Raw genomic sequence first — 121,618 nt, 5'->3', positions numbered from 1 at the left:
GTTGATGATAATTTTTAAGTCATTGCAGTGTAAACATTACACCCTGGAAACATTGATTTGAACCCTGATGGCGGTTCAAATCAATGTTTAAAACATTATGACCTTCATGCTCATGATGAGAACATCTTGCATCTGTTGAACCAACTGCTCTCTTCTACATTTTCCATATCCATGTGTGTAGACTCTTCATAGGTTAGGGTACACGGTATAAAAAGACGAATGACTTTTTATTTCTCTTTCTGACATTAAACCAGCCCAAACGTTTCCTGTTTTAGGTCAGAGGATTACCAAAGCTATTTCTATTTGCTAAATAGTCCCAAGAAAACAGATACAGTTTAGTCTGAGTGAATCTCAGTAAATGAGGAGAAAAGGTTATGTTTCTTAAAGAGGAACTAAACCCCTAATCAACTTTTTTTTGCAGATAAATTGTATAAACCGGGCCTTAAAGGTACTATCTTTATATTACTGTGCTATTTTTCTTAATTTCATGTAAACTTGGGTGCGGCTGCCCTGGGCGCACTGCTGCGAAGGGGCCCATGCTGCTCACCGCCAGACTGATGGTAAAAAAAAAAAGTAAAGTCAGTTTCTTACTGCTGTATTTGTAAGGATGTACAGTAAGTGTAAATAATGGGGAAATATCAGTCCAGATCAGAGCGTTTCTGAGATAAGATTAAGCGGTAATGTGACATCATACTTGCCATGTCAACCTCTCTTGTGCTGTCTGGCCATCTTTATCTCACTCACTGTGCATTTATGTGCCTTTGACAGAAAGTGACATCTGACTGAAGTGCGCAGTCATGGGTGGTCTTTTTCACGGTGGTCTCTAAGTGTGTAGTCAGCCTTAGTTAGTTACTGTGTGTTGGCTTAAAAGGCCTAATTATGAAAAAACACAAATCGGGCACACTAAAACAAAAGGAGCAAGAGGAGAGGAAGAATCTTGTGGCCTCATGTGTTCTGCTGACAAATTCCTTCCCACCAACTCAACCCTTCATGTCTGGCAAGTGTCTTCCTGCTGCTAGCTCCCGCCAAGCAATGGGAAATGTTAGCGCAGAGTATGCATGTAGCTGTTTAGGAAAGCAACGGTAACAAAGAGGAAGAGGGAGAGGATGATGATGGCAGTGGTGCTGGTTATTTTTGAAGCCAAAGCCATTCATTCAGTCCCTTTGTGGCAGCGAACAAATACAGCTCAGATCCTCTCTCTGTATTTTTTAGCTTGCAAATAATCCTGCCTTGTGATCACATTTCATTTGTACAACAGGTGGAGATGAAAGTAAATAGTGATAAAATAAATCAACATTCATATTTATGTGCTGCCATTGTTATGCTGTTTTACAGCTTTGATGCAGGCAATAATTACACACACGTTTGACAGTTAGAATGGTTTATTATGAAACACAACTGGAGGACTTCAGTTTTTCTGCACTGTATCAGGACGAACTGTAAGGAAAGAAGGTGAGTTATTGTTGAATGTGGAAAAGGATGAACGATTGGAGGTGTTGCTGTGGATGAAGTTAGAAGTCCAATGAAGGTGAGTAACGCTCTGAGTCTGAGGTTGACAGGTTTGGGGTGTCTGAGAGGCTTGTGCTGGCTGAGCATCTGTTTTGTCTTTCTCCAGCGTCAGACTGATGGGAGCGCCACAGCAGGCTGAGGGTGGACAGGCAGGTGAGCGATGGGTTGCCGAGCCACAGGGTAGCTAGGCAGTAGGACAGCCGAGGAGCAGCGAGGAGACTGAGAGCAGTCACCTGAGGAAGGATCTTTCCAGGAAGTCATCAAACTGGTGGAACACCAGCCACCGAGGCAGGAACCCGATGCTGGATGTTGTGACAGAACCCTGGAAGCAAGGAGGTAAAGGTAACATCAATGATATTCTCTATGAAGGAGTCAGCAAAGACCTGGCCTGGTTACCGCACTCTGTGAGCAAACAATCTGTGTCAGGGATTCTGGCTCCTCTTAAACACCTCCCGGTGATCCTGATGAGCTACAGCTGCGGGGACTACCTGTAGCACCCTGCTGAAGAACAGAGAGAAGACAACAGAGAAGCACTACACAAAGCTGCGCACAGCTCAGAGTGCAAAAGCAACTCCGACCTCAACGGACGCCTCCTGGTGAAAGTCCAGATGTTAAAGGAGTGGAACGCTCGAAGTCTGTGATGAGAGAAGGATCTAAAATAAAAGACCTGGGAACCCATGAGCGTTCTTCTGGTCCTTATCCTGAATGTCAATCCACAACACGGGGGGGTGGAGGGGATTTGGCCAGAGGGCACAGAGAGCTGGAGCAGATTTGATCTTTGAGACATGCAAGGTAGGATGGATGCGGAGGTTTGGCAGAAGCTTGAAGAAAACAGCGGACAGACTGATGACAGATTCAATTTTATACGGGCCAAGGTATTGAGGGAACAGTTTTCTGAAATGTACTTTAAAGGGAAGGTTCTTGGATGAGAGCCAAACTTCCTGAACAGGTGAGTAGGTGGGAACTGGAACTTTCTTATTGTCTGCAATTTTTTTTATTTTGTGCAGAGGTGTGTTCAAGTGCAGTCTTAGTTTGGTCCAGACTTTGCGATGGTGGAGTCCGAAAATTATGTTGGGAGAAGTGAAGGTTGGCAGCCCAATGATGCTTCAAATGGAAAAAGACCAGATGCAGCAGGGAGTTGTGAGAGTACTTGACATAGATGAGATTCTGGCTTCAGGAAGTAGGGTTGTTGGTGCAGATGCAGCAGGAAGTGTTTTCTAGTTCTTGATTTAATCGTTCACATTGATCCATGGTTTGTGGGTGGAATCCTGAAGACAGGTAGGATTTAGCTCCCAGGGCTTCACAGAAGGGAGGCGGAGAAGACGCTACGCCGTGCTCTGGGTCTGTCTGTGCCGCAGCCGGATTATGATGATTCCAGGCTGGCGTTTCCATGTCCGGGGACAAGTCCCCTTAGTCGCCATTCATCTACCCCTCCCATTCATCGGGCGGCAAAGCCGTCGTCTTTCTCCCGCCGCAAGAAATGCTGGTGTGGAGTGACTCCCAGCCATTCAGCCGGCCATGGGGAGGTTCCTGTGTCCACTGCTGGGACAGCTGCAGCAATTTTTCCTATGCCTTCGTCTGCCACAGCACCATCTCCCATGCCTGCTGCGATGAGCTGGAGAATCTGCTGAGGATGTATGCTCTCAAACTCAAGCTTTTTAGAAGGACTGTTCTTTTACATCCTTCTCCTTTGTTAGAGGAGGAAGTCAGAGAATTGGAGGAGAATTACCAGACAGCAGTAAGGCAGTTTTTCTGCCAGCCACCTTCATCCACCTCAGACCTCCAGAGCGCTGCTGCAGCCCAGCCCACGTCAGGTCCTCAAAGAAGCGCAAAGGGATCGGGTTCTACCACTTCTACATGTCGCAGACGCCGCCGCAGGCATGCCTCCTCATGTCCAGTCATCGGGGGTCCGGCCAACGCCTCGGCTCCAGTCATCGGTCATCGGGGGTCCGGCCAATGCCACTGAGGGTTTCCTCGACACTTTAGCTCCTGCTCATGCCACTGTTGGAGCATTGTCTGCTACTACACCTCCCATTATCGTCTGCTACTACACCTCCCGGCACCCTCTGCTACAACACATCCCAGCATGCATTGCAGTTAACAGGAAGTTGGTGTTGCAGTTCTGATGTCACATATAAGAACACGTGAGACGTTCCACCATTGCTTTTTCTCGCGCTGTAAATCGAGACGCGGTTACAACGCAAAGGAGGCGCGCATCATTCTGGACAAGAAACTCACACATGGGTTTTATTCATTCTCCTCACTGGCCAAACTCATGAGAAGGGCACACATTTGATGGGGAGCCTAAACTGATCCAGAAGAGGGAGTAGCTCAAGACCCAACCTGACACAAAAAACAGGCACATACCATCACAATCACACATTCACACCCTCATGTGTACACATTAAAACACTCACATCCATGCACCCAACGTAAAGACAAACAACAATGGATGCCGTACACTCACTCACACTCCCCATACATACTCTATACTCCCAGGTCCAGGTGCCGATAAACCATAGGGATAACCAGCCCCCGGACCTAGGAGGTGGTCCCCTTCCCTCCGGGTGGAGACGGGCAGACCACTCATGAGAAGTTCAATGAGCTAAAAGCTTACTAGGATAAGAAGACCAATAATAATAAATAGGAGGTAAGTTATTGCTGAATGTGGAAAATGATGAAGATTGGAGGTGCTGCTTGCTGTTTGTGGATGTAGGTAGAGGTCCGGGGAAGGTGAGTAACACTCTGAGTCTGAGGTTGACAGATTTGGGGTGTCTGAGAGGCTTGTGCTGGCTGAGCATCTGTTTTGTCTTTGTCCAGCGTCAGACTGATGGGAGCGCCACAGCAGGCTGAGGGTGGACAGGCAGGTGAGCGATGGGTTGCCGAGCCACAGGGTAGCTGGGCAGTAGGAGACCCAGGAGCAGCAAGGAGACTGAGAGCAGCTGCCTGAGGAAGGATCTTTCCAGGAAGTCCTCAAACCGGAGGAGCAGCATCCACCTAAGCAGGAATCTGATGCTGGCTGTTGTGACCCTGTAAGCAAGGAGGTAAAGGTAACATCAATGATAGAATTCTCTATGAAGGAGTCAACAAGACCTGGCCTGGTTACCGGGCTATGTGAGCAAACAATCAGGCTTCTCCCCTAGGAATTCCTGCTGGTCTTAAACACCTCCTGATGATCCTGATGAGATTATTTTCCATTTTTTTAAAACCAGTTAAAATAGTGCAAAAGTGCTTGTTGTTTCCAGCAGAGTAGCTGACTTCTCAGGTTTTAAGGTGTTCATTGTATTCATCAGAGAGACAACCTGGGGAAAGTAACTATCTCTGTAGCAGCTGGTTTTTACAAACAGCGCTCTGTATCGCTGAAGGTCAAGGAACAAACCGCTTATGTGCAGGGTGTGTGGAGTCTGCAGAGATGTTGACAGCCCATTTCCTGACCCTAGACCTGTACAGGTCCTGGATGGAGGGACAGGCAGCCCTGATGATTTTCCCTGCAGACCTGTTGTTCATTGCAATGTGGATGTGTCTTGTTTTGTGGATGTGCCGAACCACACTGAGATGGATAAACACAGGACAGACTAAATAATGGCAGTGTAGAAGATGACAAGTAGTCCCTTTTTTAGTTGCTGAAGGAAGTACAGGCTCAACTGGTCCTTCGTCTGAACAGTGTCTATTTGTGACGACCATCTCAGGTCCCAAGAAATGGTAGCTCCTAAGAATCGAAAGTTAAGCAATCAGAAGTTTCTGGAAGTCCACCATCACCTCTACTGTCTTGGGTGGGTTAAGCTCCAGGTGGTTCTGACTGCACCAGTGGACCAGCCGACCTGTATCCAGCTGATAAGTATGCAGACTCATAATTGTCTTGGATCAGACCAAAAATAGTAAGTAGTAAGTAAGTAAACTTTATTGATATACCACCTTCCTGAGATAAAATCACAAAGAGCTTTACAGAGTACAAATAAAATAGAAACAAATATAGACTTAACATAAAACAGAGACAGCAAGAACAGATAATAAAACAATTAGAACATTTAACTTAAAAATTATCTAAATAAAAGTGTCCTAAGCTGCTTTTTAATGGAGTCAACAGAGTCTGCAGGGGCCAGGCATTGCACAGCCTAGGGGCTACTGACTGAAAAAACAGGTTGCCCCTAGTTTTGAACCGGGTCTTAGGGACCTTCAGGAAATTCTGGGCAGAGGACCGAAGAGTGCGACCTGAAGAATGACGGATCAACATTTCGTTGATGTATTGGTGGCCCTGTCTATTAAAAGCTCTAAAAGTCAATACAAAATGTTTTCATTCATTCATCTTGTGGACTTCAGGCAGAACCCAGCCCCACCTGCCCCCATCACCCTCTGTGACTCCACAATTGACACTGTGGAGTCTTTCCGCTTCCTGGGAACCATCATCTCCCAGGATCTGAAGTGGGAGCCAAACATCAGCTCCCTCATCAAGAAAGCCCAGCAGAGGATGTTCTTCCAGTGGCAGCTGAAGAAATTCAACCTGCCAAAGATTATGATGGTGCACTTCTACACAGCCATCATTGAGTCCATCCTCACCTCCTCCATCACCATCTGGTACGCCGCTGCTACAGCCAAGGATAAGGGCAGGCTGCAGCGTGTCATTCGGTCTGCTGAGAAGGTGATTGGCTGCAGTCTACTGTCGCTCCAGGAACTGTACACCTCCAGGACCCTGAAGCGAGCAGGGAAGATTCTGGCTGATCCCTCCCACCCCGGTCACAGACTCTTTGAGACTCTCCCCTCTGGCAGGAGGCTGCGGTCCATCCGGACCAAAACCTCACGCCACAAGAACAGTTTTTTCCCATCTGCCACCAGCCTGGTTAACAAAGCCCGGAAACCACCCTGACACTCTCCCTTTCCCCCACACCCCCCCTTTTTTGCTGCAACTCTATGCGTTACATTAACGCTCAGCTTGGACTTCTGCTTTCACCTGCACTGTTGCACCGCTCTCGCATCTTATACTGCCCTACATTATACAGCGGTATTTACTCTCACCCACTAAAAACTGTGCAAATATATTTAGATTTATTTATTTATTTGTTTTTGTTGAGGATTGCTGGGAAAGGAATTTAGCTCTTTATTGTTACAAATTTAACCTTGAAATTTGATCTTCAGGAGACTGATAGAGTATTTTAGATGTAAAGCGAAAATAGATTTTAGAGGCCTTTACTTACAAACCACCACCGGGAACTAACTGCAAAACCAATATGATTAATATGCAACTTATTTTGAGGAATGAATGAACTGGAAAAAGCTGAACAAACAATGATTTATGCACAAAATCAAACATATGGTTAGTGATTATAAGGTTTCTTAAGGATACTGATCAGTGACAGACAGAACTCTGAGAAACTATGAACATTTTTGTGCTACCAGTCGTCCAACAACAACTGGAGCCAGACAACATTTGGCTCAATCTCACTACACTACATGTTAAGGACTAACGGATGAGAAAATAAAGGAAGTTAGGGCTAGGAATACAAATGCACAACAAAGTTCAAATGATAGTAATGGCAATGACACTTTTAATGACTGAAGGTGTTACCATAGATCCCAAGAAAAACTCTGTGTGAAGTTTAACCTCTAACATATTAGCTGAGAATGTAAGTCCAGGAAACATTCTTCAGAAGGCCAGTAGTTAGGAAATGTTTTTTGGATTAGATCCCAGAACAGAGAAAGAGATAATAAGTATATAAAGAACAGGGTTTTGACTTAGAAAAGTTGCTTAAAGAATTTAAAACAAGAACTTGAATAAATGTACAATCCTGCACGACTGAAAGGTTTTTACAGTAAAGGATACTGGATTCTAAGTCTTCGCAAGTAAGTCTTTCACAGATAAATGAGTATTTGAGATGCACAATGGTAGTATATATGTACAAAATAAAATAGGTTTCTTGTTTTCATTAAACAATGGATTTTATCAAATGTTAGTTACTGTAGGGAAACTCTTAGGGAAAAGCAATGTTCCCTTTGAGGCAAAATGTAGCTTTGACATCTCTTTCGCAAACAGAGAAAGTGCCACGTGATCTGGATGTCTTTCAATAATTATATGGGGAACTTTTTGAATGTGTGTACAGACAATAATAAATTAACATAATCCTTGTTAGTTGAAAACAGCAGCGGTGTTGGATGTGGCTAAAAACAAGGTCTCAGAGTGTTAGCAAACTAAGAGGTTTATATCATAGGAGGGAGGAATGAACTGCCTCCTTTGGAATTGGTTATCTTCTGTTTTGATAAATTCCAGGCGTTGTCTCTACAATGCCAAACATCACATTCCTTGGACAAAGCACAAAATTGCAGAATCCATTAAGTATTCGCACCCTGAATACACAGAAGTGAGGGCTAAACACTTGGCATTGAAGTTAAAACTTATCTTTTAGATAAGAATGTGTGAAGGAACCAACCCTAACGGAAAAGGGATCTCTGGTACTGGAGGCCAGCGGTTAACTGAAGGGAAACTGACAATACTGGCAGGCGAGACAAAGTATCATAACATTTTATTATTTGTGCAGAAGCAGTGGTTAATTAAGTTAGTATCATGAAGATACAACTTTATTCACACATACAAGGACAAAGAATGTCAATAAACAAGAAAACTTTGAATGCTGAAAACTGTCTTCTTCATTTGAAAGTTTGCTGTAACAGGATGACGTTGATTATAGAATATCAGCTGAAATTTGATACATTAACAAAATAGCAGAAACTGGGATGCATCATCTCAAACATGCATCTCTCATTTAAAAACAGCATCTAATATAAAAAAAAGATGCATTTATCTGTGAGTGAGACGACCATTTGAAGTACATAAGTGACAAGGCTCATGTCTTCAGTTAAATAAGAGGGAAACCTGAGCTTATCTATGAAGCCTGAACAACACATCTAAATGTTCTGATGTATCTCTCTGATCAAAGGGGGGTTAAGTCAGAAGTTTATGAGATTGATTTAAGAAAAATAACACATGACGTGAGGTCACACACGGTTTTATAAAATGACTAATTTCTGAATGATAATAAAATGCGCACCAGGCATACTATTTTTAGGCACTGGATCAAATTGAAGACTGTTTAACTTATTTTTACTTACTGTACCAAAACACAGTAGTTAGCAATGCCAATCTATCTCTTTTCAGGATAATGTTTGAGAAATACATAGTTTAGAACAATATCTGTGCTGATAGGGCGAGGTAGAATAGCACTTCATGCTTCCAGGGGAAAAGGTGATTGCTTGAACTATCCTTGTTGACTTCTGTTTCTATCTTTTGCATGAAAACCCTGAGCAAATATAATTGATTATGACTGCTAAAAGGAGCAGTTCAGATCTCTCTATTAATAGCCTTTTAAAGGTGATGAGAGAAATTGACCTACAGAACGTTACCCTTCGTTGATGTGGAGGCTGGACCTGGGTTGTCGTTCAGAGAGCTTTTAGAAGAAAGTTCTTTCTGAATGGAAAATGGTTTGACCATTTATTTTATTTTCTTAAGAACTTTATGTATTTTATATTTGCTGCAGCACAATTTTACTCTAGAAGTTTAACTTGTTAAATTTGGGTTCGAAGTTTCATTTCTGCTCATAATTATTTTGTTTTCTGAGATTCCTATGTACTCGGGGCTGGAGTTTGAGCACTACTGTGAAAGTTATCACACCCCTTTTAACGTCATCTTCGCATTGGACTATGATAACGGAGGACGTTGAGGAAATACAGAAAAAAGACACTAAGGAAATACAGAAAAGGTGATGCTACCGATGCAACAACACCCAATTTACATGTGATACTTCTGTTACAACTATGATCTGAACAAGTTCCCTGACGTCTAATGCTTGGATAACATGTATGATGTAGTAACTAAGAGGAGATTAGTAAGGGTTTAACTGCCATTTTTGTTGAACAACATTTTCTCCTGTTTCTGTTAATTTAGGAAGGTAAGATTAATGTATTTGGTTTCAATTTCTTTTATCAGGTGAGGTTTATCCATTAAAGGCAGATCTGTTTGGTTGTTATTTTGGCCTGGGTTAACCCTGAAGTTACAACAATCTCCTTTTTGCACAACTTCAGTTTTAATACCAAGTACATTAGTTGGTTTCATATTCGGTGATTTTATAGGGCTTTGTATGGTTTAGAGGGAAATATGTGGAAGAGTTAAAAGGACACAAACAGTAATCGGACTGTGGAGACATCAAGAAAGGATGTTTAATTAGACATGTGGTACTTTAATGTCACGGGTTAGCAGGATACTGGTCAGTATTCTCTGTCTTCTCAGAATGACGCCAATCCAGAGACTGGCCGTACAAGTAACCTTTTTGGGACTCAGAGACCTATGGACACATGAGGACTTTGTGGGACCCTGGGCCAGGATAAATGCGATGGCAGAACAATAAAGTTGAAAAGACCAATCGCAGAGACTAAAGAAGGTTTCAGGAAGACCAAGGACAGAGACTGAACTACACTGCTTTTCTGCTGAGAATTTTACTGATGTTTTTTCTATTTTCTGTTATAACTTCGAATTTGTCTTTATGTCGCTTTAATGTTCTGAATTGATTCAAGCTGTTTATGCACTGTGATAGAATGGGATCATCCATTCAAGTGATATTCAGCTCCAGAGGTTCAACATGGTCAATGTTTTCTGTTACAAATATTGTGGTGAATAGGAATGATGAACCAGGACCTGATTGGCATGAAAGGTCCATGAAATAGATGATAATGACACATTTTAGATTCAAAACAGAGATCTCTCGTTCAGATTGGCCGAGAATGGGATTTCTCTGAGGCCTCCAGACGTTTTTCCCCGCCTTTTAGGACAGGTGGGTTTTTCGACTGGTGTGACCTAAGCCGACCTGAACGTCCCCTTCATCGATACGTAAGCTTGGGAGTTTGACTGACATGGATGTTTTCCATGGGTGAGTTGATTAGATGTGTTCCTGAAGGAGACTTTTGGGAAGAGCTACAGAGTAGCCGGATTTGGTCTAATTAGTGAATAGGTTTAGTTTAGCAAAGTCAAACACAGTTAAAATAATGTGCGCAAAGAAGCTCTAAATAGGATCTTAATTAATTAGTTGAATCTGAAATTTCAGACCTAAACAAGAACAATCATTTAGGGTTGCTTAATATTGTACATAGAGTATCTTCAATTTCTTTTATAATTGTTCACATTTTTATTCGTTTCATCACTTTACTACATCACTTATACTCACAGGATATTTACAATATGAATATAAGACCTCTCTCAGCTGTTAATTAGCTTAACACCTAATTAGGGGGGATATGTGGAGGCGTAAAGCTCTGTTTAATTAGACAAAAGTGTTATTATTGTCTTTACCATAATAAAATAAACTCTGTGATAAGTTCACTCTGAGTGGAGACATGCAAGCTGGGAAACAGATTACATTAGAGGAAAGTTCTTGGCGAGAGGAAAGACAAATTAACTTGTTATTGCAGGCAACCAGGAAAACTGGTGAACAATGCCAGATCAACTGACCTAGCAATCTTAATAAAGTCATGAGTTATGTGTTGTCACGTATGCCAATCTGATGTTTTCCAGATGTTGGGCTGGAGTGTATTCTCTGGAAAAGTAGAGATAACAGTGTGAATGTGCCAAGGAATGTTATGTAAAGGAGAAGAATGATTTCAATTGGTTAAGAAGGCCCAAATACACACCAATGCTTTGTATCTGTATAAAAACCACCCTGCACAGACTGGAGGCCAGGGTGACTTCTGGAATTTGTGATGGATATGACACTGTGCGCTTTTTGAAGAATAAAAGTACCCTCTCGTGAGTATTGTTTGAGGAGAGAATATTTCTGAGTACTTTTTTAATTATTTCGGCTCAGAGATCCGACCGCTTCGCTCCCAAACTCTCCATTGCAATAACTTTGAAGTTACGAGTTGCAGCAACATGTACATAATTTATGCTATTTGGTTTATTGATGTTGTTTATTTTACACATTATTGTCACTACTTTTTGTTTATTCTAGTACATGGTAACATCAAAAAAAAAATCTGTCTCTGTGTCATTAATTACTGTGTAGATTAATCTAGTCTTCTGTGTTTTAGCCTGTGTATTCAGTGTTTATTAGTATAGCAGTGTAAAAAGAAGATTGGGTGCTACAACATATATTAGGGCTGAACGTGTTTTGGCCTCCATTAGTGACAAGTAATGTATAAATGTTGCTGAAGATACGTCTGTAGCATTTTTCATAAAAAGTCATTTTTTACTAGAGTGTAGTACTTAGTAAAGCAGAAGTAATTATGTATTCTTATTGTTGAAACATTTACAGTTAAATCTCATTGAGTAGCACAACTCTGCATCTAGCTGCAGACCAGGACCAGAATCTCAACCAGACACCAGAAATGTTTAAAAGTCATTTGTTTCCCACTTCACTTCAAGTCTCGTCTTTGAGGGGCAAGTCCAAGTCAAGTCTCAAGTCTTTCGCCCCAATTCAGAGTCAAGTCTCTAACAACTGAAATAAACATTTCTTATCAAATCCACAACATGAAGGCCTCCTCTGACCCTGCATTTCTCTAGGGTGGGAATACAAACCTGTACTGTTTGTCCTGTTTATGAAACCACATGGAGTCGAGTTGAGACGTTCTGAGCCACTTAATCTTAAGAGGGTTTAATGACTGGTGAGGCACAGACTCATCTGGAGTTGGATGTACAATGATACAATAGAGGCATTTCCACTGGCAGAGTCTGGAGCTTAATAATGAATGTGACAGGGCATGTATTCACATGTGTGTTGTAGAAAAATTGGTTTTTACCAAGACAGAGACCGATGATTGTCACTCAGAATCAGCTTTATTATAATCTTGCAAGAGAGAAGGATTTTTTTACAGCACTGGAGATGCGCTCAGTAGTGCTGCCAAATCGTTCTGACCAGACAAAGCAAAGGTTCTCCTTATAAGCTACAACAGTTTTCAAGGTAACCCTCATGAGACCCAGAGAGACGAGGTGAACCCTGTTGCCCTAGACATGTTGACAATGGAAATGGAACCTTACACAGTGTGGCATACATGTTATCTCATACAAGTGAATAGGAGAAGGTTGAAAAACCATCTCTGTAAGACTAAACAGAACCATCTGTCCTAACCCAGGAGGCAGAAGAGAATAACACAGAAGGGTTTGAATACTTTTATCAGATCCTGCAGAGTAGCTAGTAAAAAAGAAAGCAAGGCACTAAAATTTTCCATAACACGTGTTTTAAAAGTAAAAATGGAAACAATTTAGTCTTTTCACACCTGACTTTTTAGGGACTATTAACCGAGCCATGGGATGTTTTATAGCCATTAGTGGGATGCTTGTTGTTGTGACAACCTATGATTTAAAGTAAGAAAATCAGCACAAAAAGGATCCCGGTATTGACACTTAACATGATTGCATACAGTAGCACATGAAACATCCCTAATGAGGCCCACATTTTAGTCTGTTTCCTACCTGTATGGGCCTCATACGTGAATGTCGGCTGGATGATTAAAGTGGTAGATCCTGTTGAGACCAACAACTATGAATAGTGGAAATATATAGAGCAGAGACTTTAGTAAATTCCCTTTGTAATGAACAGCAAGGCTGATGTGAAACATCAAGAAGGATTCAGGCTTTTGACTTTTGATCTTGCAGAATATAATTTTTATAATGTATTTTACATTCTTTTAGCTATCAACAACTACATGCTTTTAGTTTCCGTGATGTCAGAGACTGATGTATTTTAATTTAAGATCAGAGTCACAACTTTAAAACTTTTATTTCTCAGGTCAAAATAACAAAGAGTACAAAATGATTTTTATCCAAATATATCAAAATATATTTGATTGTATAAATGTATCAATTATAGATTGTTTATACGTGTAACTATGTGAAGAATCTGAAAAGCCAGCTGGACTGGGTTAACAGTGGGTCTGATGAGCTGGATGATCTCGATTCGACGAGGATCCCAGACACAGTTTTCCTCCAGGCCACTGTTCACCATCCCACAGTTGGGCGGCACCCAGGCGGTGTCATATCCATAATAATGCCAGGTCATCTGCAGAGGGTGGTTCTTGCGATTGATGACTTTAACCCTCCCCACATTGACCTTAACCTTGATGACCACCTTGTCCCACTCAGGGTGACCAATAGGATATCGACTGGCTTTCTCCAGGTCTCTGCTGAGGTAGACCCCAGGACCAAGCATCCCACCTTGAGATTGACGGAAACCATTGGCAAGGATGCTCTGAGCTCTGCTCTGGGTGGTGCCATGGTACATGATGTAGGTTCGTTTGTCAGCCGGCAGCAGGGTAAGCAACCTAAGTATTCCAATAGGAAGATCGAAGTCAGCTTCAGTCCACTGTAACCTCCTCATGTTGGTATCAGAATCCCTGTAGGAAAGAAGGTGAAACATTTACGGATGAATTTATTCCTGTATTTTAATGTCAAAATGATGCCAAAATAGTTTTTCTATTCTATAGTTTCATCAAACTAAGCAACATTTTTTATTATATCCATATTTTATACCAATGTTGCTCCTGAATTTATTTATTTTTTTTAAGTTTCAATTAAATACCAGTAATTCAGTGGTGTCCAAACTTTTGGGCCAAATTAAAAAAGTTCACACTTTGATTTTCTTTTTTTTTATAATAATTTTGTGATTTTTTTTACCTGTTTAGCAGTAAATTAAACATGCAATATTTTAATAAAACAAACAACATAGTCATATTTTTGAAGGAAAAGGATCAGTGAATCATTGTAGAAACGTTAAAAGGGTGTCGCAAGTTTGCTATTATTCTCATGAACCAGAGTCTTTCTTTCTTAAACAAAGTTGTATTTTGCTTATGTTCCATTTTAAGAAGTTTCTGTCATTTTTGTGAAAATCTCCCCCTAAAAAAACAGAAATTGTGTCCATCTGCAACAAACGCGGTAGTGGAGGGCCACATTTGTACCATTCTTGAATTTAGGTTAGTTCCAAGGGCCGCAAATGGCCCTAGGCCCCCCACTGAACTAAATGGTACATCTCTGCCACCTGCTGACAGTACAGTTACCTGCAGTCAGCTTTGGATCAGCACTGTATTTATTTAGGGCAAAGGTTGTGAAAGTTGGCCAAATATTATCCCAGATACTCTGCTGGCGCGTTGGTGTGTCAATCAGGACCCATATGGGTGTCCGCTCTGTTGACATCCATTAGCGATTTCAGGCTACTGCCACACATTAGGCCACCCCTCCAAAAAATGTCCAAATGAAAGGTGGAAAACAGAAGCTTTCTGGACAGATGGGAAGCAGAACATTGATTGTGCTGAGCCAATATATCTGTAACCAAGTAATATAACTTATAAATCTTTTCAATAAATATCAGAGGCTTTGTCCAAGTCTTTAATTTTGGCCCAATGTGTGTTTGAGTTTTAAATCCCTGGTTTAGTCTGTATAAAATTAAAAAGAAAAAAAACTGCTACATGTGCTGAAAAACGTCTTGAACTTCAACTGTTTTAACTTTCAGTGCTTCTTCAATTTATTTATTCGGGAATTTTCTGTACCGCTTCTTTCATAGTGGGTCACGGGGTGACTGGTGCCTATCTCCAGCAGTCTACAGGTGAGAGGCAGGGTACACCCTGGACAGGTCACCAGTCCATCACCAGGCAACAAAAAGACACACAGGACAAACAACCACTCACACCTAAGGGCAATTTAGAGAGACCAATTAACCTAACAGTCATGTTTTTGGACTGCAGAAGGAATCCGGAGTACCCAGAAAGAACCCACACATGCACAGGGAGAACATGCAAACTCCATGCAGAAAGACCCCCGACCAGGAGTCGAACCCAGGACCTTGTTGCTGCAAGTCAACGGTGCTACCAACTGCGAAGGCCTCAAATGTATTTACTTTTACCCAAATTAGTTAAATTTTTATTAGTTTTCATGAGTTAAAACACATGAACAAACTTTACAAACAAACAAACTTTATCTTTTTGTTATTATATTTTTCAGTTCCTAATTAATTGTTCAAAATGCTGTAACATTTGAATCATTTAAGTGTTAAGAATTCAGCACCCTGCAGATTTCTGTTTTACAGTGAATCGTGACCATCACAGGCATTGATTCTTCTGCTGCTTTGAATAGAGTGAAGTTTTATTTAAAACAGGCTGCTGTGATAGGAGGCTGTGTTAATGACAGGATATGGGTAGTCTGAAACACTTCCTGTTGTTAGGATATTTGCATGGCCTGCTGGAGTTTTTAACCTGCATTTTAACCTGAATTTGATCTGGTGAAAGAATAGAAACATTTTGCATAAAATGAACAAACTGAAAGCCATGGTATTCTCGCATTCCCTGTCAGAAATTTCTACATTTATTACCACTGTGCCTGGGGTAAACAAATTGAGTTTGTTGCTACTTATAAATAACTAGGCTTTATATTGGATAAAAAGCTCTCTTTTAAAATGCACATTGCAAATTTGGTAAAAAAACAAAAAAACAGCTGAGGGTGAAGATTGGGATTAATTACCGAAATGGATCTTGTTTCTCTCTCAGAGCAAGAGAAAAATGTGTCTCAGCTAGCTTTTTGCCTCTGCTTGATTATGGAGATGTTCTGTATATGAACGCCTCGACCAAACGTCTTCCGTCTCTGAATCCTGCTTATCACTGTGCCTTGAGGTTTGTAACCGGCTGCAGATGTCTCACGCATCACTGTGAGCGCTACACCAAAGCTGGCTGGCCTCCTCTGAGTGTACAGAGATGCAATCATTTGATTTATAAAACTCTGCTTGGCCTGGCTCCTTCATACTTAAATGCACTGCTACAAAAATCTACTACTGGCTAACCTCTTTCCTTCAATGTCATTTTCCCTTTGTTTGTTCCACGTGTTCAAACAGGAAAAGGGAAACCGGCATTTAGTGTTACGGCTCCCATAACATGGAATCATCACCAGTTTGAGCTCAAGATAGTAGATCTGATTTATTTCAAACCATTCTTAGAAATAAGCAATAATCTATTAATCAGTGTGGATGTTTTTAATTATTGTATATATTTTGATCATATTATCTTTTAAAATGTGTTTAACTGTGTAACGTTTTTGATGTGTGCTGCAGACTTTCTGCCCAGGTCCCCGTTGCAAATGAGATCTTGACCTCAACAGGGTTTTCATCTAGTTAAATGAAGGAAAGGAAATGAAATGTGGCGACATTAATCTGTTTTTATCTTTTAGGAAGTTTACGGTTGATTTTGAACATCTGCTGATCATATTTCCTGTATAAATTCACCCCTTTTAGAGAAATATGAAAGTTTGTGGGATCCTGACTTACCTCAGAATGCTGCCTGCATCTCGTCCTGCTTCTTATTAAAACCTTCAGGTGGAAACTCCGAATGTGGACTTATTTTGTTTCACTTTTGCTTCAGAATCAGAATCAGAATCAGAAAAGCTTTATTGCCAAGTACGTTTTTGGACATACAAGGAATTTGTTTTGGCCCTGTTGTCTACCCTGTAGGGTTGGTTGACCCAGCTGTAGTTTACAATTCTACCTGCCGGTAATTTCATAGATAGTGTGTTATTTCTCTGCCCAACATTAAATCAGCCCAAATATTTCCTATTTTAGGTCAGACAATTACCAAAGTTATTTCTGTTTGCTAAATAGTCCCAAGAAAACAGGTAAAGTTTAGTCTCAGTAAATGAGGAGAAGACGTTATGTGTCTTAAAGTGCATATAAACAACTGGTTTTAACTGTATATTGGTGGGAAATTTGAATGATTCTGTCTCAAGTCTCTAACAGCTGAAATAAACATTTCTCATCAAATCCACACTATCTAGGTCACCTTTAACCCTGCATCACTGTAGGATAGGAATATAAACCTGTACTGTTTGTCCTTAGACATAAATTATTACATGAACAGTTAATAATTAACTACAAAATCTTTCTATATTTAGATTTATGTTTATGAAACCACATGGAGTCAAGTTGAGACAAGCTCTGAGCCAATTAATCTTAGGAGTTCCTACCATTGATCCGAAGTCTAATCCCTCCTTTATCATAGTATTTTGCTAAATGTGATCTTCTGATTTAGAGGGTTTTGTTCTTCCAGAGGATTAAAAAAATGGGAGGCATAGCTTGTGTAAAAGTTAATCAGTGTAAAAGTTAAATAAATAGCCTCTGTGTGAGTTATACACTGATAAATGTGGACAAAGGTTAACACATGTGCAATAATTATACAACCATGCAGTAATCAATTTATTATTTACTGTTGTTAAAAGCTAATTACATTCCTGACCTCATTTAATCTAAATACATGGAGTAACTTGTGAAAGTATTCATACCACGTCTTCACATTTTCACTAGAGTTACAGCTACATGTCTGTTGAGTTAGGTCTTCTCCAGATTTGTACATCTTGAGATGTAGATTTTTGCTCCTTCTCCGTAGCAAAATAACTGAAGCTGAGTCAGACTGGAAGGAGACTATCTATACCTTTACACTGGGGTCACAGATGACCCTGACCCCTGGGCCTCTTCATTAGAGTCAACATGTTGACTGAAAACTGGAAAAGAAACCATTGTGTCTCTGTTTGGAAACACATTTAACAGAAAAGTGTTAAGAGGAGCTTCACATTCTTGTGAAGCTGAAACATCCCCTGATTTTCCTTCTTGATGCTGTGGAGAGGAGCACAAAGAGGAAATATTAGGATGCTGCAGCACTTTACTGTTTAACAAGTAGCCACTTGTGACTATTTTACAGCTTCCAGTTCATGAAAAGGTAAACGGGGAATGTGAAGACACTGTAATGCCAAAATAATCTACAGGTTGTCTTGTTTGCATGCCATGCTGTCATGAACCTGCTGCCTAAATACTCATTTGTTATTATGTTAATGTGTTTAAACTGTTGCATTCATCTGTAAAAACCTGATACACGATTTCACCAAACATATCTGCTTGTGGCAGTGGCAAAATGAATTTTTTTTAACAAAATTACAACTTACTGTACAATTTAATCTCTGTCAGTAACTAAAGAAGAAATAAAATCACTGCCGTTGTCTCCAACAGAACAATTGCATGTTTTAACAGTTTATAAGTTCAAAGTGAGGAGAATGAGGTCAAATTCTGTCACGTTTTGCATTTTAATTAGCTAAATTTGAACTGACTAAATGTTCTGTTAAATATTAATGTTTAGTAATGTGTAAGGGGAATTATAAAAGGGACTGAGAACAAACATTTAGTGTCAGCTGATTAGAATTATGTTTATCAAAGGTTTATCAATCTCTCTCTCTTTCTAAAGGTAAACTTAAGGTTTGAAGCTGTAAATACCTATTTTAATTATAAGGAAAGTTTACAGAGAAAAAAAATTAAACAGAGGAAGGCCTTTGAGGTCAAGTATAAAATAAAGAGAATCTTCAAATGAACCAATATCAGGGGGTGATTTCATTTAAATAGTAAGTGACACCCCCCTAATAAAACAATGGACAGGAGAGCTGAAACTATTCATATTTGACTCGTTTCCCTTCCTTTTACATTACAGTTCCTTTATTTAGGAATAAAATAATTGCCCCCTTAAAGTTGACTAAACCAACTCTAGTAAATAGATTTATAAAATGTTATTTCTGTGTATTGCTGAAAGGCTCTGCTGTGATGGCCCTTGTGGGCTCCTGCCCCTTCTCCATGCTGCCCAGCTATAGGCCTTTGCCTGCCTTCTGGATGCTGAGGGAAGGACAAGCCCTGGAAATAGTAGTGCTGGTACATGGTTTCATACTGTGAAAAACAAGCTTTGGTCGTTTAAAAGCAGTGTGATGCTGCTGTGCAGGGTACTGTGTGAGGCTGCACGGTTGCTTAGTTGGTAGCACTGTTACCTTGCAACAATAAGGTCCTGGGTTCAATTCCAGGCCGGCTCTTTCTGCATGGAGTTTGCATGCTCTCCCTGTGGATGCATGGGTTCTCTCTGGGTTTTCCAGCTTCCTCCCACAGTCCAAAAACATGGTTAATTGGTCTCTCTAAATTGCCCTGTGTGTCTCTGTGTTGCCCTGCAATGGACTGGTGACCTGTCCAGGGTGCACCCTGCCTTTTGCCCGTAGACTGCTGGAGATAGGCACCAGTTTCCCTATGACCCACTATGGAAGAAGTGGGCATAGAAAATGAATGGATGGATTTATGTATATTTTCCTCATTTTTTAAAATATATTTTATAACATCCAAATGACAGTTTAGTTAGCTAATGTACCATTGCTAAGCTATTAGAAGCAGCTGTGAAGGGACGTTAGCACTCTGTGTTGGAAGCTAGCAGTGAATGCATAAGCAGTAAAAAGACATTAGTAGACTGTCTTAGCAGTTATCAGTCTAGCTGGCTAATGTAGAATTAATAACCTAACATTTTTTTATAAGTAACAACCTTGAACTGATCTATAGCACAATTTGTTAGCAGCTTGCAATATAGCCAGCTAACATTAAATTGTAATCTGATGTTCTCAAAATCTGTTGGATGGAGCATAAATTATCACTCTATGCTGATGACCTTTTGCGTTATGTCTCCAAGGCAGAGATTTTGCCTCTATTTTGGAGATTCTTACTCAGTTTGGGAAAACCTCTGAGTATACATGAAACCAACAAAAAAGTCAGATTTTGGATAATGCTGCTCTTGTGAACTTAAGGGTACTTTTTAAGATTGCTATACATAGTTGTGTATACTTAGGTATTACTGGAACTAAGGTTTTCTCTGATCTTCGAAAAAACAACAGATAAATTATTACTTAAATTTCAAAAGGATTTGGCTAAATGGTCTCCTCTTCCACTTTCCTTGTTTAGGAGAGTGAATGCGTTAAATGTCTATGCTTCACAGATAGATGTAAAGCTGAGAAAGCCACATTGATACATGTTTTGGTTATGCCCTAAAATACAACACTTTTACAGCGGTGTTTGTGAAGCCCTTTCTGCTGTGCTTGCTGTTTGAATGACTCTAAATCCACTCGGGGCTATTTGGGGTTGTTCTTGAAGGGCTGGGATTACCTGTTGGGGGGCACAAGGTTATTGCTTTTTCAGCTTTGTTAGCACGTCGATTGATCCTTCTGAAGTAGATCCACAGTATCACTGGATAAGGGAGTGTTATCCAGTTTAAAATGGGAGAAAATCAGATGTGTGATGAGAGGCTCTGAAAAGAAATTTGAGCAGACTTGGAAATTGTTTTTACTTTTCTTTAATCAACCCTTGACACAGGTTCAGGAATAGATGGCTTTGAGTGAAACTGGTTGATTCTCTGTTATATTGCAATATCTATCGCTCTCTATGTTACCTAAATGTCAGAGAAGACTGGATGTAATTTTTATTATGGGTGTTTTTATTTCTTTTTTGTTTAGTTTATTTTAAAATTTTTCTAATGTAAAACTCTCAACAAATACAATAAACACAAAATCTGTTGACAGGTAGCAGTTTAGCTGGCTAACATTAGCATCTCTAGGCTAATGTTGCCTGTTAGAAACAGTTGCGTTTAGGAATACCTACTAGCAGTTTAGCAAGCTAATTTTAGCAAACTTTCCATTATTAACAACTGCATTTAGCTCAATTGGCTAGCAGTTTACCAGGTTGTTAACAGAGTCAAAAAAAAAACAAAACATGCTAGCTTAAAAATGCTTAAATAAATCAAATTAAATTTTAATAATGAATAAGTAGCTACAAATGGTTTTTAAAACATGATAGATTTCTAGTTTTTATTTGGTTCTTATTCAGAAACCAAAGAAAAGAATGTACTTTTATTTTTTATTATTTATCTCTATTTATTTGCCAATATAATTTCATTTAGATGTTTAAGCCTCCCTTTTGGTTTGATGTTAGTTATTATGGAGTTAAGTGTGTTTGTGCAGACAGACTTTAAAGTCAGATATTAACTACCACCCCTACACCTGTTATCTGAAGGGCAATACTCTATCTCTGAGTGGATCACTGGAAAAGGGTGGACAGACGTAGGCTGATGAGGTGTTTAGTGCATTCAGTACCTCAGCAGTCTTACAGAAAGGAAGTTATGTCCTAAAGGTAGTGCAATGGAAAATTTTACAGTGCTTTGTGCATACAGCAGATTAATACTGTAACAAGATATAGTCATCTCTCTGACCCTTTTAACCCCCAGGCCTGAGTGCTGTTCCTGTCTTTATTGGCAGGTTTGCTGGTCACACCAATTCTGGGATAGGAATGACGACTGACTGTAAGAAGGTCCACTGATAAGGACCTATAAAAGAGACAAATAACTGTTGGTCATGGCAGGTCCACTGATGCACACGCTGTGATCTGTCTGTTTCTCCTTATGCATAAGCTTTAATACACTTGTGCTTTAATCATCTCATTAGACTGCTTGATATTAGAGAGTCTGTAGTTTTCCATGTGGACAGAAACATGATAGGAGCCTTATTTTGGTTGGGCTGCAGGCATTTCAAAATTGAGAAGATGAAGATATTGACTGCAGCTAACTCATGTCCTCTTCTCTCTCTACTCACCATGAACTTTAGGAAGTTGGTGTAGAAAAAGAATTGATTATTAATAATTATCCAATGCCAAATTATTTATCTTCTCATTTTTATATTTATTGTAATACACTAATATAACAACCATGTAGTACCCATGATAATAAATCCTTATTACAATTTACTAATAATGCAATGTTACCACTTTATTATTAACACAATAATAATAGTAATATTCTAAATCATCATGAACTGATGATTCCAGCCGCTTGGATTTTGGTTGGATGCGGGATTAATGTTCAGTGGGAGGGTTCATCGGGACATTTGTGCCCCCCAGGAGGTCAGTCTGAATGTGGCCCCTCCAGGACGTAATTTACATCTGAAATAAACGCTTCCTTCAGTTGTTGGCTCCTGAATCACCACATGAGGGCCTCCTCTCTGCGTCCTCTCCGCCGCCTCCAATCCTCTCTCCTCATTGCGATCCTCTGCCAGATCCCCCCTCCTCTTCCTCTTCCTCCTCCTCCCTCCTGTCTGCCCCTCTCAGGCCGCGGAGGGGAGCATTCACACCCCGCTGTCTGCGTTTAGCGGACGGGGCTCCCAGTCTCTTCGTGAACCGGAGGGAGATGAACGGCAACCCGTGTGCCCGCAGGCTGGCCCGCCGCTCCCGCTCAGCCCTGCTGCTCGCCGCTGTGTCCGTCCTGCTGATCCAGACTCTCATCGTGTGGAACTTCAGCAGCCTGGACTCTGCTGGCGGGGACACCGGCGCCAGGAGCCGGGAGAAGAGGGACGACCGGACCGGGGGGTTCAACAAAGCCGACAAGGAGCGCCGGTGGAGGGGGCTGCAGAAGAAGGAAGACCCGCAGCTGCTGCACGGGAAGGCGGCTGTTCGACACAAGCTGCGGGCGGTGGGTTTGAGTGATGAGTGTTGCTGATATCAGACATTTACACGCGTGTTTAGCGTGGAGACGTGTCTGCATGTGTGATGCTGCTGCTCGGCTGCAGCTGCTGTTGTTCTGCCGCTTCTAGGCCAGACAGCATCTTATTTATGGAGGCAGGAACATCACCCTCATCTGTGAGGAGCAACAAAGCTGCTGTTTCTAATGGAGAACAAACAGATGCTGCATGAAGAAGTGATGCAGATTTCATTGAATCACGGTTTTAATGTGAAATGCCAGGATTCATGGCGTCAACGTTAGTTTTACCCTTTATGTTTTTCTCAGTCTGACTCTGAGGGTCCTTGTTTTAGTTTTTGGGAAATGTCCCCAGTGATATCAGGCTGTTAAAGAACATATGATTTGTGTTTATGGGTGAAAATATGGACCTGCAAGCCTAAACAGTTTGTTTTATGTGGTTTTCCTCCTCTTAATGCTTCAAAGCAGATTCCACTGTGTTTTCCAGGTGTTTCTGTGTTGTCAGGACATGAATCTACTGTAAGCCCTGCTGTGTGGGACTAAAGAGTAAAAATAAGGTGGCTTCCTTATTGCAGGGATCCACTTTTCTCTCCCTTCATTATACAGTTGTGCCTGTGATCTTCCCACTTTGAGCCCTGAGAGTTAAAATCCTCCAGATTGATGCCAGCAGTTATTATAGGAGTGGATACAGGGAGGTGGAATAAAATGAAGGCAGCAGTGAAGAAGAGTCTGGGTAGAAGGTGAATCTGTTGTCAGTGATGTTGAGTTTGTTGGACCCGGGTGTGTTGAAGGATGAGCATCATGGGAGAAAGAAACTGACAACCCTCTAGCTGTGGATTCATGGTGAAGCTGTAAAATTTGGAGATAGTCATCCTTCTGTTTTCCATCCTCTCTGGGCAATGCACCACAACAGCCGCACAGCAAAATGCCGCCACCACCATGCTTGATAGTTCAAAAGGTTCACTGGGATTCCTCCAACATACCTCTTGTCATTGTGGCTCAACAGCTTAATCTCTGTCTCATCTGGTCATAAAACATTTCTCCAAAAAGTATCTGGAGATACTCAAGCTTGAAGGAGATGTGAAGGCTGCAAGCTATGTGCTCTGTCCTCATGAGTTGGTTTTGTACTTTATCTCCGTAATGCAGAATTCAGTCGTTATATTTGGTAAGCTTAGTTTTCTATAAATTACTTTTGTTTTTTATTTTTTTACCTTAGAAATTTAGCATCAGTCAGGTTGAACATTTGCCAGTTTTAGTCTGGGTTTCCTTAGATATAAAACAAATAAACTGGGCTTGACTGCATCGTTTTATAACTAGGATTGAATTGGAATGTGTGTTATCGACTTTGAATCTGTCCATATGACTGGATTTCATTGTATGTACGTGAATAAATTAGGTGTCGAGACATTGGTTGTAAAATTGGTCTGAATAAACAAAAAGTAGAAAGGATTGGTTCTGAGAAACTTTATATATTAAACAAAATCTTGTTAGCATCAGAACTTTAACCCTTTAAAGCCTCATACAACTCATGGTTTTAATAATTAAATCATTAAATGATTGCTCTAAAAATCACTTTGGTTTCTCATCCTGTTAGCATAACCTAAAAGATCCAATTATTTTCAGTGTTTCTGTTTTTATAAAGAATGTATTAAAAATATATTCAGCAAAATATTCACTAGGAACTTTATTTTTGAGGGTGGGGTTGGCCATGTGGTTTCTGTTTGGTCATGTAATCGTGGCGGTGATGCAGCAAAGGATTGTGGGTGTTTAACTGAAGCAGAGAAGCAATGTCAGTGGTGCGGTCGTTTTTCTCGCGGTGTTAAAAGGGTAGGGAAAAATATATAATATCCGTAAATATCGGTTATTGGCCATAACATCAATATTAATATCGGACATCGATATCGGCCCAGATTTTCAGATCAAAACATCCCTATGTTTTACATTCAATGAGTTAAAACAAATTGAACACATAGAGCTTTGGATGTGTTGTAGTTGTTTGAAATAAAACTGTAACCAGCAGTTCGGACCTCAAAGAAAACCGGAAATCTATGTCAAGCCTGATTGGTGGATTTTATCCTAATATTTGAAACAAGTTTTCAGGTAAGTCAGATATTCCTGTAATGCTGCTCCTGTTGGAGACATTTTAACCTAACTGATTTACCTGTCTGGTAAAACAGTTTAATTTGAATATTAAATGACTGAGATGATATATTTTTGCTTTTCGACTATTTTTAGGGACTGTAATCTGTTCAGATTGTGAATGTGGTAAAAGTCAAAGACACATGGAGGGCTACTGTAGCTTACAGAGTTCCCAGATTGTTTGGAAAAGTATGGAACGTGATTATTTCTATAGTCTGGATAAGCATTGCAAAAGAAATGGATTAGGGAAAATATTTGTATTTATTATCTTTCTTATTGCGAAAAATTTCCATTCATTCATTCTTTTGTCCATCAATGAAAAATTGCATTTCAAGTTTAAAATGGGTCACAAAGGAATGGTAAAGTTTGTAATTTTGTCATAAAAAACATGTTGGACTTTTTAGTTGATTTAAATCCATTAATTTCTCCAACTCAGAGTTAGCTGAGAAGTCAAAGGGAAACCAGATAGAAAAGCAGGACCTTTAGTAAATAATCTTCTCTGAATTCCTGATGTTAATAATACTGCTAAGTTTATCTGGGATTGGAAAGGCCCTTAAAGTGCATTTCATTGTATTTTTGTAATTAGTCTAATGAAAAAGTAATCCGGTTATTATTTGACCAATAGATATGCTAATGCATTCAGGGCTACCTCACAGTCTGCTCTCTTAAACCGCACGTGTGTTTATGGGCAGGAAGGAGCATCCGATTTCCAATAAACAGTCACTGGAAGCAGCTAAATAAAAGCGGGAACTCCCCCAACATAAACATAGCGAGTTCAGACTCATATCAGAACCAATTTGTCCGGATGACGCTGTCGGGCCTTCCTGACTGCATTTAAGTGCTGAGACCCTGTTTTACTTTTGGAATTTAGGTTTACTAGAAAATAATTGATTAGAGAGCAGTTTGACCAGATATGATGATGGTGGGCTTTATGGAGCAGTTCTGGACCTTATCTCAGTTTCAAATGTTTTCAGTATAATCAGAAAAGGTATAACCTACAGCTTATAGTAATATCTAAGTAAGCATAAACAACATTACCACACAAATAGTCCCGTCTAAGCTTTTAGGTCTTAATGCTTTAATTCCCAGAAGTTAAAAACATTTTCTTCTGATTATTGAAATCATTGCCAACCAGCAATGATTTAAACAGGTGTTTTAATTCTAGTTTAAAAACATAGATAAAATCACTTAGTATTTAAGATTTGTTTGCCATGTGAAAGCTGAGCCTGGACCTCCGTGTATAAGACAATGTATACCCCAGAAAGATGTAGTGATTGCAAAGTCTGCAGCTAAAATTCGAGGTCATAAAGTCATAAAGTTTGTTTTATGCAAATTTATCCAGTGTGGTGGTAGTTATTAACAGTAGCTTGAAGAACTAACAAACTGATAGCCTGCCCGAGGATTTAAAAAAGCTCTTGGGAGAGTCCAGTCTGTCTGCAATTCACCACAGTTATGAACTACAGTGTTTTCCAAAAAGAATAATTTAAATCACAAAAACTGTGGCAGCGTTCCGATGGATGTCATTTCTGCTCCAGTTCTGACCAGAATCGTTACTGTAGTTTTTCTGCCAGTCACATAATCTGTCTGGGTTTCATTCGTGATGGTTTACCAGCATTACAGTGTTGCAGCTTTCAAAATACTATTCTGTCAACATCGTCTTTCACTCTACTCCACTCAAACCTTATAAGCCTGTCTGTGGTTAGTTTTCTCACAACAAAATATTGTTTGGCTTTAGAAAGTCGCCTGAAGTTGCTGCTAAACATGTGGTGGATGGGAGCTGCAGTCAACATTCTCTTCTTCGTTTAGCTCAGACACAGAGAAAAAATTATGCTGCTAGAGTTTATAAACGGTTATAGAGAGCATTTTTTTATATCTAAGAAACTTTGTGCTCACAAACAACACCTGCAGTTGCCTCAGTGATCTGGTTCCTTTTCTGTGTCACCAATAGGTGGCATTTGATATATTCCTATAAAAAATTTATTTTCATCAAGAAAAGTCTGTTATTCATCTACAGTCATAGAGAGCGTCAGTCTTCAAGACACCGCCACTAAGATCACAGGGAAAAGGAAGAAGCTAACAGCAGTGGAGATTGGGCGCAGTACAGGCAGGCCAGGAACAGACTAACAAAGGAGATCAAAGCAGCCAAGAGAAGCTACAGTGAGAAGCTTAAGAACAGCCTTTCTACTGGTGACACTTCAGCTGTATGGACTGGTCTGAGAAACCTGACTGTCTACAAGAGCCCCTCCACCCATCCTGAACAGAGTTGTCTCCTGGCCAACCATCTGAATGAGTTCTACTGCAGACATGACAAGAAGCCATTCACACCTCAAATCATCCCCACCACATCCCATTCAGGAACAAATTTGACCCGTAAAACAACCAACCCCCTACCTTCAGATCCTCTGCTTGCACTAAAGATCTCCGAGGAAGACGTAAACAGTCTCTTTCAGTGCATGAAAACAAGGAAAGCTGGAGGACCTGATAACGTCTCCCCATCATGCCTGAAAGCCTGTGCAAATCAACTTGCTCCGATCTTCACAAGGATCTTCAACAAATCACTGGAGAAATGTGAGGTCTCCTCCTGCCTCAAACGATCCACCATCATCCCGGTGCCCAAGAAACCCACCATCGTAGGATTAAATGACTACATGCCTGTAGCCCTGACGTCTGTGGTCATGAAATCCTTTGAGCGGCTGGTGTTGAAGCACCTGAAAGACATCACAGGCCCCCTGCTGGACCCCCTGCAGTTTGCTTACCGAGCAAACAGGTCGGCAGATGATGCCGTTAACTTAGGTCTACACTTCATCCTGCAACACCTCGACCACCCAGGGACGTACGCCAGGATCCTGTTTGTAGACTTCAGCTCGGCCTTCAACACCATCATACCAGACATCCTCCACCAGAAGCTCACACAGCTCAACGTCCCAGCCTCCACCTGTCAGTGGATCAACAGCTTCCTGACGGACCGACAGCAGCAGGTGAGACTGGGGAGCATCTTCTCCTGATCCAGATCAATAAGTACTGGTGCCCCCCAGGGGTGTGTTCTATCCCCACTCCTCTTCTCTCTGTACACAAATGACTGCACCTCACCGGACTCGTCCGTGAAACTCCTTAAGTTTGCAGATGACACCACTGTCATTGGACTGATCCAGGACGGTGATGAGTCTGCATACAGACAGCAGGTGGATCGGCTGGTCCACTGGTGCAGTCAGAACTACCTTGAACTGAACCCACTCAAGACTGTGGAAATGGTGGTGGACGTTCGGAGAACAACACCCCCATACACCCCCCTCACCATCCTCAACAACACTGTATCGGCCGTGGACCACTTCAGGTTCTTAGTAACCACCATCTCTGAGGACCTGAGATGGTCTTCACACATAGAGACTGTTCGAAAGAAGGCCCAGCAGAGACTGTACTTCCTGAGGCAACTCAAGAAGTTCAACCTTCCACAGGAGCTGCTGGTCATCTTCTACACTGCCATCATTCAGTCTGTCCTGTCTTCATCCATCTCAGTGTGGTGTGGCTCATCCACAAAACAGGACAGGTCCAGACTGCAACGAATAATCAGGACTGCAGAGAGAATAATCAGGGCTGACCTTCCCTCCATCCAGGACTTATACAGGTCTAGGGTCAGGAAAAGAGCTGCTAAAATCTCTGCAGACCCCACACACCCTGCACATAAACTGTTCAGAGTTTTACCTTCAGGCCGCCGCTACAGAGCACTGTTTACTAAAACCAGCCGCCACAGAGATAGTTTCTTCCCCCAGGCTGTTTCTCTTGTTGGGTTTATGATTATTGATTGATTAATCTTGATCAATAATTATAATTACAAATCATAATCTGACAAAATCAATTTCTTAACCAAAAATCCTCATTTATGAATCGAGACCAGAGATGTTTCTGGTGTTGTAATTGTGGCTCAACGCCTCTGACAATTACAACCGTTAAATACTCCGTAATAATTAATAACTATTGCCTGTTTAATCGACCGTTTCTGCCGAAACGTGTGGAACTTGAACCTTATTTTGACTGACACATCACTTTTTGCACACAATGAAACACCAAACGCTCTCTCTATCTATGTGAATATTTATTAATTTTCACCTACTCAACATGCAAAATTCTACACACACAGGGGTAACACATCTAAATAAGCAAAATCAACAAACGGTAGTGGGTATGTATTGAGTCAACCAGCAGTTTATGGCACTACAGACGAAGGAAGATGGGGATATGAGTGGTGGCGAGTGGTGGGGGTTGGAGCGCAGCTCCGACTGTCCTTATGGTCTTCTGATCATAAAACTTCCCCCTAACTCCTGGCACAAAGGATTCTAACTTTTGGCGGCAAGCTAGCACAGTGAGATTGAAGACAAAGGGGAAATGGAGAATTTTACCATGAGGTTGTTTTAACAGTCCAGTCTTGCAACGCACCCGCGTTGACTCTCAGATAGTAAAAGCACAAGCAGCTCGAGGACCGCGGCGGATCCCGATATCAACATAACACATCAAAGTTTCAACAAGCAAGGCTACATGCACATATTATTCAGAACACATGAGATCCTAACCAGCGATTCTGATCGCTTCTACAACCTCTGACCCTGCCCAGGCCTTCTAATAAAGCAATAAAAGATCAAATAAAAAGGTTGGTTTTACTTGGTGTCATCTTCTTCCTGAGCGAGGGAATTCGAGCGAGGAAAAGTGGGGTTAAGTTAATTGTGCGTCCACAATTAACTTCAGGGGAGCGGTCAGTCTTCGTCCTTTGGTCTTCTTGACAAAAAGGAAAAATGTGATCTGACCATCAAAGTCGACTTGAAAATGAAACACGATAGCGGTTCGTCTCTCCGAAACTCCGTGTTCTCAGTTACGTGTTAACTTACGTCTTCGATCAGCAAAGTGAAATATCTGGCCTTCTTAGTCCAAAAACCTCAGTTATGAATTGTTCGTTGTCCAACGAGAGAGAATGAATGAAACTCTGCACAGAGTTCTTCTCTTAAAGTGGCGCGCTTCAGTCGCTAGACCGGTTTTCTAGCAGAAGGCAAGTTTTCAAACATGAGCGCCTCCTATATAGCGCCCTGTGACGTCAGACTGGGGACGCCCAGTCATATCAGTCGCAATGCTCGATGGGATATGTAGGAGCGGGCTGTCCTGGGTACAAAATGGCCGATGCCATTGGAGGGGCACAGTGACGTCCAACAACGTGCAGATAATCCAATACTCAGCAAACAAGTGGTCCAACACTCTGTTGAACATTTAATAGAGTACGAAACAACAGCATACAGATGTTGCAAATGCACCTTTTTATTATACTGGTCCTTCTCAAAATATTAGCATATTGTGATAAAGTTCATTATTTTCCATAATGTCATGATGAATATTTAACATTCATATATTTTAGATTCATTGCACACTAATTGAAATATTTCAGGTCTTTTATTGTCTTAATACAGATGATTTTGGCATACAGCTCATGAAAACCCAAAATTCCTATCTCACAAAATTAGCATATTTCATCTGACCAATAAAAGAAAAGTGTTTTTAATACAAAAAACGTCAACCTTCAAATAATCATGTACAGTTATGCACTCAATACTTGGTCGGGAATCCTTTGGCAGAAATGACTGCTTCAATGCGGCGTGGCATGGAGGCAATCAGCCTGTGGCACTGAGGTCTTATGGAGGCCCAGGATGCTTCGATAGCGGCCTTTAGCTCATCCAGAGTGTTGGGTCTTGAGTCTCTCAACGTTCTCTTCACAATATCCCACAGATTCTCTATGGGGTTCAGGTCAGGAGAGTTGGCAGGCCAATTGAGCACAGTGATACCATGGTCAGTAAACCATTTACCAGTGGTTTTGGCACTGTGAGCAGGTGCCAGGTTGTGATGAAAAATGAAATCTTCATCTCCATAAAGCTTTTCAGCAGATGGAAGCATGAAGTGCTCCAAAATCTCCTGATAGCTAGCTGCATTGACCCTGCCCTTGATAAAACACAGTGGACCAACACCAGCAGCTGACACGGCACCCCAGACCATCACTGACTGTGGGTACTTGACACTGGACTTCTGGCATTTTGGCATTTCCTTCTCCCCAGTCTTCCTCCAGATTCTGGCACCTTGATTTCCGAATGACATGCAGAATTTGCTTTCATCTGAAAAAAGTACTTTGGACCACTGAGCAACAGTCCAGTGCTGCTTCTCTGTAGCCCAGGTCTGGGGAATGCGGCACCTGTAGCCCATTTCCTGCACACACCTGTGCACGGTGGTTCTGGATGTTTCTACTCCAGACTCAGTCCACTGCTTCCGCAGGTCCTCCAAGGTCTGGAATCGGCCCTTCTCCACAATCTTCCTCAGGGTCCGGTCACCTCTTCTCGTTGTGCACCGTTTTCTGCCACACTTTTTCCTTCCCACAGACTTCCCACTGAGGTGCCTTGATACAGCACTCTGGGAACAGCCTATTCGTTCAGAAATGTCTTTCTGTGTCTTACCCTCTTGCTTGAGGGTGTCAATAGTGGCCTTCTGGACAGCAGTCAGGTCGGCAGTCTTACCCATGATTGGGGTTTTGAGTGATGAACCAGGCTGGGAGTTTTAAAGGCCTCAGGAATCTTTTGCAGGTGTTTAGAGTTAACTCGTTGATTCAGATGATTAGGTTCATAGCTCGTTTAGAGACCCTTTTAATGATATGCTAATTTTGTGAGATAGGAATTTTGGGTTTTCATGAGCTGTATGCCAAAATCATCCGTATTAAGACAATAAAAGACCTGAAATATTTCAATTAGTGTGCAATAAATCTAAAATATATGAATGTTAAATTTTCATCATGACATTATGGAAAATAATGAACTTTATCACAATATGCTAATATTTTGAGAAGGACCAGTATTGTGAATTGTAAATATGTATATTCTGTAATGCAAAAACAAAACCAAAGAGCAAAGTGTACCGGAGTCAAATTCCTTGTTTGTATGCACAGACTTGGCAATAAAGCTGATTCTGATTCTGAATAATGTGGGAATTGTTCCTTGCACCATATTCAAAATGCGGTTTTGTCACACCTTTAAGGTGAGTTATTGTGAGGATTGTGCAACAGCATACATGTCTGCTGTGAAGATAGAATAAGAAGCACAATCATCTCATCACTGTTGGTATTTTAAGGGCGATTGAAACTGATTGGCCCTCATAGAGCTGCAGTGGAAGCATTATGACTGGAGTTTCTCCACACAAAGAGTAAGGCCTTTATGAAGAGGACATATCGGAGCCCATTCACATCCTGACAGCTAGGTCTGAGCGGATTAAAGAATAGCTTCAGATCCGGTTTGACTGATGGGATTACTGCTTTCTAGTGTAGCTTAGATTGGTAATCCTTAAATACTTAGTGTGTACTCTGAAAATCATTTGTGAATTTTGCTTCACCCTAAAAAAGATTTTTTTCATCAAAACTGGAGAAAGAACTGATGAAAATAAGTCAAGAAAGTTGAATCACTTTCTATAAAAGATTACCATGGTGGTGATCACCCTAAAAACTGATATGGTTTAAACATAATATGAACTGATTCCAGCAGAGTCCAGATAAAGTGAAGTCACACAAAACTCAAACAGGCAACCAGAAAACACTGAACAATTTCACATTACAGTAGCTTCAGACTGGGTTTAATGTCCCGATGCTGAGATTCAAGAAGCTTGGAGGCTTAGAGTTTTGGCTTATGATAGTGCATTGTTTAGAGCATTAAATTAGTTTGGGTTTAACATTTTCAATCACTACATTTATGTTCAACATTATTATTTTCTTCTTGTGATTTAATGGTTTGAAACATGGTTTTGGCTGCCTATGGGGTAGAGATTGTGCTCCCCTGACTCCCCTGATTTAAATAGACCTGCTCAATATGTTGATTTGCAGTTGTCATCACAATGTCAATGTGTGCAAATAAACTTTTAATAAGACCCAGAACCTTTGGGGCGGAGCTTTTTGTGGAGAGGGATGGTGCTAAACGTCTCTGGTTAAATATTATCTGCATTATGCTTCAATCATCTCAGTTAAAACTCCTCTGGTTCATATTTTTGCTCACTTTAAAAACAATAGATTTTAAATAAGAGACTTTTGCCTGTGGGAGGCAGCTTTATGGAATGTTGGGATCGGGGCAATACATTTAAAATATATCAATTACAGATTTGCACAAAGTTTGATTGTTTATACTGATGTTTGAGATTATAAAAACTGGGATTTACACCCTGGGATTATAGCTGAATTGGTCTAATTTTTGAGATTTGGGTTAGGGTTAGGGCTAGGCTCCTCTACACATCCTGACAGGTATTCCTGCTCTAACTGGAAGTTAATCGACTACCTTCTGTTCGAAGCGGCAACATTTCTGCAGTACTGAGGATGAGTGACTCTCTGTGTGTCTTCAGAAAAAAACATGGGAGATTAATAGTTCAGGTTAATCAAGTTCAAATCAAGGTGAAACTAGTATAGATTAAATACACACAGTGATGTGTTTTGAGCCTCTGCTTCTAGTGATTGTGAAGATTATGGCTTACAGACCAAGCACTGAGTGCAGATACTTTATAGTAGAAGCACACTTCAGTTATTGACCTATATTACTGAAATAAAAACAAAATCTTCCATCATATTCTACTTTATTGAGAGGGACCTGATGGGAAGTTAACTTGATTCAGGAGCTACTGTACTCTGGATTTAGACTGGTTCAGATTTGAAATCCATTACAGGAAGAAGGGGCCTTGAAAAGGTTTGACATTTTAGCTCAGCCTGCAGCGTAAATGAAAAACAATCTGTTGATAAAATCAACAGTGACTAGAAAAGGAGAAGTTGTTCTGCATGGTCATGAAACTAGAGGTTTGTTTGTGGAATGCTGTTACTGGATTGTTGGTGATTTCGTTTTAAACACCGACATTAAAACCAGAAAGCTGCTTTAGGTTTTTTTCTGATTTCTTTCAGATAATTCTCTCTAAATCTGGCATAGATGGAAATCCCTGTTGTAATCCCTGCTTGTTTCAGGAAGATCTCACCGTCACATTATGACCTTTTAAAATAGTCCATTTAGCTCAATCTGAGTCCATCTGCCTCTGTTTTCATCTAGTCTCTGCAGCTTGGTTTTCCTTCAGGAGGAAAAATGTCCTCCTGGGCTGCTGGTTTGCAGCCAGATGTGCTAAACATCAGAACAGGGATGTAATGGTCATGTTATCTCGTCATTGTTGCACTCAACACTGCTGCTGGAAGAGGGATGTTTTATGTCCATTATCCTGAATTAATGAGATTATTTAAATCTGAGAAGGAGGAAATCCCTACTTTGTCTTCATCTTGTCTCGTTTTGTTGACACTTCCTGTTTTTTTCCAAGACATTTATAATTATCTAAGAATCCAAGAGCTGGCTTCACAATGCAGATTAACACGGATGTGTTTTTATTCTGATGCACATTAAATCTAAATAAATTGTCTGTCCATCCGGTCTTAGTTTCCGATTTTTATCAGGTTTCATGTCTAGTGACGATAATGTGCATTTATGCATTTAAAAATGAGGAATACCTCTGGTCTGTGGGAACCCTGAGGGTCTAATGTCCTCAGCCAGGTTGTTTCCTGAGTGTTTCAGCTCGAGTATGGAGTTGTAAACGGGTTGAATGTGACTGTTTTCATTACCGTCAGGATCGCGGAGTGCAAACACGTTGTCACAGGAACTTGTTTAATGCATCGGTCCTTTACAGAGCTGCAGTGTACGGCTCAGTGAAAGAGCTCATTATGGCATAACTGAATGTTTACCTTCACTTTCCGTTACTGAACACACTTCATAACTGCTGCTACGAAGCAGTTATACCCTCCCTGACTGATTTTTCACTCTATCTGCAGTTGTTTTTGCCATGAAAACACATTTATGTCTTGGGTTTATCCTAGAAATTTCAACTGAGCTTAGTTATTATAAGTTAGAAAGTATGTCATCTTTTTAGCTAGATTTCCTGCCTTTTTTCTGGTCTAAACCATAGATTGTGGCATTGTTGGATGTATTCATTTAAACATCTGCAGCTCCACCACCTGTGCTTTTGGTGGTGCCATGCAACGTTTAATCTTTCAGCTGTGCCCCCTGACACTCATGATCACCTTCTCCACCCTACCTGTGCTCTCTTCCTCCCATGCCTTTATCCACTGCCTGTTCATTTGGATGGTTGAACCCAGGTAACAACACCCACCTCCACCTGTCTCCCTCTCATTCCTAATCATGGATGCTACTCCTTACTTCAGATTGTTTTTGCTTCCATGTCTAAAACATAAATGCTCTGATGCACAATCATTGCAGGTATTGTTGGGCGAGGCTATGTACAAGCTTATTTTAAAGTTTAAACTTTCTACAGTTAAAGCCACAGTTATTCATACCCCTGTCAGTTTGACATTTAACAAATCTTTTTATTTTACCAACATGTCTTTTTCACTGGAAGTAATATATGAACATCTTAGAAAGGATCAGTCTGGATTCAGCCTTGAATCTGTGGAGGGAGCAAAAGATTAGGGTGATGACAAGGAAGCCTTCCATCTCCAAACACTTGGAGCTCATCAACAAAAAATGAATGGGCAAAAACACCGGTGAAAACATGCAGACAGCTGGTCAGCAATTAGATTAAGGTTTTGATTGGGGTTGTGCCAATTAAGGCCATTTAATTGATTATTGGGTATAAATCATTTTAACATGGGATTTTTTTTTTTTCAAATGAAAACCTGCTGTACATTTTCTTTTCTTTTGGGAGATGTTTCATTTCCAGCAAAAGAAGCAAACCTCTTGGTTGACTAAAAATCCTAATAATCTAAATCTGCTAGCAGGTATGAATAATATTGGTCTTAACTGTATGAAGAACACTCAACACTTATTGGTACACATATCCCAGAAAGCAAGCGAGCCTTTTCTGATTTATCGTATGAAATACTCGTGTTTCCTCCTTGTTGTCTTCGTCCCCCCGTTAATGTTGGTCTGTCTGCCTTCAGGACTCATTTCTCCATCTGAGAGTGTGTTTTTTTTTTTTCCTGTTGCCTTTGTGTTAAACTGGCAGGAGGTCTGACTGCAGCGAATTCGGCTTCAATAGGAACCTGCTGAGGAGGCGAGCCCAGCGTCTCCTCAGCAAGTACTCTGGTCTGGTCTGTGTTAGAATAAAGAGACATGTCTCTGTAGGTGAGTGCTGGTATTTTAGCTGTGGACCGTCTCCATGGACTGCACGGCCTTCTGGGAAAAAACGCACTGCTTTTCTTTGTGTGGAGATCAGTGAGAGACAGGAAAACATGTTTTCTGGTTTTAGGTTTTCACACTGTAAACAGTTTCTTTTATAAACGACCAAATTTCACCTGTTTCTTTCCTCTGATTGAAGTTCAACTAGGAGGAAAATGACAAACGAATTAAAACCACCTGATGTCTGTCATCTTGTAGTCCCTTTGGTTGGCAGTTGTCTCTACTTTTAATTTGAGGGCTCATGAATGTATCTGTAGTCCTTCAAGTTCTCTCAGCGATTCTGTTTTGTCTCCATTGATTCTGATTTCTGGATGTCCGCTTTTCTGTCTCTTTAGTTGTTTAAATCTCCATGTTGTGCAAAAACGCCTTCATGGTGGGCTTTAATATTTATTTTCTGTTGTACTTAGAAATTCACGAGGCTGTGTTTTTCCTGAGGAACGTAAACTGAGCGCAGCTCATTGGGACATTAAACATCTGAGTTGTTTTAGGAGCACGCTCCAGTAATTGTTTGGAGCTGTTGCTGATAAAATACACGTGTTTCTTCTTGCTTTAAAACATCCTAACTTTAAACACTGAGAGGCCAAGCTTCAGCCATGACACATGTATGCCCAGTTCTGCGTGCACCCTACTAGGGGACGTGGTCCTGGCATGAAAACAGACCTCCAGACACAGCAGCTGGCTTCTGCTGCTGTGTCCACCCTGGTTCCACATCCTGCTCTCCTTGTGCCGACCTGGAAGTTTTTCTTCATTAAATTCTTATTAATCACCGTTTGCTCATATTTTATACAGACATGAACTTGAGTGACAGCCTGTTCTTAATCCACAGGCTTTAAATGATGTTGGTCCACCCTTTGCAGCTACAGCAGTTTCAGCTCCTCTGAGAAGGTTTTTCACAAGGTTCATCAGTCCGTTCACCTCGTTTTTATTCAGCCTCTGCCGTTTTGGTTGTTGCATCAGTTTGTACCACCAAGTGGACGTTTCATGGTTGCATTTACAACTAATATTTTAAAGTAAGGTTTTGTGAAGGTGCTGTAAGGAATTGTGGTTATATGACTCCATTAAGTAATATCTGCCAACTGGAGGTAATTTAAGGACAACATTCAGGTTATAAAACCTTGGGTCGAGAGAATAAACACTTAGTGGGTTTAATTCATCCTCAGTGTGTGAAAGCTGTTTATCACTTCTTGTTTTATTCGCAATGTTGTGCGGAGAGCTGGAAATATTCACCGTAGCTCTCTGCAAACACACATTCCTCTAAGCTGATATTAGAGATGAGATAATGAGAAGCTGTCTGTGGAGCAGGTGGTCGGAGCTGATTTCACTGCTTCCTCCCACACACACTCAGAAACACATTGTTTATCTCTGGAAAAGACAGAAATGGGGCGATTTGTGGGATTAGGAAAAAAACATGGAGGTCACATTGCTTTGTTGCGGACAAACAAACTATTAGGTTTGAATGGACTGAGGCACGTCTTCTCGCCTTTAATTCATGTTACATCTTTTTGGTGGCGTTTATGTAAACGTGAAACTAATTTAATTCCATGCATTAAATTGTGTTGCTTTCGTTTTAATGGGCCTGAACAAGATAAATGACTTTACCATGTAGAATGACTAGAACTGCACAATACACTCACCGGCCACTTTATTAGGTACACCTTGCTAGTACCGGGCTGGACCCCTTTTTGCCTTGAGAACTGCCTTAATCCTTCGTGGCATATATTCAACAAGGTACTGGAAACATTCCTCAGAGAGTTTGGTCCATATTGACATGATTTGTCAGCTGCATCCATGATGCGAATCTCCTGTTCCACCACATCCCAAAGGTGCTCTATTGGATTGAGATCTGGTGACTGTGGAGGCCATTTGAGTCCAGTGAACTCATTGTCATGTTCAAGAAACCAGTCTGAGATGATTCGTGCTTTATGACATGGCGCGTTATCCTGCTGGAAGTAACCATCAGAAGATGGGTACACCGTGGTCATAAAGGGATGGACATAGTCAGCAACAATACTCAGGTAGGCTGTGGCGTTGACACGATGCTCAGTTGGTACTAAAGGGCCCAAAGTGTGCCAAGAAAATATCCCCCACACCATTACACCTCCACCACCAGCCTGAACCGTTGATACAAGGCAGGATGGATCCAGGCTTTCATGTTGTTGACACCAAATTCTGACCCGACCATCCGAATGTCGCAGCAGAAATCGAGACTCATCAGACCAGGCAACGTTTTTCCAATCTTCTATTGTCCAATTTTGGTGAACCTGTGCAAATTGTAGCCTCAGTTTCCTGTTCTTAGCTGACAGGAGTGGCACCCGATGTGGTCTTCTGCTGCTGTAGCCCATCTGCCTCAAGGTTCGAAGTGTTGTACGTTCAGAGATGCTCTTTTGCATGCCTTGGTTGTAACGAGTGGTTATTTGAGTTACTGTTGCCTTTCTATCAGCTCGAACCAGTCTGGCCATTCTCCTCTGACCTCTGGCATCAACAAGGCATTTGTGCCCACAGAACTGCTGCTCACTGGATATTTCCTTTTTTTCGGACCATTCTCTGTAAACCCTAGAGATGGTAGTGCGTGAAAATCCCAGTAGATCAGCAGTTTCTGAAATACTCAGACCAGACCGTCTGGCACCAACAACCATGCCTCGTTCAAAGTCACTTAAATCACCTTTCTTCCCCATTCTGATGCTCGGTTTGAACTGCAGCAGATCGTCTTGACCATGTCTTCATGCCTAAATGCATTGAGTTGCTGCCATGTGATAGACTGATTAGAAATTTGCGTTAACGAGCAGTTGGACAGGTGTACCTAATAAAGCGGCCAGTGAGTGTATATCGGCATTAACATCAGTATCGGCCAATGTTAGTCATTTGTGTTTACTTGGATTTTTATTCTGTTTAACAGACATACAACTAAAACTAAACCACGAAACAAAATGTCCAGAAAAACTCAGGTGACTGACAACTTAAAGAGATATTTGAAATGCTGATAAGATTAAAGTTTCTACATAGAAGTGGCTTTTCAAACATCTATTTTCCATGTTCATAACTGCCTTCATCTGGTTGAAGTGAGAAAGTTGTGGGGTAAGGAGGATAGTACCTCCATGTTGCTTTAGCCATGTAATACATGAAGACTGAAATGGTCATGCCAGTAATGTTGATCCAATGTTTCTCCCAAGCGAGGTGAAGGAGGGCAATCCCTCTCTGTGGATATCCCCGTTTTGGTACTGGAAACTGATCGGTGAGCCTTGTCCAGCAGCGGTGCATCTTTCAGCTTAAACGCTTGTCGGAGCAGTGCCGTATCTGAGGAGTTGGAGCAGCACTAAGTTTTCCTGACAACAAGATGTTGACACCCTGAAAGGAGGTTAATAACGTGCGTTCCTTCACTCGAGGCCCAGGTTGGAGTCATTGTTGCAGGCCTCGTCTAATAAGTGTCACTTCCCGTCCTTTAGAAAGTTGAAGTCTTGGAAGACCTGTTAAAATTGGGCCTCTTTGTGTCACATCCTGGGAGAAATTACCTGAGATTACCTATAAAAACATTTTGAATTCAGTTTCAAACAAACATGTAAAACAGAACAAAACAAACTAAATATCTTTCGATACAAATACAGTAAATACCAATAAAAAAAACAAAAAACATTAGACACACTGTTGAGACTTACATAGCTGAAGTACACAATAGTTTAATCCCAAAACTTACTAATAGTTTTTTTTGTTTCCTTGTTGTAAATTACACAATAATAAGTTCAATAAAACCTAAACAATAATTAAGATAAATAACTTTATTTTTCAATGCTCAGAAACTTCTGGGCAATGCAATTTCTTGTTCCAACACCATGTTGTTTGGGTTTAGTCTTGATTTGTGGCTCTCCTTTTTATTTTGTTTATTTTTATTAACTTCCTGCTGTTAGTTGTTGTTGGAGACTTCTGAATCTCGTATGAAAGTTACTCATATTTGTGTTTAATTGATGCTTTGAGAAAAGTTTAACGTGTTTTACAGTTTTTCTTCTACCTTGCAGGATGTCCACCATCCCCTTCGTCCTAAAGAGAAGCTCCATCCGGACAGCAACAACAACGAGAACTCTGTCCCCAAAGACTTCGACACCATCGACAGCAACAGCAACCTGGGAGCGCGATCGCAGCGTCAGCGACTACGAAAGCTGGAAAAGAACCAAAGCATGCTGGGAAACGAAGTCCTAAAGCACATTCCCAACCTTCCTAAAGTTCACAACCAGACCCACATCCAGAAGGCCCTCCCACATCTCCAAACTCTTCCAGCGCCGGCTCAGGGGTCCAATCAGGATCCCCTGTTCTTCCAAACGAAGACGCCCGGTTCACCTCCGCTGCCACCGGGTCTGGAGCCGCATAAGGAGCAGCCACAGTGTGAAATCAGCGGGAAAGAGGCAATTTCTGCTTTGTCCAGAGCCAAGAGCCGGGAGTGCCGGCAGCAGATAGTTGAGGTATACTGCAAGCACAAAGAGAGGGCGCTGATGCCTGAGAAGGTTCCTCGTTTCTGCCCCATAGAAGGTGAGAGCATCTGGCAGGAAACAGTCCATCTTTGAGTTTTAAATGGAAGAACAGTTTGGAGCCAGCTGTGGCTTCAGATTTTCTTCCTTCTAAATTTACCCTTGAAGGAACAAATTTAGCAGAGGGTGCACCATTGAAGGAGAGAGCCATCTCTGTGGTCACCAGCTCTATTTTCAGGGTGTGTAGTATGAAGAGACACAGTGAGGACGCCAATCTTTCAGGGTAATTACACCCTAATTAAACAACCCGTTTGTAGTCTTATTCTGGATGGCCTGACTAATGACTCATTCTTAGAACCACCCCAGGGCCGCTTGAGGGTTAATTTATATGATTATGGGTTCCTTTGATGATACAGTGGTCATTAGGTCCAAAGACTGACGCTGGTTTCTGATTTTCTTTAGACTTTTTTTAGGCATTTTAGTCCACGTCAAAGGGCGTACATGGCTCAGCTGAACCTCCTGATTACAGCTCGTTCCCTGTGTGGCCCACAGCCAAGAGGTCACTCATTTGTTCTGGCAAACCTCGACCCGTCCCATTTTAGTGAGAAGGTGGAGCAACGTCAGGCATAGAAGCATGTGGAAACAGCTAAGGGTACAACTAAAGGGTTTTGCAAATGTATTTACACCCCTTTTCCACATTTTGTCACCTTACAACCACAGTCTTTAATGTATTTTAATAAGATTTTATGTGATAGACCAACAAAAAGTAGTGCTTCATGGTGAAGTGGAAGGAAAATCATACATGGACAGATGAAGTTCTGAAAACTGAGGCATGCATTTGTAAACAGCTTTCCTTTTCTCTGATACCCCTAAATAAAAACCTAGTGCACCCGATTCAGAAGCACCTGTGTGAAAGTTAAGCTCAGTATAAATACAGCTGCTCTGGGGTTAGGTTCTAAAACACCATCCCAAGCTTTGAACATCCCAGAGCTCGGTCCATCATCTGAACATGGAGAGAGGATGGACCAACTGCAGACCTACAGCGACATGGACGTCCAAGATTAATCAAAGAAGCAGCTAAGAGGACCATGATAACTGGAGGAGATGCAAAGATCCACAGCTCAGGTGGGAGAAGATATTGACAGGACAACTACCGATCTGGCCCTTATGGATGAAAACAAAGTTACTGCAAGCCCTGTTTGGAGTTTGCCATTATCAATGTAGAGGACATGGCAACATTTGGAAGAAGATGCTCTGCTAAGAGGAGACTAAAAGGAGACCCACGAGAATGGCCCCAAATATACAACATTTAGATCAAAACATTTTCATGAGCTAAAATTGTCTAGTCAAAGCCCAGACTTAAATCCAGTTAAGAATCTGTAGCAACACTTGAAAACTGATGTTCACAGCTGCTCTCTGTCCAATCTGACTGAGCACCTGAAGCAGCACCATGCTGGGAGTGTGGAGGTCCACCTGAAGCCGAGTGTGGAGGTCCGCCTGAAGCAGCACCATGCTGGGAGTGTGGAGGTCCACCTGAAGCAGCACCATGCTGGGAGTGTGGAGGTCCACCTGAAGCCGAGTGTGGAGGTCCGCCTGAAGCAGCACCATGCTGGGAGTGTGGAGGTCCACCTGAAGCAGCACCATGCTGGGAGTGTGGAGGTCCACCTGAAGCAGCACCATGCTGGGAGTGTGGAGGTCCACCTGAAGCAGCACCATGCTGGGAGTGTGGAGGTCCACCTGAAGCCGAGTGTGGAGGTCCGCCTGAAGCAGCACCATGCTGGGAGTGTGGAGGTCCGCCTGAAGCAGCACCATGCTGGCAGTGTGGAGGTCCACCTGAAGCAGCACCATGCTGGGAGTTTGGAGGTCCACCTGAAGCAGCACCATGCTGGGAGTGTGGAGGTCCACCTGAAGCCGAGTGTGGAGGTCCGCCTGAAGCAGCACCATGCTGGGAGTTTGGAGGTCCACCTGAAGCAGCACCATGCTGGCAGTGTGGAGGTCCACCTGAAGCAGCACCATGCTGGGAGTGTGGAGGTCCACCTGAAGCCGAGTGTGGAGGTCCGCCTGAAGCAGCACCATGCTGGGAGTGTGGAGGTCCACCTGAAGCCGAGTGTGGAGGTCCGCTTGAAGCAGCACCATGCTGGGAGTGTGGAGGTCCGCTTGAAGCAGCACCATGCTGGCAGTGTGGAGGTCCACCTGAAGCAGCACCATGCTGGGAGTTTGGAGGTCCACCTGAAGCCGAGTGTGGAGGTCCACCTGAAGCAGCACCATGCTGGGAGTGTGGAGGTCCGCCTGAAGCAGCACCATGCTGGGAGTGTGGAGGTCCACCTGAAGCAGCACCATGCTGGGAGTGTGGAGGTCCACCTGAAGCAGCACCATGCTGGGAGTGTGGAGGTCCACCTGAAGCAGCACCATGCTGGGAGTGTGGAGGTCCACCTGAAGCCGAGTGTGGAGGTCCGCCTGAAGCAGCACCATGCTGGGAGTGTGGAGGTCCACCTGAAGCAGCACCATGCTGGGAGTGTGGAGGTCCGCCTGAAGCAGCACCATGCTGGGAGTGTGGAGGTCCACCTGAAGCAGCACCATGCTGGGAGTGTGGAGGTCCACCTGAAGCCGAGTGTGGAGGTCCACCTGAAGCAGCACCATGCTGGGAGTGTGGAGGTCCACCTGAAGCAGCACCATGCTGGGAGTGTGGAGGTCCACCTGAAGCAGCACCATGCTGGGAGTGTGGAGGTCCACCTGAAGCCGAGTGTGGAGGTCCACCTGAAGCAGCACCATGCTGGGAGTGTGGAGGTCCACCTGAAGCAGCACCATGCTGGGAGTGTGGAGGTCCACCTGAAGCCGAGTGTGGAGGTCCGCCTGAAGCAGCACCATGCTGGGAGTGTGGAGGTCCGCTTGAAGCAGCACCATGCTGGGAGTGTGGAGGTCCGCTTGAAGCAGCACCATGCTGGCAGTGTGGAGGTCCACCTGAAGCCGAGTGTGGAGGTCCACCTGAAGCCGAGTGTGGAGGTCCGCCTGAAGCAGCACCATGCTGGGAGTGTGGAGGTCCGCTTGAAGCAGCACCATGCTGGGAGTGTGGAGGTCCACCTGAAGCAGCACCATGCTGGGAGTGTGGAGGTCCACCTGAAGCAGCACCATGCTGGGAGTGTGGAGGTCCACCTGAAGCAGCACCATGCTGGGAGTGTGGAGGTCCACCTGAAGCCGAGTGTGGAGGTCCACCTGAAGCAGCACCATGCTGGGAGTGTGGAGGTCCGCTTGAAGCAGCACCATGCTGGGAGTGTGGAGGTCCGCTTGAAGCAGCACCATGCTGGGAGTGTGGAGGTCCGCCTGAAGCAGCACCATGCTGGGAGTGTGGAGGTCCGCTTGAAGCAGCACCATGCTGGGAGTGTGGAGGTCCGCTTGAAGCAGCACCATGCTGGGAGTGTGGAGGTCCGCTTGAAGCAGCACCATGCTGGGAGTGTGGAGGTCCGCCTGAAGCAGCACCATGCTGGGAGTGTGGAGGTCCGCCTGAAGCAGCACCATGCTGGGAGTGTGGAGGTCCGCTTGAAGCAGCACCATGCTGGCAGTGTGGAGGTCCACCTGAAGCCGAGTGTGGAGGTCCGCCTGAAGCAGCACCATGCTGGGAGTATGGAGGTCCACCTGAAGCCGAGTGTGGAGGTCCACCTGAAGCAGCACCATGCTGGGAGTTTGGAGGTCCGCTTGAAGCAGCACCATGCTGGGAGTGTGGAGGTCCGCTTGAAGCAGCACCATGCTGGGAGTGTGGAGGTCCGCTTGAAGCAGCACCATGCTGGGAGTGTGGAGGTCCGCTTGAAGCAGCACCATGCTGGGAGTGTGGAGGTCCGCCTGTAACCCAGCTTTCACCTGCCTCAGGTTCAGCCTCGTCTTTAAATGAGCAGAGCTGAAGGAAAGAACGGGATGAAAAACTCCTAAGTTTTGGAGACAACTAGATGCAATCACCTCCTTTAAAGATATCCAGCCGTAGGGTGTTCCTGAGAGAGGGCCCTACACCATGTTTTCTCCATTTTTATTACCTCCTCCATGTCTCAGAGCTGAGACAAAACTATTTCATCAGTGACACTGGTGCTACTTTGCAGTAGCATTGAAATCAGGATGTCATAAAAGATTCTTCTTTTAAATAAGCTTTATTGTTCAAGAAATAGAAAATGCATTTTGTTCCTCACTGCTGAGTTAATCACATCTGCAGGTTTAATAGTTTATCTCTAAGCCTCAGTGATAAAGATTGTCTCATTAAGGTAATTTATTATGTTCAGCTGTCTTGTCTCATTGAATCCATATGAATCCTACCTACCTACCTGTTTACCCTAAGAAAAGTAACCCAAACTGCATCTTGAAAGAGGAGGAATCGCATTGCATTGAATAATTTTTTCCATCTAAAGTGGATCGGATCCTTTGTAGAGTATCAAGATGCATATCTTATCTGATGGGTTGGTGGCAGAATCCATCAGACTACAATATGTTTCGGAAAATTATGGGCTAGAGCAGTACCACCTTTTTCCTAATTATTAGACAAAAAGTTACATTTACTAAGTTTTAGTTAATTTCGTTTTTAGAGTAAAAGTAGTTATGTCAAAAACACTGAGCTTTTATGTTAACTGACCTTTGAACCCCCTCTCTGTCCAGGTAAAGCTAGCGTGAACGTGCAGTGGGACGACAGGGCAGCCTCTGATGGTTCTCCGCCTGTTCGCGTCGCCTTCGTCCTGGTCGTCCACGGCCGAGCCTCACGCCAGTTTCAGCGGCTCTTCAAAGCCATCTACCACACCTCGCACTTCTACTACGTCCATGTAGACGAGGTGGGACCAGCACCATCACACCGGACCTCATGTTTATTGCCTTTACTGAAAACATTCACGGCAGATGAACAGGTCACATTATTGAGTCTAAAATCCTCTCTAAATCAGCGGGTACCCCTTATAAATGTGACCCAAGGTGGACATCATGGTCATGTTCTCGTATACATTTAATGATACATCCAAATAGTATTAATATTACTTTATATCCAGAAACCTCAGCGTATTTTATTGATATTTTAGTGACAGACCAGCACAAAGTAAAACATGGAAGGAAAATAAAACATGGTGTTGGACATTTCTTATAAATAAAATCTGAAACGTGTGGCATGCACTTGTATTCAGCCCCTTGAGTCAATACTTTGTAGAACCACCTTTGTTTGCAGTTACAGCTGTGAGTCATTTGGGATCCCTTTTGCAGAACTGCACATTGAAATGCTTACTACTTACTTTTTTCTTTGCTAAACAGTCCAAGCTCAGTCAGATTGGTCGGAGAACATCTGTGAACATCAATTCTCATGTTTTGCCACTGCTTCTCAAGTGGATGTAGGTCTTGAGCTTTGACTAGGCCATTGCACTGCATGAAAATCCCTCCATCTAAATGATTCCGCTTAAGGGTGGTTGTCCTGCTGGAAGGTGAACCTCCATCTCAGTGTTTTCTGCAGCCTTTAACATGTTTACTTCCAGGATTGTGCTGTTTTTAGCTCCATCCATCTTCTCATCAACTCTGACCAGTCTCCCTGTAACTGGCTAAGAAAGGCCTCCCCACAGTATGACGCTGCCACCCCCATGTTTCACTGTCGGAATGGCGTATTCAGGGGGAACCCATGTACATCCTCACACAGGTTGTTCCTTTGGCCAGAGATTTCATTTTGCTCTAATCTGAGCAGAGCTCCTTCTTCCACATGTTTGCTGAGTCTCCTACATGGCTTGTTGGATACTGAGAACAGGACTTGTTGTGGATTTCTTCTTGCCACTCTTCCCTAAAGGCCAGGTATGTGGAGTGCAGGTTCTCCTACAAGAGCTGTGCATCTCTGCAGCTCTTCCAGAGTTACCATGGGCCTCTTAGCTGCTTCTCTGATTTGTGTCCCCATGTTCAGATGATGGATTAAGCAGAGCACTAGGACATGTTCAAAGCTTGGGATATTGTTATAGAACTTAACTCTGCTTTAAACCTCTCCACAACGTTCTCGCTGAACTGTGCTCTGTTTCTTGGTCTCCATGATGCTGTTTGTTTTCTAATGTTCTCTAACAAACCTCTGAGGCCAGAAAAAGAACGACTGGACTCTGCTTACTAATTAGATGACTTCATACCACACTGGATTTTATTTAGAGGACTTTACAGATTTTCATTTATAAAAACACATTATTACTATTTATTGTTTTTCTTCCACTTTACAGTTATGCATCACGTTGTACTAATCTTTCACAAATATTCCCACTAGAATTTGTTGTAGTTTGTTGCTTCTACTAGAAACATTCATGGGGTATGAATAGTTTTTCACCCAGCATCAGTTTAACCTGTAGGCCTGTTAGTTATGCCTTTAATGCAACGATTTAAATGTCCTCTGCTTGTTTATCTCTGTCCTCTCAGAGGTCTGACTACCTCCACAGAGAGGTTCTGTCTCTGGTGGGTCGGTTCCCTAACGTCAGAGTCACTCCCTGGAGAATGGCGACCATCTGGGGTGGAGCCAGTCTCCTGACAATGTACCTGCAGAGCATGGACGACCTCCTCAAAATGACAGACTGGTCCTGGGACTTCTTCATCAACCTCAGCGCTGCCGATTACCCCATCAGGTGAGAGGCTGCAGTTTAAAATAGGTTTTTATTTTCCACACAAGGAGTTTCAGGCTAAGAAGAGAATAAGTCCATGATAAACTTTAGATTTAATCCAGGAAACAGAACCTGAGGTTGATCTTCAAGTGTCTTCTCAGAGAAATGTTTTAGGTCATCTCAGCATGTGGCTACAAGGTATCACACTTATCTGTGCTCCTTTGGGTGGTTTTGAGTTATACAATCATGATCCGGTTCTAAGTTCATTATATTTTTCTCTCCTCCAGTCAGTCTGTTGAAGTGATCAGAATAGTTCTCCACGCTTTCTGAACCTTTTCAAACTATTTTCTTTGGATTTTAGCAGCTTTTTCACTCATTTTCAGTCCAGTCTTTGCAGGGATTTTTGCCACGGATGGAAAATTGTTGAGGAAAGAGAATAAATAGAGGTAAGAAAGTGTCAGGCAGAAAAGGTGAGACTAAAAATCAGTATATAGAAAAACCCAAAATGAAAAGAAACACTTCAAGGAGCCCAGAGAACTACTGCAAAACAAACAATTCACTGTAAAATATTACTGGATTAGTAAAATTACCCTTTTCACCACTATATTAAAGGGCCATTCAATAAATTATATCAAAAAGTTAATTTATTTCAGTAACTGATGTTTTCAAGCCTTTATATCTGTTAATTATGATGATTTTCTGCTGCCAATCAATAAAAACAAAATTTAATATTAGAATATTAAATTAAGTAATAAAAATATTTTAATAAATAAATGTGAGCTGCACGGTGGCACAGTTGGTAGCACTGTTGCCTTGCAGCAAGAAGGTCCTGGGTTTGATTCCCAGCCTGGGGTCTTTCTGCATGGAGTTTGCATGTTCTCCCCGTGCATGCGTGGGTTCTCACCGGGTACTCCGGCTTCCTCCCACAGTCCAAAGACATGACTGTTAGGTTAATTGGTCTCTCTAAATTGACCTTAGGTGTATGAATGAGTGTGTGCTTGGTTGTTTGTTGCCCTGTGATGGACTGGCAACCTGTCCAGGGTGTACCCTGCCTCTTGCCCATAGACTACTGGAGATAGGCACCAGCTCCCCTGCGACCCACTATGGAATAAGCGGTAGAAAATGACTGACTGACTAAATAAATGTGGGCTTAATGAAAGCTATGTTTAATACCTGCATTAAGGTTGTTATTTTCAAAAGGTACTTTTAACCTGACCAACGAGCCTCATCGGATCTATATTCTAATTTATTGACCATGACTGTATGTTTACATATGTTACAACTGATACCAAATGTCCTTTTGTATCTGGATTCATATTGTTATTATTTTTATTATTATTGTTATTGTACACCTGTATGCATATTCGGGCCACACAGTGGACCAATTGCTCCTTGCAATAAGAAGGTCCTAGGTTCGAATCCTGGCCTGGAGTCTTTCTGCATGGAGTTTGCATGTTCTCCCCATACATGTGTGGGTTCTCTCAGGGTACTCTGGCTTCCTCCCACAGTCCACAAGCAGACCGTTAGGTTAATTGGTCTCTCTAAATTGCCCGTAGGTATGAGTGTGATCATGGTTGTGTCCTGTGATGACCTGGTGACCAGTCCAGGGTGAACCCCGGCTCACTCAATGACTGCTGGAGAGAACCCCCCCACCCCACCTCCCGCTACCAGGCATGGACATGTGGATATGATGGAAGGATGCATTTTTTTTTCACAACAAAAACATAAAACAGACAGCACAGCAGAACATAGAATATATGTAAACATTTGATGCTGACCAACATGCATCATAATTCAACCAAATTATGCATAAAAAACATGGAGAAAACTCTGGCTGCATGGAAGGAAAGTATAAAAAAAATGAGGGATAAAGCAGGAGTTACGCCTGCTGTTGACGCCATTAGTTTAAGTAAAACAAGGAAGGTAAAGCAAACAGTGCCTGATGCTGGAACCCACACCGTAAACACTGATGTTGGGAAAGTTGGAGGTGACTCCTTGTTTTTAAAGCTCTGCTGTTTATCCGGCAATCAGTGAAAGCTGCTGTTTTCTGAATGAAACTCCTAAGCCTGCATTGAAGAGTGATCTTTTCCTGCAGAAACCCATCCGTGCCGCATGCTGCTGCTCATTGTTTGGGTTTTTCCACGCTGTTTCATCCCAGTGGTTTGTCCTCATAAAGAGAGAAAAACAACAGATCAAACAGACTGATCATCAGCGTGAGTCTGAACACGCTTCCAGCTAAAATCCATAACAGAGCCGCAGCGTCAGCACCATGCATCCATCCATCAATCCATCAATGGCTGTGAGGTCACTGAGGCTCATGGAGCAGAAGTCAATAGAACAGGACAGGACGCTTTCTATCTACAGGTCAACAAAACAATACATCCCATTTTAAACTGGGTTCCTAAACATTTTTCAGTCAAATTTCCAGAGTTCCCAGTTCCCTGCATCTACTGCAGATATTTCTATATTGGCTTAAAAATGGGAAACAAGCACGAAGAAACAGAATGGGTGGATTTAACATTTAATTGCACATGAACATAAAATGTTAATATTTTTCAAACAAACTATCTTTTCCAGACAGTGTAGGGAAGGAAGCAAGAAAGGAAGCAGAGAATTCCTATTTCTTGAAGAAAGAACATATAAGAACATCCTTTAGTTGTTTTTCTTCCATCTGTCCTCAAATAGAACAGCAGAGTCACACAGTAACACCTGCAGGCTGTAATCGGATTTAATCAGGGTGATCCGACTGGCGTTCCTCTCTTCTCTGGACTCGGAAGTGTTTGTTTGAGTTTTCCGTCTCCTCTTCGGGCTTCGCTCTGCAAACAATGAAATAAATCAGTCCAGTTGCAACCAAACAAGGAAACACACTTCCCTTTAATGATGGCTTGTTTTCGTTGCTTTTAAACCTGGAGACGCTTCCTTGAGAGGAAGCTGCATCCTGCTTATAGTCGAGTCCATTAAAGTCAAATTCCACTTCAGAATCATCAGGCAGACGGAAAGAAGACCAGCTGTCGGGTTTCACACACTTCTCCTTCATCCTGAGGCGTTATTCTACATGTCAACACGTTGCTTTCACACTGCGGCCATATTGGTCAGGGAAGAGCCCACATTTAAAAGCAACAAGTATCTATAAACGATAAGCACCTTATGATATACAGACGAGATAACATGAATTGTCTTTTTTATTATTAGATGAAATCTTTTACATCACGTTCTCTAGTATTACAGCAGGGCTGCGCGGAGATGCAGTTTCAATGAGTCGTATATACAACAATCAAATAAACAATGTGTGAAATATTAAAGGGAAATCCGTCTTTTTCAAATGCAGTTTTTTTCTGCCTAAATATTTATCTTTCCAGGTTGGCGGTACAGACCCAAATACATCTCTTTACATTTCTTCTGGTTTCTTTGTACTTCCTGGTTGCTCAGCCGATGACATTTCAGCCCCTGGGGTTGAGCGATGAGGTCAAGGAAATCATTTCTATCCGAGCTAAAAAAGAGGTTTAAAGTGCAGAGATGTAGGATAGAGGTCAACACTGGAGTTATTTTATAGATTAGGAAGTTTTGAGTCTTCTGCATCTTTTATTTGAACCCAGACGGATCAGGTGGAGTTTGTTGTTCAGTAAACAGATTATTAGCATCTGCCTTTTCTCTTCAGGTCCAACGACCAGCTGGTGGCGTTCCTGTCCAAATACCGCAACATGAACTTTATCAAGTCTCACGGCAGAGACAACGCTCGGTAAGGACGCAGGAAGCAGTTTGTGTTTCTTCAAATTGTTTCTGCGTCAAATTTGCTGGATATTTTAATTTAGATGAAGGATCTGAAGCCCTATAAACATCTGTGGAGTATCACTGGGTGTTGTTTGCAGGAAGGTCTGCAGCAGATTCATAAAATACATTTTTAATATAATTTCAAAAAGAAAAGGGCTTCATTTTACTGAAGCTGCTTTGGATCTAGTATAGGAAGTGTGAAAAAGTTAGAAACAAACCAGCATTTTGTAAAAATGTCTTTCTGCAAGCAGAAGGAAGTTGAAAATTTAAAGCATTTTAATTTGTTACCACAGATTTATAAAAGCATCTCTGAAAAACATGCAGACAAAAAAAATCCACATAAACGAAAAAATGTTAGTTAAACCAGAGGTTGGGAAAACCTTTAAACACAAGTGATCTTAATACCTGAACAAAAGTGATCTTTGTTTTTCAAGTAATAAAAAAAAAAAAACAAATGATTCTAATAAACCAGTGTGTTTAGATTCTGGAACAGTTTATAAACTGCTTTTCTGCTTTAAGCTTCGTTCTCCCATCAATAACATGCTGGAAGTATCGTAACTCCAGGCTGTTTATCTCTTCCCAGTTTCATCCGTAAACAGGGTCTGGACCGAGTCTTCTACGAGTGCGACACCCACATGTGGCGTCTTGGAGACCGCAAGATCCCGGAGGGCGTGTCCGTAGACGGAGGTTCTGATTGGTTCCTGCTCAGCCGGCCGTTTGTGGATTACGTCGTGAACTCCAGGGACGCGCTGGTCAGCAACATGAAGCGTTTTTACGCCTACACGCTGCTGCCGGCAGAGGTACCGGACCCACAGAACCTTAACCGGGTCAAACACAGCATGTTAGAAAAGCTTTTGAATAAACTCAGGAAATTATTTTTTGCTCTTTTTCTTTGCTCAGTTAGACATTAATAATTATTTTTTTTAATTAAAAACTAAATTTATCCAATAAAACTATCCTTTTTTTATTCTAAATTATTTTAAAATAAAGTATGTACAGAAAAAAAGTACATTTCTGTTTTTCCATTGGCTAATTTTTAATTTAGGTTTTTACTCTGCTAATAAAGTTTGTTTTGATGAGGAAGAATTTCTTAACGATGTGGATTTACGCATTAGACATTTGATTTTATGAAATAGAAAATATTTTCAAAATATCTCAGAACCATTAAGAATGTCTTATTTTAACACTCAATAAATAGTAAATTATTTTAAAATAAAATTAAAACTAAATATAAACATTTAGTTTAAAGTATATTTTTCAATTGGCGATGTAAAAGAATGCATTAAATCTTTAAATTAAAATAAAAACAAAATGAATATATGTATTATAAAACTAATGCTGATTTACACATTATTTTTTTAAAATCCAATAAAACACAAACTCATTAATAAATTAATAATGGTATTATCTATTTCTAAATTATCTTAAAATAAACATAAAAATAGAACTGAAAAAAGGGTTTTTAAATTGACAATTAGAAAAATATCAGTTAAACATTTATTATAAAAATGTTCAAATCTAAAATAAAATAATGCAATAAGATTGGATTAAAACTAAACCTTAACAATTTATTTGTAATTCTACATTTTGGAGAAAAAATTGGGAATATTTCAGAATTTTTTTTTCTATTGAATAACCTAAACCTTAGCATTTAAAAACTTCCTAGAAAAATTTAAAAACCATCTAAAGATGTCATTTATTGTTTGTAATATTCTTGCGGATTATTAAATGAAAAGCTTGGTTATTAATGATAATTAAAGCGCTCATTGTCTCTGATTGGTTTTCCTCGCTGCATCGTCGGCTGAAGGAGGAAACAAAATCTCCTCTGGAGGCTTGTCGGCGTGTTTTGCTTCATAAACTAGATCTTGTTTTTCCTTCTCTGGCAGTCATTTTTCCACACTGTCCTGGAAAACAGCGTCCACTGTGAGACCATGGTGGACAATAACCTGAGGCTCACCAACTGGAACCGCAAACTGGGATGTAAGTGCCAGTACAAGCACATAGTGGACTGGTGCGGCTGCTCTCCAAACGACTTCAAGCCTTCAGACCTGCCCCGGTTCCAGGTGAGAATCTGCCTGCTTACCTCCTCTCACCTGAAATCTGGGATAAAACAGTTTAGTCAGTTTGGTGACACATGTAGATAGGGTCCAATGGTTGTCATGGAGACACGGTGATCCCCAGATGTTAGTCCCCGCTTTAGTCCGTTTAACAACCATCCTGAATGTGTGTGAGGATGAGGTTAATGTGGATCTTCGGTTCAGCCTTGTTTGTTCCAGATGTTTTAATCTGTTTAGTTATTATTCTGTCTGCAGATGTGGACAAAACTGACACACATCGTCTTATTACACTGACAGGTTCTCCGGTCTGTCCCACATTGAAGAGTGGTTAGGATGATTGGGCCTCCATTTCATATATTTAAACTAGGAAACAGGACGTTATTTATTTAAGAACTAATTTTAAACGATTAAAAAAAAACTGTTAAAGTTATTTGTTTCAGTTAAGTTGTTTCTGTTTGAAAGAGGAGTATACACACGTTTTCATCCTTATTTGAACAGAAAGAACTTTGTTTTTGGTAAATGGTAAAATAAAAAGTGTAAACAAACCAAAACAAATCACAACAACCATTTTTTACTTTCTACTGTTGTAAAATAAGTTTCAAAATACAGACAGAAGCTAATTTAAAAATGCATCCAAATAATAATTAAGTTCAGCATTAATTATGTAAAAATATTTGGTTTAGTCTGAAAAAATCCAACATTTGTAACTGGACTGGGAACTAATGTTTCCCCATGAACAGAACAAGGTTCTGACTGATTCTGGACCTGAAAAGTTTTCCAATGTCATCTTTGACGTTCAAAGCAGCATCAGCTGTTTAATGTGAGAGTAAAAAATGAAGACTTTCTGCTGGAATTAAACCAGCGCCCCCAGCAGGTTAAACTGAAGAACAGCAACAAACCCTTTAAACATACAATTAAACTCCACACTCATAACTGGTTCATAACTGGTAGATTTTATTATTTAACTGCAATAGTTGTGTTTGGTTTCTTCAGACTGTTTTATGTAAGATCTAAACTTTAAAAAACATTGAATAACTTTTTTTTAGGGCTGCACGGTGGTGCAGTTGGTAGCACTGTTGCCTTGCAGCGAGAAGGTCCTGGGTTTGATTCCCAACCTGGGGTCTTTCTGCATGGAGTTCTCCCCGTGCATGCGTGGGTTCTCACCGGGTACTCTGGCTTCCTCCCACAGTCCAAAGACATGCCTGTTAGGTTAATTGGTCTCTCTAAATTGCCCTTAGGTGTATGAATGAGTGTGTGCGTGGTTGTTTGTGTGTTGCCCTGCGATGGACTGGCGACCTGTCCAGGGTGGACCCCGCCTCTCGCCCATAGACTGCTGGAGATAGGCACCAGCTCCCCTGCGACCCACTATGGAATAAGCGGTAGAAAATGACTGACTGAATAACTTTTAATTTAAAATAAGGGAAACCAAGAAATTGTGAATGTAGCTTTAATATTTCTACATCACTGCCAGCTTTTTAGTTTCACACAGAGAAGTGAGAAAATCTCAGTTTCTATTGAAAGCATCATTCTTATAACCCATATACCTTTTAACTTGACAGAACATTACAGAACGTTTGTCGTTTCTGGGTTCACTGGGATGAAATTGATACTCCTGCAGCCTTCGGTCCCTCTGGAGGCTGGCAGAGGAGCCCAGAATAGCTCTGCATTCACAAATTAGCGGCACTGGCTTTGGGCGGTTCCGGTGTCTTTGTAGTGGCAGACCTGAGGTCAGTGTCTGTGGACGGGTTCTATGAGAAGCTCTGGTCCTGGAGGCAGCTGTAGACCCAAGGCTGCAGGTATTTTTGGATCCTTGTAGCTCGGAGCTGTTGAGGTTTGCAGGGTTGGTATTATTGTAATGTCAGGGTTGGACATTGAGAGGCGACTGAATGTCATGCTCACAACCACACACATGATAACACACACTGTTACATAAAATCATGAAATAAACTGCAAGAAAAATTGACAAAAATAGGAAAAAAACTTGGTTGGGATAAGTTGCCTTCTTTTGTTAAACTGAAATGAGTTTAATCATTTTTCGACTGCAGCAAACCTCCAGACCCACCTTCTTTGCTCGGAAGTTTGAGGCCAGCGTCAGCCAGGAGATCATCAGCCAGCTGGACGCCTTCCTGTATGGAGCGTATCCGTCCAGCACCCCGGGCCTCCAGGCCTACTGGGAGAACATCTATGAGCAGGAGACGGACGGACTCTCCAGCCTGTCCGACTCCAAGCTAAGCCACTACCACGCCTTTGCCCGTATGGGACTGTCCCGCGCTGCCGGGTCAATGCAGGGACATCCCAATGATCACAGCTGCAGGTACGGAGCAGGTGGAAGAGATCACGAAATTACAGCATGTTTCACCTTCTCAGTAATTTCTATCTGCTCTGAGCTTTAAAAACACCAACTGATTTAGTCTTAACAGGACAAAGATTCTTAAATTATCCATTTATTTAATTCCTAAAAGCAACATATGTATCAAACACAGGTTCTTTAAATAGAGAGCGATTTATTTCAAGCCTTTATTTCTGATCATTTGGATGAATGTGGCTTACAGCAAATAAAAACCTCAAAATTATTTCCTCAGAAAGTTAGAATATTATATCCGAACTAGAGAAATATATATATTATACAGAATTGTGATCCTGCTGAACAATCCGTCCATGTACTGCTTGGTCTGGGCTCCTGTTGCATGAATTACTTCATCAATGCGCCGTGGCATGGGGGCGATCAGACTGTGGTTCTGCTGAGGTGTTCAGGAAGCCCTAAAGTGGTCTTCTGGTCACCTGCATGTTGGTTCTGGCGTCTCTCTTCCTCGTAACAACAGTTTAGAGGTTTTCTATGGGGTTTAAGACAGGCCTCCTTGCTGGCCAGTCCAGCATAGTGATAGTATGGTAAGTAAAGCAGGTATTGGTACCTTTGGCAGTGTGGGCCGGTACCAAGTCCTGCTGGAAAATTAAATCAGCATCTCCATAAAGCTTGTCAGCAGAAGGAACTGTGAAGTGCTCTAAAATGTCCTGGTAGATGGCTGCTCTGACTGTGAATTTGATAAAACCCAGTGGACAAAGACCGGCAGATGACTTGGCACTCCAAATTATCACTGACTTTGGAAACATTGGATTTTGTGGCTCTCGCTTCTTCTGCCAGATTGTCTCGGCTTACCACATGTAGCTCATGTCCTGGATCCTTCTGTGTTTAGGACTTTTGAAGCTCTGACAGCTGCAGTCCCCTCCTTGAGAATCAGCCCCCGAATAGGCTTCGCTTCACGACCCTCTCATTCTTTTGTTGTCCCTGGTGCACCTTTTTCTAACGCACGTTTTCCTTCCACTTCACTTTCCATTAATATTTTGGAAACGGCGCTCAGGGAACAGCCTGCTTGTTTAGCGATGACCTGTTGTAGTTGACCCCCCTTGTGGGGGTGGCGGTGACTGTCTGCTGGACAGCAGTGAAGTCAGCAGTGTCCCCCTCTGATTTTCTGTTATTACAGAACATTTCTGTTTAAAATCTGAGGCAAGATTTTTATTTTCTGAGGAACCGAATTTGGTGATTTCAGTTGCTGTTTAGCCATATTTATCAAAATCAGAATCTAATGAAGGTTCAGGTAGTGATGTATAGAAAAGGTGGTGGAAAGTCTTATTTAATACTCAGATAATTTTATTCGTCAGGACAAAAATGCACAGATTCTCAGATGAACAGGTTTAGTTCAGGGTGAATAAACCTGTAAAATCAGTGGTTTTCCAGAGAAGCTGTTCTGTTCCAGTCTGATTTGGGGAGGAAGATGGACCAATGAGACGTATTTTTCCACTAAACTCACCGCAGGCGGAGTTTATTCGGTCCAAATTAAATTAAAAGATAAGGACTGCTTGTGCTGAGGTACAACTAGGCTTCAGTTTCTGGTTCGACTGTTTTTTTCCTGCCCAGTCACAGTTTCTGTGTGTGTGCTGTGGGCGGAGACCCACAGACTCTACAAGGAGGTATTTGTTACTGGGCTTTGGGTGGGGATTGGTGGTTAATATGGGTGGAGGCAGCTTTACAGGAACCGTGTATGAGGACAGGAGGGGACCGGCTGCTTAGAAAGGACCACATTGTTTCCCTCGACATGACAGCAGTATCAGAAGACACTTTCAGCTCTTCATATGAAGTCATGGCTAAAAGCTTCATGGTTTCAACATCTTTTAGATGTTTTTACGTGTTTCTCTGCTTTTCTGAAGGATTAAAAACATTTATGTTGTAAAGGATTTTGCTAGCTAATTGTATACAGGTCCTTCTCAAAATATTAGCATATTGTGATAAAGTTCATTATTTTCCATAACGTCATGATGAAAATTTAACATTCATATATTTTAGATTCATTGCACACTAACTGAAATATTTCAGGTCTTTTATTGTCTTAATACGGATGATTTTGGCATACAGCTCATGAAAACCCAAAATTCCTATCTCACAAAATTAGCATATCATTAAAAGGGTCTCTAAACGAGCTATGAACCTAATCATCTGAATCAACGAGTTAACTCTAAACACCTGCAAAAGATTCCTGAGGCCTTTAAAACTCCCAGCCTGGTTCATCACTCAAAACCCCAATCATGGGTAAGACTGCCGACCTGACTGCTGTCCAGAAGGCCACTATTGACACCCTCAAGCAAGAGGGTAAGACACAGAAAGAAATTTCTGAACGAATAGGCTGTTCCCAGAGTGCTGTATCAAGGCACCTCAGTGGGAAGTCTGTGGGAAGGAAAAAGTGTGGCAGAAAACGCTGCACAACGAGAAGAGGTGACCGGACCCTGAGGAAGATTGTGGAGAAGGGCCGATTCCAGACCTTGGGGGACCTGCGGAAGCAGTGGACTGAGTCTGGAGTAGAAACATCCAGAACCACCGTGCACAGGCGTGTGCAGGAAATGGGCTACAGGTGCCGCATTCCCCAGGTCAAGCCACTTTTGAACCAAAAACAGCGGCAGAAGCGCCTGACCTGGACTACAGAGAAGCAGCACTGGACTGTTGCTCAGTGGTCCAAAGTACTTTTTTCAGATGAAAGCAAATTCTGCATGTCATTCGGAAATCAAGGTGCCAGAGTCTGGAGGAAGACTGGGGAGAAGGAAATGCCAAAATGCCAGAGGTCCAGTGTCAAGTACCCACAGTCAGTGATGGTCTGGGGTGCCGTGTCAGCTGCTGGTGTTGGTCCACTGTGTTTTATCAAGGGCAGGGTCAATGCAGCTAGCTATCAGGAGATTTTGGAGCACTTCATGCTTCCATCTGCTGAAAAGCTTTATGGAGATGAAGATTTCATTTTTCAGCACGACCTGGCACCTGCTCACAGTGCCAAAACCACTGGTAAATGGTTTACTGACCATGGTATCACTGTGCTCAATTGGCCTGCCAACTCTCCTGACCTGAACCCCATAGAGAATCTGTGGGATATTGTGAAGAGAACGTTGAGAGACTCAAGACCCAACACTCTGGATGAGCTAAAGGCCGCTATCGAAGCATCCTGGGCCTCCATAAGACCTCAGCAGTGCCACAGGCTGATTGCCTCCATGCCACGCCGCATTGAAGCAGTCATTTCTGCAAAAGGATTCCCGACCAAGTATTGAGTGCATAACTGTACATGATTATTTGAAGGTTGACGTTTTTTGTATTAAAAACACTTTTCTTTTATTGGTCGGATGAAATATGCAAATTTTGTGAGATAGGAATTTTGGGTTTTCATGAGCTGTATGCCAAAATCATCTGTATTAAGACAATAAAAGACCTGAAATATTTCAGTTAGTGTGCAATGAATCTAAAATATATGAATGTTAAATTTTCATCATGACATTATGGAAAATAATGAACTTTATCACAATATGCTAATATTTTGAGAAGGACCTGTAGATGACTCAGTGTTTACCTTCTTCCTAACTTTTCTAATTCTCTCTGACTTGAGCTTCTGGACCAAATCCTGACTGGTGATGAGCTATTCTTGTCTTCTTGGTGCTGAGAGTTGATCCCAATTTGTTGGGTTTTTTCCTTCACTTTCTATTTGAAAACGGGCCCCAGGTTCTCAGTTGGGTTCTGATCCAAATCACAGTGTTCTGATCTTTGAGCCACTTTATCACTTTAACCTTGTGATACTGTATCAGATTGTGCTGGAAAATCCACATATCATCACCAAACTGTTCATTTATCCATGCCGGTGTTCTTGAGCAGAGGAGCCTACTTCCTTGGATGAGAAGACACCTCACACATGGATTGGATCAGGGTGCTTTTAGTTGGCACCACCCAGGACTCATGGTATCTCTCAGCTTTTCTTCTCCAGATGACCCAAACGATCAGAAGGTGGATTGATTAGAGAGAACAAGTTTGCTCCAGTCTTCTGTTGTCCATCCTGGTACTTCCTGCAGGGGTTCAGTGTGTCCTTGATCATGTTCTTGGACAAAGTGGCATCTTTCTGCCATCCTTGTCCTAAAGTCTTCTCACTGTGCACTCATACCCACCTGAGCAACCTCTGCAGAGGTGAAAACACTTCTATTGCACCTTCCTTGGGTGCAGGAGATGGTCCTGGAGGTTGCTGGACACTCTTGGACATCCTCTCACCTAAAAGCTCTTGCTCCAACCTGCATGAACTCATTTCATCAGAGACAGAAGCCTTTTAGATTTTAAATGTCAGACAGAAGTCCAACGGTTTTCCTGGGGTTCTTCCTCTCTCCTGTCTCTCATGTTGGCCTAAGGTGGTCAGTATAGAATCAAACCTGCAAACACACTGCTTTTATTTTGAAAAAACAGCTTTTTTGCTGCTGTTTCTGTTTGCACCTCGTGAGGGCACCAGCGTCAACTCATGTTAGAAACAGACTGGTGCAGAATCTAGAGTTTAACAATAGATGGACTTCAGAGAGGACTGCAACACATTTTCATAATTAGACTACATTAATAATATTGCAAAGGACAGTTTGGAGTGCAAAACGAGTTGGTTGTCATGAATTCACACTTTGCATGTTAATAAGATACTCGTACCCGTCGTCTTCCGCTTATCCGGGACCGGGTCGCAGGGGCAGCAGACTCAGCAGAGACACCCAGACATCCCTCTCCCCAGACACCTCCTCCAGCTCCTCCAGGGGGAGCCCAAGGCGTTCCCAGGCCAGCCGAGAGACATAGTCCCTCCAGCGTGTCCTGGGCCTCCTCCCGGTGGGACGTGCCTGGAACACCTCCTGAGGAAGGCATCCAGGAGGCATCCGGTATAGATGCCCGAGCCACCTCAAATGGTTCCTCTCGATGTAGAGGAGCAGTGGCTCTACTCCGAGCTCCTCCCGGATGGCCGAGCTCCTCACCCTATCTCTAAGGGTTAATAAGATATTCAGCCTGTAATAATTCTCAAATTGGACCCAGACCCAGCAGAACCAGCCCTAACCATATTTAGTGCCCTAAGTCAATAAATGTAAACATCTTTTAGAGGTTTTATTTTCACTGTGATGTTTTTATTCAAAGTAAATTAAAAAGGCAGAAGATGCTGTGGGATATTATTCTTGTTCGTTAGGGTTCAGTACCATCTGACTTCACTCCTGTTTATTGTGCATCTGAGGAGAAAAAGCATCACTTTACTAGAGATAGACACTTTGTTCACTTTTATCTCTCAGGTTTGTAGCCATGAGCCACCCAACGTCCGTGCACCTCTACTTCCTGTCGGACCAGTTCCAGGGCTACCTGGTGCGTCACGTGGCCACTAACCGAGCCTCCACCCAGATGGAGACCCTGGAGACCTGGGTGACACCCAAAGACCACTTCACCCAGGCCAGCCAGCCCCACACCAGCAACAGACTTCAGCACATTCAGGTCAGGTGGCATCAGGACTCCAGATCTAACTCCAACATGAAGTTCTGATTTATCTGTTAATAAAGTGTCTGTTCAGTTAAAATTGAAGAGATCTAAACTCAAGATCTTCTCGTTTCAGGTTGGGTCAGACTGGGATCCAAAGGAGCGCCTCTTCAGGAACTGGGGGGGTCTGCTGGGACCCGAAGACGAGCCGGTGGCCGTGCAGCACTGGAGCCGAAGCCAGAGCAACCTGACTGCCACCATAGTTTGGATCGACCCCACCAACGTCATCGCCGCCACCTACGACATCTTAGTGGACGCGTCCGCTGAGGTCACCCACTACCGGCCACCGCTCACCTCGCCACTGCGGCCGGGCGTCTGGACGCTGAGGGTGCTTCACCACTGGAACCTGATGGGTCAGACCAGCTTCGTCGTAGCTCCGCAGGAGTTCCACCGACAGCAGCCTATTCAGAAAGGTGGGCATCATCAGACTGTAATTCATGCTTTCTGAAGTCACATGACCTGTAAATGTAATCCTGCACATTATTTATTTGATGCAGAAACTCTGAACTCTGAAAATGGTTTAGATGGGTTGTTGCAGCTCAGAGGAGATAAGATACAAACTACAGCGATTGGGGGCCCTGCTGCCCCAGCTGTCAACAACACATGCAGACATATTTATAGTGTCAGCACATCCTGGCTCTCTGTCATGGACGCACACGGTCACCTCTGTCTGATTTAGCCTCCCCCTCCTCATCAGGCGGTATGTGGTTCTCCAGACATAACTGCAGGACTAAGTAAGACCGGTGACGTAAAAGACAGAAAAAGGCTGCTGAACTCAAGGGGTGGACCGTGTGGTCCGGGCGTAGAACAGACAAGAACCCACATCCTGTCAAAAGACAATGGTTCCAAATCTTTAGCTGAATCCAATAAAAAGTCTTGTTTGATGGAGAAAAAGTAAGAACTCATGTCAAACTAGGTGATTTAAAAACACTGAAAACTGAGGCAAGATGGCTCTAAATGACTCATAATGTTCCTTGAGAAAATATTCCTACCCTCTGAATACATTTAATTTCCTCTGTTTTTCCACCCAGAGCACACCCTGCGGCTGCACGCCGGTCCGGCCCGGAACTCCTACATGGAGCAGAGCTTCCATGGTCTGAACCCGGTGCTGCGGCTGCCGGTGAGTCTTAGCGCTGTGGAGGAAGCCGAGGCGAACTCTGGCTTGACGGGGGCGCCGCTGAGACGCTGGCTGGACGGGCTCCTGGAGGGCCACTGGTCCGCCTCAGACGTCTGCTCGCTGGGCCCCAGCGCCTGCCCCGTCATGCAGAGCTGCCCCCTCACCACGTGGAGCTCTGCCAGCCCCGACCCAAAATCCGAACTGAGCACACCCAGAGAGGACGGACGGATCAGGTAGCAGCCAGATGGACAGGAGAGGACGGATGAAGGAAGACACGTTTGTGTCTGATATTTATTTATTTAAAGGTTGCAGGAACAGTGGAAGAGAATCCAAACTCGGTCTGATCCCACTTTATTTTGGGATCATGTGGCTGCTGAGCGGAGCGAATGAATGTCAGAACCAGAACTTCATACCTCTTGTTGTTGAGTCTCCCTGCTGAAAGAGCTGCTTCACATTGTAATACTGAAAACAGCTCTGGATGCAGAAAATCTTCTAGAAAATCCGATTTATTTCTTTATTTAGTTGGACGTCGGCAGACAGGATTTAATGTTTAAACTGAAATCTGTTCTGATCTGGCATTTCCAACAACTTCGGGCCTGTTGGGTTTTTACAGGGTTCCTGAACAGATTCGGGATGTATGGAAGTGAATTTATTTCTAGTATTTCACAGAATATAAACCAATAGTATTTTCAGTAATCTATTTATTAGCAGATAAAACTGTGAGTTATTTTAGGCCTTTAGAACAAGTGAGTGAAGACAGAAACCAGAGCGCCTCCTGGTGGCACCTACATGTAAAGGTGGACCACACTTGACAGGTAGAAACATCGGTCCAGACCAGATACTGTAAATTACTTGTCTGAATTTTTCACAAAAACAATATTTTCACGAAAAACCAGCTTTGTAAGTCTTAGAAAATCTAACAAAAAAAATGACTTTACTGAAGTTTCTGATGTGAAGATTTAATGGGCTGTCTGATAATTAAAGCTTGACCATGGTGCCAACATTTACTGGAAGTTTAAAGATTTAAATGGAGAAAACAGACCATCCATTATTTTTTCAGCTCCTGTTTCCTGTTTTCCAGACTTATCTGGTTTTTCAGATAAAAGCCACTTAAAAATGTACAGGTTCACAAAGATTTTTAGAGGGCAGACGTGCAGAAACTAGACCGGATGGATGATGGAGGCACAGACGTATAGGCTGATGGATGGAAAAGTGAATAGATTGATGGACAGATTAATGGGAGGAAAATGGAGGGATTGATACTTTTCTTTTACTTATCCAGACCTGGAAAGTAATTAAATCAAATTCTATCCCTTTTCCAGACTCAGCAGGAATTGTGTTCTGGACGTTTTCACACAGAGTCAAACTGGAGTCAGGGAGAAGTAAGAAACAACAGCAAATTAAACGTTGTTTTCCTGCCTCACCCGGACTGTGTGCTGGAGGTTATTTATATAAAGACTGTGTCAAATATAGAGAGCTACTGCTGTTGTACACACCATGCACAGAATGTTGCCATGATCGCCACCTGCTGGCAGGACATGATTACTTCATGATGTGTTGGAGTTACAGCGCTGTGGTCACCGTTGGGATATTTTACGAGCAGATGAATAAAAATACATCAGTGCAGATCACCGTGAGATATTAAAAGTGATATTTTTTCACTAACTCAAAATAAAATGTCTGAGATCTTTCCAATTAATTATCTTCTAAACTTGTTTAAAGTTTTTCCTCCTGGACTCCAGCGGCTCTGTCTTGTGTGAACGTCGTTTTTTTTTTTTTTTTGTGCTATTTTAAAATCCTTCAAACTTGAAGTGAGCCGTCCATTCATCTTAATCTTTACTACAGTTTTTTTCCTTGTGTGTGTGAGTCAAACATCTAAGAACTGCTGAAGTAATTTATTCAAAGGTTTATATAAATAGGTTTTTTTCGGTGTAGTTGATTTGAAAGGATTTGAAAGGCAGATATCTGGGATTTGCTTTCTGGAGGAAAATGTGTGCCTTTGTTTCTGACGGCTGTTTAAACCATTAAATGATCCCGACCATAGAAGAACCTCATTGATGAAACTATGATGTCTTTTATTTCTGCGCTATAGTCCAAATGGTGGGATTCCGACCAACTGATACCGGGTTAAAAAACACACCCCCAGTTAGAAAAGGTAAATTTTTACATGTTTCGGTTCAGAAATTATTGCCCAACAAAAATGTTTCTTTCAAACCAGAAGGGATAAAAGAGAACAGCTGGTTAACACTCCTCGTTGATTCAAACAGAAACACAGCAGGCTTTTCATTCAGCTTACATAGGGCGCCCTCTTGTGGACAAATGGTGTAGAAACAGTCGACTTGAGTAAATGTTCTGATGAAAGCAGCCTTCATGCCTCTATGATGAACTTAAACGGTCTGGTGTTCTACTTTATATGTCAGGAATTAGAATTAGGTGAATACAATGAATCGATTATTGAAATAATCCTTAACGAATTTAGTAAATGAATAATCATCAACTGGAGTATACAGGCAAACATGCCATCTGCTGAAAGTACAACCTACCCAGAGCAGGAATTATGCCAAAACTGTACAAAAAATATGTACATTTTGCATTTAATATGAATTACTTTCTTTTTCTGTTAATATGATCTATCCAGAATTCATCAAGTGGCATAGCTTTAGCTTCACCTGGTTCATATTCTGTAGAAATCTCCTATTAAGTACCTTTCGTTACCTGATAATCAGTTAATTAAAAAATAGATTATCAACAGATTAATCAATTAGCAAAATACATGTTAGTTCCAGCCCTTATTAGAATATCATCAGAAGTTCATTTATTTCAGTAAGTCTGTTAAAAAGTGAGATTGATACAAAGATTAATACACACAGGTGATATATTTATTTTATTACACTTGTTTTTGATGCTTATGGCTTACAACTAATAAAAACCCCAAATTTAGTTTGTCAGAAAATTTAAATATTACATCCGACCAATTAAGGATTTAAATACAGAAATGTGGGCCTACATACCAGTATTTCGATGTACTATACAGTATCAGCACTCAGATCGTTTTGTATGAATTACTGCATCACTGCAGCATGGCATGGAGTTGATCAGTTTCTGGTTCTGCTGAGGTGTTCAGGAAACCCTTTTTTTTTTTTAAAAGCAGCCTTCAGCTCGTCTACATTGTTGGTTCTGGTGTCTCTCATCTTCCTCTTGACAATACTCCATAGATTCTTTATGTGGTTCAGGTCAAGTTAGTTTGCTGGCCAATCAAGCACAGTGATACCAGCTACCAAATGGTGCTGGAAACTAAACCAGCTTATCAGCAGAGGGATGAAAAGAAGTGCTGCTTGTGCATCTTTTTCTACCACAATTTTTCCTTCCACTTAACTTTCCATTATACTTGGATAAAACACTTTGAGACCAGCCAGTTTCTTTAAAAAACACTTTTTTGGCTTACCCTCACTGTAGAGGTTGTCAATGACAGTCTGTTGGACATCTGTCCGCTCAGCAGTCTTTTCCATGGTTGTGGAGAAGACTGCTTCAAATTTTCCAAAGAACTGAATTTTGGGATTTCATTACTTGTAAGGCAGAATCATCAACATTTATAGAAATAAATACTAGAAATATATCACTCTTTGTGCAATAAATCTGAGTTTTGCCTTTTAAACCAGATTACTGAAGCTAATGAACTAATTAACTCTGAATTCAAAAGAACTCGTTAGTTTTCCAGTTGTTTTTGTGGGTTTTCAATCCAACAAAAGAAACAAGCTAACATCCAGAGGAGCTCTGTGAAGGTCTAATAATTTCTTTTTCTGGTTGAAAGTGACATGTCAGGGAGCTGTAAAAGTACAAACTCACCAAGATCTGCAGAATGAACACAGTTAGGAGGAAAAAAGGGATCAGCTGAAAACCAAAAACGTTCAATTATTTTAATTATTTATGCTAAACTGGAGAAAACAAACATCTATGACTGCAGCCTGAAGTTGTCCTGTTGGCTTAGATTAACTGAGATGTGTTAATAAGATGGTTACAACCTACAGAAAAAGGACAAATGCAAACTAATTAAATTAATTAAATACATGTAGGAATAAACAAAGTGCCTAAATTAAAGCAGACCAATGGAAATGTGGATTTGAAATAAAAATGTTGACATCTTTGTACTTTTTATTTATCATAATGTATTTATTTTCTTTGCATTTATTTTCAGGTAACTAAAACACTTTACACTGAGTTATTGTCGTAGTCGAGGGTTTTTGTGGACCAAAGTGCAGAGGCAGGCGAGGAGATGGCATGGCGAGCAGAACGATGATTTATTTAAATCCAAACTCCGGCTAAACAGAAGGCAGGCAGGCAGGGTGTAACAGTGAGTCTTACAGAAGTAAGGACTATGTCTCTCAGCTGGCCTGGGACAGGAGGAGAAAAGCAATAATCAAGGTCACGAAGGCCTTAATTGTTTAAAAAACCCATCTCATTAACTTCAGGAATGAGTTTGTTTGGAGCAAATTTAATGGTGAAGCCGCTGAGAAAGAGAAAGGTCTGGAAAAAGACAAGTGAAACGTTTAATCTGCGATGTGTGTGCATGACTGCACAGAAACTGGTTTCCAGTCATGTTTCGGTTTCGTCTTTGTAAGAGAGACACAGCTTAAAGAAGCTTGAGATTTTCATGCAGAACAATTTTCATTGTTTTCATTAGTAACAAAAGTGTTTTTAATGTCAGTTTGTATTATCTTTACACCTTCTCAAACTACTAGCTCTTTAGGTGCTGGTAAATATTCCATTTTATCTGAAGTGTTAAATAAATCATGAAACTGTTCTCATGAGAATACAAACAGACTATGACAAAATATGATCAGTTTTTCATTTTTAGGGCAACAAGCACAAAAAAATCTTGACTGTATTTCAGCCCTCTGGCCTGAAAGGAAAATGGAGAATATCAGTTTGGGGAAAACTTCACAGTTGTCATTTACAGAAAATAAAAAATATAGAAGCATACAAATCAATCGCTGAAGTTAATGAAGGCAGCTCTAACTCCAAGGGGATTCTGGTAGCTTTCTGGATAAGAAAGTAAATTCATTCTCGTCACCTGGATATTTTCACATAGGTTTCCCATGCTTCCTCCGTACACGATCTTCTCATTACGACCATAAACAGTGACCGGCTTTCAGTGACTGCAATAACAGATGCTGCATCATCATCCAAATATGGAAATACATTGTTTGTTTGGAGGACGGGACTCAAAATGAGCCTTTTGTGTCAGAAAATGTGGTTCAATCAATTAATCAATTTGAAACATAATAGAAAATCTAATTGTGACCTTTTTCAGTCAGTCTCAGCAGAGACACCCAGACTTCCCTCTCCCCAAACACCTCCTCCAGCTCTTCTGGGGTTAGCCCAAGGCGTTCCCATGCCAGCCGAGAAACATAGTTCCTCCTTTGTGTCCTGGGCCGTCCGCTGGGCCTCCTCCCGTTGGGGCTCACCTGGAACACCTTTGAAACAAATGCCCAAGGCATCTCAGCTGACTCCTCTCGATGTGGAGGAGCAGCAGCTCTACTCCGAGCCCCTCCTGGATGGCTCACCGTATCTTTAAGGGAGTACCCTGCAGAGGAAGCTAATTCCTGCTGCTTGTATCTGGGATCTCGTTCTTTCGGCTTTGACCCAGAGTTCATGACCATAGACTAGGCTAGGAACATAGGCCAACCGGTAAATTAAGAGCTTCACCTTTCAGCTCAGCTCTCTCTTCACCACAACTCATTTCTACAAACCTGAAATTTTAAAGCCTAATTTTATTCTCCGTGGTTCTAGTTCACATTATTTAAACACATTTTGGGGAGCTCTGGACTTCTTTCCTGTTGACTTAAAACCATGACTCATTGGAACCAGTTAAATTAGTTTCATATGTGTGTAGCAACTTTAGTTTCTTTCTTCAGCTCTCTGTCTGAAGACTAACAAACCTTTCACAGAAAACTATGCACCTAGCAAGTTCCACAGTCATTCCCAGCAGGATGTTTCTTACTGGAAAAACTCAACATTTTACATTTTTAAAGATGATGAACACCACAAGCATTCAAGGAGCCGGAAGATAAAGAAAATGAAAGCACTACTGAATCCTTGCAACAGTCTCATAAAGCTGCTATTTGATGGTTCTGTGGGTCATGCATGAGGCGCCTTCTTTCATTGAAAAAGACCACAGTGAGAAAAGAGCAAGTTGACATAAAAATGATCAAAGGCACAGTAGGGAGTAAGTGGTGGCCATTCAAATAAAATTGATGATGCTAACATGTTGCTATCCAAGCTTAATCAGGCACGCTGTCTATTGGGGCAGATGATGACCTTTTTATTTACACGGGGATAATACACAATATTTCATTTACCTTTTCAAAAGGATGGATGCATGTTGCCTTGCAGCAAGAAGGTTCTGGGTTCGATTCCTGGCCGCGGGTCTTTCTGCATGGAGTTTGCATGTTCTCCCCGTGCATGCGTGGGTTCTCCGGCTTCCTCCCACAGTCCAAAGACATGCCAGTTATATATGCCTGGGAACTCCTTGGGCTCCCTCCAGGAGGAGGTATATATATATATATATATATATATATATATATATATATATATATATATATATATATATATATATATATATATATATATATATATATATATATATATATATATATATATATATATATATATACACATACATATGGAGACGCTGTGTCCCTTGTGGTGAAGAGAGAGCTGAGCTGAAAAGCAAAGCTCTAGACTTACCAGTTGGTCTACGTTCCTACCCTCACCTATGGCCATGAACTTTGGGTCATGACCGAAAGAACGAGATCCTGGATACAAGCGGCTGAAATTAGCTTCCTCCGTAGGGTGGTCGGGCTCTCCCCTACAAATAGGGTGAGGGGCTCGGAGTAGAGCCGCTGCTCCTCCACATCGAGAGGAGCCATTTGAGGTGGCTTGGGCATCTATACTGGATGCCTTCTGCATGCCTTCCTCGGGAGGTGTTCCAGGCACGTCCCAGCGGGAGAAGGCCTAAGAGACGGCCCAGGACACGCTGGAGGGACTATGTCTCTCGGCTGGCCTGGGAACTCCTTGGGCTCCCCCCCGGAGGAGCTGGAGGAGGTGTCTGGGGAGAGGGACATCTGGGCGTCTCTACTGAGTCTGCTGCCCCCGCGACCCGGTCCTGGATGAATCGGAAGACGATGAGTACGATATATGTTATATATGTGTATAATCTATTACGGTCCTCACCTTTGGAACAGCTTCCTGTTTTTTTTTTAAATAATAAAAGCGTAATTGGTTTTTGATCAAATTTTAAGTTTATCTTTGTCATAATGTTTGGTTGAACGGAGACGGAGTGCAGAAAAATGCTTGGCAGCAGCACAGTTGGTTTTAAGAATCTCTCTTCTTTAAAAACAAAAAATAGATAAACTTACACAAGTCTTCCGAAGGTTAAAGCAATGACATGGAACAGGAATCAGCAAGGAAGTAAACAGGAGGACCGAGCAGGGAACAATGAAAATAACCAAATATTTATACTGAGGGAAGAGGAGTGTGAACCAATGAAAAAGGCAGACAGGTAATCAGATGAAAATGATAACAGGTGTGGAACTGGGTGCAGAGGAAAACTGAGGGTAGGTGACCGATTACAACAAACGAGGCTAGACTGCTGATGGAGAAAACAAACATGAGGAAACAATACTAAATGACAAAAATCTGGAGAACGCAAATCAAAAGAAAACAAAAAATAAAAACACAACTCCAAAATGGCAAAGCATGACGATCTTCCTTTGTATCTCTTGCAGTTTTATTTTGATCCTATTGCCTTTATTATTATAATTACCCTTTTAATTCAGTTTTTACCACTATTTAAGACTTAATCATAAATTAAATTAAATTTATATATCTATTTGTCAGTCAATCATTTTCTATACCGCTTCTTCCTTAGTGGGTCGCAGGGAAGCTGGTGTCTATCTCCAGCAGTGTATGTGCAGGAGGCGGGGTACACCCTGGACAGGTCACCAGTTCACCGCAGGGCAACACACAAACAACCATGCACACACACACTCATTCATACACCTAAGCACTATTTAGAGTGACCAATTAACCTAACAGGCATGTCTTTGGACTGTGGGAGGAAGCCAGAGTACCAGGTGAGAACCCTCGTATGCACGGGGAGAACATGCAAACTCCATGCAGGAAGACTCCCAGCCGGGAGTCAAACCCAGGACCTTCTGGCTGTGAAGCAACAGTGCTACCGATTGTGCCACTGTGCAGCCCTATATCTATTTGTTTTACGGTTAAAATACTTTTTAGTTGTATAATTTAAGGGGGTTATTTTTATATCTGGTGTATATCTGTTCCTGTTGCATCTAGTTAACTACTGTTATCGGGTTTCTTCAGTTTCACAGTTTATATGACACTAAGTTGTCTAATTATTGTTATTTACATAGTTTTTTAGTAACTATCAATTGGTTGTTAGCATGCATTTTTGGTTTTAACTTTTCTAAAGCTAAATATAAAAAATGACTTGCTGAATTATAACATGATTAAATGGAAAAGTATATAATTAGAATTAAATCTGACGTAATTAGATTTAAATGTAATTGAATTGGTTTATAATTAAATAATGTTTATAGATAATAATATTTAAGATTAAAAGATAGACGTGTTTTTATCAGACAGACAGCACCCAAATGTTGGCACAGTTCCTGCATAACGTAATGTCACCTCTGAGCAGCACAAACACGTTCTCCTGTTTTTTGATATTTTTTTAGAAAACCTGTAATCTATAAAAACAAAATATATATATATGGATCTATTTCCATCAAAGCCTTAATGTCCATCAGTCCTTTGCATTTAGATCATTTTTCTCCACAAATTTATTTGAATAAAAACATACACATAGGATGCTTGTACCTGCCTGTTTCAGAGGTGAGTTGTTGGAATGCAGCTCATCAGGTGACTCTTTGTGGGTGTAATTGAAAAGCTGCATGTTGACTATTTAAATGAGAGCAGAACAGCTGGAGGTAGCTGACAGTGATGGCCTTCAACAAGCTGATCTGTGTGGCGGCTCTGCTGACTCTGTTGACCAAAGGTAAGAATCCCTGCAGACAAGAACGACTACCTGAAGCTGTCTTCTACAACCAAGTGTTTGAAAGTTTTTTTTAATGTCGAAATTATTTGTTCTTTTATTGCTTTTATTTGTGAAGTAGGAAGAGTTATTTCTCTTCTGTCATCTGCAGCACCACATGGAGCCTGCTCCTCAGAAAATTGTTTTAAAAAAGTTTTTTATACACTAAAGTTACCCTGTCCATCAGTTTTTACTATTTCTATGATGAGGTAAATTGGACACGGTGCAGTCAAATTTTTTTTAGTATTTCTTTTTCTCTAAGGCCTTTTTTGAGGATTTTCTTAAGCTTTCATTGTATACATTTCAAAAATTTTTACACCTATAATGAAAGTATTAATTTTCTCCCTCAAGGCAATAACATCTCTTTAGTTGCAATGACATGACTTAAATATTTCCTTGAGACTTTTACTTGCTCTACTGTTTGTGACAAGTGCACAGTGGTAAAAAATAATGATTATTTCTGCATCTGTTTCTGTACCATTTTACAAGATTTATAGAACAAAATTCAACATTTCAATATTAAATAAAATTTGCAGGAATACAGGTCCTTCTCAAAATATTAGCATATTGTGATAAAGTTAATTATTTTCCATAATGTAATGATGAAAATTTAACATTCATATATTTTAGATTCATTGCACACTAACTGAAATATTTCAGGTCTTTTATTGGTCGGATGAAATATGCTAATTTTGTGAGATAGGAATTTTGGGTTTTCATGAGCTGTATGCCAAAATCATCCGTATTAAGACAATAAAAGACCTGAAATATTTCAGTTAGTGTGCAATGAATCTAAAATATATGAATGTTAAATTTTCATCATGACATTATGGAAAATAATGAACTTTATCACAATATGCTAATATTTTGAGAAGGACCTGTACATATTGAAAGCTGTATTTGTTAAGGCAACCTTTTTGAAATTGACCAATACTCTGTTAAATTTTAAATTTATTTCAATACAAATAAATAAAAAATAAATCTAAAACAGGGATTTTTATCACTTGTTTTACCATAGAAATAAAATGTGAACAACTGGGAGTGATGCATGGACTCTGTTAAAAACAATAAGAGATTTAGATCATTTAAATATCTTTCAGCTTATCCATGAAATTCTTCCTAAATAAACCATTGAGAGGTTCTGCTTCTTAAAAATGGTGGCGGCCACCCAGGTTCCAAGTTTTATCTGAAGACCAATACAACATTGTTAGTCTATAAACCAAGATGTCCTTACAATGCTTGTGGCAGATACATTTTCCAGACTGGCTAGAGTTTGTCCTAAATAACTGCTGTCAGTACTGAGTTAATAATACTGCTATATGCAACAAAAAATGAACAGAGTTTCAGCTTGTCTGCTTTTTTTACTTTATTTGTTAAGACAGCTTTATTAACCCTAACCCTTTCAGATGACAGTTTGTCTGCAGAAATGAACCAGTAGAACAGGAAGCCTGTTTCAGAACAATTCATAAGTTGTCTGACAAGATACAATCCGGTTGTACTAAACCTGCCAAAAAAAGTGCTCTGTGCCCTTGGTATGAAAACTGATAACATCAGTTCAGGACAGGCAAATGAAAACAACTTAAAGCGATAGAGCCATTGTCACTGTTGGGTGAGATCAGAGATCTGCTCCAGTCGATTAACAGCAGACACACACACACACACACACACACACACACACACACACACACACACAGTCTGGAAATTAGTTTTTTCCAAAACTTAATCAACTTAATTCAGGCACTGAAAATGCCAGAATACTGTAATTTTCCATATTTTCAAGACTTAGCCTCTCAGTGCATTTGCAAACTGTACTGTTGCCTTTGGAGTAATGGCTTCTTTCTTGCTGAGTGGCCTTTCAGCCCATATAGGTGCATGACTTGTTTTACTTCACATAATGACCCTCTGCTAACAGCTTTAGCTAGTATCTTCTCAAGGTCTGTAGCTTTTGTAGCTTTGATTCAAGATTTCCTACCAGAACCCGTCTCCTTCCAGAACTGCATGATGGCTGGGCCTTTCCATGCTCTTTATACTGGCTATAACTGCTTAAAGAGATGAACATGGCTCCTGCAGGCATCTGGGAGTTGGACCCAAGAATGAACTGCACTTATGGAGGTCCATAGTGGACTCTTCCTGATATGTATGATTTTTTCTGGTTGTTCCACATCACACAAGGAAGCAGTGTGTTTAAGTTATTGCCTTAAAATATATTCACAGGTTGCCTCCATTTATCTCAAATGTTGTGAAATACAGTTAACTGTGGGGACAAACCTGCAAACAGACTCTTTTTGTCATATTCGAGGGTTTATGTGGACCAAAATGCAGAGGCAGGTGAGAAGACGACATGGCGAGCAGAACGATGATTTATTTAAATCCAAACTCCGGCTAAACAGTAGGCAGGCAGGCAGGGTGTAACAGAAAGATTTACAGGAATCCAGGTCAGACAGAGTACAAGAAACAAATGAAGAAGTTGATAAAACAAACCAACGAGGAACAAGGAAAACAGACCAACTAATATACGGAGGGAAATGAATATGGAACAAAAGACAGGTAATCACTAGAACTAGGGACAGGTGTGACGTGGCAAGCAGGGAGGCTGAAGGACAGGTGAAACTAATACAAAACTAAACCATGGGAGAAGGGACTAATTAACAAACTCAGAGAAACAGATCTAAGAAAACCACAACAAGAACTACAAACATAAAGGAAGACCAACAATGAATAAATAACTGAAGGGGAACTAATGACAAGAGGAGGAACAGGGAAAATAAATTAATAAAATAGAAGAGTACAGCAAGAACAAATAACCTTAAAATAAACAAGCATAGAAACAGTAAGCAGGAAACTAAAACAAAGAAGCAAATGGAACTGTAATAATAATAATAATAATAATAATAATAATAATAATCAGGAGAAAACCATTTTATGTAATAAATAAATGAGAAAGTAACCACCAAAGGAACTATGGGCGAGGGGAGAAAGAACTTACTAAAACTAAGAGGCAGGAGAGAAAACAAAGCTTTCAGGAAACAGAAGAAAATAAACAAACATGACTACTAAACCCAAAAGAAATAGAAATACTTAACTGAAGAATAAACGCAAAACCACAACAAAGTCCAAAATGGCAGATCCTAACACTTTCATTCATCCTAGATGTTGATAGCAAAATGCTTTATACTTTCACACATTTTGACAGTAAAACAGCAAATGTCAGAGTATTTTATTGAGATTTCATGTGATGGTCAAAGAGAAAGTAGAGCATTAACCTGTCTTCTAAATTCTTTACAACTAAAATCAAACAGTTGTGGCATATATTTTTATTCAACCTCAATAATTTTGATGCCCCTAAATAAAATACAAAAAAGAAATTTCCTCCACAAGTCACTAATTAGTTAAGAAGGTTCAACCATATGTAATTTAATCTCAGTCTACAGTTGAAACCAGATATTTATAAGTTATGACTCAATAAAACCCAGAAATCTGACATCTGCTGCTTTTTGTTGAACTGATGAATTAAAGCAGCTGTATTTATCTCAGAGAACTGTAGGTCCAGAATGTCCCAACCCTGTAAGGCTCCTTTAATCAGTAGTCATAGTATGTTTACTGTTTAGTAGAAAACTCTAGCAAAAGGACACATCAATGTTTTTTTTGTTTATAACAGTTTCAATTTCATTTTTCAGAGTGTGACTCACAGCTATCTGGTAAGTCTTCTCTGCAGTTGTTCAAATGAAAGCAGTTTTCCTGCTGTTATTTTTTGGGAACATTTGCTGTGAATCATGGGTTATGGAGCAGTCAGATAATTCAGGGGTTTGTCCATTTTCTTTCTCAGTATGTGGTCAGCCATCACTCAACACCAGGATTGTTGGAGGAGATGCAGCTCCTCCAGGCAGCTGGCCCTGGCAGGTCAGTCTGCACAAAACTAGACACATCTGTGGAGGATCTCTGATTAACGACCAGTGGGTGCTGACTGCTGCTCGCTGTGTCCAAGGGTAAGCAACAAGACTAGAGAAAACACCTCACCTCAGAGCCAGATAGCTGACACAGAATTAAGATTTCATATTTATCTAAACAGAAATACATCTATTCAGCCTTTACAAGCACAGTTTATACAATAAGACATTTATGAAAACTAATATTAAGAAGTGCCTGTATGCATTAAGTTTTGTCTTGTAAAGCAAATGTTAAGCTGAAAGAAAGCCTTAAAGTTTGGCACCAGTGCCGCTCCATTTCAGCAACAAACCACCATAATATAAAATATCTATGGTGGAGAAAACAAGTAGCCTACGAACATAAAGCTGGTTTCAGAAACTGTTCAGTGGCTGGAAATAGATGAAGATTCATCAATTCAATTTTCAATTCAATTCAGTTTATTTATATAGCGCCAATTCACAACACATGTCGTCTCAAGGCACTTCACAAAAGTCAGGTTCATACATTCCAATTAATCCTAACAATTGAACAGTGCAGTCAGATTCAGTTATTTATTCAAATTGGATAAAAAGTTTTTCTGTCTAAGGAAACCCAGCAGATTGCATCCAGTCAGTGACTTGCAGCATTCACTCCTCCTGGATGAGCATGTAGAGACAGTGGACAGTCACTGGCGTTGACTTTGCAGCAATCCCTCATACTGAGCATGCATGTAGCGACAGTGGAGAGGAAAAACTCCCTTTTAACAGGAAGAAACCTCCAGCAGAACCAGAACCAGGCTCAGTGTGAGCGGCCATCTGCCACGACCGACTAGGGGTTTGAGAGAACAGAGCAGAGACACAAAGAGAACAAAGAAGCACTGATCCAGGAGTACTTTCTATGGGAAGGAAAAGTAAATGTTAATGGATGTAGCTCCTTTAGTCGTTTCACCTAGAAAGAAAGAACAGATAAACTCTGAGCCAGTTTTCAAGGTTAGAGTCTGAAAGAGAGCACATAGAGTTAGTTACAGTAGAAGCTCACTCAGTAGCCATGTCTAGGAGAGAGAAAGGGTTAAACACTAAAAGACAGGGCCATGTGGATCATCGGTAGAAGGTGAGCATTAAGTTGTTGCCAGCAGAAGCTTGGACTATGCCCCCCCTCCAGAAAGGTGTCACAGGTAGACACAGAGTCAGGCCAGGTGTAGCTTCTAGGAAGAGTAAAGAGAGAGAACATAAAGTTAAAAGCTGAAATAACAGGAAATAATGCAAAATTGGAGAGTAGTGTTAGAATTTAGCAATGAGGGTGAAAGTGGTCATTTTGTCCTCCAGCAGCCTAAGCCTATAGCAGCATAACTACAGAGATAGCTCAGGATAACCTAAGCTACTCTAACTATAAGCTTTATCAAAAAGGGAAGTTTTAAGCCTAGCCTTAAAAGTAGACAGGGTGTCCATCTAGAGCTCAATGATGGTCACTGTTATACTAAAAACCACAAGGATTGGGATACCTCTCTCTGTCAGACTGACCATAACCATTGGAAAAGAGAGGGGGTCATACAGGTAGCAGAAATGGAGGGTGTGTTTGCACCTCAACCATAACTGAGCCGGTTTAGGCTAAATCTGACTCCCCCTTACTCCAACCAACAGGGAGGGATGAAGGCTCCCTCCCTGATAACCTAAGCCACTCTAACTATAAGCTTTATCAAAAAGGAAAGTTTTAAGCCTAGCCTTAAAAGTAGACAGGGTGTCTGCCTCACGGACTAAAACTGGGAGCTGGTTCCACAAGAGAGGAGCCTGATAACTAAAGGATCTGCCTCCCATTCTACTTCTAGAGACTCTAGGAACCACCAGTAAACCTGCAGTCTGAGAACAAAGTGCTCTGTTAGGAACATATGGACCTATCAGATCTCTGATGTATGATGGAGCTAGATCATTAAGGGCTTTATATGTGAGGAGGAGAATTTTAAATTCTATTCTGGATTTAACAGGGAGCCAATGAAGGGAAGCTAAAATAGGAGAAATATAATCTCTCTTTTTAATTTTCATCAGAACTCTTGCTGCAGCATTTTGAATCAGCTGAAGGCTTTTAACTGCATTTTGTGGACATCCTGATAGTAAAGAATTACAATAGTCCAGCCTTGAAGTAACAAATGCATGGACTAGTTTTTCAGCGTCACTCCTGGACAGGATATTTCTAATTTTGGCAATGTTCCGGAGGTGAAAGAAGGAAATCCTAGAAACCTGTTTAATATGGGATTTAAATGACATGTCCTGGTCAAAAATAACACCAAGGTTTTTTACTTTATTATCAGAGGTCAGTTTAATGCTATCCAGGTTAAGTGATTGACTAAGCAGTTTCTTTTTCAAAACTCCGGTCCAAAGACGACAACTTCTGTCTTGTCTGAATTTAGAAGCAGAAAATTTAAAGTCATCCACGTTTTTATGTCTTCAAGACATGCTTGTAGTCTTTCTAACTGGTTGGGTTCATCAGGATTTATGGATAAGTAAAGCTGAGTATCATCAGCATAACAGTAAAAATTTATTCTATGCTGCCTGATAATTTGACCTATTGGAAGCATATATATAGTAAAGAGAATTGGCCCAAGTACTGAACCCTGTGGTACTCCACAATTAACCCTGGAATTTAAAGATGATTTATCATTTACATGAACAAACTGGAATCTGTCAGACAGATAAGAAGATTTAAGAAGAATCCCATAAAGTCATGACTGCTGAGAGCTAAGGGAATGGATGGCTCAACAGAGCTATGATTCTGTGTAAGTTTAGCAACTGTACTAAAGAGAAATCTAGGATTATTCTTGTTCTCTTCTATTAATGATGAGAAATAAGCTGTTCTAGCTTGGCGAAGTGTCTTTTTATACAACAGTAGGCTATTTTTCCAGATTAAGTAGGAATCCTCAAGGTGTGTAGAGCATCATTTACTCTCCAATTTTCTAACATTGTGCTTTAAAGTATGCAGCTCTGAATTAAACCAAGGAGCTAGCCTCCAATGAATAATTACCTTCTTTTTCAAGGGGGCTGCATTGTCTAAAGCATCACGCAATGATGAAGAAACACTATGAACAAGAGAATCAATTTGTGAAGGGGCAGAAACACAATTATTGCCCTCCACTGTGCTTTTCAGTGATAATGAGGAAATTAAAAGTGGAACAGATTCTTTAAAGGTTTACAGCATTGTCTGATAATGATCTATTATAATAAAATTTTCTTTCAGGTGTATTAAAATTAAACTCAAAGGTTATTAAAAAATGGTCAGACAGGACAGTGTTATGAGAAAATATTTTACTTTACACTCAATGGCATATGTCATCACAAGGTCCAGAGAATGAAGACATCAGAGATCATCATGAAGCGTCCTGATGTTTTTACACTGCTGCCTGTTATCTTTAATAGAAAGGAGCTGAAGCTAACAGAACTGGTCTATAGTAGACAGCATCATGCAAACACTGATTATCTGCAACACGTTACAGGTCTCTATCATCACACTGGTGGTTTAGGTAAATATAAAACTATCTTCATGTTTTGTTTTCTGACTCTTCTGACAGGCTCAGCAGCTTAACAGTATGTCTGGGTCGTCAGAGTCAGAAGGGACCCAACCCAAACGAAGTCAATCGGACAGTATCACAGATCATTTCTCACCCTGACTACAATCCTACAACTTTTAACAACGACATCGCCCTCCTGAAGCTGTCTGTACCAGTGACTTTCACCAGTTATATCTCACCAGTCTGCCTGGCCGCCTCAGGCAGCACCTTCTACAGTGGGGTTCAATCCTGGGTCACTGGCTGGGGCACCATTGGAAGTGGAGGTAGTTTGTAAACCAAATATATACAGAGAAATGAAGACACAACTCCAGTTTTTACATCTTACAGATTTATTGAATGTGTTTATTTATTAAATCTGCATTTTTTCTCTTCAGTCCCTCTTCCGTCTCCTCAAAACCTGATGGAGGTGGAGGTGCCAGTTGTGGGGAACAGACGGTGCAAGTGTAGCTATGGGGAGAATGGCATTACTGACAACATGTTATGTGCCGGGTTACTAGAGGGAGGGAAGGATTCCTGTCAGGTGATCATCAGTTTTCATCAGTTTGTTGTCTGAAGACATTAGTTTTTGTCTAATCTAAGAAAATGTTTCTGGTCTTCAAGGGGGATTCAGGAGGTCCAATGGTGAGCAAGCAGGGTGGCCGCTGGATTCAAGCAGGAATCGTAAGTTTTGGAGAAGGATGTGCTAAGCCAGATTTCCCAGGAGTCTACACCAGAGTATCCCAGTATGAGAACTGGATCAACAGTATTATCAACACCAACCAGCCGGGCTTCATTACCTTCATGTCCAACGGGACTGACAGTGACCTCACCTCTTCCTGTACAACAACCCTGACAACACCAACTAAACCTGAACGTGAGTACCTTTTTAATATTATCTAAAGAAAAAAACTAGAAGGATTTACAAATTCATTTTCAGCTAATAATACAAAAATGATATAATGAAATATTAACTGAAATAATTTTCAAAAGTTACTCTGTTAGGCGTAGTAGGAGCTTGTCTCATCTGTGTAGCAGGTGGTCATCTGCCAAACTTTATATCTACTATTTATAATACCTAAATTCATGGGGTCTTTTTTTATTATAACTTTCAATATTTTAATTCCAACTATGTACTAAATCATGTACATACTGTTGCCATTTTCACTACTATGTTGTTTACCACAGCTTGTTCTTTGGATTACTGCTCTGTCTTAGGTTCACTATTTAAATTGCACATCTATATAAACTCCAACTTTCGTACATAATGTTTTATACTTTAAGTTGTTGTTCTGTTTGCACTAATATAGTGCTACCATGACAATACCTACATACTACCCATTTACCTAAATGAGTGTATGAATCAGGAACTGATAACAGTAATAGCATCAGTCTTAAATGTCTGTTAGCTTGCATATGGCGTTAACAGATATGACACCTATATTACATATTTGTCATGGTTTGAAATAGGGTTTTTCAGCCAGAAGCCACCATGACACACAAAAAAGATAAAAAAAACAGGATGCAGCGTCTTAAATGTAAGAACTACCAGTAATTTCCTGTTTGTAAAATTTTTTTCTAATGTATTCTGCAGAGTATGTGACATACCTATCTGGTAAGTAAAAGCTTTTCATGTTTGTATTTATCTCTATGTCATATTCATGAAATCAAGACACTTGTAAATAAGCTGTAAATAATGTAGACCTTTGTTTTCCTGTCAGCGCACAGAGCAGACGAATGATCCAGGGTTTTATTTCTATCTTTTATTCTGGGATATTCTGCTGCCAAAAGACATGATACATTTTACTCATTACCAGTTTTATGTAAACATATCTGTACAACCCTAAAAAATTTATTTTGTTTAACACCTGAATATGACATATGAAGCCGAGCCCTTGAGCTCAGGCAGACATGATTTCATAGAGCTTACAGATCAGAAAAACCAAACAAGAAACAACAAAAAAAGCTCCACTGTCTTAATTTTGTATATTATCAGGGATTTATTATTTTTAGCATTTTTCACATTTATGTTTCAGAGAATATGACATACCTTTCTGGTATATCAGCATCTTTGCAGTTTTACTCATATTGCTGACATTTTGATATAGTTATGGTCTGACAGAAAAAAAAAAACAACAGTTCAAAATCCTAATAACTGAGGGAATAAGCACATTTTACAGCTGTAAATCATGCAGAGGTTTGTTTTCCTGGGAGCAGACAGATAACCAAGGGTTTTACTTTCACCTTTTGTCAGAGTGTGGTATGGCACCGCTCAATTCCAGGATTGTTGGAGGAGATGCGGCTCCTCCGGGCAGCTGGCCCTGGCAGGTCAGTCTGCACATCTCTAACCACATCTGTGGAGGATCTCTGATTAACGACCAGTGGGTGATGACTGCTGCTCACTGTGTCTCATGGTAAGCCACAAGGGTATGCACAACACTTCCTTTCAAAAAATGTTCATCCAACCTGGGAAAACATTTACAAGAATTTTCAGCAGCACAGTTTCCAGGGAAAGGGTCCAACTTTGGCCAAGGAACTAATTCCAGCCAAAGCACTAAACTTTTCAATCAATAAATGAACATAATGAGTTGAACTGAAACTGAATTAATGAATGAGATGCTGCTTTGTCAATGACTCTTATTTTACATCAAAATTATTATTTCAAACAGAAAGTATCAAAAGTCTGATAATAATAATAATAACCTACACATGTCCAGAAGATGTCTGTCTTTCATTAGGGCAGGGGTCTGCAACCTTTACAATCCACAGAGCTCCAGATGTCACACGACCATTTGACAACTTATATTTTTTGATAAAGGATATTTGTCGTGATTTTCAAAGAATTGTTTTTTAGGTTTTAAAATAATGGAAAAACAATAAAACCTAAACCTAGAAAGAGGGTACATTTTCTTGTATGGGATGTTGGTATTTGTGAAAAATTATGTTAATAAAAAAAGCACATAGTTTCCTTCTTAATGACAAGAAAAATAGATAATAAAAATATTACTGGTACTTTTAGTTCCAATTTTGTGGAAATTCAATGCAATTATTCCATGAAACAAACTGAAAAACAGTTATTATATCTACAGTACAGACCAAAAGATTGGACACACCTTCTCATTCAAAGAGTTTTCTTTATTTTCATGACTATGAATATTGTAGATTCACACTGAAGGCATCAAAACTATTAATTAAAACATGTGGAATTATATACTGAACAAAAAAGTGTGAAACAACTGAAAATATGTCTTATATTCTAGGTTCTTCAAAGTAGCCACCTTTTGCTTTGATTACTGCTCCGCACACTCTTGGTATTCTGGTGATGAGCTTCAAGAGGTCGTCACCTGAAATGGTTTTCCAATAGTCTTGAAGGAGTTCCCAGAGATGCTTAGCACTTGTTGGCCCTTTTGCCTTCACTCTGCGGTCCAACTCACCCCAAACCATCTCGATTGGGTTCAGGTCCGGTGACTGTGGAGGCCAGGTCATTTGGCGCAGCACCCCATCACTCTTCTTCTTGGTCAAATAGCCCTTACACAGCCTGGAGGTGTGTTTGGGGTCATTGTCCTGTTGAAAAATAAATGATGGTCCAACTAAGCGCAAACCGGATGGAATAGCATGCCGCTGCAAGATGCTGTGGTAGCCATGCTGGTTCAGTATGTCTTCAATTTTGAATAAATCCCCAACAGTGTCACCAGCAAAGCACCTCAACACCATCACACCTCCTCCTCCATGCTTCACGGTGGGAACCAGGCATGTAGAGTCCATCCGTTCACCTCTTCTGTGCAGCACAAAGACACGGTGGTTGGAACCAAAGATCTCAAACTTGGACTCATCAGACCAAAACACAGATTTCCACTGGTCTAATGTCCATTCCTTGTGTTCTTTAGCCCAAACAAGTCTCTTCTGCTTGTTGCCTGTCCTGAGCAGTGGTTTCCTGGCAGCTATTTTACCATGAAGGCCTGATTCACACAGTCTCCTCTTAACAGTTGTTCTAGAGATGTGACTGCTGCTAGAACTCTGTGTGGCATTGACCTGTTCTCTAATCTGAGCTGCTGTTAACCTGCGATTTCTGAGGCTGGTGACTCGGATGAACTTATCGTCCGCAGCAGAGGTGACTCTTGGTCTTCCTTTCCTGGGGCGGTCCTCATGTGAGCCAGTTTCTTTGTAGCGCTTGATGGTTTTTGCGACTGTACTTGAGGACACTTTCAAAGTTTTCCCAATTGTTTGGACTGACTGACCTTCATTTCTTAAAGTAATGATGGCCACTCGTTTTTCTTTACTTAGCTGCTTTTTTCTTGCCATAATACAAATTCTAACAGTCTATTCAGTAGGACTATCAGCTGTGTACTGTATCCACCTCCTGCACAACGCAACTGATGGTCCCAACCCCATTTATAAGGCTTGAAATTCCACTTATTAAACCTGACAAGGCACACCTGTGAAGTGAAAACCATTTCAGGTGACGACCTCTTGAAGCTCATCAACAGAATGCCAAGAGTGTGTGTAGCAGTAATCAAAGCAAAAGGTGGCTGCTTTGAAGAACCTAGAATATAAGACATATTTTCAATTGTTTCACACTTTTTTGTTCAGAATATAATTCCACATGTGTTAATTCATAGTTTTGATGCCTTCAGTGTGAAGCTACAATATTCATAGTCATGCAAATGAAGACAACTCTTTGAATGAGAAGGTGTGTCCAAACGTTTGGTCTTTACTGTATATTTAAAAACATTAGTTGGTTCTTTTTTTATTTTAGCCAAAGTTATTAAGAGCCATTGTGGAAGGTCTAAAGACTCACTTGCGGCTCCAGAGCCAGAGGACTTTTTCCTCACAGAGAAACTTTTCTACTCAGTATGAGCATGAAATTAATAAAATTAGCTTTAACATTCTGCAAGCCTCAACAATATAGGAAACACTTGGATAAGAAGCAAGTTGTTAAGTCTTACTTTTGTCTGTCTTATCAAACAGGCTCAACAGCCCTGCTATTCTAACAGTATATCTGGGCCGTCAGAGTCAGGAGGGACCCAACCCAAACGAAGTCAATCGGACAGTATCACAGATCATTTCTCACCCTGACTATAATCCTATAACTCTCAACAACGACATCGCCCTCCTGAAACTGTCTGTACCAGTAAATTTCACCAGTTATATCTCACCAGTCTGCCTGGCCGCCTCAAACAGCACCTTCTACAGCGGGGTTCAATCCTGGGTCACTGGCTGGGGCAACATTAGATATGATGGTGAGTTGAAAATAACTTCCATTTATGATGTGAGAACCCATCAACACAGTGCTGACGACAGTGTTGTAGATAAAATTATAACAAAACTGGACAACAACTGACATTAAAATGCTGCTGGCAGTTCCCTGATACCATCACACAATTATTTTGTTCTCTTAATTGTTTAAAAGTTTGTTCTTTGTTAACAAACTACATTTGTGATTCCTTCAGACCCCCTTCCTTCACCAGGAAACCTTTTGGAGGTGGAAGCAGAGATTGTGGGAAATGCCCAATGCAGATGTGATTATGGTTCACTAGTTGATAACCAGAATACTGACAACATGATGTGTGCTGGGTTTCGTGAAGGAGGGAAGGGACCCTGTTTTGTAAGTCTGAACTATTTTGATCATATTTTACTTTCTGCACCAATTCCTTCTCCTCACCTGCTTTAAACAAAATCTTTCTGGTCTTAAAGGGAGATTCTGGAGGTCCACTGGTGAGCAAGCAGGGTGGTCGATGGGTTCAAGCTGGAATTGTGAGTTTTAGTTTTGGTTGTGCCAAGCCATATTTCCCAGCAGTCTACACAAGAGTGTCCCAGTACAATAACTGGATCAACAGTCACATCACCAGGAACCAACCGGGCTTCATCAACTTTATATCCAACGGGACTGAAAGTGACCTCAATGTTTCCTGTACAACACCCACCTTCACCCCAATAACAGTAAACATATCTGAAGGTACTACCCTCAAAACCCTGTAGTCAACAATTTGATGGAAACACACAAGCAGTTTGAAACCAGTTTAACATCCTGACCTCAGATCAGTTTTAATGCTGTTACTCTCTCTGGATCAGCCTGATGTTTGTTTATCTGGCAGCAAACAGAGCAGACTGATAATTCAGGGGTTTGTCTGTTTCCTTCTCAGTATGTGGTCAGCCATCACTCAACACCAGGATTGTTGGAGGAGATGCAGCTCCTCCAGGCAGCTGGCCCTGGCAGGTCAGTCTGCACATCTTTGACCACATCTGTGGAGGATCTCTGATTAACGACCAGTGGGTGCTGACTGCTGCTCACTGTGTCCAAAGGTAAGCAACAAGACTAGAGAAAACACCTCACCTCAGAGCCAGATAGCTGACACAGAATTAAGATTTCATATGTATCTAAACAGAAATGCATCTATTCAGCATTTACAAGCACAGTTTATACAATAAGACATTTATGAAAACTAATATTAAGAAGTGCCTGTATGCATAAAGTTTTGTCTGGTAAAGCAAATGTTAAGCTGAAAGAAAAGAAAGCCTTAAAGTTTGGCACCAGTGCCGCTCCATTTCAGCAACAAACCACCATAATATAAAATATCTATGGTGGAGAAAACAAGTAGCCTACGAACATAAAGCTGGTTTCAGAAACTGTTCAGTGGCTGGAAATAGATGAAGATTCATCAGAGATCATCATGGAGCGTCCCGATGTTTTTACACTGCTGCCTGTTATCTTTAATAGAAAGGAGCTGAAGCTAACAGAACTGGTCTATAGTAGACAGCATCATGCAAACACTGATTATCTGCAACACGTTACAGGTCTCTATCATCACACTGGTGGTTTAGGTAAATATAAAACTATCTTCATGTTTTGTTTTCTGACTCTTCTGACAGGCTCAGCGACCCTGCTTTTCTAACAGTATATCTGGGTCGTCAGAGTCAGGAGGGACCCAACCCAAACGAAGTCATTCGGACAGTATCACAGATCATTTCTCACCCTGACTACAATCCTTCTGCTACTGACAACGACATCGCCCTCCTGAAGCTGTCTGTACCAGTAAATTTCACCAGTTATATCTCACCAGTCTGCCTGGCGGCCTCAGGCAGCACCTTCTACAGCGGGGTTCAATCCTGGGTCACTGGCTGGGGCACCATTGGAAGTGGAGGTAGTTTGTAAACCAAATATATACAGAGAAATGAAGACACAACTCCAGTTTTTAAATCTTACAGATTTATTGAATGTGTTTATTTATTAAATCTGGATTTTTTCTCTTCAGTCCCTCTTCCGTCTCCTCAAAACCTGATGGAGGTGGAGGTGCCAGTTGTGGGGAACAGACGGTGCAAGTGTAGCTATGGGGAGAATGGCATTACTGACAACATGTTATGTGCCGGGTTACTAGAGGGAGGGAAGGATTCCTGTCAGGTGATCATCAGTTTTCATCAGTTTGTTGTCTGAAGACATTAGTTTTTGTCTAATCTAAGAAAATGTTTCTGGTCTTCAAGGGGGATTCAGGAGGTCCAATGGTGAGCAAGCAGGGTGGCCGCTGGATTCAAGCAGGAATCGTAAGTTTTGGAGAAGGATGTGCTGAGCCAGATTTCCCAGGAGTCTACACCAGAGTATCCCAGTATGAGAACTGGATCAACAGTGTTATCAACACCAACCAGCCGGGCTTCATTACCTTCATGTCCATCGGGACTGACAGTGACCTCAGCTCTTCCTGTACAACAACCCTGGCAACAACAACTAAACCTAAACGTGAGTACCTTTTTAATATTATTTAAAGAAAAAAACAGAAGGATTTACAAATTAATTCTCGGCTAATAATACAAACATGCGTAATTTTCAAAAGTTACTCTGTTAGGCGTAGTAGGAGCTTGTCTCATCTGTGTAGTAGGTGATCATCTGTCAAACTTTATATCTGTAGATACTATTTATAATACCTAAATTCAAATTGGCTTTAATTATCCTGCATATCTTTTTTTATTATAAATTTCAATCTGTATATTTTAAATCCAACTATCTACTGTATTACACAATGTACATTTGCACTATTGTCTTTTTACCCCAGCTTGTTCTTTGGATTATAAACTCCAACTAATAACAGTGATAGCATCAGTTTTAAATGTCTGCTAGCTTGCATATGGCAGTGTTAACAGATATGACACCTATGTTGCATATTTGGATTAAAATGTTGACTTTTCAGTCAGAAGCCACCATAACACACAAAAAAGATAACAAACCAGTACAATGCAATGAATTTAAGACAAGACAAAAACTACACAATACTACACTCAACACACACTGCTGTACTACTAGCTACATTGCCTTTCACAAGAGGTAGAGTTACTAGAGATCATCTTAATGTGTGTGTGAGCGTGAGTTTTGGGTCTAACGACAATAAAGGATTCCCCGTAAGGGCTGCTTATACCATGTGGTAGGTCTGGTCTGAACAAAAGGGTTATCATGACACTATACCTACCTACCTACCTACCTCTCTTCACCACAACAGACCGGTACAGTGCCTGCATCACTGCTGACGCAGCACAAATCTGTCTATCAATCTCCCGCTCCTTTTTTCCCTCATTTGTGAACAAGACTGCAAGATACTTGAACTTGAAAGAGAAGGCACTCTACCCTTTTCGGGCTCAAGACCAAGGCCTCGGACTTGGAGGCACTGATTCTCATCCCGGCCGCTTCACACTCGGCTGCGAACAGCTTCAGTGAGAGCTGTAGATCACGAGCTGATGAAGCCAATAGGACCTCATAATCTGCAAAAAGCAGAGACACAATCCTAAGGCCACCAAAACGGATCCCCTCAACACCTTGGCTACACCTAGAAATTCTGTCCACAAAAGTTATGAACAGAATTGGTGACATGCCATATTGCACCCAACCCCTTTGGGCCCTCCTATGGGCGGTGAGCCCATCGGAAGGGGGACCCACATTTCTTCTTCGGGCTGTGCCCAGCTGGGCTCCATGGGTGAAAGCCCAGCCACCAGGCGCCTGCCCGCGTGCCCCACCTCCAGGCCTGGCTCCAGAGTGGGGCCCCGTTGACCCGCGTCCGGGCAAGGGAACACAGTTTCCATTTATGGCATTCATCATAAGGGGTCTGTGGGCTGCGCTTTGTCTTTCAAAATGGACATGGATAATTCCCAGACGGGAGGAATGTTGAATAAATTAGGGGGTCTCTGGTGTACAAACACGGATGGTTAGGAAGACAAGCTTTAAGTGCTGGGTCAGAGTCTACAATATGCAAATGCTGCATTACCATGTTTTCTATTGTCATAGAAAAAGGCAAATACTGAATTGCACATACTATTCTTTAACTTCTTTTATAATAGCAGAAAACATTTCAGCTTGTGTAGTGTCTGAAAATCTGGAGGCAGAGTCTTAAATCCTACTTTCCCTATTTTCACTATATCTAAAATTGTTCTTCACGTTGTGTCTGGAAATCCTCATCTAAACTGCAAATATATCTAATCCTAGTAAGATAATAGGATTTCCCATGAAGGATGGAGTTTTTACCAGTCGTTTCTCTGTACCAACACGTTTTAGGTTTACTGTTTTCCTTTATCTACAACACTGTGATACAGTAAATCTAGGATCTTCTTTAGGATCTAAAGTTAAAGACGTTTCTGACCCTGTTCAAATGAAAATGACATAACCTAAGTTTCTCTTCTAGTTAGAGATGCACTGAAGGAATTCATTCATCTCAATTATTGCCATATATTAAAACTTACAGTATTACATAGATGAAATCCAAGAAGCACTGAGTACCTATGTAACATCTTTCTCTTCGATCTTCAAACACCTTTGCAGCTCCAAGATTGCTTGATTAATTGGAAGACTGGTATGTCCATAGTCAGCAGAATATGGGACCCTTCTTAATGTTGAATCAACTGAATGTTTTTCAATGAAGTCAACAGAGTAATATATCATGGTAAATACGAAAGCAAGGGCTGTAGATGATGGTCCACAAAAGCTGTTATTTTGTCCATTAAAGATCCAATGATGGAGATAAAAGGCCTTCCAGTTGGTCCGTTTATGAAACATCTCCTTGCTGGAACATACTGCACCACTGAGCTTACAGTAAACGTGACCCTTGTTGATTTTTTTTAAAGCAGTTGTCTTCTTACCTTATGGTTGATAGATCAGCGTGGTCTTCCAAGGATACAGAGGGTCATTTATAACTATGAGACATTATTTGACTCAATATGTAACATTTAAGATTCTTTGATCTGCAAAAGCTTGATCCGTCCCTATATTATTTAAACACGTGCTGTCAATCTGACGAAGGTCTGTGTGCCCAAAATGTCGCATTTATCAAAGTATCAAAACAGGAGCTCTATTTGGTGTGTGGATTTATTTTTACGATTTTTATGTTTGTTTTTTTTGACCCAGCACCAAGTCCAGTGGAGTTTCTGATGTTTGTACCTTTTTTATATTGGACTTTGGTCTCATGTTAACCATGTGCTTGATGTTATCTCTGTGCTATGCACAGTTTGGGGGCATGCCCTGTGGAGACTTCAGATAAAGTTCTTAAAGCCTGAATGACATTTGTGCAAATTTAGCTTCACAAATCAGATTTTTGAGAAATGTTTTATTGTGTTTATCTGTGTCTTCTTTCTCCAGCTGTATTCTGTGGACAAGCCCCACTGGGTTCCAGTATTTTGGATGGAGTTATGGAGGCGTCTGCTGGTATGTGGCCCTGGATGGCGAGCTTGCAGAAGCGTGGCCAGCATGTGTGTGGAGGGACGCTAGTGTCTGAGAGCTCTGTGCTGACCAACACAGACTGCTTCTCAGGGTAAGTTGAAGCTGAGGATGATGGGTAAACCTGATGATTGTTTGGTCCGTTTGACTTGATGAGAAGAAAAATGTAAACATTAGACGTTGTTACCGTTAATATCAGAAACCAACTTCATGTCGGTCTATTAAATAAAGGTTCAGAAGTATTATTAACTAAAGGTTCTAAGAGATAGATGAATACACTGCTGCAAAGTTCATGTAAAACATTATCTGAATTGTGAGAAGCTGAATCCAGATAGTTACAGCATTTTTAAACTGGCCAGGTACCTAAATATCTCTTTAGCTCTTATTCAATCCTTCTTCTATCCCTCAGCTCCCTTGATGTGTCTGAGTGGACAGTCGTGTTGGGTCGTCTAAAGCAGAACGGGTCTAACCAATTTGAGGAGTCGTTGAATGTGGTAAATATCTCTATGAGCAACCTGACAGGGAACAATATCGCAGTGCTTAAGCTGTCATCCAAACCCACCCTGAACAACTACATCCAGCCCATCTGCCTGGACAACAAAAGAACATTCCCAGTGGGATCAGTATGTTGGGCTGCTGGCTGGAGCTCTGGAAGAGGAGGAGGTGAGCCTAATAGCTAAAGGCTTACAGTAATGTTAATATTTGTGCAACGTTTAGTCACGAGGACCAATGCAAATCAGGTCAATTTACCAGAAATGACAGCTTTCTTATTTCACCCAACTTTAGAGGAGCAGGCTCTGCAGCAGTTCAAGGCGACAGTGGTAGATTGTGGGAATGCAGCAACAACTGACAGCATATGCACAGCAACTTTTACTCTGGAGCAGGTACAAGGCAATATCTGTCACCCATCTGAGGGTTATGGAGAGTTTTGAATTTGTGTTTTTCAGCGTTATGAAATCTGATTTATGCTGCTAAGTGTCAAACTAAGTAGGATTTCAGTAGAAAAACAGGAGACCGATCTTATTTATGTTACAGGTGCATCTTGATAAATTGGAATATTATTAAAAACTTGATTTATTTCAGTAATTAAGTTTATTAAGTGAAACTCATAGATTAATTAAACAGTGATATACCTCAAGCATTTATTCCTGTTAATGTTGGAAGGAAGGAAGGAAGGAAATGTTCTGTATGCTGATTTCAGATCCTTGTTTGTCTTATTAGAAATTTTATTTTACTTTAAACTCATTAGACAAACCCTGATTGAGCATAACCCTAACCCCCGAAAAAAAATAATAATTTAGCTACAAAATAAATTAACGTAATCTTTTAAGCATGTTTTACCACATGAACAAGGAAACGGAGCCACTGTAGCCTCAGAAAAACAAAATTTCCCTAAAAAAACAGCTTTACACTGAAAAACATTTTTCCCTAGGCTGTAGGTTTAACATGGAAAGCTGACACTAATCCATCTTGTGAAGTAAGTGTTGATCCGACTGGAAACACATGCGGCTAAACCGTGTGCTGTTAGCATACAGATGTTACTCTGGAGGCTTCTTACTTCCAGTGTGAATGTCAGGAAAAAAAAAAACCTTAGAGGGATTGTGGTTAAAATGTCTTTTTTTGGCAGTTTTAAGGGTTGGTAACTGGAAAGCTTAGCATTTTCTAAGATAATCTTTGGTTTAAAAGTCTGAGCTCACTCTGTCTAAATGTCAAGATATGTGGAAGATAATAAGTTTTTCCTGTGTTTCAGGGCGACTCTGGTGGTCCGCTCATGTGTAAGCAGGACAACTCCTGGTTCCAGTCGGTCGTGCTACCCTTTGTAAAAACCTCCAACAGAGTAAAACGAGCCGATCCCATGATGACCTTTGAAAAACTGAACCGTTTCCAGTCCTTCCTGACTAGTACACTGGGAACGTTTTTGTCTCCGGCCACCACCACTGACATCACAGATCCCACAGCTCCCACCACAATCATGACAACCAGTGGGGTTCCAATTTCTCACCCCTCCTTCTTCCTCCTAGGCCATCTTCTTCTCTTTGCTTTATGCCTTCAGGCCTTCACATAAGCAACCTTTAAACTGTCTGTTAAGATATGATACATACTGAGGAAGCTGGTGGTGGTGTTTTTATTTTAGTCCAAAATTCCCCCAGATAATTTAGAGCTTGTCTCTGTCTTTGGCTTATTGATTGACTGAATGAATCATGAAGATAATGGGGCTGTTTCTAAGAAGGTTTTATTCATATCCAGGTGTCCTGAAGTGGGGTTTTTATTTTCCTAATTATTGTTACAGATTGTAAACATTACTTGTTTTGTGTTTTTTTTTTTTTTGAAACAAATGAACATTTGATAATTTTTCAAATTTTAATGCTACCCAGATGCTGATTAATATATTTTGGTTTCAATGTACAACAGTTGTTTAAATTATATAGAGGGGTAAAAAAACAGCAATAAATGTAACTTTAATGTAGCTTGATTATTCTTCTTACAGATTGGAACGTATGTTACCTTATCTGTTTATCACTTTCATAAAATCATTAAATAAAACTATAAAGATCTATATTTGAATGTTTCTCCTATTCCTGTCTCACTTATAGTTAATTTATTTTATTTATGAATATTTAATAGTAGGCCTTTGTTGTGCTTCTAATCCATTTTTTGGGATCAGCTATTCAGAAACCAGTTTTTTTTTTCTTTAACTTTATGAATCAGTAAAGTAAAAACTTTGCAAGAAAAGGCATCCCCACAGCATGATTCTGCTACCACCATGTTTCACCATGATGATGATTTGTTTAGGGTGATGTTTAGTTAGCTTTCCTCCACCCAAATACATCGAAGTCTGCTATGGTAACATGACAAAATATGAAAGGGACACAAAATGTGCTGTATGTGACTATGATGGTGGAATTATCTGCATGGTTTAACCGCTAAAAGAATCTTTTGGCTCAGATGATACTCCTCCTTATTAAAACTCCCTGATGACGTAAAATAATCCACAATGTGTGGAAGTTTCAGAGACTAATTACTTCTCTCTGATGTGAAACCAGTTTAAACAGTGAGCCAGGTGAGCCAAACTGGTCATAAATCCACAGTTGTTTTTGAAACTGTAAAAACTCTCAGAGTGTGAAAAATAGCACAACAGAAACTCAAAAGATTAAGAACCTTCTTGTACATAGAAAATGACAGAAGACCATTTTTTCAATTAAATGTCCTTTCTTAGTGGCAGAGTTGCTGTGATGTCCTCCATACAGTTCACTGATTTCAGCCTTTCTGTCCATTCATCCAATGTTGTTGGATGTGGTTTTAGCTAAATTAATGTAATTGTTTTATGAGATAACTGCTATATATCTAATGTAATGTTCACATTTATTATCTACCTAATGTCCCTTTTAATTTTCTCCCAGTATCCCTTGAATAGGCATTTCCAAAAGATGAGAGAAAAATCTCGTATCTGACCACACGTCCACCAGCAGAGGGGGCTGCTGTTGTCATAACGTGCTGTAACAACTGGACTTTTAAAGAACCTCATGCTTAATTTCCAACTAAACTCTCTTCAATTTAAGCTGTTAAGGCATCTATAGCACTTTTCCCAGGAATGTTCCCAACAAGCATCATTAGTTGCTGTATTAATCTCTAGGTCCCATTTCTTTTTAACATCCAGTGGTCCTTCATCTTGTTCGGTATGTAGCTTTATGTATGTAATAAAAATTACTTTTCGTAGGTCGTTTTTTGTCCTCAGTTACCGTTTATTTAAAACTGTTCAAAGTTTAATGGTTGTTCTTTAACTCTGTGATTCTCTAAATAATGCCTTATCTGGAAGATCTGAAAAAATCACTACCTGCATTGTTGATTTGAAGGCTGGTCTGGGAATGCCTTGGGCTTCACCCAGAGGAGCTGGAGGCTGAAGGAGGTGCATGGGGTGAAGAAGGTCTGGGCGTCTCTGCTTAGTCTGCTGTCCCCGCGACCCGGTCCCGGATAAGCACAAGACGACGAGTAGGAGTACTTAATAAAGACTCTTTGTCCCCCTGCCCACTTCAGCTGCATGCTTTGGTTTGGTGGTATTAAAGCATTTTTCTCAACCTGCACATGAGTTCACACACTGAACTAAGAGGATTAATGTTTTACCAAAGGTGAGACCGGTGGACCCAGTGTGTTTGTAATGATGTGGGAACAATCAGACATTTTGTCCTCGGTGGACAGTTCAGTGTGGACAGCCTCTACTACCCCTTGAAAATAAGAAAATAATCATTACTTGTTCAGCATCCAGCCAATGAGCTGCGGCTGCTTCATCATGTGAGATACAGGTGCAAAAAGTGAATTATTTTCAGTAATTTAGAAAGAAAAGGGAAATTAGTTTATGACATTTATTCATTACACACAGAAACAATTGAAAGGCTTATTTCTGGTCACTTTGATGATTATGGCTTACTTGTCATGAAAGCCCAAAATTCAGCTTCTCAGAAACTGAAAATGTTACACAAACCAATTTTTAAAGATTTTTAACTGAGAATTGTTATGTTATGGGTTACACAATCATTGTATTTTTGGGTTCATTGACAACCTCTACAAGAAGGGGAAGCCCTCCAATCGTTCACTGCTAAAGAAGCTTGCTGTTTACAGAGTGCTGTATCCAAGCATATTAATGGAAAGTAATGTGGAAGGAAAAAGTGTGCTTAAAAAAGTGCACAAGCAACATGGATAACCACAGACTCTAAAGGGTTGTGAAGCAAAGCCCATTCAAGAATTCAGGGGAAATTCACAAAGTGTTGACAGCAGCTGGCGTCAGAGCTTCAGGAGTAACCACACACAGACATATGCAGAACATGGACTCTAACTATCACATTCCTCATGTCAAGCCACTTCTAAACTAAAGACAATGTCAGAAGTGTCTTGTCTGATCTAAAGAGAAAAGACACTGGACTGTTCAGATGAAAGTAAAGTTTCCATTTCATCTGGAAATCAAGGTCCCAGAGTCTGGGGTAAGAGTGGAGATGCGAAAAATTTACATTTCTAAAAGTCCAGTTTGAATTTTCCACATTCAGTAATGATATGGGGTTCCATGTCATCTGCTGGTGTTGGTCCACTGGGTTTTCTGAAGTCTACAGTCAACGCAAGACTGTGAATGAATCAGATGCTGCGGTATTGGCAGACGAGTATGTGGTGACTCATAGGGAGTTTTCGCATGTCAGTCCTAGTAGGCCTATGGGCAAGTTGAGAATGTGGGTCAGCCACATGGGGTGAGACAGTTTGATGTTAATTATTCAGCTTTACATGACAGTGCTCAGACACCGACATGTTAAGGTGGAGTGTCATTTGCTCAAATTCAAAGCCAGGACATAATCCAAAAAGAGTTGGTTTAGCTGCGCTGATGCGTAATGCTGTGAAATGAGAGTCGAAAGGCGTTGGTTCTTTTGAGTTGTGTAATTTCTATCTGCCTTTCATCCGTGAGAGGTATGTGTCATTGGTGGGCAGTGTTGAAAATGTGCTGTTCAGGATACTGAGAGACACAGGGGCGTTTGTCTCCTTTATTCGAGCCGATGTGTTACTGTTGTCCAGTGAGTCCAAGACAGGCTTTGATCAGGTGCGCCCAGCGAGTGAAGTTTTGGATTTTGTGTGTGGGTACTTCATTCAGGATTCGCTGTTGGTGAGAAAATATTTGCCACATGCTGGCGTTGTTGGTGATCCTGTGTAAATCACTGTGCCCACTTAACTTCATTCTGCTGTGATAAAGGTTGCACATGATGAGTCTGGGCACCTTGGTGTGGGGAAGACCTTTTTTTTGGCCGCGTCTTAAAAAGTACATTTCATCATACATTAGGATATGTCATGTTCGTCATCTCACTGCCACGCCAAACTGGTTTTGAAGCCGTTTCCACTGAGTCCATTTGAGCACTTAATAATTGACTGTGTGGACCCGTTACCTTGTTCAAGGCCTGGGTCGTTCCATCTGCTTACACCAATGTGTCAAGTTACCTGGTATCCAACTGCCTATTCCTTACGCGCAATAATTGGTAGCGGGGTGGTGCGCACATTTACCCAGTTAATTTCGATGTTTGGCATTCCAAAAGGGATACATTCAGACCGAGGTACCAATTTTTCATCACTTTTCTTCAGGCAGGTCCTGAAACAGCTTAGAGTATGGCACAGTAAAGCAACAACATATCGTCCATAGAGTTGGGGGGCGTTACAACATTTTCATCAGTCGCTGAAGATTTCCTGCATGCTGACTGCACAGAGTTGGGGGTCAACTGGGGGGAAAGGTTGACTTGGCTGATGTTGGCGGCCCAGGAGGTCACGCAGGAAAGCACAAGGTTTAGGCCAAATAAATTGGTTTTTGCACACACAGTGAAGGGTCCTTTAGCCATGGTAGCAGACAGTTTGAAATGGTAAATGGCCTGCACTTGTATAGCGTTTGATCAAGTCCCTAGAGGTCCCAAAGCATTTACACTACAATCAGTCATCCACCCATTCATCCACACATTCACACGCTGACAGTGGTGAGCTACAATGTAGCCACAGCTGTTTTGGGGCAGACATTCAGTGGGAATGTGAACACAAGGGAACAAAAAAGAAAGGACAGAAGGACGCAAAGAAGGGAAGCAAGAATTGAGAATGCAAAGAAGGAAGGACAGAAAAAAGAAAGACAAGAAAGAAAGGAGGGACACAAGGAAGGAAGGACACAAGAAACAAGATGGTACACAAGGACAGAAGAAAGGAAGAAATACAGAGATGACACAAGGACACGAGACAATGAAAACAACACAACTGGTTTACACTTACGAGGCATTAAAAGCAACATCAACAGAACAGAAAACATGCAAATCTCTCCTGTAGATCAGTGGATAACGGACTGTCTCATGTTTGTTTATATGTAAATAATGTTCTTTGTCCCTTCTAACAGTTTTCTTTTCCTTTGCTTTATTGTTGTTGCTCAATTACCACTAAAAGTAAATACTGACCAAAGTTTTTGAAATAATTGCGACAGATATTTTTTCTTTTCCACTTTTCTACCTGCAAGTGATCAGAACCAGCCGGCTGCTTCAGCGAAGCCCAGGAGAAGGACCAGAGATGAGCAGCTGTAGCCAGTGAGGTTCTGGGAGACGAACCTCAGTGCTGGTTTCACTGAAAACACCTCCATTCAGCTACACGCTGACATGAAGTGGCTACCAGGAAATTTCTATAAACAGGATTCATTTTATGCTTATTGGTGCTTATTTGAGGTTAAGAACTAAGCTAGTTCTTTATGTGTCTTCAGGTCAGCATTAATCTGCTCTAGTGAATAAAATGAGGTAAAACAAATTTCGGATGAATGACTACACAATTAAACACTCTTTGTGACATTGTTCAACAAAAATATACTAAAAGCAATGTTTCTACATAACTAAATACACCCCATGATCATATAGCTGCAGAACCACCTTCAGCAGCAATACATTTCCTGGTTGTTTTTGGATTTTGTTCTGCACAGATATTCATTTGGGTGTGTTGGTAACAAATTCTGAGAACTTAAATTAAAACCAGCCCTGCAGGGAAACAACTCATGAAGTCAGGCATGCGTGGCATGAAGCTGCAGCAGGAACCAGGAAGAGAAGAAGCCCATTTCTGCAGCTTTTTATTCTGCTGCCTCAAAAAAGGATGAAAAGCAGTTACATTTACACTAATGTAAGTCCACAAACTGATCTAGATGTATACAATATATATATATCTGCTTGAAGTTTGACCACATTGAAGCAACACTTATTGCAAATTAACTAGTTTAAAGATTTTTAAACATTTGTTACTGAACCTCATCTTGAAATACTGGGCGAGGAGGTGGAGTGGCAACTATCTTTCAGTCTGATTTATCAATTAGTCTGAGACCAAATAAGAGCTACAACTCTTTCGAATCTTTAATCCTTAGATATCCTCTTCCAAATTTCACAGCACTAAAACCACTTGTTTGTTGTTTTGTGTCGTCCACCAGGCCCTTATTGTCAATTTTTAGTTCAGTTCTCAGACTTCCTGTCTCATTTAGTGTTAAATATGAATATGGTCATTATAGTGGGGGATTTTAACACTTTTAATTCACCAAAATATAGCTTTAAATGCTATCTTAGACTAAATTGGCTTTGCTCAAAACACTAGCAAACCTACCTACCTTTGTCTTCATCCTCTTGACCTTGCGCTGACATATAGTGTTGAGTGTAAACAATGGTAAATGGTAAATGGCCTGCACTTGTGTAGCACTTTATCAAGACCCCAGAGACCCCAAAGTACTTTACCCTATAATCAGTCATCCACCCAATAATACTCTGGCAGGGGTAAGCTAGCGTTGTGGCCACAGCTGCCCTGGGGCAGACTGACAGAAGTAACGCTGCCATACAATCGGCACCACCACTTAACATAACAATATTTACTAATAATCCCATTCTCTCTGACCATTTATTAATACCCTTTTAGTTTAATTTAACTTAGTACTCCACGCAAACAATAAGCTTCACTATAGTGGATCATTATCAGACAATGCTGTAACAACCTTTAGAGAATCTGTTCTATTTTTAATGTCCTCAGTTTCACAGGGAAACATAGTGGAGGGCAGTTATTTTGTTTCATTCCTTTTACAAATTGATTCTCTTGTTCGCTCCATGGTGCATTAGACAATGCAGCCCCTGAAAAAGAAGGTAATTATTTATAGGAGGCTGGCTCCCTGATTTATTTCAGAGCTGCATACTTTAAAGCACGGTGTTTGGAAAATTAGAGGGAAATGGCGCTCTACACACCTAGAGGATTCCTACTTAATCTGGAAACATTGCCTACTGTTGTATAAAAAGACACTTCACCAAGCTAGAACAGTTTATTTCTCATCATTAATAGAAGATAAGAATAATTACAGGTTCCTTTTTAGTACAGTTGCTAAACTTACACAGAGTCATAGCTCTGTTGAGCCATCCATTCCCTTAGCTCTTAGCTGGGATTCTTCTTAAATAAAATTGATTCTATTAAAAAGAAAATCTTTGACATACTCCTGAAGATGATTACTTCATCCTCAGCAAGTGAGACAACATTGGAAGTAACTGCTGAACCTGATTTGTATTTGGACTGTTTTGATCCTGTGGAGCTTCCTGAGTTTTCAGAAATATTAGCTTCATCTAAACCTTCAACTTGTATGTTAGACCCAATCTCAACCAAATTATTTAAGGAAGTGTTCCCTCTGATTACCAGCCCCATTTTAGATATGATTAATCTATCTTTAGTAAATGGATATGTACCACAAGCTTTTATGGTAGCTGTAATTAAACCTTTACTTAAGAAACCTTCGCTTGATTGAGATGACGAATTTAAGCTGTTACTGACCCCTGCAAGAGCGTTACTAATTAAAGAAAGCATATATAATTCTAGTTAAATTGTGGACATTCAGTTATTTGAGTCACCTTATTTTTGGTTTTTCATTGGTGGTAAAAAGTCTTGTTGCCTGGTTCTAAGATATTTTAGGAGGTTTTTATAGGTTGCCTTTGCCAAGTTTGTTAAAACAGCGCCCTTGGGGCTTGTGCTGAGCTACTCAAATTAACCTGGCCCATATACCAAGAGCCAGTTGTAAATTAGGGAATGAGCAGCCGTGAAGAAAAGTGACTGTTGAAGGTGTGGATGACTGCGATATGCTACTCGGTCGTTCAGACCACCAGTTGAAGAAGGGTGAGACTTTTGTATGAAGGCTGTCAGAGGCTAGGCGAGTCATTTCCCGACACCAGCTTAAACAGAACTTTCAGTAAACCTGCTTAGTAAGACCTTTCAGGTTTAGGGAAGTCCGGACCCGTTGGACGGAAAGCTGGATTGAGCAATCCCCTTAGACATAGGGAAGTAGGAGGGAGGGGTTAGCTCATCGGACAACGAAACTGTAGACGGTTACTGGGGTTTCACACAGAAGAGACGTACATCTCAGCTGACCTGAGGCCTGTTTTTCATCCATTGTTGTTGGTGAAGTTGGATCATCATCTGCAGAGTATGTTACGATAAGAATTCCGATAGATATCTCAGATGAGGAAATAGATGATGTAGATGGTTGCTCATCATCTCGGCACACCTTGCTTTTCTCCCCGGTTTGATGAAAAACTCTCTTAACTCTAACCATTGTTCAACGAGTGTTCTTTTCCAGCGAATGCTGCAGGTAAATTGTTGCGTTTTCTGCTAGTATTTAAAACAAACACTGAAGCACACCCCTCTGTTTTTTTAATTCGTTGATTCTAGATTCGCTCCGTAATGACGACGACCGATCAGCGTGCATGGTTACGCCCTTGGTCACACCCCCCCGAGACACCTCAGCAAAGCCGCAGATGCGTTAATTCAATAAACGGTGGATGTGTATTAACTGAGACAATGCTCGAGACTTTGGGCCAGGAAGGATCACAGTCCTCTTAATTACTTTGACTACAGTCGGTGTGAAGACTTTGTCTGAGACAATACACAAAAAACAGCTGTGGATATCTGCCTTAATTCAATAAACAGTGACATGTCTGAGGGCTTTATAACTTTTATTTATTTATTTTTCAGTTTCTTGTGACGTTTAACATAGACCAAACCTACAGGATATAACCTCTGGCTCCCACGTGGGATGAGGAGAAAACAGTTTTCTCTAAATCCTCAATAACTATTGCTCTAAGATGAAAAAAGAAAAGCTTAATGTAACTAAAATTATCATCCATTTTACCAAATGGAGTCTCTCATGATTCCAAACAAAGTCTTTTAGCTGTAGAATCCATTTCTAATTTGGAAACAGCGTACTGAGCACTCAGTTTTGATAATTACATGTTTGGCTTACTTTTTAACTATTTTTTCAGTTCATTTGTTTCTCTGTTTTTAGATCATCTCTACAAGTTGCTGGTGCAGATTAGATTACTCAAACATTTGACCAGAGGAAGAAAGGTTCTGTATCTACTTTTTGTCTTCATGTTTTTTAGATGTAAAAACATCCATCTAAATAACCCCTGCGTTAAAACAAAATGAATTTACAATTCTGTCAGGTTCCCTCTTTTTATCAGAATTTTGTGTGACGTGCCTGCTTTAACCTGAGTGACCTTTAAAGTGGAGAAACTACATGTTGTTTTTTTTTATGTAAAAACATCTAAAAACATACAATTAGAAAGATTCGCTTCCTTGTGATGTCAACATCCGGTTAATGACGACATCCGGTTACGCCACCGGAAGTCCCGCCCACCTGTCAAAACGTTCACACCTCGTTTGATTGAAGGATGTACATTTAGTCTCTCTTACACTCCTAAAGGATTCCTACTTAATCTAGAAAAAAAGCCTACTGTTGTATTAAAAGACACTTCACCAAGCTAGAACAGCTTATTTCTCATCTTTAATAGAAGATAATAGAAGATATTTACAGGTTCCTTTTTAGTACAGTTGCTAAACTTACACAGAGTCATAGCTCTGTTGAGCCATCCATTCCCTTAACTCTTAGCAGTCATGACTTTATGGGATTATTTTAAATAACATTGATTCTATTAAAAATATAATAATTGGCATACCCCCAAACATGATAACGTCATCCTCAGTAATCAGAATCAGAATCAGCTTTATTGCCAAGTTCGTACATACAACAAATAAGGAATTTGACTCCGGTACAATTTGCTCTCTGGGTTTTTTGTTTTTTTGCGTTTTAAGATATATTCTGCATATATCTTTGTGTCCTTAAATGCATATATATAATACACACATACGAGGTGGAATTGCGACTTCAGTATGAGGTTGTTTGGTACTTTATTAAATGTTCATCAGAGAAACAGCCTGGGGGAAGAAACTGTCTCTGTGGCGGCTGGTTTTAGTAAACAGTGCTCTGTAGCGGCGGCCTCAAGGTAAAAGTCTGAACAATGTTTGTGCAGGGTGTGCTGTAAGTGATACAGCACTGTAGATCTATGTTTGGACTGTTCTGATGCAGTGGAGATTCCTGAGTTATCAAAAACATTAGCTTCATCTAAACCTTCAACTTGTATGTTAGACCAATCCCAACCAAATTATTTAAGGAAGTGTTTCCTCTGATTACCAGCCCCATTTTAGATATGATTAAGGGATTGGGGAACAGCACTAGGCTGGTTTAAATCTTATTTGTCTGACAGATTCCAGTTTGTTCATGTAAATGATACATCATACATTCTTCAAACTCAAGGGTTACTTGAGGAGTACCACATTGTTCAGTACTTGGACCAGTTCTCTTAATCTTATATATGCTCCCATTAGGTAAAATTATTAGGCAGCCTGGGAGACATTTTTACTGTTATGCTAATGAGACTCAGCTTTATTTATCTATAAATCGTAATGAGCCCGACCAGTTGGATAGACCACAGTCATGTCTTAAAGAAATTAGAACTTGGATGACTTTAAATTTTATGCTTCTAAATTCAGAGAAGACAGAAGTTGTCGTCTTTGGACTGGGGTTTTTGAAAAAGAAACTGCTTAGGCAATCAATTAATGTGGACAGCATTAAACTGACATCAGCAAAGAACCTTGGTGTTATTTTTGACCAGGACATGTCATTTAAATCCCATATTAAACAGGTTTCTAGGATTTCCTTCTTTCATCTCCAGAACATTGCCAAAATTAGAAATATCCTGTCCAGGAGTGACGCTGAAAAACTAGTCCATGCATTTGTTACTTCAAGGCTGGACTATTGTAATTCTTTACTATCAGGATGTCCACAAAATGCAGTTAAAAGCCTTCAGCTGATTCAAAATGCTGCAGCAAGAGGTCTGATGAAAATTTAAAAGAGAGATCATATTTCTCCTATTTTAGCTTCCCTTCATTTGCTCCCTGTTAAATCCAGAATAGAATTTAAAATTCTCCTCCTCACATATAAAGCCCTTAATGATCTAGCTCCATCATACATCAGAGATCTGATTGGTCCATATGTTCCTAACAGAGCACTTCGTTCTCAGACTGCAGGTTTACTGGTGGTTCCTAGAGTCTCTAGAAGTAGAATGGGAGGCAGATCCTTTAGTTGTCAGGCTCCTCTCCTGTGGAACCAGCTCCCAGTTTTAGTCCGTGAGGCAGACACCCTGTCTACTTTTAAGGCTAGGCTTAAAACTTTCCTTTTTGATAAAGCTTATAGTTAGAGTGGCTTAGTTTATCCTGAGCTATCTCTGTAGTTATGCTGCTATAGGCTTAGGCTGCTGGAGGAGATAATGACCACTTTCCCTCATTCTGCTACATTCTCCTACTACTCTCCAATTTGCGTTATTTGCTGTTATTTCAGCTTTAACTTTATGTTCTCTCTTTGTTGTTTCCTATTTCAGAAGCTACATCTTGCCTGGCTCTGTTTTAGCTGTGGGATCTTTCTGGAGGGGGGCATCGGCTGAGCTGCTGCTCATACTAACTGTATGTGCTCCCTTTCATACTCTAGAATTGAAAACTGGCTCAGAGTTTATCTGCTTAGCGGTCGTTCTCTCCCAGATGAAGCCACTAGCTACTACTGCCTTTGATGTTTTACTTTTTTTTCACATACAAAGTACTCCTTGATCAGTGCTTCTGTGTCCTTTTTGTGTCTCTACTCTGTTCTGTCAAAGACTTGAAATCTTCAAGATTCAATTGAATTGACTTTGTAAAATGCCTTGAGACGACATGTGTTGTGAATTGGAGCTATATAAATAAACTGAATTGGGGACTGACTTCTGGGTCACCAATAAATGGCGGTGTAGAGCTTAGTCTCCGACCCAAAGCGAGGAATTTCCCCAATAGTCGCATTGTCAAAGTTCAGAATATCCAGAAAGGGTAAAAGATGGCTTCGAAACCGAGAAGCACGACCTTTGCAGCGTTTATCCAGTTACTGCTAGCCTAGCCGAAGATACAGGTGATGGTGGAGAATCGACGAGTCAGTCCCTTATTCTAAGGGAACTCAGAGAATTTAAACAAGACAACAACCATAAGCTGAAAACGATTCAAGGTGAAATCACAAAATTGACCTCGAGACTGGATGATGCTGAGGCAAGAATTTGGGAACTGAAGGGAAACTACAAAATGTGGATGAGGCGCTAGCGCAAATGCTAATGATGTAAGAGTGACTTCAGAAAAAACTCACTGCCTAGGAAGGCTGACTGAGGGGGAGCGTAAGTCAATGATAGAGAAACTGCTCAGAGAATGTCAGGTTTAAACAACCTAAAATACTTATAAAATCACAAAAAGAAGAGAGAGACAAAGAATTAGTTATTTACTCGCTGCGAGGAGAACGGAGAGAGATGTGTTCAGTTACAAATCTCCTACCACTCTGAAAAACATCTGTCCACCCCTCTTTTTATTATCTTTCGGGGAGTCCCTAATTACAAAGACATTGTTCTCTAAAGGATGGGAAAAAACAGCTGCATCGTAAACAGGTCATAAACACCATTATCTTTCAACAACACACTTCCACGGTCTCTCCATCTTAAGATCAGTGCGTCTTCTGTTCAGCACAATCAGCCTTCATCTTTATGACCTCCTCAACTGCGGCTGCTTCCTTCTCAGTTCCATTTATGATCTTTGCCTGCAGACAAACTCATCACATCCTTACTCACACATACATCATGAAAGGTTATAATATCAAATAGTCAAGTTAAAGAATAGGAGAAAATATAAGATAAATCTTTATTCAATTATTCCAACAGAGAAAGTTATTCCACAACCAATGACGATAACTGAGAGGATCTAGAGGGCATCGAATTAAGGAAGGACTTCAAGTATATAGAGGCACACCAGCGGACAATACATGTGGAAGTGTGGCAGTGTTGAATATAAGATCATGCATGGTACTGGTAAGGATTGAAATGTATAAGCTAGAGATTTAAGACGTTAATTAGAAGAGACTTTGGTGTAGTAAGGTAACAGGACTAAAGAGGGAAAATAGAACTCACCATTGCTATTGCTGCAGTGGAGGGACCTCTACCGCAAGCAGGTAGCTGAGGCTACCCCTCAACTTTGGAGTGGGTCAGAAAGTTGAGCGTGTGGAGGGAAGTAATCAGAAGAGGATTGTGTTATTTGCTAATATTGTTTGTTGCAGTTTCCAATTGTTCATGTTTTGTTTTCATATTGCACTAATAGACTGTCTGCAAAAGAAAAAGTAGTGTTCAACCATATCCTATTTTTTATGCTAGAAGTACCTCTGGAAATTATTTCATTTAATATTAATGGGGTATTAAATCCTATACAAAGAAGCAACATTTTGTCAAAGCAGAAAATTGAGAAGGCCTTTGGCAGTTTGTCAGCTGCTCTACCAGAGAAAACAAAACGCTGTATTTGTTTTATGCAAATGTCAAGTACTCATACATCTTTAAAGCAAGACCTCCTCCTGGCAAATCAGATCGCAATCTGCTTTTTCTCTGCTCAAAATATAAGCCCCTTGCTCAGAGGCAACCTGTAATAAAGAGGACTGTGAGAAGATGGTAACAGGAAGCTGAAGAAGGCCTACAAGGTTTCTTTGAGGCTACAGACTGGGATGCACTGTGCCAGCCACATGGAGAGGACATCAATGCCATGACTGAGTGTGTAACCGACTATATAAACTGTGGTGTGGATAGCATCATCCCCACCAGAACGGTGAGATGCTTCCCTAATAACAAACCCTGGATCACCAGTGACCTGAAGGATCTGCTTAACAAGATAAAAGAGCTTTCAGGGAGTGAGACAGAGAATTATTGAGGAGTTTACAGAAGCAACTTAAAGTCTAGATAAGAGACAGGAAGGAGGTGTACAAGAAGAGGCTGATGCTCCCTTTGCCTCCTCCTTCCACCTGTGTGTCTCAAGAAGTCAGGTGAAGAGACAACTGGAAAGACTGAACTGTAACAAGGCTGCAGGTCCACATGGTGTCAGTCCTGAAGGCCTGTGCAGATCAGCTCTGTGGGATTCTGCAGCACCTCTTCAACCTTAGCCTGGCCCTTAAGAAGGTTCCAGCGTTGTAGAGAGACTCCTGCAGGCCGAAAGTTCCCCTCCCAGAGGCACTGACACTTCCTGATTCTTTTTCCTGTTTATTTGACATATTATGTGATCTCAGCATGTTATAGAACCTGGAATATTTCAAAACTTTATCTATTTTCTATCATAGTCTTAATGTCCATCAGTCCTTTGCATTTAGATAATTTTTCTCTACAAATTTATTTGAATAAAAACATACACATAGGATGCATATACCTGCACGTAAATGAGGTGAGTTGAATATAGCTGATCAGGTGACTCTTTGTGGGTGTAATTTAAAAGCTGCATGTTGACTATTTAAACAAGAGCAGAACAGCTGGAGGTAGCTGACAGTGATGGCCTTCAACAAGCTGATCTGTGTGGCGGCTCTGCTGACTCTGTTGACCAAAGGTAAGAATCCCTGCAGACAAGAACGACTACCTGAAGCTGTCTTCTACAACCATCTTCTGGAGTGTTTAGAAGTTGTTTTAACATCTGAATTATTTGGGGATTTTGTTTTTTTATTTGTTTTATTTGCATAGTAGGAAGAGTTATTTCTCTTCTGTTATCTGCAGCACCAGATGAAGAAACGTTTTATACACTTTTTTTATAGTTAACCTGACCATCAGTTTTGACTATTTCTATGACTACAAACTATTGATGAGGTGAACAGACCCAGTGCAGTTAGTTGGTTTTTAAATATTTGTCTTTGTGTGCATTTCCAATATCTTTATAGTGTAACTGCAGTATTAATGTTCTCCTTCAAGGCAATAACATCTCTTTAGTTTCAAGTCACTTAATTTGAATTTTCCTTGTGCTTATTACTTGTTCTACTGTTTGTGACAAGTGGAAAGTGACAAAAAAAATTATTTGTTTCTGCAGCCGTTTCTGTGCCATTTCACAAGGTTTACAAAGCAAATTTAAAAATTTCAATACTGAATAAAATATTTTCATAGGAATATATTCATAGTGAGAGCTGTTATTGTTAAGGCATAACCTATTAGAAATTCGCTGCTGGGTGCAGAGGTGGTGGTGCAGGGAGTAAAGGAGGCCTTAGTCCTCGACCCGGACTGTCAAGGGATCAAATCCTGCCCCGTTGAGCTCCCTTACCCTGCTCTTTCCACATCATTTCCTGTCTCATTGCTGTCTAAAATTACTTATAAAGGTTGCTTGAGCCTAAAGGAATGATCGCTGACCAGTTAAATTTCCATGTGTTTTTAATACTTATGAATTAACTTATGAAAACATCTGAAACAGGGATTTTTATCATTTGTTTTACCATAGAAATAAAATGTGAACACCAGGGTGTGATGCATGGGCTCGGTAAAAAAAAGAGATTTATAATATTTAAATATATTCTTTTACAGCTTTCAGGAAATTAATGCACAAATAAATTATCGGCCAAATAAACCACGATAGGTTCTGTTTCTTAAAAATGGTGGCTGTCACCCAGGTCCAAAGGTTTTTTTTCAAAGACCAATACAACATTATAAGAGCCTATAAACCAAGACATCCTAACAATGCTGGTGGCAGATATTTTTTACCAGAGTTCCTCCTAAATAAAAGCTGTTATTACTAGTAAATTAGTAATAACAGCTTTTTAGTAAATGACATGCAACAAAAAATCATTAGAAATCTGTTGACACGTGTACAGATGATTTTCTCTCTCTGTCATCCGTCATTCTATCTATGCCTCCTTCTCGCCACAGTGACAGCAGACATTTTTGTGTCCCAGTTAGTACCTGCATTTCAAACGTGCTAAATCTAGACGCAAAAACAGCACCCGCAATCCATTTCAAGTTTGATAAATCACATTCCAGGTGGTAAGGAATTACATTTGCATATCCCCCTCCCATTAATTTGCGGGATTAGGTCTTTATGTTCTGTTTTGCGTGTTCATGAAGGCAAACACGCTAAAAGGTTTGCACCCGTTGTTCCCCAGATTTTACACATGCAATTCTATTTATACATGGTTTGTAGATCAGCTTTGGACACGCAACCCAGTTTGCATGTGATTGTGTACATGCAAACCTTTTGAATATCAGATGCAACGTGCTTGTTGCCTTGGGTATTAAATTACATACAACAGTGATGGTATCACTGTCACTGTTCAGTCCTGAAGAGCTCAGTAAAAGTGGTTTTCATGGATCTGCTAAGGTCCACCAACAGTTTAGAGCTCCTCTTGAATTAGGCTCTGTTTACACTACATGCAACATGACATCCATCCATCCATCCATCCATCCATCGCAGGGTAACGACACTTGGAGGGCATTCCAAAAATCCTCCTCCCTTTCGGGCATTGACCCCCATCCTGGAGGGAGCAATCCACTTGTCTCTGGTGGAGAATCATGTGATCAGAGAAGCAAAATCACCCACATTTGCTCCATAAAAACATGTTTATCTCAAAATATTAATTTGTCTCTTGAAATATCAACATGGCCAACTCAACCGTCAAGAAAATCACATCAAAATGAATAACAGGGGGACTTTAGATCTGATTCATCATCTGTTACATATAATTGGCCTGAAAATGATTTAAGAAATCAATTTACTTAATCCAGATATGGAAATTGCAAAAAGTAAATTCTGTAATTTTCAATATTTTCAAGACTTAGTCTTTGAGTGCATTTGCAAACTGTTCTCTGGATTTTATAGTTGCCTTTGGAGTAATGGCTTCTTTCTTGCTGAGTGGCCTTTCAACCCATGTAGGTTTATGACTTGTTTCACTTCAGATAATGACCCTCTGCTAGCAGCTTTAGCTTGCATCTTCTCAAGGTCTTTAGCTTTTGTTCTGGGTTGATTTGCAGATTTCTTACCAGAACACATTCATCTCTGGGACACAGAACCCCTTTCCTTTCTGAACGTATGATGGCTGGGCCTTCCCATTGTGTTTATACTGGCTTATAATTATTTGAACAGATAAATATGGCTCCTGCAGACATCTGAAAATTGGACCAAAGAATAAACTGGACCTGTGGAGGTCCACTATTGACTCTTGTTAAAATATATGATTTTTCCATATCACACAAGGCAGAAGTATGTTTATGTTATTACCTTAAAATATATTTACTGTCAGGTTCTGAGGTTGTGTTGGACCAAAATGCAAACAGGGACTAAGGTTCTGCATGTTGTAGAGTAAGATCAATTTAATAAAGGCTCGTAGTCAGCACTTACAAGATCGCTGGAGAATCAGAGAATACCCTGCTAGCACATTGCAGGGAAACACAAGGAGCTGGAGGAGAGACGTGACATGACATGGTTTGCATGACGTGAGGAACCGTTGGGGAATAATGAGCACAACCAGGTATATAAGCAGAGAGAGGAGGAGAATGGACCAATGAGAGGGAAGCTAAGGTAATCAGAAGAGAAGTGAGGACAGGTGTGGGAAGTGGCTGTGGAGACTGACGGATTGGATGGTAATTATGGCGATTAATGCTGAGGAACGAAGGGACACGAGGATCTAAACTAGACTGAAAACGTAAACAAACTAGAAACCAGTAAATGGGAGACTAAGAAAGAGACAATAAATACAGAACTAGGAGGGGGGAGCGACGATCTAAGATAACAGATAACTAAAACATAAACAATAAGCTGAAACTAAACCGAGCAAGAAAAAATTATCAAATACTAATAACTACCAGAGAAGAACTGAAACAGAAGGGACTAACACAGAGAACTATACTAGAATAATAAACCGGGAAGGGAGAAAATGAACATGAAGAACTAAGCGAGAGATAACTATACTAGAAGTAAGTCTGGGGAGAACAACTAATCTAAAGGGAAACAAACCTTTGAGTAAACAATAACTGAAGGGGATCTAAGGGCAAGGGGAGGGACTACTAAGGGGCACAAGTGAAGGAAAGTCAGAACACAGGAAGACAGAAGGACATAAATAAACCAGTGAGTGGGTGGACTAATAAATATGAAGAAGAACACAGAAATAATAAATGACAGAAACTATAACCAAACTAAGAAGCACAACATAAGGAAAAAACACTTCACAGCAAAACCAAAACTAAGCCAAAACTGGCAGATCCTGACATTTACAGGTTGGCCTTTATTTAACTCAAATGTTGTGAATTAACCCAAACACATCTGGTTTTAATTGTATACTGAGATGAAATTACATACAATTAAACCTTATTAACTAATTAGTGACCTGTGGAGGCAACTAGTTGTATTGGGTTTTATTTGGTAAATGGGCCTGCACTTGTATAGCGCTTTATCAAGTTTCCAAAGACCACAAAGCTCTTTACACTACAATCAGTCATACACACATTCACACAGACAGTTGTGAGCTACATTGTAGCCACAGCTGACAGAAGTCAGTCTGCCCCTGGGGGTATTCAGGGGGTATCACATTAAATGAGGTTGAAATACATGCCACAACTGTCTGATTACATTTAGAAAACACTGTATTGGTTAATGCATTACTTTGTGTTGGACCGTCACATAAAATCTGTTGTAACATGACAAAATGTGAAAAAGTATGAAGATTTATGCAATGGACTGCAAAGGGTGAAAAAAAGAGTTTGTTAGCAAGTTTGTTTCCAAGGTTAACCGTATGACCCAATAAAACCCAGGAACCTGACAATGGTTTTTGATGAACTGATGAATTAATACTAAGCAGCTTGTCATGATTTGAGGGTATTTGGGTATTTGTTTGGGTTCAAGATATTTTTATTTCCAGTTTACATTTTGGATCTTGTTTCTGTTTATTATTTGTCAGGCTGTGCTTTAGTTTCTTATTGTGTTCCAGTTCAGGTTCTGTACGTTTATGTTTTCCCGATTACTTTGCATCCTTGACATTCTGTTTTGCTCCTGCCACGTTTTGTTCTCTCCTGTCTGTTAAGCAACCAGCTTCATTTGGCCCACCTGCACTATGTTAATCAGTTTTGTTTTCACCTGTGTCTTGCCATTCATGTACACCCTCATCCTGTTCATTCTTTGTGGAAATATTTTGGATCAACTCATCTCTATTCAGTTTACGTTTTGGATCTTGTTCCTGTTTATTATTTTCCTGGTTGTGCTTTAGTTTCTTATTATTGTTTTCTAGTTCATGTTTTCCTGACTAGTTTGTATTATTGGATTTCTGTTTTGCCCTAGTCACGTTTTGTTTTCCCTGCATCTGTCAACCTGCAATCAGCTTCATTCGGTCCACCTGCATCATGTAATCAGTCTTCTCATTTCATCTGTACCATACTCCATATATAGACAATCATTCAGTTTACTCATCGCAGAAACATCACTACCTCTTGCTGTCATCTGTGCCTGTACCTGTTTTGTTCCTGCCTCTTTTTGTAAGTGCTTCGCTTTGCTTAAAATAAACCGTCTATACTTACGGTTAAGATGCCTGTCCATCTGCAATCTGCGGTCCTCCACCACTCCACTCCTGATAGCAGCTGTATTTATGTCAGAGAACTGTGTCCTGAACGCCCCTTCCCTGTAAGGCTGTATCCTTAAATAAGTAGTTATTTCTGTTGTTTAGTAGAAAACAGTTACAGAAGGACAAATAAAAAAATATTTAAAAACTTGTGTTCTTAAAAGTTTATTTTTCTTCTTTCAGAGTGTGACTCACAGCTATCTGGTAAGTCAAATCTTCTCTGCAATTTTACAAATCAAATCAGTTTTACTGCAGTTACTCAATAAACAGGTTTACTGGTGTGATATAGAGCAGTCAAAAAATCCAGAGGTTTGTCTGTTTCCTTTCTCAGTATGTGGTCAGCCATCACTCAACACCAGGATTGTTGGAGGAGATGCAGCTCCTCCAGGCAGCTGGCCCTGGCAGGTCAGTCTGCACATCTCTGACCACTTCTGTGGAGGATCTTTGATTAACGACCAGTGGGTGCTGACTGCTGCTGTTTGTGTCGAAGGGTAAGCAACAAGACTAGAGAAAACCCCTCACCTCAGAGCCAGACAGCTGATCAGTTCATCAACTGATCCAGATCCCATAACATTGCCCTTTAAATAGTTATGAGGTTTAGCTCTGGTCTTTATTGTGAGGTTTCTTCTCAGATAAAGCCAAGCAGAAGAATTTTAAAGATCTATGACTAATTAACACTGGTATGATGGTGTATGAAATAGGGTAGTCTGAATGCCAAAATTTCAAACTCAATACTGATACTAAGAAAAATACTCGACACAAATTTCTATGCAATTATGAAGTTAAATTGTGTAGTTAAGAGAACAAAATGTTACAATATGACAATATTTTTAATTTCTTGTATTAGAGCAAAACCAATAAGTAGTAGACAATACATTTAGGAAAATATTTCATTTAAGTGTCACTTCTTACAGTAGACAAGATACCACTTAGTTTAAGTGTTAAAGTTTTTTATGCAAGTTTTCATCTTTGATTCAGTCGTGCACTTAATTTAATACAATACAATGCTGTGTCGCTCACTTGCGTACTGCACGAATCAGGGTGTGATTTGTTCATGCTGTCTCTGAGTCAAGAGAGTCACAGAAGGCAACACTGGCCCTGACATCAAAAACTGAGAAAGAAACGACAAATTTCTTCCACTCAAATGATCACTCAAGGACGATACAACACTAGCTGCAGCTCAGGGAGGGAAGGGGCTGAGACTCTGTGTTGCATCCAAAAGAAGTGAGACAATTTGAGCAAATAAAAATCAGTCAGTTTATATATTCCTGCCTCAAGTGGAGGAGTTTAAGTATCTCGGGGTCTTGTTCATGAGTGAGGGAAGAATGGAGCAAGAGATCGACTGACGGACCGGTGTGGCTGCCGCAGTAATGCGGACGCTGTGCCAGTCTGCTGAAGAGAGAGCTGAGCTGAAAGGCGATGCTCTCAATTTACTGCACGGTCTACATTTCTACCCTCACCTATGGTCATGAACACTGGGGGTCATGACCGAAAGAACAAGATCTCTAATACAAGCTGCTTAAATGAGCTTCTTCCGCAGAGTGGCTGGGCACTCCCTTGGAGATAGGGTGAGAAGGTTGGCCATGGGTGCAAGTCTATGGCAAACATTTCTGAAGCTGACTTCAACTATGCTGGTAAAATGAGAAACAGGAAGGAAAGAAGGATGGAAGCAAATAAGAAATGAAACAAGTAGGGAAGGGAATAGGACACGAGACAACAAAAACAACACAACTGGTTTACATTGATGATTTATATTTTCTCCATTGCAAACATGGATATTATGAATAGTTTACCTTTATTATGACTAAAGAAATATATGTAAATAATTTTAAAATCATACAAAGTATTAAAAGCAGCATCAACAAAACAGAAAACATGCAAATCTCTCCTGTAGATCAGCAGATAAGGGACTGCCTCAAGTTTGTTTATATGTAAATAATGTCCTTTGTCCCTTCTAACAGATTTCCGTTGTTTTTTTGTTTTTCCATTGAATTACAGACTGACATGAATTGAGGACATTTCTATAAAGGTGTTTATTTTGAGATTTAGAACTAAGCTAGTTCTGTTTGTGTCCTTATGTCAGTATAATCTGCTCCATAGACTAAAATGAGCTAAAGCAAACCTCAGATGAATAACTAGAAATGACTCCTGGTTGTTTTTGGATTTGGTTTTGCGCAGATAATCATTTAGGTTTGTTGGTAACAAATTCTGAGTACCATATCTTGGATAAAAGAAGCCGAAACTAGCGGCCTCCGCAGGATGGCCGGGCACAGCTTTACAGACAGGGTGAGGAGCTCTGCCATCCAGGATGAGCAGCGGCTCAGAGTAGAGCCGCTGCTCCTCCACATTGATTTTGGTTCAAATTCACATCTTTCAATAAGTATTTTTTAAATATCGATATTACAATTATTTTGACAACCCTAGTATGAAATAGTTTCATAAACCTAAGCTTTAATGTTTTCTAAGCATTGCCAACTACACACAAAAAGTTCTAACATCTAACTGATGTTTCAGGTAAATCATGAATTTTAAAGCTAAAAAGTTGTTTTGAAAGTTCTAATTTTCTCATTTCTTAGTCTTGGTAGTAATTCAGCTGGTCTGAGGGTCTATCTGGTGTCATCAGAGCACAGAGGGACCCAACCCAAACGAAATCTCTAGGGACTGTATCACAGATCATTTCTCACCCTGACTACAATCCTTAAGCCACTGGCAATGACATCACCTGCCTGTGAATTTCACCAGGTTGCCTTGCAGCCTCAAGCAACACCTTCTACAGCAGGGTTAAATCTTGGGTTTGGTGGTGGTGAACCAAAAGCTTCATTTTATGGTTCATTTTTCCCAACATAGGAATAAGATTTCATATGTATCTAAACATAAACACCTCTATACAGCATTTACAAACACAGTGTATACAATATAGCATTCATGAAAACTAATATTAAGAAGTGCCTGTATGCATAAAGTTTTGTCTGGTAAAGCAAATGTTAAGATGAAAGAAAAGAAACCCTTAAAGTTTGGCACCATTGCCGCTCCATTTCAGCAACAAACCACCATAATATAAAATATCTATGGTGGAGAAAACAAGTAGCCTACGAACATAACTGTTATGATTTGGGGTAGTTTGGTTGTTTGGTTTCTGGTTTTTTCTTACGTTTTTCCCAGTTAAGGTTTTGACTCGTTCTTTTGTTATTATTCTTCTTAGATTGAATCATGCTTCTGTTATGTTCCTGGTTCATGCTTTTGTTTTGTCGTCTTGTTCATGTTTTGTTTGTATATTAGAGTCTCTCTTTTTGCCACAGCCACATTTTGTTCTGTCTGTCAATTAAGTTTATTCAGTTCACCTGCTCCATGTTAATCAGCTTTGTTTTCCACCTGTACCATGCTCCATTTATACACTCCTGTTCAGTTGTTCTTCACGGAAACATTTCTCATTTTCATGCTCAAGTCTTGTTTTTTGATCATGCCATACCTGTCTTGCCTGCCCGTTTGTTTTGTTCCCGCCTCGTGTAGTGAGTGAGTTTTTCTTTTTTGTTAATAAACCTTTTTGCACTTACCGTCACGATGCCTGTTCGTCGGCATCTTGGGGTCCAATATCTCACAAGCCATAACAATAACGCTGGTTTCAGAAACTGTTCAGTGGCTGGAAATAGATGAAGATTCATCAGAGATAATCATGGAGCGTCCCAATGTTTTTACACTGCTGCCTGTTATCTTTAATAGAAAGGAGCTGAAGCTAACAGAACTGGTCTATAGTAGACAGCATCATGCAAACACTAATTATCTGCAACACGTTACAGGTCTCTATCATCACACTGGTGGTTTAGGTAAATATAAAACTATCTTCATGTTTTGTTTTCTGACTCTTCTGACAGGCTCAGCAGCTTAACAGTATATCTGGGTCGTCAGAGTCAGGAGGGACCCAACCCAAATGAAGTCATTCGGACAGTATCACAGATCATTTCTCACCCTGACTACAATCTTTCTGCTACTGACAACAACATCGCCCTCCTGAAGCTGTCTGTACCAGTGCATTTAACCAGTTATATCTCACCAGTCTGCCTGGCCGCCTCAGGCAGCACCTTCTACAGCGGGGTTCAATCCTGGGTCACTGGCTGGGGCAACATTGGATTCTTTGGTGAGTTGAAAATAACTAACTTCTATTTATGATGTGAGAACCCATCAACACAGTGCTGACGACAGTGTTGTAGATAAAATTATAACAAAACTGGACAACGACTGTGTTGGACCACTTGTTTGCTGAGTATTGGATTATCTGCACGTTGTTGGACGTCACTGTGCCCCTCCAATGGCATCGGCCATTTTGTACCCAGGACAGCCCGCTCCTACATATCCCATCGAGCATTGCGACTGATATGACTGGGCGTCCCCAGTCTGACGTCACAGGGCGCTATATAGGAGGCGCTCATGTTTGAAAACTCGCCTTCTGCTAGAAACCGGTCTAGCGACTGAAGCGCGTCACTTTAAGAGAAGAACTCTGTGCAGAGTTTCATTCATTCTCTCTCGTTGGACAATGAACTATTCATAACTGAAGTTTTTGGACTAAGAAGGCCAGAGATTTCACTTTGCTGATCGAAGACGTGAGTTAACACGTAACTGAAGACACGGAGTTTCGGAGAGATGAACCGCTACCGTGTTTCATTTTCAAGTCGACTTTGATGGTCAGATCATATTTTTCCTTTTTGTCAAGAAGACCAAAGGACAAAGACTGACCGCTCCCTTGAAGTTAATTGTGGACGCACATTAACTTAACCCCACTTTTCCTCGCTCAAATTCCCTCGCTCAGGAAGAAGACGACACCAAGTAAAACCAACCTTTTTATTTTATCTTTTATTGGCTTTATTAGAAGGCCTGGGCAGGGTCAGAGGTTGTAGAAGCGATCAGAATCGCTGGTTAGGATCTCATGTGTTCTGAATAATATGTGCATGTAACCTTGCTTGTTGAAACTTTGATGTGTTATGTTAATATCGGGATCCGCCGCGTTCCCAGAGCTGTTTGTGTTTACTATCTGAGAGTCAACGCGGGTGCGTTGCAAGACTGGACTGTTAAAACGACCTCATGGTAAAATTCTCCATTTTACCTTTGTCTTCAGTCTCACTGTGCTAGCTTGCCGCCAAAAGTTATCAATCCTTTGTGCTCAGGAGTTAGGGGGAAGTTTTATGATCAAGAAGACCATAAAGGACAGTCGGAGGTGCGCGATAACCCCCACCACTCATTTCCCCCTCTCCCTTCGTCTGTAGTGCCATAAACTGCTGGTTGACTCAATACATACCCACTACCGTTTGTTGATTTTGCTTATTTAGATGTGTTACCCCTGTGTTTGTAGAATTTTGCATGTTGAGTAGGTGAAAATTAATTCACATAGATAAAGAGAGAGCGTTTGGTGTTTCATTGTGTGCAAAAGTGATGTGTCAGTCAAAATAAGGTTCAAGTTCCACCCGTTTCGGCAGAAACGGTCGATTAAACAGTGACATCTCCGGCAATAGTTATTAATTATTACGGAGTATTTAACGGTTGTAATTGTCAGAGGCGTTGAGCCACAATTACAACACCAGAAACATCTCTGGTCTCGATTCGTAAATGAGGATTTTTGGTTAAGAAATTGATTTTGTCAGATTATGATTTGTAATTATAATTTTTGATCAAGATTATTAAATCAATAATCATAATTCCAACAACTGACATTAAAATGCTGCTGGCAGTTCCCCGATACCATCACACAATTATTTTGTTCTCTTAATTGTTTTAAAGTTTGTTCTTTGTTAACAAACTACATTTGTGATTCCTTCAGACCCCCTTCCTTCACCAGGAAACCTTTTGGAGGTGGAGGCAGAGATTGTGGGAAATGCCCAATGCAGATGTGATTATGGTTCACTAGCTGATAACCAGAATACTGACAACATGATGTGTGCTGGGTTTCGTGAAGGAGGGAAGGGACCCTGTTTTGTAAGTCTGAACTATTTTGATCATATTTTACTTTCTGCACCAATTCCTTCTCCTCACCTGCTTTAAACAAAATCTTTCTGGTCTTAAAGGGAGATTATGGAGGTCCACTGGTGAGCAAGCAGGGTGGTCGATGGGTTCAAGCTGGAATTGTGAGTTTTAGTTTTGGTTGTGCCAAGCCATATTTCCCAGCAGTCTACACAAGAGTGTCCCAGTACAATAACTGGATCAACAGTCAAATCACCAGGAACCAGCCGGGCTTCATCAACTTTATATCCAACGGGACTGAAAGTGACTTCAATGTTTCCTGTACAACCTCCAACTCTACAACTCATCCACCCAATCCAAAATCAACTCTGACAACACCAACTAAACCTGAACGTGAGTAAGGTTCTACAGGTTTTTCATTATCTAAAGAAAAAAATACTAGGAGTCATGAATTGATTAATTCTCGGGTAAAAATACCAAAATAAAATATTAACTGTCATAACTGTCAAAACTTACCACTATGTTAGGGATCATAGGAGCTAGTCTCATGTGTGTAATAGGTGATCATCATCCACTGAACTTTATATTTGTTTATAATACCTAAATTCAAATTGGCTATAATTATTATTGACTTCCAAAGGAAAAGAGGGAAAACAGTTTTTGCAGGTCAGGCCTATAGTAATTATAGATGGTGACTCTTTGCATTTACATGTGCTGTCAATCTGACGAAGGTCTGTGTTCCCGAAATGTCACATTTAACAAAGTATCAATATGGGAGCTCTGTTTGGTGTGTGGATCTTCTGATTTTAATGTTTATTTTTTGATCCAGCACCAAATCCAGTCCATTCTGGTCTCAGGTTAACCATGTGCTTGATGCATCCCTGTGCTATATCCAGTGTTTTGCTCTGTTATCAGTCTATTAAATGCATTCTGGTGCAAACTTGTTTTGCTCACAAATGGAAAAGAGCAGCTAAGTTTCTTTATTCATTGTGTCCCCAGTTGGTCCTTTTTGGGCTCTTCGGAAGAATCCAGCTTTTTCTTGTCTGTCTTGTCTGCACTGATAGTGTCTTATCCTTTTCTCTTTTGACTGGAGTTCTCTGGCAGCTGAGAGACAAGCAGAGTTTTAATGCACGACACCTAAAATATTACAGCCTACCAAATATTGAAATGTACTATTGCAAATTGGATGCTGCCAGGCTCTCTCTTGTGTCTGCGGGCCTGGTCTCTAGCTGTGCTGGGCTCTGGATCTTGTCTGTCTTCCTGGGGATTGATCCCTGGGTGGGATGTTCAGCGGTTCTCTGCTACCTTCAGTTCAGTCATGGGTTTGTGGGTTGGGGCTCCCCAAGCGGCTCTGACAAGTCTTGCTGGGTGGCGGGTCAAGGGACTCCTCCCTGTTTTCCTGGTGTCCTGACCTCCTTCTCCTGGTACGTGGTGGGCTTCTGAGGCAGAGCGAGTTACTGGTGTAGGTTCTCGTTGCTCTCGGCGGGCAGCCCCTGATAAGGCTAAATGTTCTCGTGCCACCTGAGGGTTTTCCTTGGGCCTGTGATACCCATACATCCCTGCTTTGGGATCCTTGCTGCGGTCTCTCCGGGGTGGAGACCTCTTTGGTCCATCTTGGGTCCGGTCGCTGTCTGGTCCTGTGCTGGGCCAATCACTCCTTAGCTTGGGCGCTGGTGGGACTCCTCACAGAACTATTCTTGGCAACCAACAGATAACTTTTTCTTCTTCTCCACATGTGCATGGGCTCATGCCAAAGTACGCTTAAACATAGATGACAATACATACAATAAACTACCTGTTTATTATGCGCCTGCACATGCTTTGTTTATAGCTAATTTGCAAGTATGTGTGAAATTCCTGTGGCTTTTGTTGCCTCATTATTGTTGCCATAGTTTTTAGTGAATTGCTCTGTTTTGGTTTATTAGGTGATTGATCATCAACTTATTGTTGGTTATTTAGTATGTTTGCTTGGTAGTTGGTTTTTGTTCTTGGTGTTGATTTTGTTGCTTTTGTTCTGTTTTCCCCCTACCCCTCGTTCCTTGTTGTCTTATCGTTTTGTGTCCTCTTCAGTCGATGCTGTCCAATGTCCTTCATAAATTAAGAATAATAAAGGTTGAAAAAAGGAGGAGCATTTTAGACTCCTCTTTTGCAGAGCAAAACTTTCAAGGTACTGGAAAAGCTATCAATCACATCTTCTTGAATGTCAAATGCTGGACGGGATAGGTGAAAAAAAAAAAAAACATTTGCAATCTCATTATTGCACTCATTGTAACTGTAATGACTAATTGTAATGCCCTTATTACCCCTTAAGCAGAATGATCCCTGATGGCTGGACCATTATTTTACACACGTTTCCACATTTTAATGACATCTTTGGAAACCTTTGGAGATTTCAGATAAAGTTCTTAAAGCCTGAATGACATCTGTGCAAATTAAGCTTCACCAATCAGATTTTTGAGAAATGTTTTATTGTGTTTACCTGTGTCTTCTTCCTCCAGCTGTATTCTGTGGACAACAGGTGTCTGCTGGTAAGTGGCCCTGGATGGCGAGCTTGCAGAAGCGTGGCCAGCATGTGTGTGGAGGGACACTAGTGTCTGAGAGCTCTGTGCTGACCAACACTGACTGCTTCTCAGGGTAAGTTGAAGCTGAGGATGATGGGTAAACTTGATGATTGTTTGGTCCGTTTGACTTGATGAGAAGAAAAACGTAAGCATTAGACGTTGTTACCGTTAATATCAGAAACCAACTTCATGTCGGTCTATTAAATAAAGGTTCAGAAGTATTATTAACTAAAGGTTCTAAGAGATAGATGAATACACTGCTGCAAAGTTTATGTTAAACATTAACTGAATTGTGAGAAGCTGAATCCAGATAGTTACAGCATTTTTAAACTGGCCAGGTACCTAAATATCTCTTTAGCTCTTATTCAATCCTTCTTCTATCCCTCAGCTCCCTTGATGTGTCTGAGTGGACAGTCGTGTTGGGTCGTCTAAAGCAGAACGGGTCTAACCAATTTGAGGAGTCGTTGAATGTGGTAAATATCTCTATGAGCAACCTGACAGGGAACAATATCGCAGTGCTTAAGCTGTCATCCAAACCCACCCTGCACAACTACATCCAGCCCATCTGCCTGGACAACAAAAGAACATTCCCAGTGGGATCAGTATGTTGGGCTGCTGGCTGGAGCTCTGGAAGAGGAGGAGGTGAGCCTAATAGCTAAAGGCTTACAGTAATGTTAATATTTGTGCAACGTTTAGTCACGAGGACCAATGCAAATCAAGTCAATTTACCAGAAATGACAGCTTTCTTATTTCACCCAACTTTAGAGGAGCAGGCTCTGCAGCAGTTCAAGGCGACAGTGGTAGATTGTGGGAATGCAGCAACAACTGACAGCATATGCACAGCAACTTTTACTCTGGAGCAGGTACAAGGCAATATCTGTCACCCATCTGAGGGTTATGGAGAGTTTTGAATTTGTGTTTTTCAGCGTTATGAAATCTGATTTATGCTGCTAAGTTAAAGTGTCAAACCAACTAGGATTTCAGTAGAAAAACAGGAGACCGACCTTATTTTATTTACAGGTGCACTTTCAAAAAATTAGAATATCACCAAAAATTGAATTATTTCTGTAATTAATTTTAATAAGATATACTCATAGATTTATCTGATACTTATAGTGACCTTTATGTCACCTGTATTGTTGGGTCTGGTGTCTTTCATCTGTATAGAATCTTAGAAATGAAATCATAGAAGATTTACGTAATGTACACAATATTAATAATGCAAAGAACTACTTGAACTTAAAACAATATTATATTTAAACATCATTTAAACACCAGCTTTTAATGTCACTTTTATAAATTTGGTGATGCTTGTTGTTTTAAAAAAATTATTAAACCATGTTGTTAAGATGAAAATAAATGTTTTATTTCCAGAAGGTAGGTAGATGACCCAATATTTTGGGTCTGTGTTTGTAACAAACCCAAAGCTGAAAGACATCGTTTAATTATTTGTTCATTTATCAAAAGTACGGTGGACGGGAGGTGCAAACCAACATTACAAAATCTGAAACACTTCTACATAGCTTGAGGCAAATTCACATTTCAGAAAACAATTTAACAAGACGTGAAACACTTTAACAAGTCCGGAAACAAATTAACATTTGAGAAAACAAATGTACATTTCAGGAAACACTTTAACATGCGACACACTTTTACAAGTCTTTTACAGCCTCTGGGGTTGGTACATTCCCTTTCTGCTTGATTTTCTCATTTTTTTTATTGTTTTTTTACCGTGTCCTGTCCGGCAGAATATCGCTCAGAATTGTTGTCTGAGTGCCAAGAAATTGCCCAACAGATTTACTTTCACAAGCAGAGCATCACAGCTAATGCTTTAAAGCTCTGCTTGATATTTATAAAATAAACTTTATTATAAACTTCTTTGGGAATATTTAAATTGTTACGGACACGGAGACTGAAATAAAAAGGAAAAAAGAAGCTCAAAAAAGAGAGAGATGGGGAAAAAGGGGAGAAAAGGAGGAAAGACTGGATGAGAGAAAGAAGGATAAAGAGAATACAAGATTACACCCTGCTTGCATATACACCTGCAGCTGTTTTTTGTTTTTTTTAACGAAATAGTACACGATAATTCTGAATGTAAAATGTACTTAGTGAGAGGTGCAGCCCAATATAGAAGATCTGTGTATCTGTCAACACTTGAAGCTTAACACCTGTGAGTATGAGTGTGGACGCGCTCCTGTATACAAGGTTTCTCCACAAAAATATGCAATAGCGAGTGTGAGGACCCACAGGCCTGCCCCATGGTCCCTGGGCGGACACTGAGGAGATCCGAGCCACAGACATCTAAAGGCCCCTCAAAGCACAGGAACCCCAGGAGAACCACCGCCGGGACTACCGCAACCCCCCCAGAGAAGAGCAATGAAGAGTCCCAGGGGAACCACCCAGCAGCGACAGTGCAGAAGCCCCAGGGAGCCGCAGCGACGAGTCCACAGGCCCCGCCGGCAGCCATCCACGCCCGAGCAGATCCAGCCATGGACCCAGAGGCCCAAGACCCCGGGACACACCACCCCCCAAGCAGAGGCCCGACAGAGCCCAGGGGGCCAGGCCCCGGCAAGCAGCCACCGGGAGTGAGCC

General features: G+C 40.9%; 4 protein-coding genes and 1 long non-coding RNA gene across 6 annotated transcripts; 4 read left to right on the top strand and 1 right to left on the bottom strand.

The window, feature by feature from the left end:
- Nucleotides 1–22,227: 22,227 nt before the first annotated feature.
- On the top strand, nucleotides 22,228–64,050 carry LOC124863669 (xylosyltransferase 1-like). The gene is made up of 11 exons (XM_047358091.1): nucleotides 22,228–22,815; nucleotides 40,187–40,694; nucleotides 45,269–45,438; nucleotides 47,030–47,232; nucleotides 50,867–50,947; nucleotides 51,563–51,779; nucleotides 52,866–53,042; nucleotides 55,082–55,350; nucleotides 60,642–60,837; nucleotides 60,956–61,292; nucleotides 61,911–64,050. The coding sequence occupies exons 1-11, from the start codon at nucleotides 22,534–22,536 to the stop codon at nucleotides 62,231–62,233; spliced, it is 2,763 nt and encodes a 920-aa protein (XP_047214047.1). The 5' UTR covers nucleotides 22,228–22,533; the 3' UTR covers nucleotides 62,234–64,050.
- Nucleotides 64,051–66,145: 2,095 nt separating this feature from the next.
- LOC124863670 lies at nucleotides 66,146–69,482 on the bottom strand. The gene is made up of 3 exons (XR_007037184.1): nucleotides 69,415–69,482; nucleotides 67,068–67,152; nucleotides 66,146–66,387 (listed from the first exon to the last, which is right to left on the bottom strand). It is a non-coding gene; the product is annotated as an uncharacterized LOC124863670 (long non-coding RNA).
- A 1,478-nt stretch (nucleotides 69,483–70,960) lies between these two features.
- On the top strand, nucleotides 70,961–91,796 carry LOC124863762 (transmembrane protease serine 9-like). 2 transcript variants are annotated; one of them, XM_047358233.1, is made up of 19 exons: nucleotides 70,961–71,075; nucleotides 74,789–74,809; nucleotides 74,938–75,097; nucleotides 78,577–78,839; nucleotides 78,951–79,096; nucleotides 79,177–79,429; nucleotides 80,147–80,167; nucleotides 80,807–80,966; nucleotides 83,521–83,792; nucleotides 84,003–84,157; nucleotides 84,247–84,508; nucleotides 84,696–84,855; nucleotides 85,423–85,694; nucleotides 85,806–85,951; nucleotides 86,032–86,284; nucleotides 89,162–89,333; nucleotides 89,649–89,902; nucleotides 90,026–90,123; nucleotides 90,990–91,796. In XM_047358233.1, the coding sequence occupies exons 1-19, from the start codon at nucleotides 71,021–71,023 to the stop codon at nucleotides 91,302–91,304; spliced, it is 3,438 nt and encodes a 1,145-aa protein (XP_047214189.1). In that variant the 5' UTR covers nucleotides 70,961–71,020; the 3' UTR covers nucleotides 91,305–91,796. The 2 variants fall into 2 exon arrangements, with proteins under 2 accessions (XP_047214189.1, XP_047214188.1); XM_047358232.1 differs by lacking the exons at nucleotides 70,961–71,075; nucleotides 74,789–74,809; nucleotides 74,938–75,097 and having other exon boundaries at nucleotides 78,706–78,839; nucleotides 84,021–84,157.
- Nucleotides 91,797–105,483: 13,687 nt separating this feature from the next.
- On the top strand, nucleotides 105,484–116,866 carry LOC124864182 (serine protease 27-like). The gene is made up of 6 exons (XM_047358846.1): nucleotides 105,484–105,544; nucleotides 110,700–110,720; nucleotides 110,848–111,007; nucleotides 114,389–114,651; nucleotides 116,326–116,480; nucleotides 116,570–116,866. The coding sequence occupies exons 1-6, from the start codon at nucleotides 105,490–105,492 to the stop codon at nucleotides 116,864–116,866; spliced, it is 951 nt and encodes a 316-aa protein (XP_047214802.1). The 5' UTR covers nucleotides 105,484–105,489.
- Nucleotides 116,867–118,956: 2,090 nt separating this feature from the next.
- Nucleotides 118,957–119,937, top strand: LOC124864181 (tryptase gamma-like). The gene is made up of 3 exons (XM_047358845.1): nucleotides 118,957–119,099; nucleotides 119,415–119,668; nucleotides 119,792–119,937. The coding sequence occupies exons 1-3, from the start codon at nucleotides 119,008–119,010 to the stop codon at nucleotides 119,935–119,937; spliced, it is 492 nt and encodes a 163-aa protein (XP_047214801.1). The 5' UTR covers nucleotides 118,957–119,007.
- Nucleotides 119,938–121,618: the final 1,681 nt, after the last annotated feature.

The sequence above is a fragment of the Girardinichthys multiradiatus genome, chromosome Y, assembly GCF_021462225.1.
Source record: "Girardinichthys multiradiatus isolate DD_20200921_A chromosome Y, DD_fGirMul_XY1, whole genome shotgun sequence".
In the NCBI taxonomy this organism is placed as follows: domain Eukaryota; kingdom Metazoa; phylum Chordata; class Actinopteri; order Cyprinodontiformes; family Goodeidae; genus Girardinichthys; species Girardinichthys multiradiatus.
Note: the sequence above shows the minus strand (reverse complement) of the source record. Positions and strands in the feature narration are given on the sequence as shown.

Excerpts from the sequence above, each read along its gene's own strand:
- LOC124863669 (XM_047358091.1), top strand. The coding sequence starts at position 22,534 with ATGAACGGCAACCCGTGTGCCCGCAGGCTGGCCCGCCGCTCCCGCTCA. Across the intron at positions 40,695-45,268 it reads TCGTTTCTGCCCCATAGAAG|GTAAAGCTAGCGTGAACGTG; the intron begins GTGAGAGCATCT and ends CTCTCTGTCCAG. Across the intron at positions 45,439-47,029 it reads ACTACGTCCATGTAGACGAG|AGGTCTGACTACCTCCACAG; the intron begins GTGGGACCAGCA and ends CTGTCCTCTCAG.
- LOC124863762 (XM_047358233.1), top strand. The coding sequence starts at position 71,021 with ATGGCCTTCAACAAGCTGATCTGTGTGGCGGCTCTGCTGACTCTGTTG. Across the intron at positions 71,076-74,788 it reads GCTGACTCTGTTGACCAAAG|AGTGTGACTCACAGCTATCT; the intron begins GTAAGAATCCCT and ends TTCATTTTTCAG. Across the intron at positions 84,158-84,246 it reads GAGGGAAGGGACCCTGTTTT|GGAGATTCTGGAGGTCCACT; the intron begins GTAAGTCTGAAC and ends CTGGTCTTAAAG.
- LOC124864182 (XM_047358846.1), top strand. The coding sequence starts at position 105,490 with ATGGCCTTCAACAAGCTGATCTGTGTGGCGGCTCTGCTGACTCTGTTG. Across the intron at positions 114,652-116,325 it reads GGGCAACATTGGATTCTTTG|ACCCCCTTCCTTCACCAGGA; the intron begins GTGAGTTGAAAA and ends TGATTCCTTCAG. Across the intron at positions 116,481-116,569 it reads GAGGGAAGGGACCCTGTTTT|GGAGATTATGGAGGTCCACT; the intron begins GTAAGTCTGAAC and ends CTGGTCTTAAAG.
- LOC124864181 (XM_047358845.1), top strand. The coding sequence starts at position 119,008 with ATGGCGAGCTTGCAGAAGCGTGGCCAGCATGTGTGTGGAGGGACACTA. Across the intron at positions 119,100-119,414 it reads AACACTGACTGCTTCTCAGG|CTCCCTTGATGTGTCTGAGT; the intron begins GTAAGTTGAAGC and ends TCTATCCCTCAG. Across the intron at positions 119,669-119,791 it reads GAGCTCTGGAAGAGGAGGAG|AGGAGCAGGCTCTGCAGCAG; the intron begins GTGAGCCTAATA and ends ACCCAACTTTAG.